The sequence below is a fragment of the Thamnophis sirtalis genome, unplaced genomic scaffold, assembly GCF_051295495.1.
Source record: "Thamnophis sirtalis isolate CommonGarterSnake01/CBP01778 unplaced genomic scaffold, rThaSir2_p1.2 scaffold_6, whole genome shotgun sequence".
Lineage (NCBI taxonomy): Eukaryota > Metazoa > Chordata > Lepidosauria > Squamata > Natricidae > Thamnophis > Thamnophis sirtalis.
In genome coordinates this window covers 69,444,336-69,588,514 of record NW_028261386.1, presented here as the reverse complement: position 1 = coordinate 69,588,514, position 144,179 = coordinate 69,444,336, and the positions used below count along the sequence as shown (strand labels likewise).

Genomic DNA, 144,179 nt, shown 5'->3' with positions numbered 1-144,179 from the left:
AAAAACATTAAACACTGAGCACAATTCAAAGGAGATTTTACCTGCTTCATTAAGAAAACTATTTGCTGCAGATGAGCTTCATTTCCCAATCAGTCTATTATTTAAGGGATGCCTTGCAGCAATCCAATAGCATCTACCACAATTATCCAGTTTAAACTTCCTTTAAGTTAGGTGGGTATTTTAAAAAAAAGATTTTAAAAAAAGTGCATAGATCAACATTTTTCACGTCTTTCATAAAGTATTTTCACGTGTGGGGTCAGAAAAACTAAATATGGGGCTGACTGAATGGTACAAAATGCAAAATTCAGGTTCAGATTGTTTAAAGTGAGGATTTGAAAGTATTACCTAGAGAATTTCAAGATGTACCTCATGGCACCTTATTCTGCATTGCTCCAGGATCAGCTCTGTACCACTCCGATCTCACATTTTTAATCTCTCTTCAGCAGCTGAGCAGATTTACTTCTGCCTCAGCTGTGATGGAAGAGGAATTGGTTGAATTGGAAACAATGGAATTTTTGAAAGAGGAGGCAGGCTGTTTGAAAGTCCTGTCTGAATGGCTCTTAAACTTGAGCTATACTAAGCAGGTCTTGTAAGTGGAATGCTGGTTTAACGGTTTTGCAGTTCACCTTTCAAAGCCAGGAAAGGTGAGTGAAATTGACTAATCTGTGCTATACTGCTTGGATTTTTCCTCCTTTTATTTCTTTTCTTTTGCATGGAATAAAAGTGATATGCTTGTCCTCGGCATTTCTGAATTGGCAAAAGCATAAAAATAGATAATTAATTACACCAAAACCATGTTTGACACATTGAGAAATGGAAATTGTGAAGCACTAACAATATTTTTCAGTTTAGACACTTTCCAGAGATAGAGGAATTTGAATCTGAAATTTGCAGTAATAGGGAATTCTGGGAAGTGAAATTTGCATTAGGATAATATCCAATTTGGGGAAGGCCAATATAACTCTTTGTATGCAGGACAATTTTATATACAATTCAGATGTGATACTCTAGAAATGGTTGATGAGTGAAAAAGTGTATATTTCTTTAGGATAAGGCAAGATTATACTGATAAACCATTTTTGCTAAAGAAGTGGATGAGATGAGAACAAATGGTATTAATAGGGTCAATGTTAATCATTGTCCATATGTGTGTACACACAAACACAATGTTAATCATGGAGCTGCAAAGCATATATGTTTTGTTAATTCCTGCATTAAAATTATTTTTCTCCCTAACAAAGTTATATTTTCAGGTAAACAGAGCTAGTATTGGGGAAAGATATGGCATCTGTGCTTCATTTCTGTAGTTGTGATAATAGCAAAAATGAAATGAGCATAAAATATAAAACTGCCCATCCGTGTTTTTATGTATATAGTTGTGTATATTTGCTCTAATAAATCAGAAATGCAGAAGTCATTATAAAAATAAGAGCCACAGAGGAGAAAAGTTGTCTATGGGCTTCATAAGTGAAGTAAATATATAGCTCTGCCTCAGTGGTGGGATTCAATTTTTTTTACTACTGGTTCTGTGGGTGTGGTTTTGTAGGCGTGGTGTGGCTTTGTGGGTGTGGTTTTGTGGAAGGATACTGCAAAATCCCCATTCCCTCCCCACTTCTGGAGGAAGATTATTCCCTCCCCACCCTACTAATCTGCTTTCCAGCTCCATTCTCCTGTTCAGGGCAACAAAAGATCAGCTGGGAGGCAGCAGGGACAGGACCATGCTATTTGCTTTTTCTCCAAACTACTCAAAATTTCCGCTACCAGAATCTGTCAGAACTGGCTGAATACCACCTCTGCTCTGCCTCCCCTCTCTCACCTCTCACATACTCCAAAAGCCCTCATTCACCAATTGTTTAATTGCTTCATTGGAAAGACTTATCCTTTCCTACATCCAAGTGCTGTAGATTTTGACCACCTCTGAAACAAAATGTTGGCAAAGCGAGAGAGAAATAAAGGTTAGAACCAATAGCAGAACTAAGAGGATTCATGCAGATGAATGGGGAAGGGAGGTTTATGAAGAACGGAAATTTACACTAATCACCCCCCCCTCCGTCCCCACCCCCCCCACTCTAAAGGACATTTAAATCTCTATTGGCAAATAAATTGATGGATCTGAAAAGTATTCTATCATGAAATTGTAAATTGATCCATACTTTTCCTTAGGCTAACATTAGTTTCTGTCACGAAAGGACACTCAGCTGTTCATCCCTGGAAAGATATGAAAGTAAAGCTCATAATCTGTGAGTGAACAAAAGCCAGATTCTTTGGAAGGACAAGGGCCTTTTTCTGATGTCCTGGACCTAGCCAGCAAATCAGAAAATATGTAGACCAGGGTTGTCGAACCTTGACAACCTGAAGATTTGTGGACTTCAAATCCCAGAATTCACTTGCCAGCTATGGTTGGCTGAGGCATTCCGAGAGCTGAAGTCCACAAACCTTAAAGTTGTCAAGATTGGACAACCCCTGATCTAGACTCTTATATTTACTTTCGTAAAAACACTTAAGAGACTTGTAGAACCTTGTTTTTTTTTTGTTTTTGTTTTTTTGCAGTTCTGCCTTAGTAGCTGTAAAAATACATGCCTGAAGCTCTTTGGGGAAAAATTCTACTCAGGGCTCTTTGACATTGGATCAGTTCATCAGATGTTTCAGGCACTAAAAGATATAAATATCAAAACTAGGGTACTGTGGTCTTTCAGCTTTTATAGGCTGAAGAGTTGCAACAGCAAAGACAATGAATATAAACAGAGAAGGAAAGTGTGAGAAAGATGTCCACAAAAGGAGTAAATTTATACTTTACTTTAAATGCCTTCTGTGTAAAAAAAAATTGTGAGGGAAATACAAAATGAACAGCACAGACCAGTGATGTTTAGACCTTCATTCCCATCCATTTTCCTTTGTTTATACAAAAGCAAGCCTATTTTCTACTTCACATCTACATCAGAAGGGCTTTATATTCAAATACTGAGATGCCATCCAACTGAAATTCCTTTCCATTCTTCTCTTTCCTCCTGAGTGATTCAATTTCATTGAACCCCCCCCCCCACTTTTTAATGTGATGAGGGAAAAAGAAACTGTGGAAGTGTGAGAGATCATGTATTATGAGTGGTCTTCTGATTCCTTGGCTGGAGCTGCCTATTTATAGTTGTAAGTTGCTGCCTAATGTAGATTGAAGTGAGGCAAATACTAATGATAGAGTAATAATAATACTCTACTGAAGAGAACTAAACCTATAGTATATAGAAGGAAAAAAAGGTATATTTTAGTTCAAGAAAATACTGGATGCAGCTATGATGGGTTTTTGCTGTTTACAGATGGCCCTGAACACCTATTTTCTGAAATGTGGCAAAGTCAAAGAAAATGAAATTAAATCAATAATAGTCCACTTGATTAATAGTAAACAATATCTTTTTAAAAATGGTATAGCATATCTGCCCCAAACTGCAGCAATTTTGGAACTCAAGAAGGATCTTGGCATAAATGTCACAAGAAAAAAAAACCCCACAATATTCATCCAACTGCATAGAACTGGTGCTGTTTGGTTTGAAAAGAAGATTATTTAAAAGATATCAGCATTTATTACTGAAAACAATAGGTTCATTCCATTAAGCCCCTGAGGAAAATTTGTATTCTTGTTCTTGTAAAAAAACAGCCAAGGCAGGCCTGTCATTTACCAGGCAACCATTTATACGTCATACAGAGACAGACAATATCATTAGAATATGGACGATTAGGTTTCTACCTGGGTTCTTTGGTGTGGCTCATTTGAATAAAGCCTATTATCCTGGATCACAATAGCAAGACAGTGGGTTCTTGACTGAATGGCAAATTCAGAAGTTCTTTTTTTGCAGAACTAAGTGGTTGTGTGTATCAAAGATTTGGAACATGATTGACTATATATGGAGGAGGAAAGGTAGTCAGAAAAAGTATAAACACAATTGTGGGAGGGAGGAGCAAGGGGGAGGAGAAAGAGATGATACTCCTTTATTAAATGTGTGGGCAGGTAACTTGCTGAATTCTGACTGAAATTAGAGAAAATAAGAAACAACATTCAAAAAGGGCAGCATGAGTTGGGCATGGATATTCAGACCAGACTTCTGCTCTTTAGCAAATCCATTGTAACTTGGTGGCTAATAAATTCAAATAAACAAGTCATTGAGAAAAATAACATTTAATTTCACTTGTGCATGTTTATTGAGGAAAGGTACATGATACATGAAATAGAATAGAATTATGAAATGTTTGTATGCATATGAAGGCTGACAGCTGAATCCAAAAACAGCAGTAGTTGATGAAATAAAACATACAGGAAAATAATTGGTATGCTTTGTGAATTGTTGAATATTGAGTAAGGAATATACCAAAGTTCTGTACTGTCCCCTTGCCAGATTAATGTAATTATGGCTAAATGTATACAAATATTTGTTATGATCATAGAGGTGTCTTGGTGGTATATTTTCGTAAGTAGATACTGCTATGCTGTTGGTTGAGAACCTACTTAAGGTATTTGCAGTGAATGTTAGAATTTATGATGCTATGTGGAAAATGGATCTGAAACTTTATGTAATCAAGGTAGTTATTTCTGATAAACAAAACTGAATTAATGATTTGAAGTTATCACAAAACTGGGGCAAACACTGATGTACGCACTTTGGTAGAATGTTTAGTAAAATTGGGAACGGAGGGAAAAATCTTCAGACTCACAAATCTTAGAAGGTAATATGTAGTAAGAGGTTTGTGCAAGGAATGAAAGTTTGTTAAAATAAATGGGAAAAAGTATGTTTTAGCCCATTTTACCATTTAAGTATGTCAGGAAAAATATAAAACTAAGTTGAACATAATTTATGTGAACCGAATAAAAAAAAGTGAGTGCCAGTATTAAAGAAATATATGAAGTGATTTGATCCCTGAGAATGAAGATGAATTGCAAAACAAATCCATTAACACAGCATTTATGAGTCAAGAAAAAGACCAAGAAAGTAATTATACAATTAAATTTACAAGATCTTCAGAAGGAGGGTTTTTTATTTTTTTAATGCATAAGTGAAGTATACCAAACAAAAAAACAATGCATAAGTGATTGCACAGAAAAAATATAGCTGTTGAAGTAAATCTGAAAGAGAGACATGGGAAATGCAAAGAACAAAATAAAAATAAAATGCAATTATAGGGAAGCAGAAATGGTTTTCTGCGCTTTACATAACATTGCTTGACCCCAAAGAGACTGGCATGATATGTAGTATCCAAAACTCCAATATAGTTTCCTAGAAGGATAATGTTTTTATGTTGGAAAAGTGCATATGCTTGCTGTGTGTTTCTCAAGGAAAATTGACAGGCAGAAGGGAGGAAAAAAAGAGTTTGTATTAACCGATTTGAGTTTGCAGGCATATTCTGGGAAAGGCAAAGGCTGGGAAGCATTTAAAAGAGGAACCCAAGCTCACTTTTACTTGAAATCTGCTTGGAATGCAGATTAGCCCAAAACCTATTTTCAGCATCTCTATTGAAATAAGATCTTGGGATTAAGTTTTAATTGATTAGTTTTACAGCACTGAAAATCTGTTCATTTGAACTGTATCTGTGATGGAGCCCTTTCCATTTGTGAGTCTTAGCCAATTGCCCCACAAATAGGCAATTTACAACCACAAAGCCACATATGGCATGCAAAGCACTCTTTTCTTTTGCAATTTTTAAAACTTACTCTGATGACATTGCCCATTTATGGCATTTGTAGTGCTGAAATGATGCGACACACGATTTCTTCCATCTGAGGTGAGAATACTGGAGCATATAAATGTTAAGGAGACATTTTTACTGTTATTGTTTTAACTGTATTATAGTATTAGAACTGTAAGCCACTTGTAAGTCATTTGGTTGAGGTATGGAGCTATAGAAATTGAATAAATAAGTAAAAATATAAAGAAATAAATTATCAAAACCTACCTTCTGCAAAACAAAAGAAATGTGGAAAACTTTAGTATCACTCCCAAAGGTCTTTTTCAAGAGGCAACTGGATTTTCTTTGAAGACGTTTTGCTTCTCATCCAAGAAGCTGAAGAGAGCTGAAGAAGCTTCTTGGATAAGAAGTAAAACATCTTAAAAAAAAACCAGAAAGTCCAGTTGCCTCTTGAAAAAGCACCTTTAGGACAATCTGTTCTGACCCAGGCTTCCTTAAAAAGCAGTAAGCAGAGTCTTGGTCCCAGCAATACCCCTTTTATTTACAGGACTGTGAATTTCTTTCATTCAAAGTCAGAAAGACTTAGCAAACAGTCTTTTAGAGGAATATTTACCAACATGAACCTTATCTCATTTGGAGAGCTGCCAGATAACTAGTTTCCAAACACAGGGCAAGACAAAACTTGGCACAAAGTCGCAAACAGAACTTTCCATTCTTGAAACAACCGAATGAACAAATTGTTTCCTGCAAAAGCTCACTCCCCATTCACTCCTCTTTTGTTTCCTATGGGAGGGGCCAATCACCTCCAAGGTGTGGCTGTACTCCTAAGTCAACCCTGCCTTCTTAGTTGTTTTTGTCTTCTGGCAGCTCCGTGCATGCACACATTGGGAACAGGCTCCAGCTGTTCCTCTGCCTCACTGTTGTCTAGCTCCCCTCTGCCTCTGAAGCAGAGCCCTCATCTGAGCTTTCTTCAGCCTCCAGGACTGGCCCTTGTTCCTCCCCAACTTTCTCACTGTCCAACTCTGCTGCCAGCTCAGCTGGCTGCCGGCGGGCCACAACACTACGTTGACCTGGATGACTGAGAATCTCCATAGACACTTAGTATCACTCACTTTATGTTACCGGTACTTTCCTACTCACAGCTCCCAAACACAGCCTAATTCTTACATAAATAGAACAAGATGATGGGAAAATTCCTTTTCTGCCAAGATCCAGAAATAGGTCAGGGTACTGTTTAAGGACTAACCTCTGAAAGTCCTCACAGTTCAGGTGAAATGAGAACAGATTTGTTGAAGGCAAGTCTGTGTATTTTCAATATCTGCCCAGGAATGAAGGGTATGGACTGATGAAATTAGTGCACGATAGTCCTTGACTTATGACCACAAATGGAATCAGAATTTTCATTCCATTTTAGGCGAGGCAGTTCTTAAGGGAGTTGTCCCAGATTTTACTTCCTTTTCTTGCCACGGTTGTCATGCATATCATTGTGGTTATTAAGTGGATCACCCAGACTTTAAGCAAATCTGGCTTCTCCCATTGACTTTGTTTGTCAGAAGGTAACTAGGTAATTAATGGCAATCACATTAATCTGGGATTTTGTAAGGAAGCATCATAAATACATGCCAGTCACCAAGTGACTGAATGTGGATCATATGATTGTGGGAATGCTGTAACAGTTGCAACTGCAAGGATTGGTTGTATGTCCCTTTTTTCTGTTCTGTTGTAACTTTGAACAGTCACTAAATGAATGAATGTAAGTCAATGACTACCTGTATCTTGATTACTTATGTTCCACAATAGCTATACAAGCAATGCCATGGAAAAATGATTAAATCACAGAAGTAATTGTTCTGTTAATTTTGAAAGTTTTCTCTCTGAATTTTATGTTTTGCTCATGTGTGTTTCTGCATTTCAGTTTAGATTAGCATTTCAGTGACTCTGCGTGTTTCTTATCAGTTTTTTTCACACAGGATGCAACAGTGTTTTCATGTTTTCTATCCCAGAGAAACTGATAATGAGGATTTCTGCACTTGCTTCACCCATCCATCACTCTGGCAATACAAAGTCCATCTTTGTCAGCATTGGACTAACCTCAGAAGACTTGAATGATTCTATGAATTCCTAACAAGGAATTCCTAAATGTAACATGCTTGGGTTAAGCCATTAATCATTTCTGTTGAGGAAGGAAAAGGTGGAAGAAATACTTGTTTGGGTATGATCCGATACCTTGATTAGGGCTTATAATAACCTGTCTAGCTGTAGTGTCCCAGACTTCTGAAGATTATCAGCACTGTTCAGTGCTGTTGAAAGGGGTATCTGCTTCCTTGAGGCAAAGGTCTCTGAATGGATTCTCTTAAAATTGCTCTTTGTAAACACTCCAATACCTGAAAAACTAGCTTTTTAAAAAACAAAAGCAAAAAACAGAAACCCAAAGAAGAGAGCCTTGAATAAAGCAAAGATGATGCCACATTCAGATTGTACTTAGAAACTTAAAAAGAAGACAGAAGCTTGGAGATAACAGCAGCTACCTTAGGGTTATATAATGAAATTTTACGCCTCACCCTGCTGAAGCGAGGGTCAAGAGATCAGATGAGAAGTCACACGGAAAACAGTAGAAGATGGGAACAAGCAGAGGGGAATTAAATTGCTATTGATTGGAGATGTCCTTTTGGTTAGTTCAGAGTTTAATATTCTGTGTTGATCTTTTTGCGTTGCAAACCGATTTGATAATACATTTAGAATGCCAGGGTAATGACTAAATTGAGATACCCAGAATTGAACCTAGGAGTCCACATACAAGTCTTAACTATGTATAGTAGAAGAGTTACTTTTCATAAGCCAGACACTATGGTTGTGTTAATGTAGCCCAATATGCACACTACACACACTATTTGTTCATGCTGAGCTGATGTTTCAGTAGGGTTCCTAGATTTTTCTCAAAAGCATTCAGAGATGGGTTGCTCCCAGTTTGGATCAGGCAAACCGATAGGAGGAGGCTTCACCCACCTGCCACCACATGCTTCTGCACATGCGCAGAAGTGTTGCATGTGCACACGCGCATGAGCAAACCGGTAGGAAAAAAATTAGAAACCCACCACTGAACGCATTCTTTATCAACCCAAGTTTTCTCCAATCTGTATCTATGCAGTTGATTTTTATGATGCAGGATCATAACTTGTTGAACACTGTCCTATTTGATTTGTCCTAGACAATTGAGATTATTCCAAATTGTGATTGTGTTCTCTGTGCTATTAACCAACTTCCCAAGTGTCAGCACTATTAGATAGATCAGACCATGAAACTCCCTGCAAAAACTAAAACACGAGGTTGGCGATAACAACAACATGCAAATCTGATTGTGCTGTACCTCCTCCTTTTTATGATCCAAGTGAATTAAAGTGATATCTCCTTACGTCTCTTCTGAATGTTATCTGGATACAATGAGGTTAAGACATTTGCAAAGTTGGGGAATAATACATGCTGATGACAGAACTCTGAAGAATGCTACCAAATATTTCCAGGTTCATGCAAAAACTATTTCAAAGAATCCTTTCTATGTGATTACTGAATCTGGGAGGGGAGGGAATTCACTAGAGTGTACTACGCTATACTACTCCATATTCATTTCTCTTGTCCACTCTGTTATAAGACTCTGTTAAATATTTTGCTAAGTTACATCTGCAGCACAATATTTGCTTGTTCCATCAATGAAGTCATTCTCTCATGAGATATGGTTAGTTTGAAATGACACAATCTTGAGTAACCTGTCATAGTTCTTATAAGGACAGCATTTTTTTCCTCACATATGTATTGTTTGACAGTCTCTTTTAATGCTTTGTCAAAATTCTTTATCTTCAAAAACATTGACGAGTTGTTCTAGTACCCTTTCTAACTTGACTGTTGTTTCTTGGATCCTCTTTCTTCCCCTTCTTGAATAGGTATGGAGCTATTTGCTCATTTTGATCTTTTAATCCACAATCAATTTTCCAAATATTTTTCATCTATTACAATCCAGCTGTTCTGAAGATAATAAAAGTTGCACAGTCCTAGAAAAATTTATCAAAGTAAAGGTTTTGTATTGTTTATCTTCATGGATCAGCAAGGTGATGATAGTTTTTGGCACAGAACTGACTGCTACTCAACTGCAGCCTCTATTAAAAAGAATGTGGAGGCAAATACCACAACCAAGTAGTATGAACAAAAAAAATGGTAGTAGTATTAAAAATATACTGTAATTCCAAGGAATTATGAATCACATTTCATGTCAAAAAATTGAATCATAAAAATGACTTAGAAAGGAAAACACAGGGAAGAAAATTCCTGGCTAATATTATATCAGTGTACTATGAAGCACGAATACACACAGTTTATGAAGATTTATGATGCAATAAAGGAAAAAGCTTTAAGAAACACACAGCTGAATGATATAGAAAGTGTAGGTAAATATAACTAAATAGAGAAATATCGGAGCTAGTAAGATTATAATATGACAAATTTGGAATCTGGAAGACATGATAAAATGAGCAGCCAAACATGTCATAGTTTGTGATTCACAAACAGGAAGCAACAGCAATATCAAAAGTAGATAGTTGTGTAATAGATGCTCTTAAACTGAAATAATGACAACACTGTGTTCAAACTAATAATATAACAGATAATGTGGAGAAGATAATTTGAACATGTATAAATAATTATTATTAACATTACAAACTGTTGATGATCCAAAGCAAATTGAATTAAGGCACTAGGACAAATGCCACAAGTTGTCTCTTGCTCTACTGATGCAAAAGTTGGTCTTTGAGCAAGCAAGGTAGGAAGAGTGTCATCACTTTTGAGCTTTTGAAGAAGAGGACAACCAGCAGCAATTTGAATACATTGGTAATTAGAAGTCTATGGAGAGAATTCAACTCTGGAGTCAGAGTTGAAGAAGTTTCTTGGATGAGAAGTGAAACGCCTTCAAAGAAAAAACAGGAAAATCCAGTTGCGTCCTGAAAAAGCACTTTTGTGATATCCCACATCTGGATGCCTGAGAATCTCCATAGACTTTTAGCTATTCACTTTGGGATCAACATCCTTCGAATGGTGTGGGAGTATGAACAGATTTCTGGGGAGGGTAGGGGAATGCAGACTATAGGAACCATTAACACTTCAGTTTGACATGCAGGTAACACAGACTCATCCCCAACCGCCTGTGCTTGTGTTAAACAGGGAAGGGAAACAGGGCAAAAAACATCCTGCAGAAAGCACTGTCTACAATTGTCCTTTCAGCAATTCCAAACAAACTCCACACCCATTTGCACTACTCAGATGACCCTCATGACACAGATAAATCTCCATGTGGCTCAATGACTCTCTAAAAGAATGCAAATGACCAGCAAGGAGTATAAATGGAGTATAAATCCTTCCATTCCCTACCATCCAGTCTGAGCTGAAGATGCTTCTTGAATGAGAAGCGAACTGTCTTCAAAAAAAAAAAAAGTCAGTAGGCCCCTGAAAAAGCATCTTTGGGACAATTGATAATTAGAGTGTCACAGGATGAGCTGAAGGATGTTAGAGACAGAGCAACATGGAGAAGATTTATCTATGTAACCACTAAGAGTTGAGTATGATTTTATGGCATTAATCAGGACATTTTCTAGCTTAGATTTTGTATTTAATTTTACTATTGGTTGTATCATCAGAAGAATGGGCATATAGCTGTTCCTGGAAGATAGAAATAGACAATAGACAGAAACTTTCAAACTGAGTTTAGGACCTGCACCTCTGTTGTACTTCCAAAGTACATTTTTATACCGCTTTGAGTCAGTGGTCGGATATGACCGGTACGGCCCGGTATGGGTGTACCGGAGCCTTCTGGGAGCATCAGGTACCATTCCAGTATGGTGCTTCGGAGGGCCCACCCGCCTGCCCGTCCTCCTTACCTGTATTTGAGCCAATCGGGGATTTCACGCACATGCATGAAGTGTATGGCCCCTGTGCAATGCTCCCCCGAGCAGCTGGAGCGTCGTGGGTGGTAAGTACACATGCGTGTGTGCACATGGTGGACACCTGGCCTCATTTCACCATACCAGTTGCAACAGGATCCAGAACCCACCACTGCTTTGAGTGCTCCTGTCCATTTGGATTTGAATGCATGAATTTGTGGCAGACAACCTCAGCAACTCACTGGCTATTTTGTAGAAGGACCATCCTTTTAAATGAGCTGGTGTGTCTAATAGTTTCCAGCCCCCTTTCTCAGTGGTGGAGTAAGAACAGAGTGGTTAGGATCTTTGCTTAGCAAAACAAATGTTGCCTGTTCAAAACCTGCACGTCTTTTTTAAAATCACTTTTGAACAGGTGGTTTTCCTCTGGGCTTTATTTTTAAACTCATGATTTTACTGTTTGTCCTTAAAACTGTGTTTTAAAATATAGGAAATCTTCCAAAATGATTTCATTTAAGGGCCTACTGTGGCTTCAACCCAGCCCTCAGTTTAAATGTGACATTTTATTATAGGCTACTTTCTTGATTGTTTGAATGATTGCAGGTTAGGATGAAATTTTTAAAGAAAAGATTAAATTCCCCTACCTGTGAAGAATAAAAATGTGATATGCATATGGGGATAATGCAAATCCTTTCAGAGACGTGTTTAGCAACTTGCAGAACAACCCAGAAAATATTTCATCTCAAATTAATAAATCAGTCACATGTTTTCCCAAATTCACCGGTTTACTTCCTATGATCATATTTTCCCCAGGGAAGAGGCTATGCATACAATGTCTCACTGGGAGAAAGTTACAAAACCATTGCCCTGGAAGCAGAAATGGCTGTATGATTGTCCTAAGTAAAGCAAGGGTTTAAAGGACATATATCAAAAGATTTGCACAGCCTTAACAGAGGTGGAAGGGTCAGCTTGGTATAGTGATTAAAGACACTGGGCTAGAAATTGGAAAATTGTGAGTTCTAATTTCTATTAGACATGAAGCTAGGTGGAGAAGTTTGGACCAGTCACTTTTCTCTCACATTTAGAAAGACAGCAGTGGCAAACCACTTCCAAAATCCTTGCCAAGAAAATGCAATGATTTGTCCAGGCAGTCTCCAGGAGTCAAAAGGGGTATCTCTATGGAACTTGCCAAAATAATGTCATATCAGACCTATTATTGTATTCATGCAGAAAGTATATGTGAAGATAAATTGAGAAGTTACTTCGTATTTTTATCTGTTTCATATGTAATGATTCTGTCCATTCCATAATAGGTTTTATTTGATGACATATGCAATATGCACAGCGGTTATTTTAGCAGCTGTTAAACAGTTCTCAAAAATGCTGATTGCTCAATTGTTTATTTTTTCTCCTCTTATATGTAACTGCATGCTCCACTTCCAGGAGCTCTTCTTTTTCAGTCTACTGTCATTTTAAAAAATTAATTGAATATGAAGCCATTTTTTAAAATAATAATGTATTGCTGCCTGACTTGTCAAATTGGTTACAATTAACTTTTTAAAAAGCCTTTTAAATGGAGATCTTCTTTATTCTATATTTTTCTTAAGATGATATTACAGGGCACTTTCTTTTAGATCAATAAGAGTCAATCATAATAGAAAGCCAGGTCAGGATAGCAATTTTTTCAGCATCTGATCACTTACGACCAATTATATATTGTTGATGCATCTGAGGACAAATGATTGATTTCAGCAAGACAATTCAGAGATCAATCCTTTCTTTAAATGTACAGCAATATGTCCTTCCACCTATTGGTTTCATAGCCTCTCCTATCTCCTAAAATTCTAATGCTTTGGGCTCTTATTTGCTGTTGGTTGCCAGGCAGGAGAGCATCTGTTCAAAACCTTCATCTGAACAGTCGGTGACTTCACAGCATATGTTCTCTGCTTAGTTGGGGCTGTTTGGAGGGCATACCAAGAAGTCCTACCCATGATTACTGCTATTCTGGTAGAAAACATATTGGCAAGCTGAACAACTGTCAAAGTGTTTTGTGATTCTCTATCTCATTTCCTTGAAGCTGGTGGGTCCAGACATTTGTTGACAAGGGCTTTCAGAATTTAGCCTTTTTCTAGGAGTGGCTATGCCTTCTGCAATTCTCAGATTTATTTTCTATTCCTCTCATTCTACCCTTGTTCTTCCTTACCAAATTATTTTGTTTGAAACATTTCCAGGAAGGTGAGATTCTCCCACCAAGTGGCATGCAATGTAGAAAACTCACCAAGATTAAACACACCAAGATTAATCCAACCTTTTTTTGATGAAGAGGTTTTGTTTCCAGTATGTTGAGAAATTTCCATCAGGAAAATAACACCATGTTATTAAAATATGAAATGTCTTATTCACCCAAATGTTTAGACAGACTGAAGAAATATATCTCTGAAGTGTCTGGTTAGAATGTGTTAAAATCTATAGAGTTAACTAGTGATGAAAACTCAGTTTGCAAGAGAAGCAATAGAAAGTGTTTCTTTTTTAAAAAAAATAGTTAATAAAATACTTTTCCATTTGGTGATGGAATGTAATTATAATGTTTTAAAACAATACAAAATTAAAAGCTAAAGCAAAGATTCTGAAGTTCTGGAGTCATGAATTTATTGTGAAGATATGTGCGTGAAATGGATCCTGTCCCTGACATAAAAAGCTGGGGATAGAAACCCTGAAATGCTTGCATTTTGGATAAATGTAAGAGATTAGTTTGCCTAATTTGAACTGTTTCTACCATGATATACACTCATTTACTTGAAAAAGGTAGTGAAAGATGTCTGAATAATTATATGGGACCATTAAAACAATCTGCAAGATATTGCAAATAAGAAAGGGCAAGGGGGTGCTGTAGCATTCCTGAATTGCCTATATTATTAAGCTAATACACTCACTACATAGTTGAACCGAATTCCTGGCACACATTTTGCAGATGAAAGCAGGGGCAGGCATGAAAGCTGTCTATTTATATATACAAAGAGTTTGCAAATTCCATTCCCTCCATTGTTTTCACACTATTTCATGATTGTTGCCTTAGCCCTTGGGGCGCTTCCAGAATAGCAATCTTTCCATTGCCAAGCTTTTTAAATACAGACTGGAAATGGAGCATATTTCTTCTGACTAAAAGTTGCCAGGATCCTACCCAGAGCAAAGGGTTAGCATAAGGCAGGGATGTCAAACTGGATTTCTTTGAGGGCCACATCAGCATTGTAGTTCCCTTCCGGGGGCTGATGGGAGGGGGGAGAGATTGGATGGATGCCTCCTGGAGCACTTTGCAAGCCAAAACATTTTGGCCAGCAGAGGCACCACAGGATGGTCCTTTGATATTTCCAGACTGGCCCTATGGGCCAGATCTGGCCCACGGGCCTTGAGTTTCACACCCCTGCCACAGGAGTGGTTTGCTTGTGGCCACGCCACCCGTGCATGCTTGATGGGAGCTGTGCAAAAAAATTGCTCTGTGCATGCGCAGAACCAAAAAACAAGATGGTGGTGACTAAGGCGCTGCTAGGAGAACCGGTTTGGGGGCATGGCAGGCCTGGGCCACTGCCAGTTCCAGCGATCCAGGCTGCCAAACCACTACCAGTTCTGCCAAACCAGACCGAACCAGTAGGAACCCACCTCTGCATTGCTCAAGTAGGCACAGATTGTACTGTCCTCGACTTAGAAACTAATCATTTAGTGATTGTTCAAAGTTACGATGACACTGAAAAAAGTGACTTATGACTGTTTTTCACACTTACAACCATTGCAGTAACCCCCGTGGTCAATTGATTAAAATTCAAATGCTTGGCTATTATCATGTGTTTATGAAAGTTGCAGTATCCCAAGATGCAATCACCTTTTGCGACCTTCTGACAGGCAAAGTTAATGTTCAAGCCAGATTGACTTAACAACTATGTTATGAATTTAACAACTTAACAACTGTGGCAAGAAAGGTCAAAAGATGAGGCAAAATTCACTTAAAACTGTCTTGCTTAACAATAAAAAAGTTGGGCTCAATTGTGTTCATAAGTCAAGGACTACCTATATACCCACTGTCTCCTATGTTATTCTCACCTTCCTGATGCTGATCTGATGATGCAGCCCATTATGACAGTTTTGGATGGGGGGAAATGCTTTGGAAGCTGATTCCATGCATTTTGTTCAACCAAATGATCATTTCCATGTAGCCAAGATCATAGAAAAATAATTGTGTTTCTATGAAGTAGAAGTTAGTTGTTGATTGTATTAGTTTGCAGAAAGGGCTATGAGGTCACAGAGAAAAATGTATCTATATGCATATACACGGACCCCAATTTCCACCGGTATTCACATTAACATACAACCCAAAGCATATCTAATAAAGATTAACACATATACATTATATTACTTAATCCAATGTGTATGATTTTTAAATAATATAGGCAATCTGTTTGAAGTAGGCCGTGAGGGAGATGAAAGATAGTTCCTGATCAATGTTTTAGAAGAAAGCATGTCAAAGCTATGTAAAGCTAGAGAAAACTGAGGTTGTTCCTTTGGACAAAAGTAATAAGTCCTCATTTTAAGAAAGATTGTATGCTTTTACATATGCATCTTAAGTATTAATCTTTTAAAAATGTGATTAGATTCAAGCAACTTCATAAAATCAGGTTCATTTTGGAAATCAGTTGTCAAGAGAAGAAACCATTCTGTCATAAATTTCAGGGGTCTAGAAATCTATTTCTAGTGATGTCTAAGAATCACAGGGTGGAAACAGTGGTTAGGAATAGGGTTACCTGATATCTGAAGAGACAAAGGAAAACATGGACAACTGGGAAAGAGGACAAATTGTGTGTGAGGGGACACATACCAACTGTTTAACTTTCTTGACTTCTACAACAAAAAGTATTGCGAAAATGTACTTGTACATCTACATAAAATAACTTTTCTCAGCATCAGAAAGATCATTTTTCTAATCACAGGTTTTTTTCACAAAATATCTTTATATTTAAAAACTTGCTAGCAATAATATAAAATGGATGATAACAGGCTTCTCAAACTACCATCAAAATAGGACATGTGATCTACAGTCTAGAGTTACTATAGATTTGAAGGGGCTGGATTGAAGCCAATTGCTCAAATCAGGAAATACATTGAATAATGTAAAACTAGGCTGTTGGCAGATGAGAGGGGGAAAAGTAGTAGAGGATTTACAAGGTCACAGTACACCAAAGTTTGATTGACTACTGTTGTAAAAACAATTTAAAAAGACACTCAAAAAGCCAGAAAATATTTGATTTTAAGGCTATGTCTGTTGGACAGAAGATATGAGGATAAAAAATATATTTCCTGTTGCTGGACATTTAGCAACCCTAGTTTGGAAGCCAAACAAGTTGTCAGGAGACAAGAGGGCCTTCTCTTCCCACCACACTAGATTCCTGAAGAACAAGTCCAAGACATGAGGGAAAGATGTTGCTATTTTTTTCCAGAATCTCTTCCCTTTTTAAAATACATTTTTATTTTATTTCCAAAGTTAAAATACAAACTTTTAACAAAAAACAACAAGCAAAACAAATATTAAACAAGAGCAAAAAAAAAATGTGGCATCTCCTCCTGTGCAAACTATTCTAATGGAAGAGCAGCTTTCACCCGCTTCAAACAGTAATAGCTTCCATGAAAATAATGACACTGTGCAGTTTGACCCCCTTTTCACATTAGCTTCCTCAGTTAAAGAGTGCTATAAAACAGATGCGATTTGGTGCCAGGTTGATGGGTTAAGTTCAAAGGGATTCACAAAGAGAGGAGGGTGACTAAGGAAGGCGTCTTCAGAAGGAGAAGGAACTGCTAGTTTGTTGCTATTGAACTTTGAATGGATGCCATATGTGTGGATTGCACCAAAGGAAAGATGTGCAGCAGAAGGTAGCGCGCTGAAAAAATGACTGACAAAACTCTTTACTTCTTAACTCAAACAAAAAAAAAGCCTAATGAGATTCTATAGCATACTAAGGCAGGTTTGTAATGTTTGTAAAAGAGCCCCACTTAACTTACAGAGCGCTGGGTTCAAAAGGCAGGCTATAAATCATAAACCTAGAGCAAAAGCACAGCAGCTTTTTGGATGATATATTTAAGCTACTACTTAGAAGATTTAAAAATATTAGATGAACTGAAGACCCTCATCTCAAGATACTGTAAGTCCTTTTTCCTGAAGTTCTGTTTACCTTCTTGTTATTCTCTCCGTCAAAGGTAGCATCTGGTAGGGGTCCTGAGGAAAGTTTAAATAGGTATAATAAATGCTTTCCACTGACCATGGAAATTCTATTTTAAGCCACCTGTTCAAATGTTCAAACGTTTAAAGATGTTGATCAAGTTCTACCTCAGATCTTTTCCAAACATGCTTCTTCCATTAATCCCCTTTAAAAGACACACACACACACACACACACACACACACAAACACTGCACACTCTCTTCAAGGAAAATATAGTCTGTCTGTCTGTCTGTCTGTCTGTCTGTCTGTCTGTCTATCTATCTATCTATCTATCTATCTATCTATCATCTATCTTCTGCACAATCTCTTCAATGAAAATATATATTCAAGGAAAATATATACTTAAAATTTTGTAATATTTTACAAGTGTATTTTATCAAGCTGTTGTCTTTATCAAAAGGAAATTAATATTTTAAAAAGAATTGTGATACTTGGAAAGCAACAGCATGGGGGAAACAATTGCTTTTCAAATACCAAGTTTCTTTCTAAACAGATTACTTCTGTTAAGAGGAGGAAGGCATCTAGAAAGATATGAAAATATTTGTTTGCTTTACTGCTATGATAGCAAGTTACAAATACATATCCCAGGACAATGTTGCAGATTCAATCTGAGTAGGTCACATTCTGGTGAGAAAGAAGTTCCCTGAGGATGGGCTCCAGCATGAATTTGAATGCTCCAAGTGACTGAGCTGGATTGGAATAGTCAACCAGGCATATTAAGGAAAATGAGAATCTAGGATTTTGAAAATGTCAGTTGATAAATTCTAAGTGACTGGAAAATTGGAAACAGTTGAACTGTTCTTATTTACCCCTTGCCACGTTTTTACGTAACTCCGAAGACAGACAATGAGACCTCAGATGTTTCATTATGGTCAATATTAATTGAAGGGTGTTTGTCTGGAAAATTTCTCTTTAGGTACAATATAATCTAACACATGAACGGGAGGATGTATTAGGTAGATATTTTGCAAATGTCTGTTAAATATGAAAGTATATGATTTTTGTCATGCCATACCATTTTATTTCCAATTATGAGTTTAAATCCAAGAAAATTTTATGGACCTCTAAAGCCTTAAATATCGTAGGACTTTGTCAACTAAGCAGCAGCTTCTCCATGGGCTTGTATGGTTAGTCTTAACAATGCCATGTTACACAATTGCTGTAGAGGCTACTTTGGTCTCTTTCTGAGTTATATAATACAAGATGTTGGTCACTCCCTTTAAAATTTTATACAGCTTAGATCCTGGATATCTAAGAGGCCACTTTTCATATATATTTTTTGCCTGACCCATATAGCCAGTAATGAACCCAGTGGCAAATGTTTTCTACAGGGGCCTGGCATTCCATTAAGTGGGAATGACCCACTTGTACATTTATTTATTTTTGTTGATCACACAGTCAGCCAACTGCTGAGACTTATTTTGGCATTTTTGTCCACCTATTGAGTCCTTCCCAAAGACCTATAATAATCAGATTATTAATCTGCTGTTAATAATATTAAAAGTATTGTCGCAGGATGCAAACTGTTTCAAGTAAACTGTCTTTTGCATGGTAATTTTGTCAGTGCCAATGGTAGCCAAATAGTGCTCCAGATGCTTTCGGATAGCACCCAAGCTATCCATGCTATCTTTGCTCTCTTTTGCTAGTTGTTCTGTTTGTAGGTCTTTGTACTTTGTGATTTTTCACCAGTGCTTTCTCTTCTCTTCTGCTGTCTCCAGATACTGCCATGTCTACTATGCAGACTTTTTTTTCTCTTTCTTATGAACAATGGTTAAGTCTGGGTGTTGCATAACAAGTGTGTGTTTGCATTATAATGTCTTAGAGCACTTTAGCTTCTTCTATTTTCTATTGTTCTTCCCATTTTGTGGACCCAATTGCTTGCAGACAAATGGTATTTCTTGCAGATCTTCTAATGCACCATTTTTGCTACTTTGAAATGCCACTGTTTGTAATCAGTCTGTGTGATTTTCTTGCAGCAGCTACTTTAGTGTTTTCTATTCTATTTTTTCTATTTCTATTCTTCATATGCTATTGTTGTTTTTTGTAGGCCAGTTTTGTCTCTCCTGTACACAGTTTATAGTATATTAGCTTCAATATATCTTCTTCACTGTCATTCATATATTCTTCCAATGTCCTTTTTTTTCTTCTTCAGTTCTCTGGTGTATTTGCAACATTCCATGCCGACTTATCTTTCTGGCAAGAAGCAGAGTCTGCCAACAATGCTACATAGATGATGTTATTATTATTTTAAATATAGTCTAATTGTTCTTGATTTCCACCAGACTTAAGTAGTGTTAGCCTGTCAAGACCACACATTGTGTGTCACTTGGGCGGTCATATATTTTGGTTTTTTTTTTTTTTAAATGAAATAAATCTATAGGATATGTGTTTCTAAAATATTCTTGCTACTCAGTGTCATCATCTCATTCATGGGAAATGTTCTTCCAAGGTATTCCTGTAAGATTCTATTGATGTTTAGATAAAGCTGCAGAGTAAAAAATATCACCCGGCTTTTAATTATTCATTGATTTTAATACTAACCCTCACCCTATCCTTAATACTTAATACTTGCACTGATTTATTTATTTTTAGCATTTTTTGCTAAAATATTGCATTTTTTAGATGCTCATGAAAGAATGAAATATAAATCAATCAAGCAAATAAATATTTTGTAAGTTAACATTTTTATGTTTATGTGACATCAACTTTCCCAAATTAAGAAGCAATATTCTATGATTTATTATTGCAATATATATACCCCTTCACAGTGCTTTACAACCCTCTCTTAAGCTGTTTACAGAGTCAGTGTACTGCCCCCAACAATTTGGGTCCTTATTTTACTGACTTTGAGTCAACCTTTAGCCGGTGAGGATCGAACGCCTGGCAGTGTGTTTATATTTCAAAAGTCTCACCTAATTAAACCTATCAAATTCTCCATATTGTGTACAAGACTATTAAAATCTCACATCCAGTAACTTCAATGATTTATAATAATTTTTGCGCTTTGAGGCCAAATTCCAATAAAACCATCAGTTTTGCAGTTGCCTAAGACACAGTTTTATAGTTTGCAGGTAATTTACTTTCTAGGACGAGTTAGAGAATAGAACCATTTAAATCCAGTGTCAGAGTTCTACAGAAACAGTGAGCTAAAATGTCTTCTGAATTATTTGAAACTGTTGGGTGCCTCACTGAGCCTTCAGTTTATTTCCATTGGCTTTCCTGAATACATTATAGGAGCTGTCAACTATTTTATTATGGCTAAACATACATCAAGTGTGGTATGGGTTCCAATTGTTATTTTTTTCAGTGCTACATGCCCTCTGTCAAAACAAGTGATGCTATTATCGGGCTGTGCTTTCGCTGAAGTATTTTTCCTGTGTATTGATGTCTCTATACATCCCATCTAAGAACTTATTTCAGACATGGTCAGTTAAACACCGAAGTGCTTCATTAATACTGTAATCTGAGCAATCTTACAGCATGAATACACAATTATTATTGCAGATGTTTCTTTTCATATTTGGGTCCGCTGTGAAAATCTCCTCACTTTCAAATGGAGGGAGATCAAGTTGCCTCTAAACTGGCAAGAGTTTAATGCACAGCTTATCCAATTAAAAAAAGAATGCCTTCAGCAACCAAAGCAAACCATATCACATGACTTGAGATTATCTTTCAAAATAAAATTGAAGAAGAATTGTACTTATGCTTTTGTGTGAGAGAGTTTGGTGAAAGAGAGGGTACACACCAAGTAGAACAGGTAAGCAACATCATGAGGATAAACTAATCCAACTTAGTTTCAGAAGTACAGCTGAACATACATAAATTATTTCAAGTTTCTTTGGCTTTAGACTAACTGAAGCCTTTATTTAAATTTAGTGTTGGGTTTATCTTCCTCTTGTTACATGTAGTTGTCTCACTCTTTCTCATACATTAATGGAACCTGGGCTAAAAACTAGATATTGATAAAGCAATGCCTATAAGGACTATGCAAAGCTTTGAATAACTGCTTTCCTTCAACAACATTTCAAACGAAGCATCTCTTCAAAACTAATTTGTGGAAATCTTCTTTACAAAGGTACCATCTTTCCCTGAAAATAAGATAGTCTTATTTTCTTTTGACCTCTGAAATAAGCATTTGGACTTATTTTCGGGGAGGTCTTGTTATTTTTGAGGTGCAGGAGGCGGCAATGGTGGTCACCTCATGGTGGCTGCTGTGTTGCAATATTTTCAAGGAGGGCTTATTTTCAGGGGAGGGCTTATTTTAGTGCATGCGCTCAAAAGCCCAATTGGGCTTATTATCCGGAGACGTCTTATTTTCAAGGAAACAGGGTATCTCTTTGATACCCTCAGGAAGCCTCTTTCAGAAAAGAAACAATGGCAAGGACAGACTGGTGGCATATGATAAAATAATACTTTTTAATCAAGATGCACCTATCCTTAAGTGCAAGGAAGAGTTGGAGTCAGAAGGATGTGTCTGTCACTGGTTTATGTACTTAATAAATGTTTAACATTAAAAAAGCTATGAGTTTGACTTTGTAAAAATGAATTTGAAATTGTACTGTGAATTTGGAGAATGAATATGTGAAACATGGATGGTTGAATGGGCAAAGAATTTTGGGTATAATAGAATGCTTGAACAATAGAAAAACACAGGTTTTAAAATTTACATTAAATTATAATTTTTAAACACACATTTTATAAAATAATGTTGTGTTGATCTTGAGGTGACACTACAGTGGCAGAATTAAGGGAAAAGTGACTATGTGTCCCTCAGTCAGTTGCGTTTATTTATAGGTCGCCCTTTTCCCTGAGGGGACTCAGGGCGGCTAACAACTTATGGGAGGGGAAGACATACAATGACATAAAAACACAGTATATAGTTAAAATCAAACAACATTCATTCAACATTCGGGCGGGGGCAAATTATGGTCTTTACCCCCAGGCCTGGCGGGATAGCCAGATCTTGAGGGCTGTGCGGAAGGTCTGAAGGGTGGTGAGGGTACGAATCTCCACGGGGAGATCGTTCCAGAGGGTCGGAGCTGCTACAGAAAAGGCTCTCCTCCGCGTAGTTGCCAGCCGGCACTGGCTGGCAGATGGCACTCGGAGGAGGCCCAATCTGTGGGATCTTATGGGTCGAGAGGAGGTGATTGGCAGGAGGTGGTCTCCCAAGTACGCAGATCCACTACCATGAAGGGCTTTATAGGTAGTAAGAAGCACCTTGAAGCGCACAAGGAGATCAACAGGTAGCCAGTGCAGCTCGCGGAGGATAGGTGTTATGTGGGTGAACCGAGGTGCACCCACAATCACTCGCGCGGCCGCATTCTGGACTAGCTGAAGCCGCCGGATGCTCTTCAAGGGCAGCCCCATGTAGAGCACATTGCAGTATTCCAGCCTAGAGGTCACGAGGGCGCGAGTGACTGTTGTGAGAGCCTCCCGATTCAGGTAGGGTCGCAACTGGCGCACCAGGCGAACCTGGGCAAATGCCCCCCTGGTCACAGCCGACAGGTGGTGATCAAAGGTCAGCTGTGGATCCAGGAGGACTCCCAAGTTGCGGACCCTGTCTGAGGGGTGTAAATTTTGGCCCCCCAGCCTGAGCGTTGGAACACTAACCAAATTTTTGGGAGGGAAACACAACAGCCACTCGGTCTTTTCTGGGTTGAGTACAAGCTTGTTAGCCCTCATCCAGTCCCTGACGGCTTCAAGGCCCCGGCTCATCACGTCCACCGCTTCATTGAGTTGGCACGGGGCGGACAGATACAGCTGCGTATCGTCTGCATATTGATGGTATCTTATCCCGTGCCTCCGAATGATCTCGCCCAGCGGTTTCATGTAGATGTTAAATAGTATGGGGGACAGGACCGACCCCTGCAGCACCCCATATGTTAGGGGCCTCGTGGTCGATCTCTGACCCCCGACCAACACCGACTGCGACCTGTCCGAGAGGTAGGAGGAGAACCACTGCAAAACAATGCCTCCCACCCCACCTCCCGCAGTCGTCGCAGAAGGATACCATGGTCGATGGTATCGAAAGCCGCCGAGAGGTCGAGGAGAACCAAGATGGAGGCGTGGCCTCCATCCCTGGCTCTCCAGAGATCATCGGTCAATGCGACCAAAGCGGTTTCTGTGCTGTAACCAGGTCTGAAGCCGGACTGGAAGGGGTCCAGGTAATCGGCTTCCTCCAAGGACCGCTGGAGCTGGTAGGCCACCACCTTCTCAACAACCTTCCTAATAAAGGGGAGGTTGGAGACTGGATGGTAGTTGTTAAGTACCGCTGGATCCAAAGATGGTTTCTTCAGGAGGGGTCTCACCACCGCCGTTTTAAGTGCGGCGGGGAAGTGCCCCTCCCGAAGCGAGGCGGTAATAACCGCTTGGATCCAGCCCCGTGTCACATCCCTGCTGTTAGCAACCAGCCAGGAGGGACACGGGTCCAGTACACAGGTGGAGGCGCTCACAGCCCTCATGGCCTTGTCCACGTCCCCGGGGGTAACATCCTGAAACTCAACCCAGCGATGGTCAACCAAATCGTCCTCTCGTGCCTCGGCTGGCTCTGCAAAGGTGGAGTCCAAATCCGACCGAAACCGAGCAACTTTGTCCGCCAAGAACTGGGCATAATCTTCAGCCCTACCCTGCAAGGGGTCCCCCGTATCCCTCTTATTTAAGAGGGAGCGGGTTATCCTAAACAGGGCGGCTGGACGAGACTCGGCGGACGCAACCAAGGTGGCAATATAAGATCTCTTTGCTGCCCTAAGTGCCCTGATGTAATCCTTGGTGCAGGTTGTTAAAAGTGCTCGGTTCGGTTCGGATTTATCGGACCTCCACAGGTGCTCTAGGCGTCTCCTCCGGTCCCTCATATTCCTTTTCTTCTAATTGTATGATCTTTTTGTATATTTACAAAATGTCTGAACCAATACATTTGAAGCAGGATTTCTAAAAAGCAGCCTGTGTTCAGAATGTTATGCAAAGAAAAAAATATTAACATTAAGAAAAAAAATATTACAATTTTAAACCACAGGGAATATTTTAATGTCACCTTTTTACATTAATATTCTCAATTAATACTTTAATAGAAAATTTGAGTCAATGATTTATAGAGCACTTCTGTACATGTTACTGTAAAATAAATCCCATGATATTCGTTGTTCATGTGTGTGTAGAACTAAAAGCTTTGATATTTGATTTCTCCTTTACTGAAAATGTTAAAAAGTATGGAAAATGAGTTGGAATAATAGCTCTGCAAATGTCACAAATTTTGTATCAGTTTGGTGTCAGACTGTCAAGTTCTTGGAAATTATCAAGTCCAATGTCCAGTCCCCTGCAGAAATCTACTACTATGTATAAAACTATGCAGGTCACAAAAATAGTCTACTATGCTGTTCTTTGTAATGAAATCCAACCACAACGTTAATCAGTGAAAACAGAGGACTATTGCTTGTGGTTGATATTTTAAACATTTATTTTTTTTAAAAAAAGCAAAGTATATTCATTTCAAACAAATCAGTTAAAATGTTAAAGCATACAAACACAAGTTGTGTACTAGCAGCATTCAATTGTTAGACTCTTCTAGAACTCTGCAGTGCCATGTTGGCAAGCTAAACACACATTTTAGCTTGCAACGCCCTCCTCACCATAGTGCAGGTAAAACAAAAGCTTTATAAAATTAAAGAGGTTAAATAAGCTTAAATAAAAGATGTTAAATACAAGTCACATGCTCAAAGCTTCTGTACAAAGATAAACAAATTATACAAATGATTGGCTGGTTCACATCACATAGGATTATTATAATTAGGCTCTCTATAACCATCTTTGCTGAATATGAATTATATAAAGTCACTGACAGTGAATTGATCAAATGAGCCATTATACAAGGCATGTGTATCTTTAGAAAAATCGGAACACAATTTAAATTCAGGCACCATTTTTCCTGCAAATAAATAATTCCTAATATATCTGCATCCAAACTACTCTTAAACTTATCAGTGCTATTTTTATTAATAAACACAGCTTTGTGACTATTTAATTCTACTTCCATTCTTATTGCTATGACAATGTGACTGTGGAAATATCTACTGTACATACAAAAAATAGAGCACCTTTAAACATGAAAGTATACGGCTACTTTCTTTATCTTACAATGCTGAAAACCAAGTTACTGTAAATTGCTTGAACAACTTCACTGGAGCACCTAAAGGAGTGGCCATAAACCCCAAAATCATTCTCTTCCAGGCAAGCTCAAACCAGAAATTTATTCTAAAATGTCTAAAATGACACCAGGAATGTACATTCATTTTCACAAAAGCAAATGTATGTCATTCATTCTCTTCAACTGGATGTAAACGACTTCTAATAGTTTGTAGCTTTGTTGAAATGAAGGGGCCTGGGTGAAGGTTGTAGCAGAGAATGTCTAAAAGATTGAAGGCTGATTAAAATAATATTAGGCAAATTCAAAATTATTAAGTTTTTCAACAGCGCTTTTTCAAAATTCAGATATTAGCATTTTTTGTCTACTGTACTGAAAAACCACTCTGTAAATTTTCTTAGCTGAGCAGCTGCTGTTTGTGATTCTTCTTGAAGTCTTAGATTATCTTGCCTCAAATGCTGGACTTCAGCTTGGAGAACAGCCTTGTCTTGCTTTTCCTAGAGGAGTGAAATCATATTTATAATCATTCTTCTTGTAGCACAGATAACAAACATGCACATATATATTTCCCTGGTCACAATGATAGCAATGGAATTCTGATTCTCAATTTATCTCAATTTTTTCGATTTTAAAGAAGGTAGCCTTGCAGCCTAAACAAGCTAAATGGGACTTGATAACCAAGTTTCTATATCATTGATAGGATCATGCTATCGATCAAAAGACATCATTTCACAAAAAGACATAAGACTTAAATATGCCTGCAAACAAAACACAAAACAAGATGACCGGTTGAATGGTTTTTATTTACTATTTATTAGTATTTATTTACTATTTACTATTTATTCTAGAAAAAACAATTTCAACCAGACTGCCTTCCATTGAGGATCTGTATACTGCAAGAGTGAGAAGGAGGGCCAAGAAAATTATCTACAGATTCCTCATATACTGGACATAAACTGTTTTAACTTCTCCCCTCAGGGAGCCTCTGTAGGGCATTGCATGCCAAAACAACTAGACACAGAGTTTTTTTTTCCTGCCATGCCATCACTCTGCTAAACACTTAATTCCCACAGCACTATCTTATGCCTAAGGTGTCCCTTTCTTTTTAAAAAAAGCTGATTTGAAATATGGGGAACAGCACATATCAGACAAATGAATGAAGCAGCTTCCAAATACTATTTGAATAATCAGATTCATTATTTGAACAAAAAGCACAGGAAATGTTATAGCATCCAGTAAGAATTAAAAGAATATATATATTATATAAAAAGAATTTGTCTGGTATTGCATTGTTTTGTGTTGCATTGCATTTTTACAGAAATAAATGTGATGTGTTCGTAAATGCTTAAGAATAGGCTGTATTGAACCACAGTATAGACAAATGTTTGCATTGCTTATTTCATATTCTGAGATATAAATTCAAGTAGCACATGCCATGGAAAGATCAGTGTCTGCCTTTAAGGAAGGCAACTGTATTTAAATAACCAGGAAGTAGCCCTGGGAGGAAGGGGGGGGGTATTTTAATTGGGTGGCCCCATTGCTTCCATGGAGTGAAAGCCATTTCCATACCATCATTAAAACTTAACTAGTAGGCTATCATAAAAATAATTTGAATAGGAAACATCCTGCTTTATCTAATGTATCTTAGAAGTGTTCAAATACACAAAAAGAATGTGTCAATTTAATTATTCAATACTTTCAATTTAGATTGTTTTTGATGACCCAGATGGTTGGGGGCAATATGCTGACTCTGGAAATTGCTTGGAGTGTGCTGTGAAGCACTATGAAGCTGTATAAGTGCTGTTGCTATTGTAATCTAAATGGTGGTATGTTGACTGCATATTACAGAATAACAACAGTATAAAAAAATACTGTACCCGCCTCAGTGAGGTATGAAAGTATAGATGTACTGTTTTGCCAATTACATATGATGGTGAGTGAGATTATGTACAAATTTTGCAGTCTAGTGCTATCTGACTTTTGAACTTTTGGTATCCTATGTAAGATTAATTAATTAACACAAATATCTTTTCAAACACTGCAAGAAACATTGCATAACATCAGCTAAAGACCTTTACCGTATTATGTAACTAGAAAGCTTGATGTCTCAAATTAAAATTTTCATAAATATACAGCTCACATGGCATCTGACTGCAATAGATCTGATTAATTAAACTCATATCTTGTACAGTTTATAAAGAGTGGTTGGGAGTGATTTTGAGAGGTGGTTGGTGAACTGCTAGTTAAAATTGACCTTTAGAACAGGGGTGTCTCAAACTCATGGCCCCCAAGCCAGATGCGTCATGCGCTGGTCATGCCCATTGCTGGTTTAGCAAAGGGGAAAAAAGTTATGATACATCAAGTGATGACGTGATGTCACAAGTTTGTCTCCTGTGCTTTAGAGCAATGTCCTCCTGTGTCTTTTTTTTAAAGGAGAAATGCAGAAAATTGGGGGGAGATTAACTGGCATATCTACCACTTATCCTTCACACCAGTTTTCCTCTGACAAACTCGGTATAGGAATAAAGTGTCCTTTTACTCTGAAAAAGATGTATCCGCTCCTCTTTCCCTGTGTTCCAAGTTGCAGTTTTTCCAGATGCTTAGCATTTCATCTATTTTGAACTTAAGACCATCTTCTAATGAGAAAGGTTAAAATTTGCTATCAAATCTAGTTACACAAGTAGAATTTCATGAAATTGTTTTCTGAACCCGTTAAACTTAATAAAAGAAATAATACCAAACCATCTCAGTCATGTTCTGAGAGCAGTGTGCTGAATTAAAGAGTGAAGTTCTAATATTAGGTTTTTATATTCTAGACAGCAAGGTAATTTCATGCCTACAATCTACCATGTCAAGATACTGCAGTTGCTATGACTGGCTCAGACTATTCTCCTGTAGTGCAGCCTCAAAATATATATTTGCCTTTCAGAAAAATTACTTTTGCAAGAAAAGATTGCAATAAATACATTTGAACACTTAGGAAACAATTAAATTAGAAAGCAGAAGGCATGTGCAGATTTCCCATAATTTTAAAGGCAAATGTGGTTTGCTCAATGGCCTGATGTGGTCTGAGGTCATAGCAAACACAGTTTTTCTTTTAATTCATTTCACCACTAATTACCCTACTTGTAGTGTGCTGACTCCATGCTGCTTTTAATGGCAGAGCAGCCAGTACCATGTGAGTGTAGCTTTCATATAGTATGTAAGCTAGTGTGCAGGTCCTAGAAAGAAATCCTACAGTATCTTTATTCAAACTATGTAACATTAATGAACACATTTTATTCTTTTTACCTTTCGAAGATCAGTTTGCAATTGCCGAAGGATCACTTCTAGCTGGTTTACTTTTCCAGTCAAAGTAGTAGGACTATCCTCCCTAAAAAATCAAAATGTACTTTGGTGTTAGTTGAAAAAATCATACAGATGGCCTAGTAAAACATTTCCATACAAAACAACTGAACAATGGACTGTATGTTATGATTTTCAAAACCATATAAAAGCACTCAGATTTTAATTCAAAAACATGTAAAGTAAAAGACTCAATCTCAAATGAAAAGTTGCTGAGATACATTCTTCGGGTTTAAATGCAATGAAAAGCGTATACTAAAACTCCATTCTCCTGGGGTTCTGGGAAATCCCTTAAAACCTGGCTCAAGTCTTAGGCCAGGGCTTATTGTGTTTGTAAGGGCACTGTTATTGTTAGGCCTGTTTTGGTCCAGTTGCCTGTGCTGTTTTATATTTTTACCTGTTTTTATTTCTGGATTTTGTAAGCCACCCAGAGTGGGCAGCCATTAAAAAAGCAATTAAATAATTTTAAAAACATCACCATGATTTGCCAAAGCTTTGTTTGGTCATGAATTAAAGGCTTTCTGTACTAGAAATCCAAAACAATTAGTCTTAATGACATAGTGAAGTATGGATTAATAGACCCAGCTAGATAGTAACGCTTAGTAAACCTTGGCTGATCTTGTGGCTTAAACCTAATTAATAATCGGATGGGAGACCACAAGAAATACCAGGGATATAGGGTAGATTAGGAAGTAAAACAAAAACCACGTCAAAGGCAAACCACCTCTATATTGCTAAGAAAACTCTACAGTTGTGTCCAAAGAAGAAAGTGTGTTAGGACAAATGCAAGAAAGAGCAAATGTATTCAGAAGTTATATGAATAACAATGTAGATAAATTTATTATGGAGGACAAAATCCCACAATGGAGGTACAACTATAAAGTGGAGAGACAACCAATATGATTTTTCCTGCTCCTAATATATTTCTGCATTTTCCAAAAGGAAGGGTGATTCCCCCCTCCACATCCAGGGTACCATATTTTTCAGACTATAAGATGCACTGGTATATAAGATGCACCAAGATTTTGAAGAGGTAAGTAAGAAAAAAAGGTTTTTGTCTTCCCCAGTCCCCAGGAGCACTCTACAGCCTTAACCAGGCCGGGGGAAAGCAAAAACATCCCCATTTTTCACCAAAACAGGGTCATTTTTCCCTTCCACCAGCCCTGCTGAAGCCTGCAGAGTGCTTCTGGGGGTGGGGGAAGGCAAAAACACGCTAGTTTTTCACCCATTTTTCACAAAAATGGGACACGGGGGCGAAGATTTGGGAGGCCAAAAATGGCTGTATTTGGTGTATAAGACGCATCAACATTTCCATACTCTTTTGTGCGGGGGTGGGTGGGAAGGTGCATCTTATACTCCAAAAATATGGTAATTTGCCTTTGAAATTGTTGGCCTCCTTTGGTAATGGGTGGCATACAAATTATTGCGAAGTAAATAAGGAAAGATGTAAATAAGTAGTAAATCATAGCAATGGAACTTGTAAGGAGAGAGGATGGTTTCAAGAAGATGCCAAGTATTGTACACATACTGCTGACCAAAGATTAATGTAAGCAAGACCAGCATTGCTGGATTCCCTCCTTGAGAAGATAGTTACACAAACAGAGAGACAGATGTAGCTGCCCAACGCAATTTTGTGGATCACAATGCAAAACAAAGAGAAGAAATAATAAAGCAACAAAACTCCTTAAAATGTAATCCAATAAAAAACATGCACAACAGGCTCTACTAAGATTGCTTACTGCTGTGCCTAATTGAAATTATGTGAACAAATGCAAGAGAATAAGTGATGGAGTGGAGAAAAAGCAAGGGAATAGGAAGGAAGCTGTCAAATTTGGAAAAGCAAGTACTGTTAGAACAAGGACAGGTGAGTGGAAATATATGGGAAGTGACCAAGACATTGTTATACTGTGTGCATGACTCACACTGACTATGGCAGTGAAGGAGAAGAATTGGAAAAGCCAAAAAGATATTGTGATGTCCCTTCAAATGGTTTCCTGTGTGGTAACAAGTCTAACCAAAGAAGTTTTGATGATACACATATGGCTCCTAGCCTTTTAGAGAGAGAATAGTGCCTGAACTCCTTATAGCTCATACAGACTTCCAACAAGCAATTGAATATATCTAAACTGCAGATGCTACCTGCAGCATATACTTCATTTTGCTTTCTTAAAGCCAGAGAAATGCAGATCATGACTCCCACTTCTGTTCTCAACCTTTCTCCCTAAATGGATTATTAGCATTAAAATAAAAATAACCAAGGTGAAACAAGAGCTATTCATGAGACCACCCACTATCAAAAGATCTGAGCAGGGGGGGGAAAAACAGCCCTGTTATTAAAACAACAGATCCACCGCAAATTAAATCATTATTAAACTACTATTTAAAACCTTACGAATTCAGACTTGCATTGCATAACTAAGCACTGTCAACAGCCATTTGAGAAAGGCATGTTCCGAAGTCTTCTTAAAGGCCAATATGGAAGGAATTCCTTGTATTCTGCCGGAAAGGGAATTCCACTCAGTGCCTCACTGACAGTCTGTTGCAAATGGCGTCCAGATGAACTGGCTGCTATTGGATTTGGACATTCCCCAAAAATCTACATCATAGAATCATGCAGGAAGAAGCCTTCTTTGTATTTACATACCCATGAGCATCAATGAAGTCTTTTCCATTTGTTGGACTTGAGCCCAAGGCTTGGTTATTCTCCAAAGCCTGCATGTGCTGCATGTCATTCAGGGTACAAAAAGATGCCACTCTTTGATCTAGAAAGGCAAATACATAAGCAAATAACTAAAAAAAAAGGTAGCCTAGAAATACTTTCAGAATACAAAACTGATCAAAAGCTGTTGTTATCTGAATCCAGATATAGCAAAAAAATAAATAAATGCTTGCAACCATTTCTTAAATCAGCATTCCCCATCACTTGTATTTCCAGACATATACCAAAGCATGCTCATTAATTACAGCTTGAGAGTTGCTGTAACTGACACTTATTTTCACTATTTATTATTCATCGCATTTCCCCAAAACTCATAGAAATTCTAAAACCAAAATACTTTAAGGCAAAGCAGATATTTCATAAGAAAAAAAGCTTTGTATTTCATTTAAAAATATGAAATCCGATCTACTATTTTACTTGAATAAAGGAACTAATTACCTACATACCTGAACTCCAATGAGCTAAAATTTTCATTATGATCTTATCGCAGGCAGATCAATTTTAGTCATAAAAAGAAAGCTGCTTACACCAATGATTTTTAAATTACTTCCTTTCCAAGGACAATATACATGCTTTATTCTATGGGAAATAAGCTTCCCCACTGAAAGGCATGCAGTGTGGCAGCCAAAATTATACCCAGTACTAAAAGAAAGAAAAAAAGTATGGCACGCACACATTTGTTATAGAACAAGAACAGAACTTTGAGCTTTTTCCATGCAACGTTTGTATTTGGTAGAAGCAAAGATCATTTGTTTGTAGACTGAATTCATTCTGTCTCTAGGCCTTGGCCCTGACCACAGCATGCCTTCCTCTCTTCTTGCAAAGACGCAAACCTTGTATATAATCATGCAACCGTGCAAACATATATAAAAGCATATACTTTTTTAAAAAAAATAACATAATATCCAACAGTCTACCCAGATCATCACCTAGAAACGAAGTGTGATGACAGACTGGCCCAAGTTCTTCGTCAGAGTCATAATCTGAAATAAGATTTAGAATTTTCCTATGAACAAACAGAGTCCACTGAACTAGCTTTGGAATATGGCACTTGCTATCCTTATGAGAAACAACTCAATCTTGTGGAATCATCTTTTTCATTTTAAATGATAATGAAAGATGAACCTCTCTGTGCATATGCACACACAGATATCCAGTATACATACTGAATCTATTTATAACCATAACATGTACCACTCAGGAATTTGCAAATTTCAGGCGAGGCTTGTTAGAGGCTGCATTATCTTACCATGAAAAGCCAGCAAGAACATTGCATAAACATTCTTCTATTCATACAACTGTGAATGTAATCCATCATGTTCAGTCAAGACAATTCATTGAAACTACTTCAGGCATCTGGAAGAGTACAGATGCTGTCCTGAATGGAGTTGGCAACATTTCAAGACACAACGTAAGATTTTGAGATGGGTTCAGGCAGGGGCAAGATTAAAAACAACCTCTTTATAGTATGACTATGCTTTATTTTTATTTTTTTTAGGGAAGAGGGTGTTTTAAGCTTTTTTTTTCTTTTTTTTTCTTTTGGTCACCTTACAAAGTTTAATGAATGATGCATTAGAAGAAAAAGTAGGAGAGCTGTTTTATTTTGTAGTAGCAAAATGTCAGGAGCCTTGGCATTTTCTAGTTAAAGAGACCCAGGTCGCACCCTTCACAACTAACACGTTTCAGATTGCTGATGTCTGTTTGAGATTGCTTATTCCTTTCAATGTAATGTGTTAAGTCTTTCTAATTAAGGTCTTTGCAATCAAAAGGTAAAACATTTTAAAAGATTCAAAGGGACCATATTAAGATATGTATGTATGTATGTATGTATGTATGTATGTATGTATGTATAAAACCAAGTGTCAGGAAACTACAGATAGTCCTCACTTAATAATTGGGACCAGCAACTTTGTCACTAACTGATGTGGTTAAGTGAAAGATCACCTCACTATTGCCAGAAAATGTCAATTTCATAAGCAAGTCATCTGCAGTTGTTAAGTGAGTCAATCATGTGATCGGGACTTGATCCTTACATTGCATTATTTATATCAGAAGCTGGATGTGAAGCTCACAAATGGTGACCACACAACCACAGAATTCTGGTGAACATTATAAATGAGCACGAGTTGCAAAGCACCCAAACTGCAATCATATTGACATTCTGCAACGATTTCTCTCTCTAGCTATTATTTTTAAGTTTGTTGTAAACCACCCAGTCTCATTTGATTGTAAGATAGGCGGCCATGTAAAGATGAAGAGCAAATTATCAATGTTCGCTTTTCATGAAGGATATTTTCTAGTCTTGTAGTTGTATATTTTGTCTTAAGTCCGCTGCAGGGCCATTGCACCTAACAGCAATCTGATAGACCAGGGGTGTCCAAGTCAAGGCCTGTGGGCCTTCCCGAGTGCCGTTTTCTCTGGCAGAAGATTGCAGGAGGCCATCGCAGCTGAAAATGGAACTCGGGAGCCCATTTTGCTGGCAGAGTACTTGGGCCCCCAACACAAGTGACGTCGAGCTGGCTACGCCCACCCCGGCCCCTGAGGTCAAACACAACCCTGATGTGGCCCTCAATGAAATCAAGTTTGACACACTGTGATAGACCATGAAACCTATACAATCCACTTATCAACTGGGAATTACAGATTTAGAAACAGAAAACTGATGGGTTAGGAGAGCATGCACGGAATTGCCAAATTATCAAATGTTTTTGAGTGCCACTGCCTCTGGTAATAACAGGGGCGTTGCATCTTAATTTGTGATAATTTAGTAGCAGTTACTTTGATCGCACATTACCTTCAAATGCTTGTGCAGCATCAACTAAATGACACCAGTCTAATCCTGTTGCTGTATCTGGAAGGGGCATTAAGCCAGGATCATTGAATCTTGATTTGTCAGATAAAGATCCATCTGAGAACCACAGTTCATCTACATTAAAAGGAAAAGTGGGCTTTAAGATAATACGTTAGAAAAGAAAACAAAAACATTGAAATATATGAACATCGGGCAATTGCTACAAAAGGGGCCCATTAAGTGGTTGGATGGCTATTTTGTAGAATTCAAACAGCTGTTTGTTTTTCTGGAAGAATAGGATGAAGAAGCAATGTAAGTATAGTTTTCAAGATATATGAATAATCTCACTTTATTCTTAATTGGCCAGACTTAGTACAGAAAAAAGGCTTTATTAGAATCGGAATGTATACCAGAGTTCACTTGTAATTGGATGTATTCTCCTGTAGTTCATTGCAAGTTTACGCAATTATATTTAGTACATAGATGTTTTTGACCTGGTTGACCTGGCAATTGTTATCTGCACCTGAATTTGTCAGAGATATTCAATGTTCCTGGAAAAAGTAAATATGACAGTTCATATAATGAATGCCACATATTTATCACCCAATCCACTACTGTTTGCCTAATCTTTTCATTTCATTCTCCTGTACATTTTCAATTGACTGAAGAAAGCCATCTAATTTTCATATCCTAAATAATAATCTTTCAAATAATACCTACAGACCACAAGTGTTTCTTCAGATTTGTTCAAATTTTGAACAATTCATTTTATTCCTAGCTCCTGTTAACAAACAGTGAATGCAATTTAGATTGAGAAGTGGTAAAAATGCTTCTCATACCAGCAGAACACACTCATGGAGTTTGTACTACTAGTAGATGAAACCTGTTCCTAAAACTATGAACGTGTACAAACAATTTATGTCATTTACAATAATCTAAAGCTTGGGTGCACATACTATTTTGAATTGAGGGCCAATGCATAAAAAAAGAACTTAATTGAAAAAGTTTAATTGATTGACCCAATTTGGTGTAGTGGTTAAGGCACCAGGCAAAAAAATGGGAGACAATGAATTTTAGTTCCTCCCTTAGGCATGAAGCCAACTGGACAACTTGAGCCACCCCTGAGAAGGAGGCAATGACAAATTACTTTCAAAAATGTTGCCCAAAAAGGTGGAAAGATTGTACCGGAGTCAATGACTCAAAAACACACACATATACAAAAAGTTTAAGTTAAAATTAATTAAAATGCAGTTTGTGTGATTGAAGAAGCAATTTATAGTATTTTATATACAAAGAAGCATAGTTAAAAATCATAAATTAGCAACTATCTAGACTAGGGGACTCTAGAGACTGTACCCAAGGTTTGTGAATCTCTACAGTAGTCTAAAGAATATTATAAAGTAGTTCAGTAGAGGAGTTTCATATCCTTTGTAGCTACAGTTCACAGATTTTAACATTTATTTTCCATCTTTATTATTTTTAGGAATAACTCAAGATGGCGAACATACCTAATAATCCTTCCTTTTCCCCCCATAACAACAATGTTGTGAAGTGAATTGGGCTGAGAGAAGTGATTAGCCCAAGGTCACCCAGCTCTCTCTCATGTGTAAAGCAGGACTAGAACTTACAATCTCCAGGTTTCTAGTCTGATGTCTTCAACTGAAACTCTGGACAGCTACTTCAAGTTAATGCAAAAGAATTAAGGGGGAAGAAAATATGAAGATGACAGGCATGACCCTGTAATCGAAAGGGCAAAAGCTTGATTGCGCAATTCATGCCTGCCATCTTGACTCTTCACCACCCCACCTCCAGACAATCCTGGCTAGATGAATCAACTGCTCCCATCAATGTAAAGCATTTTTTTAATGTTTCATTCAGAAGATATATTGCTAACTGCAAATCGAATATAAAATCAGCAGACGCATCACACATATGAACACATAGAACTTACGTCGCAGATTTCCACTACCATTGTTTAAACATGTTCTAGAAGGTAAGGTGCTGTGGTAAGGTGGCGTAGTGCTAAACAAAATATCGTTTGGCAACGCTTGGTCTAGCATTGAACTCCGTGAACTGGCGTAGGAAGATCCTCTTCGATTGCTACATATGCTCTCATCAGAAAGTGTACGGTACAGTATCCTCCTTGGAGATAGGTTGCCATAGAATGAAAACTAAACATTTTAGGAGAATAAATTAGTAGACAGACTTGAACAATTATCATGAAGATGATGAGATTTTTAGTTTACACAAAAATAAATCTTATTCTAGAGATAGCCTGCTCAATACTGCTTCACTAGCATCAGAAACTAGAACAAAGGTCTTGTAATTTTCTCCTCATATACAAGTTTGTTCCATCATGAATTACTGGAAAGTAGAAAATTAGCTCCAAAAGGTTGAATACAACATACAGCCACTGCTAAATAAAGTGAGGCAGTGGTTAGAGTGCAGTACTGCAGGCTATTTCTGCTGACTGCTGGCTACCAAAAGTTTGGCAGTTCGAATCGCACCAGATTCAAAGTTGACTCAACCTTCCATACTTCCGAGGTGAATAAAATGAGGACCCAGAGTGTTGGGGGCAATAGGCTGACTCTGTAAACCGCTTAGAGAGTGCTGAAAAGCACTGTAAAGCAGTATATAAGTCTAATTGCTATTGCTATTATGTTTTCATGAAATGAATAAAACTAAGTTTTAATACTGAATCAATATAATTAATTCTACAATGAAATACAGTCTAACCCTAAAATAATACAGAATAAAGCAAATATATCTCTACTTTCTGAATAGACACAGACACACACAGACACGTATACATTCCTTCTGGAAAATAGAAGAATATTTACCATTATTCTATGTATTTATGTAATACTTCTCTTTATAAAACAATCATTAAGCTAAGTTGCAAAAACATTTCAGAGTGAAACTCTGTAAAGTTAATGAACTGAACAATAAATGAATAGGAGATGGAGCTCCTGTCTGAGGAAAGTCAATATGAGAAAGTCAATATTTTAAAGAGTCTATAAAATATATGACCCTAACATGTTGCAAAGTGGAAGCTATTATCTAGGGTAGATGCCACTGCTGAGAAGGTCTATCTCCACATCACATCAAGTGTCAATCTATAAGCCTTAGCACAGAGAAGCAGGACTTTCCCTGGGGATTTCAGATGTTTGGGAAGCTAACATAATTAGATTTATTCTTTAAGGTTAGTCTTCCCTCTATCCTGGTAAGTGAAAGACACTATATTGTTGAATATAAATTCCTTTTTGCCACCTATTGGTATACACTGTTTCACATTCACAACATAAAATCTGAATGCTAAGAGGGACCAGTTCTCGAGCATGGGTAAACTAAAGTGCACATGTCTCTAAGAAGTTTATTCCCATTTCACAAATCTAAATAAACTCTGGGAGGGGAAAATGTTCTTAGTAATCTAGAATGCATGACTTTTTGGAATGCAAGCTATGATTATTATTTTTTTACTATAATGTAAAGCAAAGCTGATTTTAAGTACAGCTTTGCAAATGTGATACAAATGTTGCATTTTTCTAATTTACCATACAAATATGTGCTTTTAAATAAACAAGCAATAATACATATAATGCATTTCTTATTTAGCTAATTATGCATAGCTTTGAAGATAATGTAACTGGGGACAAGTTTTAAAAGCACATATGAACAAACTTTCTGGAGAATGCAGAGCTTGAATGCTTTGAGAAGGGATTCATAGACTAGGTTTTGCAAAATATTTCTTCTAAATGCATTGTACAATCCTACTTCTCACAATTATTCTCTCTTCCCTTCTCATTGCTAACATTTTAAAACCCTTAGCAATATCAGTGGATTTGGGGCATAATAGCCTCTAAGAAGTAAAGGTAAAGGTTCCCCTCGCACATATGTGCTGGTTGTTCCTGACTCTAGGGGACAGTGCTCATCTCCGTTTCTAAGCCAAAGAGCCAGCACTGTCCGAAGACATTCTCCGTGGTCATGTGGCTGGCATGACTAAATCGCGAAGGCACACAGAATGCTGTTACCTTCCCACCAAAGTTGGTTCCTATTTTTCTACTTGTATTTTTACATGCTTTTGAACTGCTAGGTTGGCAGAAGCTGGGACAAGTAATGGGAGCTCACTCCGTTACGCGGCACTAGGGATTCGAACTGCTGACCTTTCTGATCGACAAGCTCTGCATATTAGCCACTGAGCCACCATGTCCCTTAGCTCTAAGAAGCAAATATATATATAGATATATATATTTTAAAATAGCTAACCTTTCTTCTTCCATCCTCCGCAGAGATGTTATTCTGCATCATCAACTTCAGAAATTCTTCTTTTGAGAGAGCTTGCTGGCCTTCAGAAACTATACTCCTGACAGAAGCTTGAAGCTGACTTGAAGAAAGGCCATCAACATAATTATACATCCCAGAGAGACAAGTATCTTTAGTTAACTAATAATGTAATAAATATCTTCATAATTATTCTTCATGTCACACATACATACATACAAACACATACATAATGTGTGTGTGCTTAATTCTAGTCTAGTGCTAGTACATTCAAAAAAATTAGTATGTAAAACATTTAAACTAAGCACAGAAAACTAAAATGAATAATGGACAATCATGATCAAAATATTAAAGAACAAGTTATCTGAAGAAACATTTCCAGCCTCAGTGAAGAAATAATCCCTTGAAATACTGAAGCATAAATCTGTATCATGTAAATAGATATCTGCTGACAAATGATACTTATTCCTTCTCGCACTTGGTGCCAAAGTGTTCCCCAACACCCAAAAGGACATTTGGGGGGCAAATTAGTATTAAAGAACAGACATAATCCTTCCCCCTTTTTGTGTTAATGGAAGCCGTTGCCAATGAATTTAGCTCTAGGGTTCCATCTGACATTTCAGAGAACACCTAAAAGATAAAACATGCTTTATTCTTTTCAATCTCAAATACACTTTAATTAAAATCCAAGATCAAAATAAAGAACAAAGCTCACTTATCCCCCAAGAATGTTATTTATGTTATTAGTTAAGTTCCAGGGATAATGTGTGAAATTATAATTGGTTCAATTACAAAGACATGGTTTTATTAATACCAGAAATCTGACAAAACTGTTTGGTGTAACAATTACACAAAGTATCTGATTTTCATAAAGACCCGGTTAAATCACATATTAAAATAATGCAGACTGAAAATTCCCAAATATTTCAATCATGATTATAGGATCCATTGCTATTCTAACAAATTCTAACGAAATCAGTGACTACATACTTATCAGAGGTAAACAGTCTACAATTATAAACATATATCTAAACATGATATTTAGGCCAAAGATGCTTTTTCACACGACAACTGGTTTTTCTTTGAAGACGTTTCTTGGATGAGAAGCAAAAAGTCTTCAAAGAAAAACCAGAAAGTCCAGTTGCCTCTTGAAAAAAACACCTTTGGGACAACCATGACCTGCATGACTGAGAATCTCCATAGACATGACGTTTAACCATATCCCTCTGATGTAGGGTTGGCCCCCAACCTGTTGCTTTTCCAAAAGACCTTTAAAATGTTTGGGGTTTTTTTAGTGGGTGGGATTGGGGAGCTTGAATGGAGATAAAATTGATCAAGTGGCTGATTTGATTGTGTTATTATTGCCGTGGGGGTGGGGGTGAAATAGGGATTTTCAAATTGGTTTTTATTATACAGCAGATTTTAAAAAATTTCTAAACTGCCTGGAGGTCATCTATGTATGAGCTGGATGACTACATAAATTTGTTAAATAAATTTTAAAAAAATCCTAATTGTACACAACTAATGTAAAATAAAAACAAGCTAGAAGTTATTGTGTTTTTATTGCCCTCTCCTTTGTTTGCTCTGTGCAGTAACCATGATTATAATGAGCTTTTCCAAGAAGAGTGCTGCATGCTAAAAATGAGGTATGCAAATATCAATAGAAGCAATTAGGTTTCTTGTATCATGGACTGTTAGAACAAGAAAGTTTGCATCTTGCATTGGGGATTGGGGGTTAAGAATGAAGGAAAATAAAAGGACCTCAGACAAAGAGTTTTGCACTGTAGAAAGTGGGAGTGTTTGTGAAATAGGTCTCCGAAATCCCTGGAAGACAAATCTGAAAAAGCAAAACTCATAAAACCTCTGCCTTTGTCTTTGCGATCTTGTTCAGAGTAGAGGAAATAAACAAAATGAGTCTAAACTCTAACGACAAATATTTGTTTAATAAGGCACAGTGGAGTCCTGGGGCTTCAAGACTGCAGCTAAAGGATATAATTTGTTCAAAAGGAACAAAAGAGAAGGTGGAAGAGCTGCACCTGGAATAAGAGCATCCATTCCTACTCAGAAATCCAAATGAATCAGCGGGCAATTTTGCGATGAGCATTTGGCTTAAAAGAAGTAGAAGATCAAATAAAAAGTCTTATTGATGAAGGTATCTAATCCTGTCCCCACAGCCAAGATGAGATATGTCCCAAAAGCAAGATCTTGTAGAAAGACATGAATCTTTCAAAAAGATATGAAGATATGAAGTGACTGGAGACTTTAACACATACTTATCTTCTGATTTGAATTCCTTAACATTCAACATTTATGCTTTTTCCTGATACAGCCAATTTATTGATATTTTTAAAAAGGGCAGAAGGCCATCAACATAAACATCACTTTTTATTTTCTTTGATCATACATTCATTCATTCTTGACAAGTTTGAGTAAACTAATACTAATAGTAGCATACTACTCACTACATTTTTATTAGCATTTGTATATCATCATTTCCTTATTTTGCAGTAAGCCAAAGTACAGCACACAAAGTATTAATCTACTTAATCTAATTGTTTCCTATGTATCCCTAACTTGCCATTTTTATCCCATCTTTCCCAGCAAACACAATTTCCATTAACTTCAATAGATTCATTTTCAGTTACACGTTCCTTCTTTCACACAGTTAATCTAACATTCCCTGCAAATAATTCAGGTTCTCAGCCAGGAACACCATATCCTCTGCCTACTAAAAATAAAGATACATTCATATTCCCAACAATTACACCTCTAACATCACCACAAGCATTTTTTATATGTTTATCCATATGGAAATTTTTAAAAACCAAGGAGATAACAAACATTTGTGACTATACTCCTACTAATATGAAGCATCTGCTAAGGATTCTATTTTTTTTAATTATATATCACTCATCCCATTCAGCAAGTAATATTAAACTCTGTATTTGTATACAATGTTCTATAATGTAGGACTATTTACTTAATCATACACATATATCAATAAATGTATGTCTCACATTAATATATTTCTCAATACCTGCCAAAACTACAGCCTATACATCCTCTGCCTGTAAAGGTATATATTTCCTAAATATTAGTCACTGTTCTCTCTTGAATTCTGCCAAAAAGAATGTGAAACAAATTACTCAGAAAGTCCATTAGTAAAGTTTGTATTTTGAAACTATAAGGACAACGCTATTTGTGATTACATCCCAGAAGTGTAATCAAAGCCATTTTAATTCAAGTATGATCACATCATTTTATGCAAGTTAGGACTCTAACATTATCTTACAAGCCAACAATACTTTAACCTTCACTTAGTAAAGAGGACAAGAAACAAAAGACAGAGCTAATCAGCACCTATTTTGGTATAGAGCAACAATACTGTTTTCTATGAGGAGGACAAGGAGGCAGGATTGAAGCTTGAAGATAATAAAAACACTTTCAAAAATACTTCAAATTTGAAGAATTTCAAAGGTCTGCATTTCATTTGAAAGAAGCATCAAGTGGGCTGCCACGAGGATCAGTTCTGGATCCTCTTCTTCAATGGTTTTGTCTTACTGATTTGAACTTGGAAGGGTAGTTAACTGAAAACAATAGGAGTCAGCAGTGTGATGTAAAAAAAAAAAAACAATTCAAGATTGCTTCAGCAGGAGTAATATTACCAGATAATGAATGCCCATCACAAACACTGGTTCTGAGTAGCACACTTTAAGAAGAATCCAGCGAAATTACAATAGATTCAGAAAAGATCAAGCAAGAAGATCAGAGGAACAGTAGCTAAGGCTTATAACCAGAGCTTGAAGAAGCTGGGCACAGCTAGCTTTGAGAAAATATAGTTGAGAGAGACATTTTCAAAAGATTTCACACAGAAGGGAAAGACACGATTAATGGAGTTGTTAATGTGTCGAAGTTCTAATAAAGCAGATACAAGTTGAATGCTAATTCTATGAAATATGAGTACTGTCAGATGAATTGTTCTCAGCACTGCATCTATTTTGTCAACATATTGTTCCACAGGTTTTCTTCAGTGTGTGTATGTGCATGTGTATGTTTGCAAGTATAAATGTAATGAACAGGAAGAATATGGAGTAATCTATATCTATCTATCTATTTATCTCTATGTGTATATATAGAAATGGCTATGTGTGTGTGTATGTACGTATGTATGTTCCAGCATAACTCTGGAACACCTCGAGCAATTTTAATCAGTGGTGGGATTCAAAATTTTTTACTACCAGTTCTGTGAGTGTGCCTTGGTGGGCATGGCAGGTGAAGGATACTGTAAAAATCTCCATTTCCTCCCGATCAGCTGGGACTTGTGAAGCAGAGAAAAGATGGGGGTGGGGCCAGTCAGAAGTAGTATTTACCTCTTCTCTGAACGACTAAAAATTTCCGCTACCAGTTCTCCAGAACTGGTCAGAACCTGCTGAATACCACCTCTGATTTCAACCAAACTTGGTACACACATGACTTACTCTCTGGAAAAAGACACTGTGCGGGGTAAGACATCCCTAACACCTCTCGGGTTGTGTGTTCTGTTAAGATACAACCTGTTGTGCCTTAAAATGGTTTGTACTGTACTGCTGTAAAATGGCTTCTAGTCTACAGTGCAGTGGAGTTGCCATGGTAACGGCTTCACAATACTCCACAAGGGGAATCCCTCTGGTAAAAGGGGTAAATCCAACATTAGAAATTACATTTGATCCAAATATTTTTGCCCTATAAATAAATACCCAGGCAACGCCGGGTTATCAGCTAGTAGATTATAAATCTAGGATTCCCGTAAATTCCTGTAGAAGCCAGACAATAGAAACCTTGTCTGAAAGTACCTAAAAGAAGAAGCCAAAGGCTCTACTTATACAGAACCCTTATCTACTTTTAATTCTTAGGGAATCAACATTATGCTATTTGCCTTTTCTTTTTTCTTTTTCCCTTCCATGACCTCCTCCCTTCTCAAATTTCAATTTCTCTCCCCCACATATAAATAAAAAGATTCTTACTCTTGGCATTCAGAAATTTCAGATTCCTCGGGTGTGGGGCTATCTTCTGACTTTTTCCAGCCAATAACGTATTTGCTTATTGCTCCTTGTCGAGGGTAACATTTTGCCATGGATCCAGAGATTGATTGAGCACAATTTTGTGACACTATATATACTTTGGAGGTATCTAATGATCCAGTGCTTTTAGGACCATGTGTTGAAGGACTTCCAGAATGATGCGACCCGCTAGAAAAGGGGGGAAATACGCACAATGAAATATTTAATGTAGTATTACTGGAGGAAATCTGAAACAGGAAAAATATTGGCTGTTATTTATCTTAAAAGGACACACACACACAAAATACACACCCTCCATAAAATCTTTAAAAATCAACAATATGTCATGTAATTTATTTCTGTAATGCAGAGTTCATATTCCAACCAAAGCTGAATTCTTGTTACTTTGATTTCAGTATGCAGTAGTATACTTCTAATCTTATTTTAGTTATGTAAAATAAAACATATCTATCTCAAAAATTAAAATATTAAAAAATACTAAAAATTGAAACAGAAAAAAAAACCTTCAAAGTTGGTACTGACATTACATAAATAAAATATTACAAGACTGATTATGTATTTTTTCTAGTACTAAAAAAACTTCACTGTTTGTATCATGTAAGTGTTCCTGGAAAGATATTAAAGATAGAGAATACTATGTCTGAGAATGTCTTATCTCTAGTTACTACAGGTAGTTAACTTACAACTATTCATTTAGTGACTGAAGTTATAATTGCATTCAAAAATCCCAAAAAACATGAACCTATTTTTTGGTTCATGAATTATACAAATTGTGTAAATGTGATTGGGGATAAAGTAAATCACATCACATTTATGATCAATGACTTAAGGTTATAAAATTATGCAGAAGTACTTTAATAATATCTTTAAATCCAAATTAAAAGTTTTCACATTAATGCCATGAAAAAGTAATTATTGATACAAAATAGCAATCCTTCCATGGAATATTCAAAGACTTTTGCAGGTAAAAAGATGCAGTGTAATCATAAATTGATTTCATAATAGGCTGCAGGAGACAGAATGATATCCAATTTAATCCTTGCCATAAGGCATAACTCTTCATTAATCAGTGTCTAGAATGTGTTTTATGCAAAACTTGTCTCCTATGACTAGACAGGAAGATTCCCATGGCAGAGGGAGAATCCCACCAATGCAATGAAGATACTGGGAGGAAAAAAGCTGAACCCAATTTATTATTTCTGTACAAAATGTGTTATCTAAATTACATTGCTCAATAAAGACAGGTTTGATATATTGTAAGGCACCCTAACAGTAACTCAAGCCAAATCTTACCCAACGACTGGGTATATGAACATATTTAGCTTTATTAAATGTAAATATGTAAAATTTTGGACTAGATACCAAATGAATTCAGACACTCATGATTTACAAGAACAAATTTCTTCTTAATTTCTGAAATGTAACACTGACAAAATAAGGTTAAAACACTCCCACTAAAGTGTACAATAAGTAAAAGCAAATTTACACATTTCTCAGGATTTTAGTTTAGTTACCTGAAAAACACTGGGCTGAGAAACTCACCTAGAATGTGAAGATAATTCACTGAGGTCCCCCATGCTGCCATCACCTATATGACTGCTAGAAATGGCTGAAGCATAACTGTGGACAGCATACACTTTCATGTCATCATCTGCTCCTGGCGTTTCGGATGATTCAGCCCATTGATCTGTCCGTCCATGAAGCCCTGACCGACTTCCAGAAATGTGCAATGGAGCCAACATTGGAGCTGGCATACAAGGAGCAGTATCAATTCCACTGTCAGTAGAAGCTCCCTTAATATACGTTAATCCAAGCAAGTCAGAGTCCATTAGATCTTCAGAGCCAAAGTGCTTATCATCACTGTTGCTTGATGTGTTGCTGGATAGAGTATTACTGCTGGAATGGCTGGAACAGTTTTTGTCTCCAATCTTAAAGAAAAAAATAGTTTTATTTCCATTATCTGCAGTTTAATCAATGAAATGAGAAACACATTACTAGTTAGAAATGTCAAATAAATTTGAAGCAACCCTATATAGCACATTTGCCTTATTAGTATTTCAATTAACACATGTTCAAAAACGATCTACAAGATCCTATAAAATAGTATACATGTGTATACAATAGCTATGTAATAGTATACATGTGATTTATATCTTATGAAAATGAAAAAATAAAACCTTTAAATGCTAAAAAAAGAAAAATAATTAAAAAAAGATGCTATAAAACTGTACATTGTCATGGACTCTTGGTCCTCTTGGAGCAATGATGATGTTACCTAGTTTGAGTAATGAAGCATCTGCCAACAAAGAGCCAAAACAAAGAGCACGAAAGAACCCTTATTTCAACCCAGAGCTGTAAATATTCTCCGTTATTGTACAAAGTGAATTATGTTCAGAATTTGAAATGATAAGCTCAGAATTCAAGGAGGGGAATCTTCCAATTGCTTTTATTGTTATGGGAAAGCTAGGCTCTTCCAGATGACACAGAGTTAGTAGTTTTACCCTAACTTGGAGCCAGCTGGCATGGTCAAGAGTCAGGAATGCCAGGAGCAGTTCAATGACATCTGGCGGGCTACAAGTTCCTCATTCTGAGGCTATTAACTAAACATTAACTGTAACTATAGTAACTGTTTTTCTGTCCATGGCCTAAATCCAACATTAAGCAGGTAACCTCTGCCAACACAAAGTCCTTCTTCCCTTCTGCCATGTCTGCAAGATTATTAAATTTAACCGGAAATATTTTTCATTGTTATTTGCTCATTGCCATTACTACCAAACTTTTACAGGAATATACTATACATACGAACAAGTTCTTTTAAGTGCACCAATCTATGCTTAATGTTGCCTAAGTAATAAAATCATATATATATAGTCATAATAAACATTTATTTTGTTTATTCCAAGATATGGCAATATAAGAATGCCCATTAAAAATAACAAGGTACACATTTGTGAATATGCGGTTTAAAGTTCTGCTCAGAATGGAGAGGGATGCTTAATTTACTTAGTGTTTAAACTATTCGGTGGCCTAGAAACAAGGATGTGTTCCTTATCATGTGCTTGTATGAGGTCACTGCCAGAAAGAATACTTACAGCTATTTCTGTATCAAAGAGGCTTACTATTTTTTATTAGAAGAGACTTCCATTTATTTCATATTCAAATCTGATAGATTCTACCGTGTGACCTTCTCTATACTCAAATTAATTTCTCAAAGTTATAGTTATTTCATTAAAATTATGCCAAAACAAGTTGTAGAATACAGAAATATATAAATTAACATAACATCTCACTGAACTCCCCCCCCCCATTTTGCTCTTTATATTTCCTATTTCATGATTTTGCATTGGAAGATTATGATGAAACATCAATCTTCTATCAAAGTAGTAACCTCAAAATCTGCAAGCATTTTCATATTTCTTCAGATTTTTGCAACATAGGCTTTGTTTAGATACATGTGAAAAAGATTTCTATTTGAGAATTTCCAAGTAAAAAAAACTTACATGAGAAAATTTATTTGGTGAATCCTTCCCATTGTTTTCTTTCTGTAGGGCCCGGTCTTTATAGGAACTCAAAACCTTGGTTGATGGTGCATGCCACTTTGTTTCTGCCATAATTAATTGTTTGTTTTAATATCAAATAACACAAACATAATGTACAAAAAAACTATTATCTTAACATTAAATAGTTTGGTTTAAAACAAGGATGCTCCTTGGAATTTTTGGAATCATATCTTGCCCTTCTCAAACTGACAGATACATGATTTATTAGCTGTAACAGTTCTGAATAAGAAGAAACAGTTATCATATACACATTTGCAACATCATCCCAATAAATTATGAAATGGAGCAAAAACCCCAAATCAATATTGACACCTTTATGCTGCTCTTCAGCATCAAGAGAGCGTGGAGGTGATCAGGAAAAAGCAAGCAGAAAATGAAAGTCTATTGTCCTAAACAAGGCTATCAGTTACAGATCCAAAACTCTGCATGACCACTTGCTAGCAAGAAAGAGTTTAAAAGGTTTTAGTATCTTCTTGCCATCACTAGAATTCTGAATTTTGTCATCCAGAATTTTGCAGCACAGATAATGTAACCCTAAATTTAATCCCAGAACATTGCATGTTGTATAGGAGAAAAAAGATATCCTCAAAGAAAATGTATTGGTATTGGTATTGGTATTTTATTATTTGTATGCCGCCTTTCTCCAGGAGGACTCAGGGCGGCGAACAATTCAAAGGGGAAAAAAGGGGGAACATAAAAGACAAAATACAAATAATAAAAGTAGGCAACAGTCGCACAACCATACGAGAGGGGAGGGATCTCATCACCCCCAGGCCTGCCGACAAAGCCAGGTTTTGACGGCTTTTCGGAAGGCCTGGAGAGAGGTGAGGGTCCGAATCCCTGCGGGGAGTTCATTCCAGAGGGCCGGAGCTGCCACAGAGAAGGCCCTCCCCCGGGTAATAGCCAGGTGGCATTGGCTGGTAGATGGCACCCGGAGGAGGCCAACCCTGTGAGATCTAATGGGTCTGTGGAGGTAATTGGCAGCAGGCGGTCTCTCAAGTATTGAGATATATATATATAGTTGATTCCATTCTTTGTGCTAGATAATATAATTAAACAATAGGTATCCACAAGACAAAAAAGGAAAGTTTATTAAAATCTTAACAACTTAATGAGAAAGATTATATGAACATGTAAACTGGAAATAACATGTTCAAAAACATTACATAGAAATTATGGCTCACCCCACATTTTATAAATTTAGTTGTGCAAAGTCGTGCTATCACTTCAAGTCTTCCAAGTTTCACCCAATTTCGGGACTGATTTCTGATGAATGTAAACTTATTCAATTTACCCAGGGTTCCAACTAATATATAAGGGGGCATCTGCATTTTCATCTTTTATTCCCCAAAAGTTCAGTAAGTATACTTTCAAGGGAATATATTGAAAAGAATAAAGCATGTTTTAGCTTTTAGGTGTTCTCTGAAATGTCAGATGGAATCCAATTCAATTGGCAATGGCTTTCATTAACACAAAAAGAGGGAAGGATTATCTCTGTGTTCTTTAATACTAATTTGCCCCCACCCCAAATATATAAGGGGGCATCTGTATTTTCATCTTTTATTCCCTAAAACCTCAGTAAGTAACTTTCAAGATTTATATAAAAATACTAATGGGGGAGTTACAAAAGTTTGGAATTTTGTCACCATCAGAATATTGATAATGACACACAGGTTTTTCTTTGTTTGTTTCATTATACTGATATCCTGCCTTTTCTTCATAAGCTCACAGAAATGAACAAGTTATTTAACTGTAAAAAGAATTTTGACTACCATTGGGATGCCTGGACCCTTCCAAAGATTCTTCATGTTCTCTGCCTTCTTCACTCTCCAGGAGACCTTGATGGTCATGAAGTAAAGGGGACTGGCATCTTTAAATAGAAAGAGAAAGCGGTGGATTTTCTCATTCACTATGAAAACTACTTAGTTCATATGAACCACTTATTGCTCCCATGGCATAGCATTTAAAATATTATTTTTATAAGATGACTGAACCAAAAAAAGCAAATTTATTGGTGATTAATACAGTTTTTGCTGAATTTGAAGGATTGTTCATTTAATAATGATATGGATAGAACTGAATATTTTCGAATCTCTGAGGGGACCTTGGTGCTCTCTGAGCTTGGTTGTTTTCTTGCAGATGTTTCAATACTCAAACTAGGCAGCTACAGATGTTCCAGTCCCTGACAGCCACTTAAATCTCAATCCACAATAATTCTGAAGCTGTAGATAAATTCTGAACTGTTTGAAGACTCCAAACTGTGACTGAGTTAAGAACTGGATCAGTCAAGCCAAGGAGGCATATCCAAACAATTCAACTCAGTCTCAGGGTTAATAGGCAGAAATTATAACCCATGCATGGAGTTTCCAAGCAGTGCACAGGAGAACATTTCATTACCCAAACTAGGTATCACCATCAATGCTAGTGATGCACTAGCACTGATAACGTTACTTAGTTTGAGTAATGAAACATCTGCAACAAAACAACCAAGCTCAGAAAGCACCAAGGAGTCTTCATTTCAACCCCAAGCTATAAATATTCTGCTTTAGCAATAGCAACAGCACTTAAGACTTATATACCGCTTGACAGTGCTTTACAGCCCCCTCTTTTTACAGTCAGCATATTGCCCCCAACAATCTGGGTCTTCATTTTACCGACCTCAGAAGGATGGAAGGCTGAGTCAACCTTGATGGTCAGGATCAAACTCCTGGCAGTGTGAGCAGAGTTAGCCTGAAATACTGCATTCTAACCACTGTGCCACCACGGCTCTTCTTTTCCAATCTCTATTAGCTGATATCTGCATTTCATTTATGCTGGATTAGTACGGTTCTCCTCCTTTTAGCTAAGTAGCAATGCTTCATAACAGCTTGTATTCAAAGGCAAAAAGGTACTTTGCAGCACACAGGGGCACAAATAAAGTAAAAGGTAACTGCTTTTAAGGCAGAGACACGTGGGAATTAATTCTGAATTTTCAGAGATTGAGAAAAGTGAAAATTGAAGCTGCTAATTTATTTCTGCAAGAATGTTATCTCCTTCAACAAAAACTTTCCTAGAGGCTCTCACAATGGTTGAATCACTGGAAAACTGATGGAACTAGCAGAGATGTCTACACACACACGCACACACACACGCACGCACACACACACGCATGCACGCACACGCACACGCACACAAATATATACATATACATATAATAAAAATCTTTGAGTTTTGCTGATTAGATAAGCTTGTTGTTACGGAAATGGCTAGTGAATTTTAAGAATGTAAAAGAAAAACGTTGAGGCAGTAAGGTTATTATTTTATCCTACTGTGCTAAAAAGCATCAGAACTCAATACTTTTCTTTAAATTTCCTCTTTACACGTCTTTCTTTCCCTTTTCCCTTTCCCCTTTACCCCCTATTTTCATTTTCATTTGTATTTCATCTTTTGATAACCTTTATAAAATTATTTCAATTTCATGAAGGCTTATAGCCGTAAAGGCTACAGGCTATAATAAAGGCTACAAGCAGTTTGAATGTTTTACATATATATTGTTCATTATGTATTTTTCACAATCAAGATATAAAAAATAACAAGTACCCATCATATCCTACTTGATGCCTCCACTGACTACTCCCGCTTGGTCCTGGATCACTGGAGGATGATTGGTTGCTTGGAGAACTTCTGAAATAATGAGCAATTTAAGATGTGGCGAGATATCTGGTAGGCATCCTATTAGTTTAACAAAATTCCTCATGAACAAATTTTATATTTAAGCATATGAAGCATTCATATACAATAGTTTTAACACTTAAACTATGTAATGGGTGAGACTTTGGTACTCATCATTAATTGGTTCCAGGATGCGTGCTGAATACCGAAAATGGTGAATACCAAACAATTTTCTCCCATAAGGAATAATATATTAATCACGAGACAACTGGCAATGACAAGTCTGAGTCGCGTACCAAGCAAACAACAAGTTCTGGGACAAAAATGTTGAGCCAAAATGCATCAAGTAACAAATTCAATGAACTTCAAAGCAGGTGAGTATCTAAATACCAGTATATAAACAACTATAATAATCAGGCACTCAACCTGATTTATGTCCCAGTGACTCATTTATAACATTCATTCATTTATGACTTCCAGTGACTGATTTATGTTCCAAAAGACTCATGGTTCCAGTGAAAAGTACTGAAACGTTAAAAGAATACACATTCTCCATGCCCTCTTCACATCAGTGTTTGTTAATAATCAAACTACTTCACAATTAATGACATCTTATATAATGAATTATAAGGATAATAAAATTTATTAGTAATTTATTAAAGTAATACATTTACTTCAATGTTGTGCTCTTCCAAAAATATATTCCTTCATTAAACAACGCATTGGACTATTTTCAGACTGCATTACAGTAACTCTTAATGAATACTGAGCAAGGAAAATCATATTCAGTCTCCCATGTACAGTGGAGGCATTATATTAAATACTAATATGCTTTCCATTGAGAAAATGTATAGCAGACCACTCTGTAAAAAATGGCAACCACAGTTGCCAGCAAACATCAGGAAATCTATACTCTAGACATTCTTACTAAATCCTGAAACCCAAAATTGCCTAAATTAGAATCAAATTTATTTACTGTGAAATAGTTATTCATTTTTATTTCTCAAGAAGACCTATTCTATTGTATTGGTTAGTCAGGTCAAAAGAAACTTGTTAGTTTTTATATTCCAGGCACAGATATGCATTAAAATTGCATCTTCCTTTTAGTATCAATATTACCAGCATTGACTATTGTTTGCTTCCAGGGGAAAAAAAAATACAGCGGACAGAGCCCAGGCTCACTTGATACAGCATTTAGAAAAAATAATCTGGAAGAGCATGTATTACCTTGCGCCATCTGGAAGCTTTCTGTCAAAAGAGGTGCTGCGAGGAATAGCAGTTTGTGCCTGATGAAGAAGCTGCTGGCAATGCAGTCTGTCAGTTGTTCCTAAGATTGGAGAGGCACGAGAGAGAGGCTGCCCAGCAGAGGTTGGCACCCTATGCCAAGTAGTATTCCTCCTGAAAGGAGTTTTATACTCACATGGGGTGCCTTCGCTGTCAAGTTTGTACTCCACCATGGGAATTCGACAGAGTTCTGAGCATCCCCTACGGCAGAGGTGAACATCGCAATGAATCACAAAGGTATTTTCTACCATAACAATGATGTCCCCTTTCAACTATGTAAGTTTAATTTATTACCACTGGCATATTCATACAAGTAGATCGCAAAGTGAAGAGCAGTGAATTCATAATTCCATGAAATATAAGGTGCATGCTTGGTAGATAATTAACTGTCTGCTAAATAAAAAGTGTAGTCAAGTTTTACAAACTGTGGAATTGCAAAACTTGGAAGGTTGACAGATGACATAAACCGTGGAACTTATAATAGTATTTTAACATGTTGAAAACTAAGTTGAAGCAAATATGCGTAGTCATGTACTATTATAATTAGTCAAATATTAAGATTGGATTTGGCATTTTTATGCACAATCGAGCTCTTTTCAAAAATCTGGGACAGGCAGAAGTTATTTGATAGGTATTGTCTCAATGTCTCAGCATGTATGCTGTTCCAAGTAAAGCTGCTTTTTGAAATTGACCAATTGGGATTTTGTCATTGCCAATAGTGTTCATGTAATCCTCCAGTAGTTTTCAGATTACCTCCAAGTGCCTATTGCTATTTGCTTTATTTTGCCCTAACCATTCTACTTCTATTTGTAGATTTTTGCATTTTGTGATTTTCTCCAGTTCTTTTTCTTCCATTCTACTGTCTCCCAGTATTGCAATATCTACTATCCAGACTTTCTTGTTTTTCTAATCTAATGTTAAGTCTAAGGTGCTTTGTGATAGATTGTCTGTTTGAATTCTAAGGTCCAAGTGCACTTTAGCTTCTTTTTTTATTACTTTGCCTGTTTTGTCATTCCACCTTCTTGAAGGCAAATGGTATTTCTTGTAGATCTTCCAATGCACCATTGTTGCTACTTTGTCATGATGTCCTTTGAAGTCAGTCTGTGAAATCTTCTTGCACCAGCTAATTAGGTGATCCACTGTTTCGTCAGCTTCTTTACAGAGGTAGCATTTACTATCTGTTGCTGTTTTCTCAATTTTGGCTTTATATGTACTGGTTCGTAAGGCTTGGTCGTGTATGTAGCCAGAATTAGCCCATGTGTCTTCTTCTTCAGTTTTTCTGCTCTTAACATTGCCAAATGTTGTCATTGTCTGCTTTGCTTGTTTTTTATGTACCAGTCATGTAATACTTTGCCTTTTCATGTCTTTTTCTATTCTTATTTTCTTGTAGGCAAGTTTAGTCTCTTCAGTGTTCAGTAAGTCTTCATGTATACTAGCTTCAGTGACTTTGTTTCTTCTTCACTATCCTTCAGATATTCTTCCAATGCCCCTTTTCTTCTTCAATTGTCTGCATATTTGCAACATTCCATGCCTATTTTCCTTGGTTTAGTAGTTTATCAGCATCCCTGCATGGATGAAGATCATGATTCATTGTGAAAATAATGAATAAGTAAATAACCTTTCTATCCAGATCTTTTAGTTCTACTTCAGTCCACTATTTCAGCTGTGTATCTAATGACTGTAATTGCCCAGGTATTAATTGTCGGGATGGTATTTCCTCCACTGAGTTTGAACTTTAAGATCACTTGTAACTTCTTCTTGACTTCAGAGTGTTTGAGGTTGTCAGCTTGAAGGTTACATATGTATTTATAGTGATCATCTTCATCTAGAGTCCCGATGTTCTTTATGTATGAAATCTTGAGACCTTCAGTTTTCAGTATTTTTCCCTTGATGATGGTGAGGGTACCATATATGTCTAGTCCAAACTCTATTGCAATATCTTTGCAGTATGTATAATCAGTATTGAGCAACAATTCTACTTCTGATGATGTTTTTCAATACTGCTTCAGTTCTCCACATAAAAGGAGATGGGATAGTTTGGCATATATTTTTGATGTTTGACAGATATGGTCTGACTATTAATAGAGGAAACAATACAACGACAAACAGTGATAGTGAGAGTGAATCTCTTTGCAAGATACAAGGACTCTAGATATTAACATCTTCCCGTCTATCACCATTCACCAGCAACTGTATCTTTCACTGTGCCATTATTTTTTGCACAAAACTTCTGATGTTTCTACTATTCTTGTTTAATTCTAGGCTTTTGATTATCCAAGTATGTGGCATGGAGACAAATACCTTCTTGTAATCAATCCAACTTATGTTCAAGTTAGTCTTCGTTCTCTTGCAGTTTTCCAATATCATCTTGACAATTAGGAGTTGATCTTTTGCTCTTCTACTATTTGGGCAAAAATGGACCATGGCGGGTTCTTCCTCCTCCTCCTATTATTATTATTATAGACTTTATTCATTAAACATGAAACTCAGCTAACTGAACATTCAAAAATGCATCACAAATACCATTGATTGGTGCTAATGATTGATACGGTTTGCTGCCAGTATCCTAGGTATCAACCAAGTACCTTCTTAAAATATAAGATCTTCCGAGTAGCACAGTTTTTTGCAGTTCTGCTGGTGTTATTGCAGGAAGCTGCAATTTGTTGATGTATCTTGTAAAATTCTTGGACATGATGCCAAGTGCCACAATGACAATGGGTATCACTATTACATGCTTCATCCATAGTCGTGTAGTTTTGATGGCCAGGTCGCAATATTTCATTATTTTTTCTAGTTCTTTTTCTTCGACTCTAGCATCTCCTAGAACAGCGATATCAATAAACTGTACACTTCGGCCCTCTACAACCGTGATATCTGGCATGTTGTTGTTGTTGTTGTTGTTGTTGTTATTATTATTATTATTATTATTATCCCAAATCAATCCACTGATGGATGAAGGTCTCTTCATTGAAGATTATAAGCTATATATATCATATTGGTCTATATTATGATTGGTAGACAGATTTTTTTTTTTTTGAGACACACACTAATTCTTATCTTCTCCATGCTCACATTGAGGTGACCTTATTCCCAGGTAATTCTATGCATAATTAGAACCTCTTTACAGATAATTAAACTATAAACTCACTATGTAATTAAAATAGGAGCAGTTCCTCTCTCCTCTTTTAATCCACATTCTATTTTTGTTGAATGTTTGATAAGTTACTTTATGCAATCCTCTATGTCCCTAATCAGATCTAAGTACAACTTAGTCTAGTTAGGCTTATTCCCAGACAAGAGAGCATAAGACTACAGGCTTCTTAACCAGAAATAAAGAGCACAAGCAAAATCAAATAGCATTTGTAATCTCCCTCCTTTACCTCCTCCTCACCTCTAACTATTGGCTTCTGATATTTAAACAAAACAACACCAAGAAAAATATATTTATCATTTATACTGAACAGTGCATGTATCAGAACTCTTCAGATCTTGAATTCAAAGAAATAAAATCCTTAACTGTAAGGGGAAACTAATTGGCTAAAGTCATTATGCACTGCTCTCAGATTTCAAACAGATCATTCTCCCAGCAACAGAAAAAAGATAAGATGGGCATCCAATGAACATACCCAGAAGAAAAGGAAAAAAAGAACAGAATCTGATGGGAATATTATGAAGCTCTTTACTGATTACAAGGTAAATTAATTTTGACTGTTCAGGGGCTGAATATTCCCGTGGCACCTCTCTTGAAAGGCCATGACAGTCCCCTGAAAAATCTGACAAAAAAAACCCTGCAACTTATTTACTAGCATCCAATTCTAGAATTGAAATAGGTTAACACTGGGATTTGCGTCATGATGTCATTTACAAATATTATTGTCAATTTATAGAATACCACTTCCAGCCCAGAAGGTCCTGGATGCCAGATCATCGAGAGCCTTGGTCTGAATCAATCTGCAACCCATCCTTTTTTTTGACAGAGATGAATGGGCAGATCTGGCATGTATTACTATAGTTTGGTGGTGGAAAAGAATTGTTTTGCCAGAAATCTTCTTGACTAAGTGTTGCAGAAGCTGTAATTCTAAGATTGCAGAAGACAAGCAGTGAAGTTCTTCAAAGAGACCTATTCTGCAGGTGATCAAGTTTCCAGAATGATGGCAGTATCATTTATCTAGTTTCAACAATGGCTCTTGACAGGATCACAATCTCTTTGAAGGAATATATCCATAATATGGGGAAATGATTTATAGTTTCTGCCTGGCTAGTAGATAGAGGCTCTAGCCATGAAAACCTTTGCTATCTTCAGTTATTACATCAGATACAAGTGTAATTGGAGCAGGATGCCCTGGTGACATTTATTCTTGCACAAATACTTATCTTTGGGGCTGTCTCTGATGATTATTCAAAAACTGCAATTGATTCAAAATTTAGGAGTAGGCAAGAAGCATTTTAGCTAAGTAACATCTGTTTTGCAGGTGCTGCAATGGTTCTCAACAGACTTCCGAGTACAGCTAAAATTGCTGGTGAAGATCTATAAATCTCTTTATGGCTCAGGTCCTTGTTATCTTTGGGACTATCTTTTCTGAGTGTAATTTGCTTATCTTGTACATTCAATTTGAAATGTATGCTTCTGATTTTTACTACTTAGAATGTCAGGGGACTTGACAATTGAAAAAGGGCTTTCTTAGTGGTAGCCCCAGTTCTATAGAGCAAAATTAGGATGGTCCTTCCTTGCTAAAAAAATTTTGGCGGTGGGGGGGGGAAGTGTTGACAACATAAGGTGCTAAAACTGCAGTTGCCAGGTATTTTATCTGACTCCTGTATTTTCAAATATTATGGTTTTAATTTGGTTTTATGTGCTTTTTATTTGTGTCTGTGTGTGTCTGTGTTATTTTCACAATTGAACAAATGAGAATGACAAAAATGTTCACAATTGGAATGCTTTTCCTGTGCAAGAAATGTTTGTGGCTTTATACTTCAGAAAAGAGAGCAAGGGAAACAAGGTAGGGGTCAATTCAATTACAGTGAGTATGGAGAGGCAGGATTTGAATCCACATACATAGGATTAAAATTGGGGTCATTCAATGACAGGAGATTCCAAGCAGACAAAAGCAAGTAACAGTACATGACTATTCTCTGAAATCTTTTTCCACAAGTTATGGTAATAACTATTAACTAAATGGCAAAGGACAAATATTTAGTTAGGGTCTATATGGCTACATCCAATCTTTAGATTCTTATCCAGAGTCACTCCATTATCATGCGCTGAAGAACGCAGGATGAAGACTGCCACTGCAACTCCCTCAGGTAGCAGGGGTAGGTTGTCAGATGATAATGGAACTCTAGTCTGAGAAACACCAATAAAGCTTGTGAGATTCCCAAAGACATCTTATGTGTACAACAGTGGTAGGTTTCAGGGGGTACACCCCGGTACGGGCATACTGGTGCCTGCCGGGAGCACTGGGTACCGTTCCGGTACAGTGCTCCGGAGGGGCCATCCTCCCGCCCTCCTTGGCGCTTCCTCACACGGAGCATGTGGTGCCTGCGTGACACTCCGACGAGCAGCTGGAGCGTCACGGAGGTAAGGATGCATGCACGTGTGTGTATAGGGGGGGCACTGGGCCTCGTTGCACCGTACCGGTTGCACCGGTATCCGGAACCCACCACTGATGTACAACTAAGAGAAAATATGTGTTGAATAACACGGGCTTTTGTATGGTTCAGGTGGATGAGTCTTATATTTTTAAATAATTTTACATACTGAGTCAAATTCTTTTGGAAACCATTCATGGACTTTTCACTAAAAATGGGGAAAGTGCACTTGTAATTTTTGGGGTTGACAATTAGAAAGGATAGATTATGGGAAAAAGGGAGTTCTGATGTAACCTTGGAGACAAAAGATAAAATTTGAATGCATTTATAACTGCTATAAAGCAGATTGTAAGCCATTACTTTTTCTATTTCTATTTTTCATTTCTTTATTCTTTTTATTTATAGTTCATTTAGTGACTGTTCAAAGTTACAATGGCACTGAAAAAAGTGACTTATAACCACTTTTCATAGTTACAACCTTTGTAGCATCCCCAGGATCATATTACCAGAATTCAGATGCTTGGGAATGGTTCATACTTATGACCACTGCTGTGTCCCAAAGTCATATGATCATCTTCTGCAACCCTTTTGACAAGCCAAGTCAATATGGAAGCCAAATTCACTTAACAACCAAGTTACTAACTGTTATCAACTGCAGTGATTAATTTAACAACTGTGGCAAGAAAGGTCGTAAAATGGGGCAAAACACACTTAACAAGTATCTCAGTTAATAACAGAAATTTTGGGCTCAATTGTGGTCATAGGTCACAAGGTTGGATACCTGTATCCAATATAATCAACTCATCAAGGAAAGCCTGCATATAAAGGGCAAATTCATACAGAAGCCCAAGGATGCACCCGCTAATGTCTTACCTTCTAGGTGAACCATCCTCATGAGGCTGAATAATCACCACCTTGACCGTCACAGAGGTGCGCAATAGATCAATCATTTGTTCATGAGTGAGGGTTGCTACAGCTACTTTGCAGATCTCTACGAGGCGACTGCCTTGACGTAGGCCTGCTTTCCACGCAAAACCAAACGGTTCCACATCTGCCACGATCCCTTCAAAGTTGACATGGAATCCAAGCTGTCCCAAGCCGTTTCTTCTCAAGGTCATTTCTGCTGTTTCACATCCTCTGCTTACTATCTAAAGAATCGTCAGATTTGATAAGAACAAGAACGTTTTTTCATATTGTTTAGTATATAACAATCAGCATTTTTCATGATAATTTTTTTTTTCAAAACAGCTATAAATATCTCAGATTTATTGTAGAGCTACTATTCCTAAAAGTGTAATTCTAGCACAGTTATTCAGGAAACAGGAAGTTTGGTGTTTAAAAGACCTAATGTTTAGGAAATGTACTATGTATTTCAACATGGGATCTTCAATCCCAGGTACATTTACTCAAAAACAGACAGCCTTGAGCTAATGATACTTATTCCAAGTAATATGTAAAGTGAGCAAAGGTTGTCACAAAAATCCTTGCAGATGCAGTTTTTTTAACAGTATTTTTAATTCATTGTACTCTGGTGAATTTCAGTTTTTTAATAAATTTGAAGAAAATCAAAATTGGTGAAAAAAAGTTTATTTAGGTCTCCATAATTTCTCTTCCAAGAGTCAGCTGTTTTTAAAAGTAGAATAATATTTTAAAAGCAACAAATACTTAATCTATTTATAAGCAAAAGTAAACAATCGTTTTGATATTCATTTTAATTTTTATTAGGTTTATAAACTATTAGGCGGTACATTGTGAACAATCAATATGAAGGTCTCTAATAGTATTATACATGATACTTATTATTTTATACAGCTCATATATTCCTCTATAATCCATTATTTTCATCCAATTATGGAATTCAGGATTTAAACCCAAAAGTAAAAATAGATTTGGTTTCTCTGATCTCCAACATTTCCTAAAATTTACTAATCTTTATTCAAATATTGTTATGATTAGGATTTTGCGTAGTTTGGTTTTAGAGTAAGGTTGGTATGTCAATCATCTATTTTTCAAACTTCCTCAAACTAATAATTGGAGGACTTTATAAATTTCTAAACTAAACAGATAACAAGCAAAAAGGGAGGATTAAGAAAAAGAAAAGCCAGAAATCAGGGAACCCAGAGCCAGAGGAAGAAATCTCCTTGATGATGAATTATATCTGACAATTCCTTTAGGTTACACATATTTGAAACATGGAAGAATTGGAGCAGTAGCATTCTAAGTCATTAGTCACGTTTCTTGAAACTTCTACATACATTACCTACTTATCTTTCATTCCATCTTAGATTTTTGTCATAAAGCATTAAAATGATTTCTATAATTAGAATGATCAACCATTAGCAAATTACATATTCATTTTAAGAAAGCCATCCCATTTTCCTTTAAATGGTTTTTAAAACACATAATTTTCTGAAGTTTAAAGGAAATATTTTAAAAAAACCCTTCCCTTCACCTATATAAATTCCAGTTTCTCCAACACCTTCCAACACTTTATTTCCAATCACTGGAGAGAAATAACCCCATATATCATGACAGTGAAATGTGGCAATGTTTCTCAACGTCAGCAATAGAAAGTATGGAGCTGGACGGTTTCCAAATTTTATATATATGGGTGGACTCCAACTCTCAATTTTTATTTGTTTATCGAATTTAGAAAACTGCCCATCTACTTAGATTCTGAGAGGCGAAATCCACACATCTCAAAGTTGTCAAGGATGAAAAGCTCTGTATTATGGAATTAAAGTTTTCAAAAAAAAAATATGACAGATAGGATATATGAACCTTGCTCCCTAGATGCTCACATTGGAAAAAAGGACATGAAGTGTTTCTGGAATTCCATTATCCTCTGCTATTATTTTGCCTTTCCCCATAGTTCCATCAAGATAATTGAATTGCAGTAATCATTGCCTTGTTTAGCGTTGTTAAAGCAATATTTGGATTACAATATTTGATGTAAGCATACAGTAGGATTGTTGCAATGCATCAAACCTAATCACCAAAATGTTTGGAACTCCTTTATATATACAAAGTGTATATAACTTTCATCAGCCAATGAAAAGTTTTCTCAGAAGAAGTTGTCTGCATAGATAATGTGCTTTTAAGGAGCGAATGAAATAATTTGGTTAGGAACTGACTGAAAACCTAGAACTGGGCAAGAAGGAAAATAAAAGAAGAAATAATAAGAACTGAGCTAGAAAGAAGGAATCTTTCTGACACAATTTAGGTCAGGCCAGTGGTGAAATTCCATTTTTTTTTACTACCGGTTCTGTGAGCATGGCTTGGTAGGCGTGGCAGGGGAAGGATACTGCAAAATCTCCATTCCCACCTCACTCCTGGAGGAAGGATATTGAAAAATCTCCATTCCCACCACACTCTGGGGCCAGCCAGAGGTGGTATTTTCAGGTTTTCCAAACTATTCAAAATTTCCACTACCGGTTCTCCAGAACCTATCAAAACTTGCTGAATTTCCCCCTTGGGTCAGAGGGAAGCATGTTTTGCAGAGAAGGAAAATGCCAATTGGAAGGAAACATCTGTAGCATCCTGTGTAATCCTTGAAAGGAAGAAATTCATCCAAAATTCAACTTTGATTTGAGTTGTTTGATGATTAGGAAACACAAAGAAAATGAACTAAAAGAATTTGGCTTGAAAAAGAATTTATAGAAAATGCCATTGAGGGAAAATTTGCCTTTACCAGATGCATTCTCTTTCTATTTCGGTAACTAAGTAATCATTTGCAAACCTTGTTGAACTTGTTTTGCTACTTTTATGTTATTGTTTTTTTAAACTGTAAAGTTATCCTTCTGAAATCTATAAATTCTGTCTCTGTTTATTGTATTTGTAATTCCGCACCCAGCCAAACACTATCCAGTCTGAAAGGAGTAACCTGAGGGAAAGGATGGTGTCAGGGAGTACTGGAATTTTGAAGAAGAGTGTTGTTGTTTTTTTAAAAAAAAATATGAGACTAAAATACTAAAAATACTAAAATACAATTATCTAATTGTACAAAGTGAGGTCTTTAACAAAGTAATAGGAAATTTTCCTGTCTTATGCTTTCTTTCAATAAGTATTGTTATAAAGGGTAGCTTTGTTACTGAAATAAACTTACATTTATTGAATTCACACAGTAAGGAACTTTAGTCCCTCGGGAGTAGGCGACATACAAATTGAATAAACTACAAACTACTACAACTTTAAACCCAAAACAAACAAATTGGGTTTATACAACATGCTAAAACATGAAACAAGAATATAAACAAAGATTAAATTAACAAAGCTTGTCATGTAAATAGAGCTGCCCAATCCAACCTGGTTAAACATGTTGCATAAACACAGTTTAGGAAGGGCAGCAGTTGTAAGTCCTAGCATGTTTCCCTCCAAATAGCTCATATTTTCAAAACAATCCTTAATTGAGGAACCACTGTGTTTGTGATGTTATACTTCGGAATAGATGTGGGGAAAGGATTATTAAAAAGTGGTAGGGTTATAGAAGGCTCTGGAAGTATCTGGATCTGAGGCAATTTAGATTGCCTCAGAAATTGTTTCCTCATGTATGATCTGGGATGGGATTTAGATGGCAGGAATATGGCCGTTCTTGTTTTCCTAGATGTTTGATACCATCAACCATAGAACATCTATGAGGGCTGAGAGTTGGAAGCACAGTGTTATGTTGCTCCTAGTCTTATCTGAGTGGATTAGGGTTACGATTCTACTGACAAGTAGGACTTTTGCACAATTTTATCTGGTATATCACTTGGATCTTTGCTTGGAACACAATGCACTGAAAGCAACCTTTGTTATTTCTAGATTAGTTTATTATCACTGGTTTTACATGGGACTGCCCTAGCACAACAGAATTTAATGTTGCAAGAACAATTTGAAACATACTGAATGTCTAGAATAACCCAATGAATAACCCATACTGAATAACCCAATGTTCTTGGGTTATTAAGTCAATTGAGGCACTTGTTTCTTGGGCTATTAGATACTGATACTGTTGTTTTAACTGAAATGTCATAGTGATCAGGGGTTCTGGAGGAACAATCTGGGGTTCTTAAGCCAGTAATCCACTTCTTTTGAAATTTCTAAAAATGACATTACGTTGTTTACTTGAATTTCCAAGAAACAGTGGAAAGTTGCTTTAAAATAGGGCAGTCCTCAATTAATGATGGCAATTGTGATTGGAATTTCCAACACTAAATGACATCATTGTAACACACAATGACATGTGACGAGTCCTAGACGAGTTCAAATCACCAGGACCAGATGGATTATACCCCAGGTTTTAAAGGAACTGGTAGATGAGATTTCAGAACCACTGAACTATATCTTTCACAGCCACTATATTGCCACTATATAGTTCAGAGATCACTTGCTGAGCAAGTGATTGCTCAGCACCTGGATTGCTATCATGTGACTGCAAGAACACTGTGACAGCCAGAACTTTGAGAATTGGTCATAAGTACCTCTTGTCAATTCAAATGGCCTCTGAACAAATGGTCATCAAGCAAGGCCATTAAGTTATTTTTAAAGAATAAGAACTTTTGTTGCGTTAGTAGTAAACACTTTCCAGAATGTCTGATAAGAGTTAGATGCAATTGCATTGTGACTAAGTATGCAATTAAGGAACTAGAATCTTAATTCATATATTCTATACTTGTCCTATCATTACCACATTTGTGACTAAAATCACTGGATTGTTAAAATGCCTTCTGAATAATTATTGCTGATTAAGAATGCAAATAATTCATCTGATTAAAAATTGTAATGCAACATTGGAAGGGCAATCTGTATCAAAGTTGCAGCAGTGCATTGCTGATATGTGGCATCTGTTAGCAGCAAGCTGATCACATTTATTTGAAATTATTTCATACATTTCTACAGATTTACTAAAGATAAAGATGCAAACATTATTATGTTAATTCTATGTACATATTTCCCAGACTAGGGATTGGTGCTTGTTCTCGTTCTCGTTCTCATTCTCTCTCTCTCTCTCCCTCTCCCTCTCTTGTTCATATATGTACAAATACAACAAACACAATAGGCACTCTGTTCCAATGAGCACACTGAAGGGTGAATAAACATGCACTCATTCTTCTTTATAGCTTCTCTGCTGACAGACAGAGCTTCAGCAGTGTTCTTTTACTGAAGCACATACACAGTACATACACTTAACTTTATTCATCTTTAAGCTTCTTAAAACTATCAATAACTTTTGAAGAATAAAAGCATTGAAACACATACTTACTTCTAGCCTCTGAACTATTTCTCGGATGTCCTCAGCACAGTTATCAAATGCGGACAGAAGAATGCATTCTCCTCTTTCGTAAAATATTTTTATGCTCATTAACCCAGATGTCCAGCCAATAACATCTCTGCAGGAGCAGTTGAACACAACGTTTTTTGACTCCTTTTCAATCAACACGATAAACTCATTGGAGATGCCAAGCAGGCATTCAATATCAAGTGACTGACCAAAGTCTCGTGCTATCACATTCCATATTACTGCTCCAACACTGAATAAATGAGCATCCTTTCTTGCTTTGACTCTTTCTCTCTTTTTTGCACCTAATGAAATGAGGCTAAACTTGACCGAAGTTTCTATTGTAGCAGTAGTAACAAAATTTTCTGCTAGATCTTTCAAGTACTCTTGACGTGTTCTGGTTGCCATGGCTCGAAATTTTTCCGATTTGTGGGCTGCGTTTTCTGCATTAATAACTTTGGCCAAAAGGAAGTCCCGGAAAACTGCTGACTTAGGGAAAGTTACTCCTTTAGGGATAGGTGGTCCAAAAGGCGGAACATCTTTTGATCTTGAAACTCCAACGCTAAAAAAACAAATAAAGAGAGAATGAAGAAGTATTACTGTTCAAATCATGATTCTGTACAAATGAAAAATTATTTTTCCCCTAAGCTGTGATGGTGCAGTGGTTAGAATGCAGTATTGCAGGTTAACTCTGCCTATGGCCAGGAGTTTGATCCTGACCATCTCAAGATTGACTCAGCCTTCCATTCTTCTGAGATTGGCAAAATGAGGACCCAGATTGTTGGGGGCAATATGCGACCCTGTAAACTGCTTAGAGAGGGCTATGAAGCAGTGTATAATCTAAGTGCTATTGCTGGGATAGAATACAATCATATTTCTGCCTGTATATAAGATTTGGTTTTGGTTTTCTTTCCTCTGCAGCCTTCAGATATAAGAACTACTCTATGAAGTAGAGTAGGGGAATCTAATATTGAAAGTATGGGGAGGCTGCAGGAGAAGAGAATCACTTCCTTTGCTTCTGTGAATAGAAACTGATTCTCTAAGGAAAGTTCATTACTGACTCAACTAATTATTGTGACTAAATACTAAGTTTTGCTAATAATCAGGTTTTGTAGATGACAGAGGAAATTCAGGAACACCTATACAATGCTTAATGGACTTCAAGAAGCAAAAACTATTGGTCCACATATTTGTACTCACCTATAACACACTTTTTCAGTGCATGGATTGTGGACTTTGACAATGACAAAGACATGCTGAAAATGAGAACGGATATTTTTTGGAGTAAAAGGAAGTGCTCCAGGCTCTTGAAAGACAATAGTAACAATGTCATTTCCTATATGCCTTTTCCTTAGAAGCTAGATGGGAAGGGGGGGAAAGAAAGAAAATAATTAATTATGAAAATTCAACTCTTGTACCTACTAGAGAAAAAAGTGTCAATTTAAATAAATTGGAAGTCATATGAGAAAATGAAATCACACAAATCATGATAAATGTATTATTTCACCTGGATGAATCAATGATACACTAATCACTGCCATGTATATTTAATAATCTATCTCATATGTATTTGAGATATAATAGCTTTTGAAGAAAGAGAATTATTTATATTCAAGTTTGCAACATGAAATATAAAGCCACATTTATTGACCCCTTGTTATTTTGTTTTTCTTCATTCCTAGTCAGCTAACTTTCTTTTGTTAGTCAGCTAACTAAGGTATGTAGGAAGCACACCAGAATAGTAGTGGGGGATTTAACTACCCTGACACCAACTGGGAAACAAACCATGCACCAAGTGGAAGATCCAACAGGTTCCTAACAAACTTAGCAGACAACTTTGTTTTCCAAAAAGTAGAGAAGGGAACAAGGGGATCAGCCATATGGGACTTAATTCTCACTAACAGAGAGGAAATGATAGAAGGTGTTGAAGCCACAGGAACCCTGGGGGCAAGTGACCATGCAATATTGGAATTCAACATTATGCAAACACAAGTAGTAGAACAAAGTGAAACTAGAGTCTTGGACTTTAAGAGAGCCAATTTTAATAAACTTAGAGAGAGCTTGGGAAAAATTCCATGGATGAAAATCCTCAAGGGGAAAACAACTCAAGAAGCTTGGAAAATTTTGAAAAATGAGATTACAAAAGCCCAGTCTAGCACAATACTAATGAAGAAGAAAAATAACAGCTCCCAAAAGAAACCAGCATGGCTGCATAAAGAACTCTCTGACAAATTGAAAAACAAAAAAGATAAGTATAAAAAGTGAAAAGTGGGGGACATAACTAAGGCAGAATATCAGCAAATAGCCCGAGCATGTAAAGATAAAGTGAGGAAAGCTAAGGCTCACAATGCAGAAAGGCTTGCCACAAAAGTAAAAAATAACAAAAAAAAACTTCTTCCAACATGTTAAAAACAGGAAAAAGGTTAAGGAAACAATTGGTTCATTGCTGGGAGAAAGTGGCAAGAAGGTGACAAGCAACAGGAGAAAGCAGAACTATTTAACTCATGTTTTGCATCTGTCTTTACACAAAGGGATAAAACAGTCCAACCTATCAAAAACAGCACCACAAAAATCAGATTAGGAACACAAATTGAAATAGGGAAGAAAATGGTAAGTGAGCACCTGTCTACCCTAGATGAGTTCAAATCACCAGGACCAGATGGATTACACCCAATGGTTCTGAAGGAACTGGCAGACGAGATCTCAGAACCACTGAACTATATCTTTCAGAGATCCTGGAGCACCAGGGAGCTACCAGAGAACTGGAAAAGAGCTGATGTGGTTCCCATCTTCAAAAAAGGGGAAAAAACAGATCCAGGAAACTACAGACCTATCAGCCTGACCTCAATACCAGGAAAGATTTTGGAAAAGATAATCAAGCAACGAATTAGGGAACACTTAGAAGTAAACAAAATAATATCCAAAAGCCAACATGGGTTTGTCAAAAACAGATCATGTCAGACTAATCTTATTGCATTCTTTGATAATGTGACAAAATTAGTGGAACAGAAGATATAGTTTACTTGGACTTCAGTGAGGCATTTGATAAAGTAGACCATAAGCTACTATTAGATAAAGTAGAAGAATGTAGGTTAGACAGCATCACCACCAGATAAATTTGTAACTGGCTGACCAACCACACTCAACGTGTAGTCCTCAATGGAACTACAACTCCATGGAGGGAAGTATGTAGTGGAGTACCCCAAGGCTCTGTTTTGAGCCGAGTACTCTTCAACATCTTCATCAATGATTTGGATGAGGGAATAAATGGGGAACTCATCAAATTTGCAGATGACACCAAGCTGGCAGGAATAGCCAACACTCCAGAAGATAGGCTAAAGATACAGAAGGATCTTGATAAACTTGAACATTGGGCACTATCTAATAAAATGAAATTCAATGGTGAAAAGAGTAAGGTTCTACAATTAGGCAACAAAAACGAAATGCACAGGTACAGTATAGGTGGTATCTTGCTCAACAGTAGTAACTGTGAAAGGGATCTTGGAGTCCTAGTGGACAACCATTTAAATATGAGCCAGCAGTGTGCAGCAGCTGGACTAGAAGACCTCCAAGGTCCCTTCCAACCATTTTGCAATTATTTAGTAGGGGGAAAAAACCCTATTAGAAATATCAACTACTAGGAATTCTGTAGACAGGAACCTATTTTCTTCTTTAAATGCATTTTCACATGAGTGCTCCACAACATCAAATCAAAAGCTGTTTGTTTTTTTTTTGCATTATTTTAAAAGCACAGATTTTAGAGAAAGAAACTACTGTAGAAAATTAGGTAATCCAGTACCTGAAACTATTTAGAATTATTGCAAGATTTTACCTGCATTTACTTGGCATAATAACCAAGTAAGGTCACTGAACTGTATAGATTCAACTTAGCCTACATTTAACCTGTTTCAGTTAAATGGCAACTTAATTATGCTTTTGAAATGAGAGGGTAGTGAGAAAATATTCATCTGACACAAACTGTTAAGGATGGCTACAGAATATAATCTAGCTTTATTAAGATTAATGGAAGTTTTGACATGACATAATAAATAATCATTGTTAAACTTCAGTTTAATGGACCATTTGGAGAAAAAGGGTGTCTATTTAATTCTGAATGACCATTAAATTCAGAACTAGGTCATTAGAATCCATTTGTGTCATTTGTGTAATTGTAGTATTGCCATATTTTCTATCCTTATGCAAACAATGCTAAGTGATTAAATATTAAACCTTTCTGTAAATATGCAAATCATCCAACTTGATACAAATGATTTGAGTTATTGCAATTGTCCAGACCGTTTCAGAAACAATGCACAAAAGTTTATGAGAAGTTCAAACCAAAACCTCATCTATTGCAACCAAAGACTTCTGAATGAAAAGCAATAGAAAAACAGTCTTACTGTAGCTATAATTACAATACAATACAATAGCAGAGTTGGAAGGGACCTTGGAGGTCTTCTAGTCCAACCCCCTGCCTAGGCAAGAAACCCTATACCGTTTCAGACAAATGGCTATCCAGCATCTTCTTAAAGACTTCCAGTGGTGGGGCATTCACAACTTCTGGAGGCAAGCTGTTCCACTGATGAATAGTTCTGTCAGGAAATTTCTCCTCAGTTCTAAGTTGCTTCTCTCCTTGATCAGTTTCCACCCATTGCTTCTTGTTCTACCTTCAGGTGCTTTGGAGAATAGCTTGACTCCCTCTTCTTTGTGGCAACCCTTGAGATATTGGAACACTGCTATCATGTCTCCCCTAGTCCTTCTTTTCACTAAACTAGAACTACCCAGTTCCTGCAACCGTTCTTCATATGTTTTAGTCTCCAGTCCCCTAATCATCTTTGTTGCTCTTCTCTGCAATCTTTCCAGAGTCTCCACATCTTTTCTACATTGTGGCGACCAAAACTGAATGCAGTATTCCAAGTGTGGCCTTACCAAGGCATTATAAAGTGATATTAACACTCAAGTGATCTTGATTCTATCCCTCTGTTTATGTAGCCTAGAACTGTGTTGACTTTTTTGGCAGCTGCTAAAAAATTAATTCATTTTATTATTGCGTGCACGCGCATACACACACACACTTTAATAGTGTGTAAATTGTTAAATCTAAGAATATAGTGAATTATCTTTAGGGAAGTGAACTATATTAGTACCAGATTATCTTGCCAAAATGAAAAACAATTGATGTTGCTAATAGCCAAGGAATAAAACCTATGAATTTCCTATTGGTATATGAAAAATTATACTGATAAATCACTGTCAGAAAAGAATAGAAAAACTCATGCAACTTTCACATGCATTATTTTTACTCTGGAGGAAAAAAAAGTGTTTTCCCTAGTTTAAACATATTTTTATAAAAAGTTTTCGTGCCAAATATCCTCATCCTAATTCCTGAGAGAAAAGAAATTCTTCCAACTCTCAACCCACTTCAAGGAAAATATAAATAAACCAAAAAAGATATTCTGATTGAAAAGTTAGTAACATCAAGGAAGACATAAAAAGCAATAGGAATATGAAATATATTAAAAAATGAAACTAATGACAACCAGAATAGCAACTAGCCTTAAAATCGATAATGAAGATATTGAAATGGTGGACAGATTATGTCTTTTAGGAATGAATGTCAACAATAAAGGAACCAGCAATCAAAAAAACACACCATAGACAAGTACTTGATATAGGAGCAATGAAAAATATGCAGCTGTTGGATGTGTGTAAACCAGAAAGATCAGGATTGTGCAGATAATGATTTTCCCTGTGCTATTCTTTGAAGCAGGATAGAAAGAATATTGACATCTTTGAACCTTAGCATTAGAGAAGATTACTGAGAATACCAAGGATACTATACAAAGCAAACAGATCCTATCACTAATCAACCCAGAATTCTCCCTTGAGAATGACCAGGCTCAAATTATCATACTTTGGGCACACTAGGCAAAGAACTAAGCTCCCAGGAGAAGTCTATAATTCTGGAAATAGAGAAAGGAAAGATAACAACTAGAAGCAAACTGGATGAATTCAATTATAGCAGCAATGTGTGCAATGCTAGAAGACGTGAAAGATCATGTCAGAGGGACAGATTGTCCTGTAAAAAAAATCTACGTGTTTGTTAAAACTGGACACCAACTTGATGGCACATAATCAATCAATCCGTCAGAATGTATCCATTGCAGACAGCATCCATTTATGTTGATATAGTTCATGGATGTCAACTGTGGTGTTTAGAGACAGTTCTTGCACAGCCCTACACTTCCATTTCACTGGCATGATAAACATTTGGTTCGAATAGCTTCAAATACTGAGCTAGTCACCCTCTGTCAGCCCAACACACCTCACAGGGTTGTTGTTGTGGGGAAAAGAGAAGGAGGGAGGTGTGTTAGATATGTTTGCCATCTTGAGTTATTTCATAAAAATAATAAAGGTGGGGTACAAATAAACAAATGATTAAAATAAAATGGGAATGAAATTCTCAAATTCTTAAAAACGAATAAGACCCGAGATACTCTGTGTGTGTGCATTTAAATCAATACAACTATCATTATCACCAAGATAAACAAATCAGGAAAACAGACCAGTGAGTCTAAATGTAGAAGTAAATATAAGAAAAAAGAAAGAAACATACACACAACAAACAAACACACGCACACTTCATTTCCTTTTTTTTAATTTGAGTTTTTTTTCTTTCCACACATTGGTTATTTTTTAGATATTTATCTGCCCTTCCAACTTAATCAATGCAATCACAAAAAAATAACTCAATGTACAATATAGCATATGGATCACATGGCATTCCTTCCAAAGAAGACAGCCAACATTAACCAGAGGTTCTATCCCTCTTTTCCTTCAATTTCAACATGCACATTACTATAAAAATTTTCAAATAAGGGATGAAGATTATACTTTCACTTGCATGATCTACCTAAATTTAGTATTAATATAAAAATTCAGCCTGTCATGACGGTACATCCTGTTAAGAGAAAGTTAAAAAGAAGAACCCAATGCATTTCTAATGGGTCTAAAGTAATCTACTATAGCACTTTGCCTTTCTTCTCTGGCTCAGTATCCCTCTCACCATGCTTCAATCCAATTGCAATATTTATTCATTTCTTTCTATTTATTAAACACCCCAAGAAGCACTGATCCTTAATCCACATGCACATACAAACATATCCAAATAAGCTATTTATATTTTATAAACATGGCTAGCTTATTCCAGATCCAGCAACAAAGTTATTTAACTGATTGGCTATTTTCTGGACTAACAAATCACTCCAATTCGGTGCTGATTTTGTTAAATGGCATTAAAGTAAAATACCCCACTATATATAGTAAAGGCTAAATCATCTTTCTTCATTCAGTTTAAAGACTGAATGAATAGTCATCGCAATGCAACCTTAGAATAGTTGTAAAATTTTACAAAAAGTTAAATTAGAACAAGATACAAAAATATCACACATTTAATCAGACCTGGTCAAAGTAGATATATCCCCAAAACTCTATTAATCAGTATTAAAAGATACTGAAGCATCAAATTGATTTAATCCATTCTTAAACAAAGAAAAAAGTATGGATAACAATTCTGATTAATCACATGGGATGCCAAGTGATGGGATGAAATAATTGGAGCCCTGAATACTATACAGACCAGGCAGGTTATTCTTTGAGAATATCAGCTATTGCACCTCAGTGGAAAAGAATAATTATTGTACCATGTCTAGAATCCACCTATGAAGATGTTCTACATTATTTATTTGACAACTAGATAACAACAAGGTGTGTAAATATTCATTAATTATATTTTTACATATTAAGGCTGTCTAGGGCTAGCTATCTGAGTGTGCTTATCAGAACTTATGGAGACATATCTCTAGTATTCAAATGCAATTAAAGGCACTTATATCTTCAGATATCACTACTACTCAAATTTACAAGTCCAGTAACAATGCTCACATTATTTTAATTCTAGAGAGGTTATGAAATATGCTGTGATACTACTGTTAAATTTAACAAGATAGTATAAATTATAAACACTGATTAATGTTTACTAACATTGTAAAAGGGATTGATTGCTTCTGGAAGTAAGTGTTGCAATATGATGGAGATAAACTAAAACAAGATTTAATTTCTCTGGGGAGGAATCAAGGAACATTTGGAAATAAAATAAAGGGAAGGAAGAAAAACCAGGAGGGGAAAAAAAAAGAACAATGCTATGAGTAGCTAAGGAAATGCCACAACTTCAGTGACAGATAAAATATAAATCTGGAAGACGTAAATCTAGGAAGGCTAAAGGTTATTGCCCGTGGTTTCAAATTCAACAAAGCGATAATAAACAACGTTCAACATACAGCTTCTTTTTTAAAAAAAATTTTTATTTGTTTTTTAAACAAGGACAAACAAACATAAAAATAAAAAACCCATCTTCCATTACAAATTGTAGAAAGTGTATCAGTTAGTTACAGTATTTCCATGCATCTCTTCCATAGTCACCACCTGCTTTTCATATCAAATCACATATTTTAAATTCACCTATATTCAAGTATATCACAATTATTATATCTCAACCTTGATTTGACTATAATTGTTTTTACGTCCTTTTATATATAATATTCAAAATCTAGAATAGGATTATATGATAACATTCCATTAAATCATCCTAAAATCATCCAATCACAATACATCTTTATAACATATTCTAAATAAAGCTTTTAAACCTCCTCTCATAATCTCCATATATTGCTTATATAAAATTTCATATTATCAAACTAATATATCTATATGTATTGCTATCATTATTAATCATTATTTAACTATAGCTATTGTCGCTTCATTTTATACATACTACCAGTAAACTAAATTTAGTTTAATTTTATTATACATTTTCATTGCATCAACCTGTATCCCTCCAGCAATAGAACGGTCTTATATCTCTTGTCATTTGTAGCATTAATGTTCTTGTTACTTTCTTAATAAATCTTGTATAAACCTCCCTTGGCAATATGCTGTTCCTTTCGTATCTCACAAAAGCTTGAAACCCAATATCTGCTCTTTCCATCAGCTTATCATTGGTTATCACTAGTGCTTCTATCAAGATTTCTCTCCTTATCTCCGTCAAATTTTCTCTCTTTTCTTCTTCTATGCTTTGAAGTCTGGGGTAGAGTTACAATCCATCCATCTCCCCTTTCCATATTCTGCTCTTGCCATTACCAACCACACTCACTTTGTAGTCAATATCCACAATTTTATTTATTATTAATTTTATTATTTATTGTGGATAAAATCTCTTTGTTATTAATTTTATTATTTATTGTGGATAAAATCTCTTTGCTCATTTTTTTCTTCCATCTTTTGAACTCTGTCCTCCACTTTCTTCATTTGGTAAACATCCTCGGTTTCTCCATCAGATTTTTCTGTTTTGTATTCCATATTCTCCAATTTCTTTTCAAATCTCTCTGTCACAACTAATAGACTTTGAATTTCAAACATAATCATTTGCAATGTTACAGTTTCTTTTTCCTGCTGGGTCATTCTTTCAATTTTGCAGATACTGCCACTATAAGGTTCAAGGCTATTTTAATAAACTTCAAAAAGGTTCATTTATTATCTTTCAAGTCAAAATGTTGTCTTCTCTCCAATAGCCAGTGATAGAACTTCCAAAAGGCATCTGTGTAAACAACTTGTGCACTTCCTACTATCACTGTCAGTAAACAAGCTGAAAGAACCTTGAATTTCAAATGATCAAAGAGAAAGAAAAAAATGTATCCAGCCTCCAGCCTCTAAGTGGCAGTGTAACTGCTTTTCCTCCTGTTGTTACAACCCTCTTTATAATCTTTCTTATTTTCTTCTTTATATTCCAAGCTTAAAAAAGAAAAAAAAAAAACCTTAAATGGAGATCAAAAACAATCCAATCAATCAAATCAAGCATTATAAAAAAGGAGAATTTTAATCGATAGGTATAAGCAAAAGTGAAAAAAGAAGAAAAAATTAATCCATTCAGTTTAAAAAATAGGGAGCCCCTGCAAAAGTTCCATCCATGAAAAAAAAATTAGAAACTGGATAACACTCTAAGTTCAATGCAGATCAATCTCGCTGCCTATAGTCTTTTGTCTTCAATCTTAACTTAACTTAATTTTTTTTCTTGGGTAGTCTCTTCCTCTAATAATAAAATTTCCTCACCAATTCGACACACTTTCTCTTTCCGTTTTCTTCCCATTCCGGAACTGCCCCAACTTCAGCAGCTTCATTAGCTGTGTTTCTGTTGCTGGAAAAAAAAGGTTATTCCTGGATCTTTCAGGGACTTTGCGGTGTCCCTGAGACCAGGAGGAGGTGCCCTTCTCAATCACTCAGTCTCTGCGGTCCAAATGGACCATCCAGCAGCAGGAATTCGAGTGCGATCTCGGAGCACCAAGATCGCACATTGTGCCGTCGTGACATCAGCTCTCTTCCAACATAAAATAGAGCTTTTTTTCCCCAAAAAAATAAATAAATAAAGTAGAGCTTTTTGTTGCTGCTGCCTACAATTGGCAACAAACATATTTAAAATAAAAATTTGGCAACAGCTAACTAACCATTTCCATGAGACGTGTCCTTGTGCCATTGCCCGTCTTTTATGGCCCATTCATAGCTTAGGCAGTCAGAGCACAGCTTTAAATATTTGACTCTGGAAGTAATATTTTCCTTCTCATTCTATCTCTAGACACCAAATGCAGAAAATATAGTGATATGGTGATGTGGAGACTTGAAATGATATGTTCTGAATCAGCAACCTTGAGTCTCTTGTTGGTTGTGCCCCTTTCCATCCAGTCCCTGACCACTAATCACTACCCTCACCATCTTTCAGTCAGAATCTGTTTCCTTTTGGCCACTGGTTCCTCTCCTCATATCTTAAATAATTTACAACTTCACAGCCAGAGATGCAGAGCTAATGCCCTTTCATAACACACGTTCTTCACTTCTCCTATCCAAATCCTGATGACCACGAGATGACAGCCAAGAAATACATACATACAATTATTTTAAAAATTCAATCACTTAATGAAAAGAAAAAAAACAATTTGCATATAATGTTGGGCAGAATCAGAATTCAGCCAATGTATTTATTTTATTTATTTATTTATTAAATTTATCTGCTGCCCATATCACCAAGACATAACTGAATCTCAGCCTTTAAGATGTTGCAAGCAGCACAGATCCATTTCAGGTGCATAGCAGGGGTGGGTTTCAACCGGTTCGCGGCGGTCCCTGCGATCCGGTTGGTCGCCGAACCCGGAAGTAAGTAACTTCCGGGAACAGCGAAGCCCCCCCCCCCCCCGTGCCCGCACCCACTCCTTACCCGGTTTTGCCGAATTCTGCGCTTCCACGCATGCGCAGGACGCATACAGCGCCTGCGCGATCCTCCAGGAGCAGCTGGAGCATCGCACAGACGCTAGTACGCATGCGCGCGGCGCGCAGTGCGCGCATGCACAAGGACGCCGCCGGCCTCATTGCAACCGAACCGGTTGGAACGGGGCGAGAAACCCACCCCTGGTGCACAGTAATAACAAGCTGCCAGCTCTGAAATGGAAGTGAATACAATAAAGCAAATCTATTCTATGTGATATCCTTTCAACTATTTAAAGAACGTTTACATATCTCCCTCAGTCAGCTTTTTTCCCAAAGATAAACATAGCCAACTTCAAACTTTCTTCATAGGCCTATTTTTCTAGTCCCCTAATTGTTGTTTTTATTGCCATTCTCTGAAACTGTTCTAAATTTCTTTGGACCCTTCTTAAGATGTAGTGCCCAGTACTGGACATAATACTCATGGGACAAAGCCATGATTTGGACATTATTCTTCTGTTGATGTAAGTCTAAAATTGTATTTGCCATGTTTGTTCACTTATTCAATTTACGGTCTTAGATCAAATATACTTTGCCTTTTTTGCAGTCATATTATACTCCTGGCTCATATTCATCTACTATTTCAAGATCTATGCATTTTAATTATTGTTTCCTAAGGAAAAACTCTGCACTTATATTTGTTGAATTTCATTATGCTACTTCAAAATAATTTAAAATTATCTTAAAATTTAAAATTTCACATTCCTTTTCTAAGTCGTTAGCTCTCTGTCCTATTTTTGTTATATGAAAACCTGATACGCATTATTTCCACCTGTTCATTCATGAAATATTAAAGAGTAGAGGATTCAGGACTAGTGCTTGCAACATCTCACTTGATATCTCTCTTCAATTAGGTGAGGAATTATTGATGAGTAGTAACTAATACTATTATTACAGTTAACATTTACTATAGCATATAACAATGATGGCATACCCAAACTGGAATGTGCACGCATGCCAGAGCGCCAGAAACCCAAACACCAGCTGACCGGTGTGTCTATGTGCGCTGGCCACCTGGTCTTCGAGTTTCCAGCATGCGCATGCGTGCACACCATCTGGTCTTCACGCTCGCCAAAGCACCAGAAACCTGAAGACCAGGTGGCTGGTGCAGCGCATGCGCATCAGCTGGTCTTCGGGTTTTTGGTGTTCTGGCGTGTGCGAAGACCAGCTGGCCACCATGTGTGCCCACAGAGAGGGCTCTGCGTGCCACCTGTGCCACGCATGCCATATGTTTGCCATCAAGGGCATATAAGTTAAATTAATATGTGTGTGCCCTTTTCAGAAAAAAAATGGCATTCTTTTTCTACTTAATGACACCCAGAATCTTAGACAGAATATTTATTGGAGTGAATGAAAGGTTGGAATAACCTTTCAATACCATTGAATACCATCATTCTAGCAGAGACCTTATAGTCCTTAGCCTTAGCAAAAGGATGGCCTTAACATTGATCTGTAACACTACAAATGGAGCATACCTTTTGATTGAGCAAAGCTGTAGATTTCCCTGATTTTGACTTTTTAGTTTTGGAATGGAAACAATTAAATAGAAAGCTCACACATCCACTTTCAGACTGTCCCTTCTACAGTACATTCTGTGCATGTTTTGGACCCTTCTCAGTCCAATGATTTACAAGCTAATTGGGCAGTTTTATTGGTTTCCCCCCAAAATATTTCTAATCCAATAGAATGCTGGAAAGAAATTATGTAAAGGGACTCAGGACTCTGTCGATTAAAAGTCCCAATACCACTTTGCAGAATCACTTTGCAGAGTGAGATGGGTGGCGTGTAAACTTAATAAATAAAAATAAACTAGGAAATAAATAAAATGAAATAAAGACTGAGCAAAATGGGACCAAATTTACTAGTGTGTGGAGTCTGCCTCCCTCCCTCCTGATCATTCCAGTTTTATGGTTCTGTGCTATCTACACATGCACCTAGACACTCAGAGGTAAAGCAGAATCACATACAAGTACAGTTACCTTGTTACTCAGAATACAATAGATAGTTAGAACCTATTACCCTGCTGCTAAAGGAATGAAAAAAATCAAGAAGCCATATCTTGTATGTTTTCCCAACAAGTTCAGAAGTTTGGGAATTTAGTTGTGACTTTTCCTAATCTTTCCTATTCCTTTTTTCCAAAAAAAAATCTTTCTCTCTCTCCCTCTCCTTTTCTCTCTCTCTGTCTCTCTCTTTTTCCCTCTCTCTGTACTGTTTCAAAAAGAAATTTTTCATTACAGGTTTTCTTACATGCCAAACTAACATGGTTACAAAGCTTTTGTTCTTAAAATAACTACACACTTGCTGAATACTACTGTTCTCAAATAACTAGAAATATTCTCCAGGCATAATTGCATAGTCTAATAAATCTATCATAGCTAAGATTGCTTTTAACATTTCCTCCAATCTTCTCATCAACAGACAACCTGGAATATATGTATAAAATTAATTATTCTTTCTATAGGTCTGTAGAATTATGAAAATTTCTTCTCAGAACTGCACATATCATAAGATATAAAATGTTGCATTTTAAGCAGTATTCTCATTTATGAATAGCTCTTATTTACTAGTATTAAACCCCTAATTCTTAATAACATTATTATTTTTGAAAGTTGTTTTTAAACCTCCAATCACTCTTTGCATATAAAATATTCCAGATAACCCCAAAGCACTTGAAGAGCTTTGAATTCAACACACTATAGTTAGACCGACTAGTACAGACAAACACAATATTACAAATTTATTAATCTGAATCCTTTACAGCAGTGATTCCCACCTAAGCATCTTTAAAATTCTGATGCCACCCCTCCTATGACATATAATTCTTACTTTACGCAAAAGTGAACTCTACTCACACAGAGGAAGCCTAAAAGGCCATTAACTTCATAAAAATCAAATTGCCCCCCTGTGAGGCATGAACCCCACGTTGGGAACCATTGGTTTAGAGTTAATGGCAAAATAAAATATATATATATTAACTTCAATAAAACAGGATTGCAACACCTCGCAAATTCTATAAAACTCCTAATATTTGATGAAGTTGATTACAGGTAGTCCTCGATTTACAACCACAACTGAGCCCAAAATTTAGGTTGCTAATTGAGACAGTTAAGTGAGTTTTGCCACATTTTACAACCTTTCTTGCCATAGTTGTTAAGTGAATCCTTGCAATTGTTAAATCAGTGCTGTTGTAACTTTGAATGGTCACTAAATTAACTGTTGTAAGTAAGGACTACCTGTACTATGTCATTTTAGCCACTTTTAATGTTTTAAGATATTAAAAAAATATTTACAAAGAAACCATTTTCAAACATTACATTTTCTGCATAATATGCTCCAATTGTATAAGGTACAAATAGCGTAGTATGCAAAATATAACAAAATATATTTAAAAAATGAACCAAATGCATGGTACAATACTTTAAAATAGACGGTGAGATTTGTTTTAGAAAAACAAATATTTTCTATAACTCTTCATATCATTGAATACTGAGAATACGGTACAATTGAAAAATCTCTCCTTTTAAGTATTATTTTGTTTTTGCCTGATTTTTTTTTAATGTAAATAGATCTCACAATTGATCTCAGAATATTTAAATTACAGAGTTAAAATGAATCACAATTTTTGTAATTTGTTCATAGCACACAATTGAACAGGGGGAAAAATTACAATCTGATTTTTTTTTTTGTTGCTGCTGCTACTTAGCCAAATATTTGTACAAGATTCCAAAGCAAACATACCTGTTGCCTATTACTGGGCATATATGGAAGCATAGTTGAAACATGAAACATTATTTCATAATCTTTATAGGTTGTATAAAGAGAATGAGTTCCGGTTGAATCAGCTGAAAAGAAATTCCAAAAATGAGTACATAAATATAGACATTAAAGTACAGATAGGTGCATTTTCTTCAAGTGAGTGTTATTTCCCATGCTAAACTTTTTTCAACCCACATAACCTAACGGGTATATGGTCATTACTAGCTGGTCACTGCTGGTAGGTAAAAGTAAGAAAGGTAAAGGTTCTCCTGTCCAGCCATGTGCGACTCTAGGTTATGGTGCTCATCTCCTTTTCTTGGCCAAGGGAGCTAGTGTTGTCTGTAGACATTTCCATGATCATGTGGCCAGCATGACTATATGCCAACATTCATGGAACACTGTTACCTTCCCACTGAAGTGGCACCTATTTGTCCACTTGCATTGACAACCTTTAGAACTGCTAGGTGGGCAGGAAATAAGGCAAAGAACAGGTGCTCGCCCCATTGTGCAGTGCTCGGGTCTTGAACCCAGGCTTCAGCTTTCCAACTGACAAGTTCAGTCTTTAACCTCTGAGCCATCACGCCCTCTCTGTATAAATAACCTGCTGTTAAATACAAATTTTTTGAAACAACGTCCAGAGACACCAACCCTTCACAAAATCTATCAAATATATATTAGAAATAATATTCCCACTTTTTTTTTTGCTTTATGTCTTAAGGTTGCACATCATAAAACAATTGGCACTTATAATGACAAACCACAATGGGAGCTGGGAGCATTTAAGTCCAAAGTGATGGTTGTAGGGAATTATGAACAGCCTCTTCTGCAGAAGAGAGAGGGGGAAAAACCCAGGAATTTTCAGGCACTACTTTAACAAAAAAAAAAAAAAAAAAAAATTCAATCTTTCATTACCATTTTTAACATTTTGTCATTGCCACTTACTTTTATTATCTAATTGTGCTCGGTATTTACTAAATCCTTTGAGTCGTACTCTTTGACCTAGAAGGTCAAGGAATTCTTCAAAAGCAGGACCTGCTGTCTCATTGTTATACATCTCTTCCTCAGTGCTCTGGCCTGCTTTGCAATATAAAATTCCAATCTTGTGCTGAAAACTTAGCTGAAATTAGGAAAAAATAGTTAGCAGTAAGTATTTTTCCATCTTCCATCCAATCCACTTTTCCATCATATTAAAAGGTATATGGTGTGTGTGTAAAACATTTTAAAAAAATGAAATGGCAAATTAGATGTTTTAAGTACTAAACTATGAAGCGCTGGATAATCGCAGCATCTTCTATTTTTGGATGACTAAAGCAAGCCCAATGTTGCAAATTAACTTTGAAAGACTTTTCCATTTACAAGTTGTCCATCAGAACTTTTATTTTTCTCTCCTTACAGCAATATCATATTACTCAGAATTTTCATTATGAACATGCATAGAAAAGATTAGTTATTTGAGCTTTCCAGCTTTGATTGAAACCAAATGAAATATATTTCTCTCTAGTCCCAGCATAATGATCTATGGATTATTTTATAAACAAAGATCCTCATTTTCTAAGAAAAGTATGTGAGGAAGTTTTTACCATGAAATATGTCTATGCCTAGAGAAAAAAATTGCAACGTTACACAACTAATTTGTACATCAAGTAAAGGCAAGCTCAAGATGGCTGGGCCAATACTCTTAATTGGTGTGGAAATGAAATGTGGTAATGGAATAGATCTGCCAAGCAAATAACTTACTTTTACCAGAATGCAACCTATTAATCTGATGTAAGGTAGAGCAAACATAAGCAATTATCACAGCAACTACAATCATCCGGTTAAATGAACATGCAATGTGTTTATTGTAAGTAGCTATTTGTAAATCAAGTAATATACAAATAAAATACACTTTATATAAACGATGGTATTACTAAAAACTTCAAAAATTTAATGACTCCAAAAAATTATGACAATTAAGAATATTGTTTTTCATTTATTCACTACTTAAATTCCTGCTATTTGATACATTCCTTGTTGTAATAATTATTTTCTTTTGGGGGGACGAGACACACGACTTTGCTCTCACTTGAGAGAAAAATAATTTTCTGTATTGTCAAATTATTGTGCTTAATTGATAGTCATCAGATCTTACCAAGCATGTATAAACTACTATTAATAGAAAAAATAGTAATTGTTTTCCTGACATCACAATAAATTCACCCTACTTCCTCCTAATTCTTATTAATTTGTCAACATTGCATGATTGCAATGTTCATATATCAGTTCTTTTATGACCACAATTGAACTGCATTCAATTTTAACTAAACTTAAATGAAACTAAATCAAATGTAATTTTATTCTGGCCTTAAAAGCACAAAAAAAATTAGTCAGCCTGGAAAAAGATATGTCCTTCTTTATACGAGCATCTTTACAAAACTGATATGATTTAGATGGCTAAATAAATGTTCTATCAATGGACATAGGTAATTAAAACAGTGGTTTCATTTTTCCATATATATGTATAGGTATATATATACATATACACACACTTATACATATAAATATATTTACATGATATACACACATATAAACAATTTACTTTAAATAAATATGCCTTTTAATGTTGCAAAAATTCAGATCTTCTGCATTAGACCAGACAATCTCACCTTTATTCACTCTGAATTTAAAGTATATATTCATTTCATTGCTCATGCAGTGTTAACTTGTTAGATAGTCCCAATTAAGAATTTCAGTTGTTTGAGCCATCAAATTTCCCACATCAGTAGGAAGATTATTATTGTGAATAAAATGTGCTAATTATAATTAGAAAAGGAAAATTGGAAAAGGTGAAAGACTAGCAAGACAATAATTTTCTCTATGTAATTTGATGCTCTTAGCACAATGCTTTTTTAATGTGCTTGATTGACTATTAATGCAAAAATCCTCTTTCTACTATGTTATTTATCTAACAGAAGTCACTGCAGTGAAAATCTCCTCAAACAGATAAGATCAGAATCTCAAATCTCTATTTATGAAAAGGAAATAACACATTGGTATACTAATGTTTTTAAAAAATCAATATCTACCCCTTGCTCATCCAGTTTAAGCAGCTGTTCAGACACTTTGGGTGAGTTGGAAGCTTGTCTCAGGCACTGAATATTCAGTTCTGGAATTACATATCCCAATACTTCCTTAAGAGGTAAGCCTCGTGCTGTGCCGTGTCTAGCAGTAGACGGAATGGCATCTTCTAAAATGGCTCCTCGCAGTGTTGTAAGCTGTAGCAACAGAAAATAAATTGCAATATGTTTAATATGAATACTGTCTTCACAACTAACACTGTAGACACACTCTGATGCTTAATTCATGATGTGAAACCAGTTCAAATCAGTGGCATTTGCAGGGGACCAAAACCACCAATGGTGACAATCCCAGTCCTCTGTGCATGTGTACAAAGTCAATCTACATTCAAAGTTTTTCATCACAAAGTTACAATTGCCTATTTTGACCTCCACCCATCCACTCTTAAGAACAGCAATAGCACTTAGGACCTATATATTGCTTCACAGTACTTTACAGTTGTCTCTTAGCAATTTACAGAGTCAGCATATTGCCCCAAACAATCTGGGTCCTGAGTAGGATGGAAGCCAGTCAAGATAGAACTTCTGGCTTTGTGCAAAATTACTGTGCCACCATGGCTTCTTAGTGGAAAGCCATTGAGTGTGTGTGTGTGTGTGTGTGTGTGTTTGTGTGTGTGTGTGTGTGTTCCATTGCTCAATATTCTGAGGAAGTGAGTATATTTTCAGCAGCATAACTATCATACTTAAATTATTATAATGCTATCATGTTTTAATCAGTCCCCTGACTAGAGCAGGGAAACTGTGTCTCTCTAGGTCTTGCAAACTTTCAACGGTCTTCAGATTCAGGCACTGTGAGTATTAATCATGGAATTGCAGTTCAAATCTGGAGTACCAGAAACTTTCCACTCCCATTTTAAATAAATTGCATAAATTTTATCAGCAAACTGCTTGAAAGTTCATCTCTCTGATATGGCCTGAAGTTGAAATTTATATAACTTCTGAAGTGACACAGGACAAAAGAGAATCTATCAATAAAGAGATTCTAGAATTTTTGTTTACATTGCACTACAATTGCTTATAGTTATGGTGTTTTGAATTAACAGCCAAGGGATCATTCAAAGAATTAAATTCTTGATCTCCAACCTCCTAGTTGATGAGGATTAACACTTTGAATCCAAGTCTTCCCTGCAATATTTCTGCCTCAATATCCGTTGTCTTTCATGCTATGTACTTGGAATCAATAGTGGTATTGCCAATGTATTATGAGACAAGCAGATAGGATCTATTGGATCAATTAATTGTCTTGCTCTCCCAAACATGTTTTTTATATAAAATATAGAAAATGGGTTAATGATTAGACAGATTCAAAGGTATATATTTTTGAAATACTTCTGATATTGAAGCATAGCAGTATTTTGCTGAAAGATCTAAATTTTGAGTTGTTGCAAGATATAGTGAAGAGAACAAGCAGGATCTTCTATGAAGAGCTCTCTGGAATAAGGAGGTAGATAAAATTTTATTTACTTTAAATCCATTTTATAAACCACTTTATCATTAAGAAAACTGTTGGTGAGGTACTATCATTTAAGAAGTCCAAGAGGGATCTTGATGGTAAGAACATAAGAAGTGTTGTTAATTCACAATATTTTGTGATAGAGAATAGTCAAGTAGATTCATTCAATAAGTTCAGACATATACAAGAAGACAGTAAACCTTCCTAGAAGCTAGTAGTTAAGCTGTGCTATTTTCATTCAGGTAGTTTTAAACAGGTATGAGCATTGGTATCCTCATGGATTTTCCCAGGTCGTCTAAACCAATGTTTTATGTTCAAGACAAGGAACTGTATAGTTTAACTATTATTTGTATAATGACCAAAATTAAATCCTTTTATGAGGTCTGAATCTCTCTGCATTTAGCTTCAATACATGATTCTTGAATTCTAACATTGGAAGAAAAGAGCAAATTTATGTTCAAATTTCCATACCAAGTAGAGCTTTGGGAGAATTATGCCTCACTTCTAAGAATGGTCTGTTAGGAGAGTAGTTATGATAAAGATGGATAAGTGGGGCTGGCACAAGAAAGCTCCATTCTGATAACTAAAACAGGAGCAATTGGAAAGAATAGAATAAACAACCACACTCAGCTTAGAAGTTGGCCAGTTCACCAATACTGCTACTAAGTTTTCGAAATGAAATATAATTCCCTGCAAGGTCTAAGGTTGCCAACCTTGATTTTATAAATATTTTAAAGTCAGTTAGTCTCAAACACCTGCATTTCATTACACTTTTCTGATGTTTTCCTAGAAATATACCTCTGTGTGATAGCCAGCATAATTCTCAGCATCTTACATTATATTTTACAAAGGCTCTTAAGGAGGCTTATAATAAATCTGAAATTTTCTAGGTCTGTGAATAAAACTTTTTTTTTTTACAAAAATTAATTTGCTGGTTATGAACAGCCACATTTCAAAAGTAAATCTTATTTTTTTGAAATGCATACAGTTTAAGAAAAATGGTACTTTAAATTTCCTTCCTTTTAATTTTAATAAAATGCCTACTTCTATTTTTAAACTTCACAAATAAATTGATATTCAATAACATTGTATTTAAAAATAGAAATTGGCATCCTTCATTTACTTCCCTCTCTTAATTTTTTCCAAGTCATTTCTTCTTCCAAATGCTCTTTCCAAGTCTGTTTATAGTTCTATAATCCTCTTTACAGTTATACTTAGCTTCTGCATATTTCTGATTCTATTTTCTCCATCTGTTTGTCTTTGGGAAATGTTAACTATTCCCTACAGTTCTTTCCCTTAATTGCTAAAACTGAGAAAGAAATGAATTTCTGAATTAAGAACTGCTAGGTTCTAATAAGTAAGAATCATTACACTCCAACTATGAATTTATTCCCAAAATATTTAAACATACTATTGTGAGAAAAGTCCAAATAAATGCTATTAATATCAGTAAATATACATGCAGACATATAAGATTGCATTATAAAGTGTAACTATCATTTCACTAAAGTATGGAAATCCGATATGATACAAACATTTCTGACACACAACACTATATAAACTATTCAATTTTATTTGAATTGAGAAGATAAAAGATAATGATAAAAGCTGAATACAGAAGATTGGTATTAAAAGGAGCAAATGCATGACAAGGATTAGAATGAACAAGGCCACTGTTGTCTTGCTTACTAAACTGTGCAATGAAAATGGATGTGATGCTACATAAAATGGATGAAAGCATGAAATATATTGTTAAGGGCACCCTCACATGGAAATACATATATGTACATATGTCTCTTCATTCTAAAATATTCAAATAATGTGTATCAGATAAGTTTGTTTGAAAGTTAATTAATTAAAGTTCATTTGCCCAAATTGCTTTCACTGAGTTGTTCATGAGAACTGACAGCAGTTCTCCATATCTTGCCTTCTATAGGTATCTCCAAAGTGTGGGCAGATAAGAGTCCATTATCTACATTTATGATCAGAAGCCTGAGAAGAAAAGATTACTCATAATACTAAGGGACTGGCTAAATTGTTGGAAAGAAAAGACCTGCGTCATACTTAATTGTGTGTGTGTGTATGTACATATGTAATAAATATATATTACCCATCTGCTGAAAATACAAAAATACAAAACAATATATAGCAAACATAAATGGTAACTTTACACTAAAATACCAAGCAAGAATCCTCAGAACTTTTGACAGTTAAATATTATTTAATAAATAACTGGCATCTTTTTCAAATGAGGGTTTCACTCTAATTAATCTAGGAAATAAGCATGATAGAACATTATGTGTATACATAGATAAGTATTTTCAACCATCCTTGGGAACTAATGTGCAGAAAGACAAAATAAAGACAACTTAATTCATCCAGTTATATACATGTGGAACCATACAGTCCACATGAAGGAATATAAAGTAAATACGTAATAAAAAGTTCTATAAATATCTGTTTCTCTTTTACATCTCAATTCAGAAGCAGTGTGGAAAGCCTACCTCACTTGTTCTGAACACTATACGATGGTTGAATTGTAAACCTTCTTTTTCTTTTCCTTCTTCAAACTTCTCCCTTCGAATGCTGACTGCTACAGGTCCTAAATGTTCATCTGTTCCAAAGTAGTTTTGATGCTCTGTAATGTATAAATAGGGTAAAATAATAATGAAACATTAGTCAGATTTCTCTTTACATCACATATGAAAATCACTGGTTGATATTAGATTATACTTCCTTATGCGTTTCTATTACTTATACCGATTTTATTTTTATAACAACTTTTAAACATTCAAGTGAGAATATCTACACAATACTATTTTCAGCTAAATACTGATTAAACAAAGATCGCAGTATTTCCTGATATTCTTAATTTAGATAGCCCAATAATCTAAATTATTCTAAAATCAGTTAAACTTGTATTCTATTTTTAAAAAGAAAAAAATGCTCCTCAATTCACAATAGGCAAAATTCAATACATGTAAACATATTGTAAATGTCATTAATTTCAGCAGCATAAGAATTAATTATCCACAAGAAGCCAATACTATTAGAATGTGCTTTGGGGATTGTATCTACAATATATAAAATGGATTTTTACCTGTATTCTTCATTAATACACTTAATGCAAGTGTATTAATTTATCAAGTATGCTTCATGATTAACAATTTGCTTATCAACATCATTCAAAGCAAGGTAATTATTGACAGTAGGATACACAGCATCACTTAGTAGTCTCCCAATGTAAACTCCTAACGTGATTTAATCAATGACTAGATGGCTGAGCATGATAGGAGCTGTAGCTTAAAAACCCCAAAAGTCACCATGTTGGGGAACAATTAGAACCATGGCACTATATGTTTAGGATCACTAGTTTGTTAGTTTTGTAACTAAATCTGTAGTTTCTCACTTCTAAATTTGGGCATGTAGTAGTTTGGCTTCCCAGGAGGGAGGGAAGCGGCTCAATTTGGATAGTTTGTGTGAGAGAAAAAGGATGAAGACAATCCCCCCCCCCTTATGATTTTTCAGAATATATGATTGATGTAGACAGTATAATGTTTCATTTTAGCAAGATTCTGTCTAAAGGTATGGAACAATAAAGTAATTTACTTGGGAGAATCAACATTTTGGCTTATTTTTATGGTTTTTGGGACCCCGATGTCAAACTGCTGATCTTTCAAAGGAACACTTGAAGATATGTTTTTCTCCTCACAGACCAGTGTGGATAGGGCATTAGAAAAGCCAGGATTATATGTACCAATCTTATTCTGCTAGAAAAAATGTTTAAGGGGAATTCAATTATTTTTATTGATTTTTCTTTTGTTTGTTTTTGTCCTTTTATTCATCACATTAAATTACATTAGGTGATTTATATTAATTAAGACAGGCAGCCATACAAATCTGTTTAATGACTAACATAAATAAATACAGCATCTCTTTTGTAAGCTTGGTAAACTTAATTGTTATGGAATTTATTCTAGGAATAATTCTTCTCATTATATAAGGCTAATGAAAATTATGCCAATTTATAAAAATCCATTTAATATTATGATTCAACAGGGCTTTGACTTCCAAATTCCAAGACTATATAAAACGGGAACCCACTGATTCAAAGTTTGATATGAGTGCACTAAAATATAATTGTTCTCTCCAGGACCTCTCCCTCAGTTACTCGTTCAACCCATTAACATAGATATGTAGGAAAGAAACAGAATCAATTTCTCTCAACTATCATTCTCTCAAATCTAAGCATGTTCTCATCCTTTAAAAAAATCCTCATTGATTTCATAATGTTTCTAGTCATACATTCAACATAGGACACAAGGTAAAATATTTTAAGAAATTAAACTTTAAAAATAGGGTGCATGTTTTATATATCTCTGAATATCTAATATAAATTGAAAAGAGATACTAAACGTATGGCCCCCAAACAAGTACAATGTCAAGAAAAAGAAGAAATTTCACTGTTCCAAAAGCTTGCAATGATCTCAGAATTATAATAAAACAGGACACATATTATTATGGAAGGAGTGACAGGTTAATCGTCACTTAGGTGAGATGAGGAGTTAATAAATTAGATGGATGGATGGATGGATGGATGGATGGATGGGTAGATGTAAAAATTAAGATTGAAAGCTAAAGCTCAGAAAGTTCTTAATATAAACAAAATGGACCAATTTACCATATTTTTGGAGTATAAGACGCACCGTTTTGCTCAAAAAAGAGGCTGAAAATCTGGGTGCATCTCATACATCGAATACAGCATTTTTTGCCTCCCAAAGCCCCGTCCCCTTCACCAAAATTGCTGTGCATACCCTTATTGAAGCTTTCAGAGAGTTCTAAGGGTCTGGGAAGGGCAGAAATTAGCAAAACATTGGTCTTTTTTGCCCCCCCCCTGCCCCCATCAGCACTATATAAGCCTCCATAAGGCTATGCATGCAATATTTTTGACAAAAAACGAGCCTGTTTTTGCAAAAAATGGGCCATTTTTTGCTACTTGCAGGAGCACTCTGCAAGCCCCCATAAAGGCTATTCATGCCTTTTATTTGAAGAAAAAAAAAACGGGCCCATTTTGGTGAAAAACGGGCCATTTTGGAGAGTTTTGCAGAGTGCAAAAAGGTTTTTTTTCCCTTTTTAACTCTTTTAGCTCTTTAACTGATTGATGAGAATTACATTGATCAAGTGCTGTGCCAGCAGAAACAAAGTCTTAGGTGCTCCAGAGATTTCCTTCTCCAGCACATGGATAAATACATTTGGAAACATCTACCTACTTACCTACTCTCTCTCTCTCTCTCTCTCTCTCTCCCTACCAATCTACTGTATTTCTCTATCTCTTTCTATTTCTCTCTCTCTATTCCTTTCCCTACCTACCTACCTACTGTATTTCTCTCTCCCCCCTCTATCTACCTATGTACTGACCTACTGTCTCTCTCCGTACTTATCTACTATATTTCACTCTTTCTCCCCCCCCCCCCCGCTCTCTCTATCCCTCTACCTACCAACCTACCTACTCTCTCTCTCCCTACCTACCTATGTACGGCATTTCTCTATCTCTTTCTATTTCTCTCTCTATTCTTCTACCTATCTACCTACCTACACTTTCTCTCCCCCTACCTACTGTATTTCTCTCTCTCTATTTCTCTCTCTCTCTTTCCCTTTATCTACCTACCTACCTAACTACTCACTCCCTCTCCCTCCCTACCTACTGTATTTCTGTCCCTCTCTATCCCTCTATCTACCTACCTACTTTTTTTAAAAAAATGTCTCTTCAAAATCTTGGTGCGTCTTTTATTCCGGTGCATCTTATACTCTGAAAAAATACAGTAAATATGTTCAAATAAAAAAGAAAAAGATTAATATAATAGGTGCTCAGCAAAATTATAAAATACTACCAGGTGACAAGGAAAAAGCAAAATTACTTGGCTTCATCTTCTCCAACAAGAGCCTTGTGTTCTGCTAGTAACTGTGAACAGCAGGTTGAAGGGGTACCATTGCAATTTGAAAATGATCAAAACATAGTAAATTGGCTTTTGCAAAGTGGCACTACTTCATTTCACAGAGTTACAGCAAGCCTAATCATAGAAGCAATTCAATTCAAGGCAGCAAAATGGAAAGCATTCTACTTCACTGCCACTAATAAAAGCATCAAGACAGGCTACTTTATTTCAACCAGGCATTTTGCTTCATGGAGAACAGCTGAAATACCAGATGCATGAAAGAGGTCAAAGGACAACCTCTATCTTTAATCAAGGGAAAAAGACGAATCAGACTAAAATCTAGTACTCAAAATCTGGAAAATTCTAGGAAAAATTGTTTAATTATTTGGAAACAATGCAGTAACTGCTGAAAATCACCACAAATGGATCAAGAACAAATCTTCATTACCCTTATCTAATTTTTTAAACTGGTAAACTTTGTTAGTGGACTGTGGAAATACAGAGACACAATATATGTATTGTCTATTTGCATGTTGCAGACTAAGACTGTAGCCATTAGATTAGCAAATTAATTAAAAGAGCCCTGCCATTATATGGGTTTCAGAACTACGTTCCAGCAATGCTCATCAACAGAACTAACTAATTTGGCAACAGTATATATGAAGAGATTCTGGAATTTTTAATTGATCAGAAATTAAATATTATACACCAGCATAAAGTTGCCAGAAAAAGACCCAATAATTTGGGTATATTTTTTTTCCTAAATTGTTTAAACTACTTCAATTATTTTGCAAAGGGTTCTGACACCACAATTAAGAAGGAACTAAGCATGTTTAGCCCTAAAAAGACTAACTGAGGAGATCACAGAATTTTTTAAATTCCTGAATTTGACAAAGAAAGTCAAGATACATCAATGTTCTTTGCTTACAGTCTAAACAACATTATTGATGTCATATTGCTTACAGTCTAAACAACATTATTGATGTCATATTTGGTTTTAAAGCTAATTCTAATTATGGTTTTCTGTAAACTCATAAAGGACAAAACTAGACAGAGATCTACAATTCCAACAAAGGAATAGGCATTTTCAGTAACTTATTTAAAAAGCAACATAAAATCCAAGCCTTAACACCTTGAAAGTGAAAGATGCTAAAGACAATCACTCACCTTTTCCATAGAAGAACTTCCTGTAATAATAGGCACCAAGATCAATGTGTTCTATGACATAACGCTTTACTTTCTCTCTGTGGATTGGTTGATTTTCCCTTGGTACTTCTAAGACAGAAACACCTGCATTGGTGCAATGTGAACTTAGGGAAGATTCAAAAGAACAATTATCTCCCGAAGAAAAAGATGCCGAATTTGCTCTAGAGAGTGCGATCCTCCTATCTCCTTCCCCACCAGTTTCATTCCTGAAATAAGGACAATTCAGTACTAAGTCATTACTCTTCCCATCGCCTTCATCAGCATCCAAATTTTCCTTTGAATTTAGATCCTCTTTACTTCCCAAAGGAGATTCACAGTTCCCAATCTGGCTTGCTGCCATTGAAGTTTGTGATGCAGCCGACGCCCCGGTGGTTATATTCTTTCTTTTGCCCACATTAATTTTAGTAGCCATTGCTTCATTTATGTTAAAGAGAATACTCTGAACATCGTAGTGGGCAAAACACTTCTGACAATTCCAAGGATGGACATTCTTTTCAAGTCTACTCTCCTCTAATTCAGCCACGAATTTTAGTGCTTCATGTTCGCTTTTAGCAGTTCTGAGTTTTTTAAAAAGAGATGTTTCTACTGACTCTGATTTTAATCTCCATTTGAAAGATTTTTCCTGATCTCTACCAATAAGCAAGGTGCTATCCATATAGTCCAGTCCAGAAATTCTGACAAACTCTCCTCTTGAAATCTGGGTTGCCGCATGGAGACTTGGAGAAATTGTGGCGTCACAGTGGAAAAATTCAGGAAGTCCAAATGGTGCATGTATTTTATGCTCAACATTCTCTACTGTATAGCCACGAAGCATTGCAAAAAAGTTCTCTCCACACAAGCCTTGTCTGTCAATTGATGACGTACTTCCATATTCCCGATGAAGAGCTGCTCCTGTATTTGGGTTCACAGCATTCTGGTCCAGAACATCCTCAGTGTCAATGTCACTGATTGTAACATCACTATTACTTCTTTGTCTTATAGGATGAAGTCCCCTATGTGGAGAATGGATAAAAATGTCTCCTAGTCCATACTTGGCTCCTGCAAATTCCAAATCAAGCTGTTCCTTTTGCTGTCCTTCATTCTGATCCCCATTTACTAATCCACCACTCTCACTTTGAGGCCTGTCTTCCCAGGTAGCATTGGGTAGTTCCTTGACACACTCTTTCTTAGGTGGCCATTCAGATACTCTGGCTCGGACTCCCATTTTAGGCACAGCAGGAGTACCATTGGCTGAGTTACTATTTTCACTTTTGTTGCTGGTATTTAGAGATATAGGAGGACCCATATTACCATTCAAAGCCTTAAATTTCCTGGCAAAGTAATCATCCGATTGCATTATTCTTACAGATTCCCTGTATTTTGAGGAACCTCTGCTAGGCCTGTACTTTTCTTCTTGTGAAGATTTGTTATCACTCATATCCAAAGAAAATGGAATGTTATGTTTTATCTTCAAGACCAGTGGTGTTGTTGTAACATTTCCATTATAAATAAAATAAGAATATATCTAAAATTTGATCCTGTCACTGTTTCAGGTGATAGTCTTGTATAATTCATTTCTCATTCTTCATATATTTTGATCAAGAATTAATCTGGAGTTGATTCACTCCATGTACCTGTCCACATTAAAAAAGAAAGAAAATAAATTAAGATATATTTTGAAATGAATGTGAAAACATATTTAAAATATACCATCTAAAATGTAAATAAATAAATAAATGTAAGTAACTGTAAATAATTAAATTAAATCCAGTATGTTCTATTATTGCTGTAAATAGGCAGTTTCATAAAACTAGTGAGGCAATTTTGAATATCCAACTATCTCCTGATCTCTGTAGAGGCTCCTCTCCTATGATACAACTATTGTAAAGTTGTAAACGCATGGCTTCTCTACAGAGATTGATTCTAGAGCCTTCAATATTAGATTTAATATTTAATAACTTTAAAATGAATATTTAATATTTACAGTTTGTTATATTCACATTGTTTATAATATACTATATAATTATTGTACTTTATCTTGATTGCAAATTACCTAGTTAAAGTTAGAACAATGAAAGTAAAATAATTCTGCCACTGAATCCCCAGAGAATGAATGTTGGCAATCTGTTCCTACCAATCTTCACTGCAATGTTAAATTATTGGCTAGCACTAGCTTTTCTGATCACAAGAACCTCCACCTTTTAAAACATCCATTACAGAAACTTGAATACAGCTTATTGTCATGCTTACATTTCTAAAAATATCTCAGACCAGGCAATATTACATTTCCAACTTGAATCAAATTATGTATTAATAATGGTAGCAGATTTATTTGCATTTTTTTAAAAAAAATGTATGTTATATAACTTAAGGAGAAAGTAGAAAGTAGAAATGTGCAAACCAGTCAAATCTGATTATAATCTTTAATACCGGTGGGATATCTAATTTAATTTGAATGTCTGAACTGAAGAATCACTTCTGAATCAATTTTGATTAAAATATTTTCTGCACATTTAAATCACCAGAGGGATCTGATCTAAGAATTGGAATAACTTGTTAATTTTATGCAAAAAGTGATTCCACTGATAGATCTGATTAAATTACCAAGAAACAGACTGTCAAAACTGAAGATCCTAATACATATAAAGGTTCTGACATTTGCAAACATAAATAATTAAGAAATGGTCCATATTTTCTTTTAAAGATTATAAAATCCATGGGTCAAAATAATGCTCTACTAATATTTAGTAAAGCAGAGAAGATTTTTACTGATACTCACGCCCACAATAGAAAATGTTAACAGCATATTAAATATACAAAACTGATCTGGAACTCTGACACCTCTTTAAACATGAATGAGCAGTATCAGACATATGACTTTATTTTGCAGAAATGATGCAATCCAATGAGTGTTCAGTCATCAGAGTCTGACAAATTATGATTTAATCAGATCATAAACAAGACAATCATTTGAACTCTCCTTCAGTTCTGACCTAGGCTTCCCCAAAAAGTATGAATCAGATTCCTAGTCCTGAGAAAGCTCCTTTTATTAAACGAATGTGAATTCCTCTCATTCACATTCAGCAAAGGCCTGGTAAACAGTCTTTCAAATGTGAAGTTATGACCAAAGACCTTATCTAGCTTGGAAAGCTGCCATGTAAATATTTTCCAAATGCACTCCTGTGCAAGGAAAGACTTGGCACAGAGTCTCTGAGATTCACGGACAGATCTTCACACTCCTGAAATTAACTAACAAAAGAACGAATTGTTTTCTGCAAAAGCCCACTCCGCTTTTACTTCTCGTTTATTTCTTATGGGACTGGCCATTCACTATCCACCCTGCAGTTTTACTCCCAAGTTGACCATAATTTCTTAGCTGTTCTTTTCTTCTGAAAGTTCTGTTCATGCACACGCTGGGAGCAGGCTCCAGCTGTTCCTCTGCCTCACTGCTGTCTCGCTCCGAAGGCAGCTGAGAACTACGAGATGGTCTTGGCCCCAACTCTGCCTCCGACGCAGATCCCTCATCTGAGCCTTTCCCAGTCTCCAGGACAGGCCATGTTCCTCCCCAACCTCCTCACTGTCCAACTCTGATGCCAGCTCTGCTGGCCGCTGGCAGGCCACAACACCTTCCTCCCATAGCACATGCTGTTTTAATAGTCCATGGACTCCGAGAAAGTAGATAGAGAGCTGTCCTGACTGTTTTCTGCAACTTATGGACTTGATCCATCATCTTCTCTGCTCATTAAGATATCTGATAGAAACATGGCGGATTGGACCTGGGAGCTGGCAATCACCTTTCTTTAGGAGGTAGTGATCAGCAGTAACAGGAGTCTTTGGAAGAGACTATGGGTGCTCTTTCTTCAAGAGGCTGTCTTTGATCCATCTGTTTTTGCCAGCTATTACCCTATCTATAGCCTTACCTTCTTGAAATTTACTAAGACTCTGATTAGTATTCAGCTACCATACATCGACTTAACTCAGACTGGATTCAAACTTGGAAATGACTCTGATCACTCTTATGGAAGATCTGTGTTGAGACCTGGATGGCGATAGTGATCCCTCCTGGTTCTCTTAGATCTCACAACAATTTTCAATATATTTGACCATTCTGATCTCTATTTAGACCAGAGAATGGAAACACTGCTCAGTGGATGGTTCTGCTCCTCCTCCAGTGAGCAATTTCAGGCATGGTAAGGAGACAGATCAGCTAAGCAGTTTCTCTTTTGTGGACGGCTCATGCTTTGGACCTTCCTCCCTGCTTTTTGTCAACTGGAAGGAAAGGTCTTCCCTTAGTTTGGGGCATGGCACTATTAATACACTGGTGACACCAACTGTACATGGTTACTATGAGCTACACTGGAAAAAAAGTGAAAATCTTGGCTCAGTGTCTGGAAGTTGTCAGGTCTGGATAGGATAAAATAAGCTGAAATTGAACAGAAGAAAGACAGTGCCACTATTTGTTCATTAGGATTATCTGGCATTTCCAGTGCTGTCTCTTGATGGGATGGTATTGACTCTGAGATGCCAGATCTGTGGCATCCTGGAGTCATGGCTACTCCTAGATAGTGGGAAGAGATACTGAGAGGCAATATATTCAGCATACTTCCCCCATTAATATAACTCTTCACGATTCTGTAAATTACATTATTTCTTTTCAAACAGCTTCCACATTTACTTTAAATCCATTTTCCAGTTATTCTGTTAGAAGAATATATCCTTTATCTGCCTCATCTGTAACTTGTGCCTACTTAACTATATACTTTTTCCCTTTCTTTCCTTTTCTTTCCTCCAAAATCCTCTTAACACTAGTATAAAATAGTCTGTCCTACATTAATCACTCTTGTATCCCTCAACCATGTTCTCAATCTTTCATGCATAAATCAATCATGCATCTAGATTTATATTCATTATTTCGCTATATGCATCTACATAATAGACTTATTCAAAACCTACAGAAATTTTCTGTCTAGACCTTTCATATGGCCCAATCATTTCTTTGTTTTTTCATTGCATTCATTTATGCCCTTACTGAATATTTTTCTCCTTCATATTTATTCACAAGGTTCCCAAAACACATATCTGTTTTTTCCATTATCACCACTCACTAGAGCATAACATGCAACCATTACTAACTGGGCATAGCAATAAAGCTCTCTTTAGGAATACAAACATATTCTCATGAGTTAAAAGAGTCAAGTTTCAAAATATATATAGCTTTTATTGCAGATGCAAACATTTCTGTTAGAATGAAAATCAGCTACTAACATTCATAATGGCTATGAATCCAACCATATTTATGTGTCAGTTCTTTTACTTTTATGACTTTTTGCCACCCGTTTCTTAACTTTGAATGTTGAAGAATATCTGCACAGTATTTGCATAATGGCTTTGTTTGGCCTTAGATTCTATACCTTTGTTTTTGCCAGCTTCAGCCTGATGTTAATAAACTTATACTTTAATCTATACCTAGAACAGCCATTATTAGGCTTCCCTCTGTATGTAATCAGTATGTATGGAAGTATGTAATCCTCATAGGCCTTGATAAACTGTTTTAATGAAATAATTAGAAAAGTTGTTCAAGAAGAAATCTGACATATGCAGAGTATAAGAGACAAGCTTTATATAGGATAATCAAAATTTAATTTCTACATCTCCTCTGTGTTACATCTGAAAGCTTCCTACTACATGTCTATGCATGTCTATGTAATGGACCAGACTGGTTTCTGTACCTCTGTTTCTAGTGTTGCGAATCTAGTCCTTGCAGCAACCTGGGTTAGACCAATTCATATTTTCTAACATAAGCCAACTCTTTCATTCATAATGAAGCCTTCATCTCTCTGCATACCAGCTCCGTTTCATAAGATCTGACCACTTTTATTCAGATCTATTACAACTTTTCCTTTTCTCTTAGTTTCACGGACACAACTTATTTTTTCTTCTATTTCATTTGCTAATTCATACCCTTTATCATATTCTCCTCTTGGGTTACAAGTTACAATATTTAATATACAGTAATTACTACCAGATAAGACCCTCTAAATTGTCTCAAGTCATATTGGGTAGTAGTAGTCAATCAAGACTTTCATATAATACTCATATAATAAGGTAGAGCAAATTCTCATTCTTATTTGTACCTATAGCACCTGCACAACCAAAGCAAACATTTTCTCCAAATAATAGTCCTACTATTATAACCCAAGATAAAATCTATAATCTAGACTTTATCTTGTGTTACTTCTGAAGATGGCTGTCCCTTCTTTTTAAGTCTTAAAAGGGTGTCATTTTCTGTAAGCAAGTATTTCATTCAACCAATGTTCAACTTTAAATCTTCACTTTTAAATATGCTTTTCATATTCAGAGATCTCTGGTTGTAGCTAGGATATAGTAGGTTTTTGGAAAAGAAAAAAAAACAGAAGCTGCTGTTACTTTAATCTGAAAACCTTTTCTGTAATTATTTGGAATTTTGACTACTACTTTTGAAGTGCTGTAGCACTCAGCTAAATAAAATGGAGCTTTTCTGCAAGAACAATGAGCCTTATTGTACCACTGGTTGCTCAAATTAATATTTAATGAGAAGATATTGTCTTTTTATAGAAGAGGGATTGGTTAGAATGACTCCTCAGGAACCTAAATAATTCCCATCTCTAATATGTTTACAATTAAAGCTATCAGGACAGAGCTGGTGCCCAATAACATTGCAGTATTGTGTTTCAAAGAAAGCCCAGATGGCTCAAGAAAGTACAAATAAAGTGAAGAGTGGAGAGGGCAACTGAGGATATATCTAAAAGATGCCAAGTCAAATCTAAAAGTAAATCTTTGTGACTTTTTTTTTTGAAACTAAAAAATAATGGACGCAAAGACATCCATTATAAAACAGAACACAATTAGTTGGTTGAAAAAACACTTTAATAAAAAAGAAATAGAAAGCTGATTTTGAAAGAGGTATAATGATACCAATGATATCCTTAGCCTAGTAGAGAAAAAAATGAAGATAAAGTTTGGGCAGCATGACTCTATACCTGTTATGGCAAACCTGTGGCACTCAAAGCCCTCTCTGCGGGCACGCGAGCCAACACCCCAGCTCCCCTCTACCACGCATGCATGTGTGCCTCCCACCGGCCAGCTGATTTTTGGGTCTCTGCCATGCATGCATGGGGAGCAGGGGGTCATGTGCATGCATGGGGGGAGTGCAGGGGGAGATGCGCCCTTCCACCACATCCCATTTTTTGTCCCAGGAGGCTGCGAGGCCTGATAGGCCCAAAATGGGGTGGGGGGTCGCATGTGCATGCATGGGAGCAGGGGAGCATGGAGGGGTGTCACACACGCATTGCCTTATGGGTGTGGGCACGCAATGACAAAAAGATTAGCCATCACTGCTCTGCTCTATACTATACACATGAACGCTGTACCAAACTATACATCAGAAAGTGGAAGGAGTAAATACAGAGGAAGAAATGTTCCAGATTAAAAGGAACTTTTAGCCATCTCCATATTTCAATCATCATACTGCCAATGCCCCAGCAAATAAATAAATAAATAGTGTGCATAAAATCAATGAATGCATTTTTTAAAAAAATATTTGAACATTTTCTATTTTTTGGAGAACTACTTGCTAAACATTGGCCAACATTTGCTTGTGAGGTCAAGTTTCTAAAATTTACAAGCTTCCACTTCAAACTAATATAATTATTTTTCAGCCAGTTTCTCTAAACTAGGCTAAAACTGATTTAGTCAATAACATATTATTTTGAGATGATCTTTGTAAAGGAAACTTTTCTTCCGTTCATACAGCAAGCATCCTGCAAATACAATTTCATATTCTCTTAACTACAGGGTTTTGGGGGGGGGGGGTTTGTTTTGTTTTTTTGTTTTTTTGTTTCCAAGCTGGAAATTCAACTGCCAACACTCTGTGTAGCAATGAAAACAGAAAAGTTCTTTGTTTTCTATCGTGCTAGGAGAGACAGGGAAAGAATGAGATAGACAAATAAATACCGTATTTTTCGGAGTCTAAGACGCACTGGAGTATAAAAGGCACCAAGGTTTTGAAGAGGCAAATTTTAAAAAAAGGTTTTGCACACTGCAAACCTCGTAAAAATGGGCACGTTGTTTTTCTTCAAAAAAAGGGCATGAATAGCCCTTAGGAGGCTTGTAGAGTGTTTCTGGGGGGTGGGAGCAAAAACAAGCAAAAATAGGCCTTTTTTTTTCAAAAAAGAGCATTAGGAAGCTTATGAGTACTCCTGGGGGCTGTGGGGGGCAAAATTGAGAAAAAACAGCCCATTTTTTGCTCATTTCTGCCCTCCCCACCCCCAGGAGCTCTCTGAAAGCTATGTACGCCATTTTGGTGAAAGGGCGGCAAAAAAAAAATGCTGTATTCAATGTATAAGCACCCAGATTTTCAGTCTCTTTTTTGAGGAAAAATGGTGCATCTTATACGATAGGTATTTTCAGTAGTTGATATCTTGATTAGTAAGAATTCTGCTAATTGACAAAAAATGCTATATGGCTTGTTTCTTTCTAAAGAACAAACTAGGTTATGATGAAGGCAAATATATGTGTCCCAGAATAATGTTGCAGGCTCAAATTTGAGTCGGTCACAGGGACAAGAGATTTAGTCTTCAAAACTTTCGGACTCTACTGGAGCACATCCTTGGGGAATGTCCCTTTCTCTCATTCACACATTCTAGAGAGAAGTTCCCTGAAGATGGGCTCCAGCACAAGTATGAAAGTTTAGAAGCCTAAACCTCCTGGTGACCATCTCAAATTGGATCCTAGTTTATGATGCTGTTTTGAGAAACAAGCCAGTGTTCAATATGTGTACATTACAGTTAAAACCTATTTATAGAGCTAATCAGGATTCTTTCTCAGAGGTCTCATTTTCCATGCTTATAAGTAAAGGTAAAGGTTCCCGTGGCACTTATGTGTCAGTCGTTCCCGACTCTAGGGGGTGATGCTCATCTCCATTTCAAAGCCAAAGAGCCAGCGCTGTCCAAAGACGTCTCCGTGGTCATGTGGCTGGCATGACTCAATGCCGAAGGTGCACAGTGGGAAGGCACACTGTTACCTTCCCACCAAAGATGGTCCCTATTTTTCTACCTGCATTTTTATGTGCGTTCAAACTGCTAGGTTGGCAGAAGCTGGGACGAGTAATGGGAGCTCACTCCGTTACACGGCACTAGTGATTCGAACCACCGAACTGCCAACCTTCTGATCAACAAGTTCAGCATCTTAACCACTGAGCCACTGCATCCATGCTTATATTTCCATGCAATATACAAATGAAAAGAGTTAAGCTTAAAGGAAGCAAGACAAGACAGAATATCCAAGTCAATTTATATTTAAAGCTCACCCTCTCTCATATCAACAGGGGGAAAATACATTTGACTTTCCCAATAGAACTTAGTTTTTAAAAAATCTTTCTACAACCTCTCAAAGCTGTTCCCATGAGAAGGAATGGGGAAAAAAAGCTTACTAAAGTCACATTTACACAGCTACTCTGCCACATATTTGTCTCTTTTTCAAAACGGTCAGCAAGTTCAGAGTACATTTCTGATAAAACAGGATTGGCTTGGCATGATGTGGCAATGGGAAAGTTTATTGATTGATAAAATCTGTTTGTTAAACAAATATATATAGCCACCCATCTATCAGAAATAACTCTCAGCGCACGAAATGTGATTAGCTGTAATTAGCAATTGTGACAGCTCTTTGATGAAAAAGACAAATTCCAACAAATCTCAGTAACAAGTATGTGTAACCAATTTATTCCCAAGAAAAAATGGACATGCAAGGAAGAAGGTAAATACAATTGCAAGATTCCTAGATGGTCAAAGTGAGGGTAATCAATTGGATTATAGACATGAATTGGATAGTTTATAGGCTGATGGACTAGACCCGTGATGGCAAACCTATGGCATGTGTGGCCAAAGTAGCATGCAAAGCCATGTTGCCCAGCATGTGCAGCCTTGCTTTTTTGTCTTCTGGGTTTCTGGCACGCATGTGCACACGACAATCAGCTGTCTTTTGTGCATGCGGCAGCGCCGAAAACCAGTCTGTGCATGCACACCAACTAGCTGATTGTTAGGTACACATGCTTGCTAGAACCCGGAAGTTCTGCTTTTTCAGATCACAATCCCTTCATGCACATGGCAGTGCTGAAAACCGGCCTGTGCATGTGCACCAACCAGCTGATTGTCAGGTGCGCATGCATGCTGGAACCTAGAAATTTGGCTTTTCCGGAGCATAACCCCAACGAGCACATGCAACACTTCCACACGACCTTTTCAGCACTCGCTACCGAAAAAGTTCGTCATCACTGGACTAGGCAAATTGCTAAACAAGATCATCAAAATTAGCCAGTGCTCTGAGCCCAACTGAACCTGAAAGACATATTTCAGAGCTCATTGGAAAGCGTTAAATAAAGTATTGTTTCCTGATATCTGAAGTCTGAACCTCATTTAGTGGCTGGAGGGCTTCCACTCAAAGGTTGGTAGGTAACATTATCTAGATTCTTGGGATTAGAAATGTGTTGGGCATTTACTGGCAAAGTGTCTCTTGATTCCATAGGTGGCAGCATTTTAGAGCTGATTTGGGATAACAAAGTTTAAGCACAGTTGGCTAGGGTGAGGTGACATAAATTGTCACAATAAAAGCATAACGTATCTTCATTGTTTTTCTAACTGACAAGGAAGTCCTGGCATAAAATTAGTTACTAAATGAAATCTGGCTTATTTCTCAGTAAATATATATAGAATTGCAGTTCTAGAAGGCCACCTTTCCCACGTATTAACTGAGCCATTTATACTGCTCTAAAAAGAGTGACTGCACTCTTGAGAATTAGTTCTATTCTTAAAGGTGCTATAAGCGAGTTTTAGGCCAAAGCTGTCAGAACAATTTACAATTTAAACAATATATATATAAAATTCAGACACAGTACCACCGAATAAAACCAAGGAAAACCGACTGTAGTGCAAAAGACACAAGTGCAGTTTGAAACTTAACATTTGAAAAAACCTTGGTTGAAGTCTTGTAAAATACTTTACATGGTACCAAAGAGAACTGACAAATTTATTTTTCTCTACAGAGGTAATTCAACAACCAGGTGCTACCATGGAAAGGCTGTTTTGCTAGTAGCTACTTACCTAATCACAGCAGAGGCACCTGGAGATAAAACAGATAACGCTGAGGTAAATATGGAGAAGATGCTTAGCTAGATAGCTTGACTCATTTAGCATTTAAAAAAAAAAATTCAACCACCAAATTAGGGAAGTAATATAAACCACTCTTACGCAGCAAGGTCAAACATGTTCAAGGTCTTTATGGCTAGATAATATTGGTGAGAGCTAGGAGCAATCCTCAAGCTACTGTATTCCGCCTAGAAACATTTTGACCACAGCTAAGAGAAGAGGTTAACTGCCAGTGGTGGGATTCAATTTTTTTTGCTACTGGCTCTGTGGGCGTGGCATGACTTGGTGGGCGTTGCAAGAGAAGGTTACTGCAAAATCCCCATTCCCTCCCAATCAGCTGGGACTCGAGAGGCAGAGAATAGATGTGGATGGGGCCAGTCAAAGGTGGCATTTACCGGTTCTCCGAACTACTCAAAATTTCCGCTACCTGTTCTTCAGAACTGGTCAGAACTTGCTGAATACCATGTTTTCCCCAAAATAAGACAGGGTCTTATTTTCTTTTGACCCCCCAAAATAAACACTTGGCCTTATTTTGGGGGAGGTCTTATTATTTTTGAGGTGCAGGAGGCAGTATGTGTGATAACCTCATGGCTATTGCTGTGTTGCAATATTTTCAGGGAGAGCTTATTTTCAGGGGAGGTTTTTTTTGTAGTGCATGCGCTCCAAAGCCTGATTAGGCTTATTATCTGAGGAGGTCTTATTTTCAGGGAAACAAGGTACTTACCCAAAGCGGTTCAAGTCAATCTATTATTTCAAATAGTATGACCTCTGAGCTTTGGCAAAGCAAATCAAGTCAAGAGGTGTTATCAGATGTCTTTCAGCCGAAGCATATCATACCCATAGTGGCCTCCAAAGAATTTGTATAGTCAAATCAAGCTAGTTATTACATAAAAATGTGTTGCTGGATTGGGTGCTGCCTGCCTACTTTGCCTAATTGAAGGAATAGCTTATCAAATATACATTAGGCCATTTTGAATAAAAATCTTCTGCCTTGAAAGAAGATCATGGAGGATCTATTACCTTGGACCTTTTAGACTTCCCTGGTAAGCTTTAAAAAAAACTTACTTATACCTTAGCAAACTGTAACAGCCTAAATGGAAAAATATCTGTTCTAAATTATCACTAGATCTATTTATATGCTGTCCATTTCACTGTCAGTGACTCTGGCCTGTCAAACTGGTAGCCCATGGGCCAGATGTGTCACACACAAGACACATCCACCCCAGCTCTACAAAGGCAAAAAATGGTGGGGAAGGGAATCAGGCAGGCTGCCTTTACCATTGGGGCAAGGTGGGCGGTGTTGGGCCGTGAGGCGCACTTCCTATCTTTCCAGGTCCATTGTGTCCCTTGCCCTTTCGGCCATTGAAGCCCCTTGTAAAAAAAGCTCGTGAGTTGAACTCCTGAGGTTTTTTTTACAAGGGGATTCAGTGGGTGAAAGGGCGAGGAACGCAATGGACCTGGAAAGGTAAGAGGTGCACCTCGCTTCCCCCCCCCCCCCACCTGCCATCCCTCGCTACAGGGACGGCGGGGAAGGGAATCAGGCAGCCTGCTTTTACCATTGGGGCAAGGTGGGTGGTTTTGGGCCGCGAGGCGCACCTCCAGGTCCATTTCCAGGTCCATTTTGTTCCTTGCCCTTTCGCCCATTGAAGCCCCTTGTAAAAAAAACCTCGTGAGTTGAACTCATGAGGTTTTTTTTACAAGGGGATTCAGTGGGTGAAAGAGCGAGGAACGCAATGGACCTGGAAAGGTAAGAGCCGCGCCTCGCTTCCCCCCCCATCTGCCACCCCTCGCTACAGGGACGGCGGGGAAGGGAACCAGGCAGGCTACCTTTACCATTGGGGCGAAGTGCGTGGTGTTGGGCCGCAAGGTGCGCCTCTTACCTTCCCAGGTCCGTTGTGTTCCTCGCCATTGTGTTCAGGGAAGGCCCTGGTAAAAAAAAAAACCTTCTCACTTCAAGAAGTTTGACTGAACTCGTGAGAAGGGTTTTTTTTTTTACCAGCAGCTTCCCTGAACACAATGGCGAGGAACGCAATGAAGCTGGAAAGGTAAAAGGCGTGCCTCGCTTCTCACCTGCCCCAGAAAATAATAAGCCCTCCCCTATAATAAGCCCAAGACCATATTTTGTGGGGCAAAAGGAAATAAGACTCTGTCTTATTTTTGGGGAAACACGGTAAGGTTCTATTAAGAATAAAAACAATATAGGCATTAATTGTATACGTACTTTAAAAAAATCTAGTACAGGTGGATAAATCTATTAGATCTTGGTTTTGTTAGTGGAGTACTCGTACATGCAGCTTCTTGGATTGTAAACAAAACGAGGAATTTGCTTGGGTGAATTTTGTGTGGGTGTTAAACACATGTTCTTTCTGTTAAATGGCCCTGAACTGTTTTGGGCTCCAATTCTGGATGGGGTTAGGTTTTCTGTTTTCCTAGTTGTTTGAGGGTATGAAGGGGAAAATAGATCCCTAAAGTGTCATAGAGCTGGGGGTGGGGGATTTAACAGTTGCTTCTCTTACACTTCAGGTTCATATATCAGGCTTTCTTCTTGATTAAGATTCTTAGATCAAGAATAATCAGTCAAGTCACTGGCTTGAAGAGCATGATGAATAGTGGCATCCATGGTGGAGGCAAATGCAAGACCTTCCCCTGTTTTTTATGCATTGATATTTATCTAAATTCAAAATCAGGCAATGTTTGCATTGTAGGACTCTGAAAATGCCATTATAAGGCATCTATTCCTGGTTTACTTATGGTTATTCCAGTAAATAGGAACAAATTAAGAGTACAGTATGTGCAAATCATTCACTAAAGTAAGGGGTCTCCATAAGTTTGGTTAGTTTAATGTGAAAATGTGTTGTACCAATCTTGAAATGTTGCTGCTGACATTGAACGTATTCCAGCTCTATAACATAAGTACTATAGGCATTCATGGGATTTCTCCAGTGGTTACAGCTGTCTTTAAAAATAACATAAACTGTTGGGCGTGTGCATTTTTTGCATTCATTTGATTTGTTGTGAAGGTGGGAACAGCTGAGCAGCTGCAAATTGTATATGTTTATCATAAGCTGTAGCAGTTGGAGAATGTTATTCTACCTCTTTACATCTAACAAAAGCAGTTTGATGGTTGTTAAAACCAAAGTCATTTACAGTTCCAAGTACACATTGTACACATTTTTGTCTGCAATCCATATTTATTTAAGACCTGAAAAGAAAGGCGCATGCATATGTTTGTGTGTGCATATATAACTATGTGTATGTGTGTGTGTATGTATGTATGTATGTAGGCATCTATGTATGTATGTATCTATGTATATATATTCTCAAACATGTTCAGTTTCTTTTTATACATACTTGGTAAATATTGATAATCACCTTCAACCATAAGCATTATTGGAATAGAAATATATTCTAAATGTCAAATGTTTATGCAATAGAATTATGCCTATGCAAAGTGACACAGATTCAGCTTGTGGACTGTGGATATTTTTTACTATTTTTATAATGCTTTACTCCCAGCATAGTCTATTTGTGATGATTACCATATCCACTTGATCACAATGAAAGAAATGTCATAAAATAATTGAAAATATCCTAAAGCAATAAATCATCCAATAATTTACTAAAAAAAAAAACAAGATAAAAATCAAAGGGAAAACAACATATGATCAATATACGTGAGCTTCACTGGTGGCCGGCCTGCTTCTGGCTCCAACACAAGGCATTGATTGTATCAACTTCAAAGCCCTTTATGGAATGGGACTAGGCTACCTTAGGAACTATCTAACTCCAATGGGTTCCAGCAGAAGAAGGGGTATGGTGCAGTCAAGGAATTTCATCTAATGCGGTCCAGGAGAAAAATTTTCTCTGCCATGGCTCCTGCCTTTTGAAGCATCTTGCTGCTGAAGGTAGGATCTACTCCTACTATATTGGCCTTCTGGAAGGGCTGTAAAACTGGCTCTGTCAATTTGTTTGGGTCCCAAGGGTTCTAAATTGGAGGTGGCTGGTAGACTAAGATTGGGCTTATTAGCAGGGCATGTCTTATTTTCGGGGAAACACAGTTCTCTAAGGTTCCTTCTAACTCAGTTATTCGAGTCTATTCTATTCCTATTCTTATTTCTATTCGACATATTTATGAATAACTTGAATGAACAGTTAGAATATATTATTACACTTTACACAATGCAGAAGTGATGAAGGAATGGACAATAATCTTAAAAGACAATATCAAAATAAAGGAAATTTTTGACAAACTGGAACAAAATGCAGAAATCAGCAAAATTAATTTTAACAATACAAACACGAAGAATTTCACTTGGGGCAGAAAAATCAAAAGCATGATTTTAGGATGTGAGTGGTCATACTGGGCAGGAGTATATGAAGAAGGAATCTAGGTATTTTAGTGGATAACAAGCTATCTTGGCCCCATTTAGCCTAGAGGAAGGAAGACTGCAGGGAGACATGAGTGTTCTCTACAATGTCAGAATTCTTCCAAGGCCACAAACAATGATTTTGAATTACAGAGAAGTAGATTTTAGTTGGATGTCAGCAACATTCCCTCTAATTTCTGACTGCACTGTGCGGGGGGGGGGAGGCTTTTGTTCTGTTTTTCCCAAACCACCTATACATTTGTGCACCACAATATGAATATACAAGCAAATTTAAAATACACACAATAATAACATGTTAGCATATTTACATATCTCTTCAAGGAGACAAACCAGAAAGTATAATAATTGTACACACTTAAAAAGTTGTGCCTGCAAGTCATTTGAAATCCTGGCAACCACCCCCACATTTTTCAGAGGTGGTTTGCCACTGTGTTCCTCCTAAGGCTGAGAATGAATAGCTGGACCAACCCCCACCCACCCGTAGAGCTGGCTTTGTGCCTAAATTTGGACTCACAATCTCCAATTCCTAGCCCAGTGCCTTAACTGCTACACCAAAGTGGCTCAATGCATACACGCTAACAAATTATAATTTAACCTCACTAGTCATTGATCACTGATAATCGCAATCCATGTTTTGTAAACATTTATAATTTCCCCCCTCCCTTTGAAATTTGGCATGCAATAAAAAAATTAGAAAGAAAAAGAAAAAAAGCATTAAAAGGTGTTTAGATAAACCTTTCTTTTGTTCGTTTCCCCTATTATTTCCTTCTTCTCTGGATATATTCTGGACTTATTTAAACTTCCACTATTAATTTAAAAACTGACATGTTTGTACTATTAAGAATAACCCCAAACCTTTTTTGCATGTAGAAATTCCACAGATATTAATTAATTAGTATTAATTAAACATTTTCTGGAAGGAGGGAAGGAAGAAATTAAATGGGGTTTGGGGGGGAGAGGGAGAGTAAGGAATTCAACCTTTTTGGGGGGAGGGAAGGGACTACCCCATGCAGTTGGGGCTTTACTGCTCCAAGACTGGGAAAGCCCTGGGCAAAAGGCAACAGCTCGTTTAAATGCAGGAACAAAGCTCACTGACTGGAACTCCTGCCATGAGCTCCAGCTCATTTCACTGCACTGCTACTAAACAACCTTTGCTACTGCAGTTAAGCCAGCAAGCAGCAAGCTTGCCCAGGACTCTTCGCAAATTGTGAGCCTGAAGTTTTACGTGGTTACATTTGTATTTATTAATTAATCTGAATTTTGTACATAGCCTGCCTTTTACTGTCTGTGCAAATTTCATGAGTGGTGTGCATGCACGCACATAAATGCATGCAGTATTTAAGAGGGAACATAGAATGTCAGCAAAACAGTTTCTACTAGTACAAACGATTTAACAGTAGATCATACTGCTTATGAGATAGACCAGTGATGGCGAACCTTTTTTGGCTCCCCTGCCAAAAGCAGGGGGAGCGCAGGGGGTCATGCGCGGATGTGCCACACCCATAATGCTATGCGTATGAACCACACACACACACACACTGACTTCCAGTTTGTCATAGGGCCAATTTTGCCCTCTGGAGCCTTCAGGGAAGCCTCCTGAAGGCCCCAAAGGGCGAAAAACAGCCTCAAAAGAAGGCTGAAGTCTGCTGTCCAGCGCACGCATGAGCGTTGTCCAGCTGACAGGACAATGCCTCGTGTGCCCTGACAAATGGCTCTGTGTGCTGTGCCACCTGTCACACCCGTGTGTTAGGTTCGCCATTACGGAGATAGACTCTACTTCTCTGGGCGTGTTTAAACAGGAATCACGGGACCATCTGTCAGGGATCCCATAATAATGCATTTCTGCACTGGGCAGGAGGCTGGACTCTGTGATCTATGATTCTACAAAGCATTCTCCACATCTAAAATTTCTATTATCAGAAAATTTTGTAATTTTCCTTCTTTAATTTAGATAATTTAAATAATTTTCTTTCCTTAATTTAGGTAATTTAAATAATTTTCTTTCCTTAATTTAGGTAATTTAAATAATTTTCTTTCCTTAATTTTCTAAATTAGGTGATTTAGTAGATTTAAGATAATAAAAAGTGCATTTCAGCTCTGTTGAATTAGTTTAAACTATTGTATTAAGGGCTACCAACCATAACCGGCTAAAAAGATTCAGAAAAAATAATTAAAAATGTAATTCCAAAGGTTTATTTTGAGTACTCAAGCTTAATTGAGTATAAAATCTATCTACCCAGTGTATTTATTGTTCAGTACCTAGGAATTTTTTAAAAAAATCCTTTATTTATTTTCAAATATACAATCTGCCCATTTCTACAAATATTCTAAATGTTCTATTTCAAATTATCTCAGAATATTACCAATCATATTTCTATAGTTTGAATTCACATATATAATCTTTTTTTCCCTACACTCTATTCTTTCTTTCATTTATGTAAGACATTGTGTATTATACTAAGCAATTAAAAGTTCAGTTCCTGGCCAATTTAATTAGTTTTTATGTATTTGTCCAAATATTTAAGAATGATTATATGCTCATATCTAATAGTATATTGGCAACTATTTAAGACAACTAGTTAAAGCCTACATAGTTCTTTTAAATAGCATTCCTTAAATACAGAAAACAAGCTGAGCAATATTATCTCTAACCCCATGGTGAAAAAATTGCTACCAAAATGATAGAGTACTATTGATAGAGATATCAACCACTTCTCTTTATCACATACTTTTGCCACTTTTCTTTAGTTTACATGCCTGTTTCAAACAGTTCAGTTTTATTACATTATTTTCAAATATTAGAACTGAGGTTTAAATAAAAGCTTTTCTTTTTAATATAGTCAAATCTAGTTTTTTTAAAATAGTTTTCTTAATTTTAATTTCGTTTTAGAATGAAAAAAATAGTTTTGTCACTAATACAAGTATAGCATGTTTAAGAATCCTAAATTTTCAGCATTTAACTGCAAAAACAAACAAATATATCATCAAGCAAACCATTTTGGAGTTCTCACCCAGGGCACAAATAACCAGGCTCAAATTATCCTATTTCAGATCTGTTAAGATCTAGCTTTCTGAGAAGATTTTAATGCTGAGTAGGGTAGAATGAAAGAGAAAGAGGATAATCAATCAGCAAAATGTAATCTCAGTTAATAATAATAATGATGATGAATGTACTATTATAAAGCCTGAAGGACCACGTTAGGGACAGAGAAAAAAAACTATATATGTGGTTGCAAAAACAACACTGACTTCATCAGACATAATCAATCACTATACAAATTTCCCATAGTTGTCATCAAATGTGTTCTGCAATATCTAGAAAGAAAAACCCTGCCATAGACATACCTTCCACAACCTACTCTTGAAATATAGCATAAACAATTATTTAAATTATGTTTTCCTCATTTAATCTAAAGACAGTGCAACACAAATTATCCCAAATTATCTAGGACAGCTATCTGTAAAACCAAATATTAACTTACAAACTTTACTATAATAAAGCAGCCAAAATAAACACACACTGATATACTATCAAATGAATAAGAAAACTAGAATTATATGTACACATACTGATTTTTTTTATAGTACTGGAATAACCCATTGTGGCTAACACACCATATTGTATAAAAGGTTCCATTTGAAAAGTGTTCAGACACTGAATTTGATACAAAACCCAATTAGGATGCTAATTAGTATAAAAAACAGGGCTCATATAATGCTGGTAGCAAAATATCCAAATACAATTTAAGTTGTTGATATTGATCAGCATACATTGTGATTCAAGGTCCACCTTTCCTATTATGAACCTGTCCCACCATTAATCTTGCAATTACCTACTGAAAAATGCCTCCAGTTTAAGCTTTATCTTGTGCTGCTCTTTGTTCTGGAATGAACTCCCCGATAACTGCATGAAGTTCTCCACTGAAACAGCCTACTATCTAAAGTACTACCTCTCCCACTATAACATTTTGTAAACAATTTTATTTGTAAGGTATGTGTGGGCAGGTATCTTCAAGTCAGTTTCTGACTCCTGGTAACTGCCTGGACTAGATAGCTCCCCTCAGTTTTCTTGGCCTGATGCCTTCACCATCAAACTTGGGTCCCAATTTTAAATTTTAATGGGAAGAGAGGGAGAAAGAAAACACATTAGCTGCTTTGATTATTTGCCACAGTAGAAAAGTGTGTTATATGTGTCAAATTTTTAAAAAATGGAATTTTCAAGGAAGCACACTGATTTCGCTAATGAAAAATGTTAAGCTATCTAACTTAAGCTAGAAGTGTTACAGTGATTAAAAATCAGCTTCCAGGTAAAAAGCTAAACTCAAATATAATTCAGAGTTTTTATAGATTTCTAATTTTCATTTCATATATCAACTTCTGAATTCTATGGAAGAGATTTTCAAAACTTTCCATCTGCTACCTCTTTCTTTAGTCATGACCTTTCTAATTACAGTAGGACCAGTATTAGTATCTCAGTAAGTTCACTCTGAGAAACTTTACAAGAAATTAATCTTCCTTCCATTGATAAAGTTGTACAAAACAATAGGGATTATCCACACTGTTATATGAAGATTTGATTTGGATTACTATTCCAGGTCCAAAGCTGGGAAGAAAGCCAAGATAAATATAAAAGCCGGCTGGGTGACTTGACTAATGACTCTCTCTCTCTCAATCTAATTCACCTCACAGGGTTGTTGTTGTTGTGGGGAAAATAGGAGGAAAGAATCATTGAGCTGGAAGGGACCTTGGAGGCAGGGGTGGATTCTGGCAGGCACTACCGCCGGTTCACTCATGTGCGTGCCCCACGCTTGATGCATGCTGCGTGCAATAAAAATTGTTCTGTGTATGCGCAGACAAGAAGATGGAGAACCGGTTTGGGGGAGTGGCAGGCCTGGGTCGCTGCCAGTTCCACAGGCCACCAAACCACTATCGGCTTGGCCGAACCATTCCAAACCTGTAGGAACCCACCACTGCTTGGAGGTCCAACCTCCTGCCCAAGGACAAATGTTTGTCCAATCTTTTCTTGAAAATCTCCAGCAATGGAGCACCTACAACTCCAGGGGGCAAACTTTTTCACTGACTAATTGTTCTCACTGTCAGGAAATTTCTCTAGTTCCAGGTTGGATCTCCCTCTGATAAAACTTCCAGAATATTAGGTGTGTTTTGTCACCTTGAATTAGTTAGCAAAATAAGAAAGGTAATATAAAAAGGTATTTCTACAGCTTTGGATTGCCCACCAAAGTGGCACAATACCCATCTTATACTTCATCCAGAAAAAACAGGCAATGCTATGTGCTGGATTCCAGCATAAGAAGGATTATGACACTTTTAAGCAGCCATGTCCAACTGGTACACTCCATTCTCTTGCTTAAAACCAGGAACTGGAATATTGATATTTGGTATTTATTCGATTTGTAAGCCGCCCTATTCCCCGAGGGGACTCATAGTTTGAGATTTTGGAGTATGGGAATTATAATATTTTTGCTTTGTCTGAAATACCACCAAAGGGATCTCATCTTCATCTTCTATGTAGTTTTCATGCCATATACACTGAAGTGTCAAAGGAATATTAAAAACAATGGTGCTATGAAGCAGCTGGTGTCCTAAGTATGTTTGTTTGTATTTCCAGAGCAACAATTTGTTTTCAAAACTGTCTAACTTTGTTGTTATAAAAACTAACTAGAGAGTCTTATAATAATTGCATTACAAACAAACAAGAAAACCTGTTCCATATTGCTCAAAGTTTATCAAATATGTTAGTTTCATTATTCGATTAAAGTTGTATTACTAAAATGCCAGACTTAATGAAAAGGCAATGTACGTAGAAATGTAATACTGTACATGATTTATTTTTCATTCAATTAAAAGGTAGGATACTCTGTAAAGTAGCAAAATATTTCCTATGTAAAAATTAAAATCAGAGGCCATATTTAAAAGCCTTGAATGTTTAGAAATACATCTTGTGAAACTAAAGTTCAGTAAGAAACATCTAAGTAGTATTAATTAAAAGAACACATATTAATTAAAGTAGTATTAATTAAGAGGCTGCATGTAATCTATGAATTCGCAACTTTACTGAATTTGAAAATCAGTATGTATATAACTTATATTTAGACATTTAAGAACCACAAATGACATATCTTCTTTAAAAACCACATTATTAGCTTTAGTAATCACTTATCAGAAATTCAAATCATTTATTGAAATATGCATAGGTGGGACCCAAAGAACCTGTGGTGAATTTCTTTAGTCATATTTTCTTCCAGCAATGTATATACTGTATAAGATGCAACCTCAAGAATTCAAGAATACTGTCTGCCATATGGATAAACTCAGGGGTAAAATTCAATTTTTTCTCCCTACTAGTTCTGTTGCCGTGGCTTGGTGGGCGTGGCATGGGAAGAATATTGCAAAATCTCCATTCCAACCCCACTCTGGGGCCAGTCAGAGGTGGTATTTGCCGGTTCTCTGAACTATTCAAAATTCCGCTACCGGTTCTCCGGAACCTGTTAAAACCTTCTGGATTTTACCTCTGGATAAACTGCATCTTAACTCCACCTTCGAACTAGAAACATATATTGCATCACTACCTTCTAAACTGTGATCAAACAATTATACAGAGAAAGTAGAAGCGAATAAAATAGTTTCATTTTGAAATACCAACATTTCTATAATCCAAAGTGGGTAACTAATTAAATATGAAAGGGAAAGCGTAAGAAGACTAATGCCCATTTACAACTGGTATATTTTATAAAGCAAAAACATTGTTCCAAACTTTGTTAAACCAGAAAGAATAAAACAAGACCTTACTTTAAAAGAAATAACTTAAGGCACAATCTATGCAAATAAATATTTCCCTAAGTCTGGATGCAAGGGAAATATTTGAAAGACATTCGACCCAATTCTGTACATATTTACTCACACATCCTTCTGAGTGATAAACAACAACCTTACAATTAGAAAGACTGCTGATATCAATATCTCTCAACAATAGCTGAGAGAAATGTCTCTTGTTAATCAAAGGAGTAGATCATCTTGGCTTATCTTATTCCTATCCTTCCTTTTCAAAGTTGTATAAATCAAGTACTGGGTTATTTTGATGTTTATCTGAGCTTGTTTTAATACTGTAATGCCACACAATCAATGATTTTATCAAACTATATAAGCTGGAAACAACTCAGCTTTTCTAGGTACAATAATAATTTAGAAAACACAAATAGTACACAAAGTTCTTGTAGCATCTTTGAGATCTATTCAGTTTACAAGCCTACCTAAATCCCATACAGGACTTCTATATTTTAATTCTAATCATTCAAGTAGAATCTTGAAATCATTTATGTTCAGAGAGAAAAAGTTTCTCTTTAGCAAAGCTTAAGCAAAGGTGAAATATAATCACAAACTTAATACTTCCAGAGCAAGTGCTCATATAAAAGGAGGTTTTTATCCCGATTTCATATAATTACTAACAACGACACAATACTTTCTTCAAACTCTATTTTCCCTCATACCACAAAATCCTTAAAGACCTGCTCTATGTTCTTTTTTAATACTAATAAGCAATCATTTCACCTTTGTTAAACAAAAATTCAGCAGCTTCTAGTAAAGCTAAATAAGAATCCTAATTTCTTTGTGCTGAGAAAATTATGTTAATTGAAAAATAATGTGAAAAACCCTGAATGCAAATGTGGATTTTTCTTCCCAACTATTTGTTTACCACAAAGTTAGAGAAATTTCAAACAAAAGTGCAAATGCAATAAACAAAGTCTTAACATAAACGATCAAATAAGGAAGAATTTAAATTTGGTTTAAATCATTTACTACAAAGTGATACCATATTCTAATAATGGAGCATAAGAAATCAGATGGTTCAAGAGTGCTGTACTTTCTAAATGATGCAAGAAAGCCATCTAGTGTTAACATTTAAAATGAAAAGTGACCTCCCCCCCCCCCCCAAAAAAAGACCGGATAAAGTATGCACTTAAAAGAGTCTTTGCCACAACATAGATGTTTCAAGCAATATTTTGGAAACAAGCACCTGTATGCAGAAACAACTCTTCAAATATGTTTCAATAAAACAACACTTTCCTTCATATATTGAACATAGACATAGTAATGGTCAAAGCAGTGTTGTGAGCTTTGTGAACTAAATTCCAATAGCAGTGTGGAGCCCTTCTAAATGAAAGTTGAACAAAAATTCATAAAATGGGGGTATCCTTTTTGCATTACAACAGGGCACCATCTACTTTAAAGAAATCCAGAAAATTAAACAAAGGGGATATGTGCGCACAGATATTCAGAGGGTGGGCAGGATCCAAGAACTGGCAGCAACAGGAGGGGAAAAATATTTCTTTTGTGATTTTTCATACATAAAACATTACAGCCACTGAAATTGCAGCAGATGGCAGTTCCCCCCCCCCCCCATCTAGGAAGAAGCAAGATTCTATCCACCATAAGCTATTTCTCCTCGGAGAGAAACGTATTTGAGATACAAATATATACATCCCCACAGGACAGCGTTCTTTTAAAAGTCAATGGATAGGGCCGATAGCACTGCCAGTGCAAGCAAAATGTGAATGAAATTAAGAATGTGCATATAATGTATCTGTGGCGATGGTCAAAATATATCAGCTATGACATTGCAGGGCGAGAGGGGGCAAGGCGGTTCTGGCAGGCGGCTTGTCCGATCCTTTACATCCTCCCCACCACCACCTTGCTCTTTTTTTTCCACGGGAGGGGCCCAATACCCCCGGCAGGCAGGCAGGCGAAACAACAACTCCTGGCGTCCTCACTTCTCCCCGCTCCAGAGTCACACCTCCCTCTCTTCCGACCGCCTATCCCGTCTCCCTCGGGGGCTCCAGTGGGGAGAAATTCACGGTCGAGCTCCCGATACCCAAAGGGGACACGGCAGGTCTCGGGGTCAATCTTGCCAAGCTAATAAAATTTCTCACGCTTCTCTTCGTGGGATTTCCTCCCCCTCCTCCCCTCCCCAAACGCTTAAAAGAGGGGCCCTTTCTTTTCTCCCACAACCCCCCTTCCCCAAACACCAGCTTTCATGCGACCCCCGGGGTGCCGTTACCCGCCTCCCCAAACTACAAAAGACTCCCCCCCCCCGTCCTCCCCAAAGTCTTCTCGCTTCTTCATCACTCCAAAAAGGCATCCTGGGCGTCTGATAGGGAAGGGAAGCCGCTTTTCCGAAGGGAAGCAACATCCCGGCTCTCCCCCCACACCCCTACTCTCCTTGCAGCCCCTCGGGGAAACAAACGCAGGGGGGGGGGGGGCGGAGACGGAGACCCTGACTCCCTTACCTTCCTTTTCATTATCAGGTCGCCCGAGCGGGCTGCTTCCCGGCCAGGAGTTCCACTGAGCCTCGTAGCCCGAGATCTCCGCTCCTCTTAAGAGTCACACGCACATTTGAACGAGTGCCGGGCAGCGCGCTTCAGGAGGGCGCGGGGGGGGGGGATTCTCCCGTAGGGAGGAAGGGAGGGATGGAGGGGGCGGGCGACCAGCGGCTAGTTTCCCGCCGTGCGCCACCTGACTGTATCCCCAGCGAAGAGTTGCACAGCCAGCCCAGGCGAGCTGCGGCTCGGTCCGCCTCAGCCGCCGGATGGGAGGGGGGGAAAGGAGAGGCAAACTCGCTCCTCTTCCCAGCCACGCCTTCCCAGCGTTTCATTGGCTCCCGTCGTTCGAGGCATCCCCTCGGCGCACGCGATTGGACCGTGCCCTTTCGCGGAGAAACGCCCCGTTTCCCGTAGGCCCCGCCCAGCCTCTTGCCGCTCCTTTTCCTTCCTTTCTCTCCTTCTCTTTTTTTTCTTTTCTTCTCTTTTTACAATGGTTTTTTTCCCCGGCCGTGGGAAGCCGCCGCCGCCGCCTTCTGTTTTTGTCTTTCTTTCCCAGGCAGCAAGGGCGGGGTTCGTCTCCTGACAGTTCTGCTTTTTTTGAGGGGGGGGGGGATATCCTCACTGGGGAAAGTTTATCTGCGGAAAGCCCTGAGTGGAGCAAGTGGTTCGCGATGCGCGTCAGAGCTCGTCGGAACGATTCCCAGTGCCTTTTGCGAAGAGGCTTGGCATTGGCCGGATCGCAAACTCTTGGTCCTTTTTACTATGATGGAGGAAGCTGAGGTGCTAAACTGAAGAACGGAAGGAGGTTGCAAGGTTAGGTCCTTCTGAAAAGTAAGGCTGACTCGATTGCTGAGAAGGCTTCGTGGAGCCCTCCAGCCACAATATGCACATATTTTTGTCGAGAGGCTGAGCGTTTCCAAAATAAGCTACTGATCACAGCTGTTCAATTTCAAGATAGGGAGGACAACGCTACCGCCCACAATAAGATGCTATGGTAGATCAGACTTTGCAGACAGGGCCCTCCGTGTTATTGAACTACAACTCTCCTCCATCCTTCCTCAGCCAACATAAACCGGTTGAAAATATAATTCCATACTTCTGTAGGTTGTTGGTTTGGATGATTGTAATATACTATAATTTAGAGATCTCTGCTGGAACAGATATCCCACTATAAAACTGGGCATCCAACCAACAAAAAACGATTTAAAGTAAGAGAAACATTTGGGATTATCACTATGAGCAAATAGTAACAACAATATTTCACCTATCTGACTTCCTTATGTATCACATTCCCAACAAACCTATTATGTTTAGTAAAGTTATTCACAGCATCAGCATATTTTCTTTTACAGCCCACATTACTCACAAAGAAGAAAATGTACACACTATATACCAGACAATGTATGTCATGCCTGGCAATCTAAATGGGTTTAAAAATATGTTAAAGGTCTTCCCACTGTTCTGTAATCAAACCCACTTCTCTAATGGTTAGATTTTTTTAAATGTACATTTATTTGAATTTCAAGCCTTTGAACTTATCAAATAGTTGATCACTGTTCAAAATGGAGGGTGGGATGTAAAAAATATTAGAAGGATATGAATGCATTTGATAAAGTGACATTTATTTAAAGCATTAGTTCTTCAAATGAAGGAAAAGCACATCCTGTAATAAAGGAAATTTGAACTTATTGAATCTGACAATATAGTGCTGGCAAGAAAACTGTGCAGAAATTAGTGGATTAACTATGCATTGGTTTATACAAAGCTAGTTTCCAAGTCTGAAAGATAAAGATCTTCATGTGATAAGTTTGAGTGAATCATAAAATCCATCTCTCTGTCAAGTGACTTTTCAACTTGGTATCATTCATCCCCCAAATACTTTCTTACCATCTTTGAAGACCTGGAATTGCCTATTTATCTAAATACAGGGAAATTGCATAGAAAAAAAGACAGTTTCTCTCAAGACTTTTGTATAGTAAACTATATAATGGTATTTATTGCATGTTTTTGCACATGATTTGCCTGTCACAATTTCAGTTCTTTACCAGACTGGCATTGGGATTAGTCATTGCTGAATGACTTTCACTGTATTTTGAAACAAGTAGTAAAATGACATGCACAAGAATCCAACTGTCATCTAAATCTCATTGTTATGACTAATCTTGAAATAGAGCAGACACTACAGTGACACTGACACATGCTCAGGATTGTTCTGAAATATGCAACCAACCAAGTTTTCATTTTCACCTTGAGTTTTCCCACGCAACCAGACTTCTTCCTGACCTGCTTTACTATACTATAAAATTTTCCCCAGATGCCTTGCTTTAAATTTTACACAATATCAATCCAACTATGGGGGAAAACAATTCTGTGAAGGATTTCCTATTGTTTTTAAAGAATAAATGAAAGTCATATTGAATGCTCCACTGTGAGTAGCCAAGTTCACATCAGTATCATCTAAAATGTACTCTCCCATGTAAATTCTGAATGTAGTTACATATTCATCCATGAAAACGTATCTCTCTTCGGAGAGGAGAATTTTGCCAAACAGAACAATTCATGCATTCCATAAACACACATAATGCATAGTTCCAGCAATATGTTCAGCGAGCTGGTATTTCATCAAAAATGATCAACTTATGTAGTATGCTGAGGCATTGCAGAGATCATCTTTTATTGAAGTTGAATGAATATTACTAGTTGAATAGCAGTAAATCATTGTCATCATCATTAGATATACAATTTGAAAAGTGGCCTGGACTCAAGCAGAACTAAAAGCCTTTGATAGGAAGACAGAAAAGCTATGACAAAGAATCCTGCCCTTCCTCCATGCAGCAATGTTGACACACTCTACTTATTAAAGAAAATAGATGGGTGTGGAATTTTGCAAGAACGTAGACAGTTGAAGAAGAGAAAAGAACATTGGAAGAATATGTGATGGGCCCTGAAGAAGATGCCATAAAAGCTTCCCAGCAAGAACTGGTGAGACACAGAGTAGATAAAATAATAGAAAACAAAGAAAGTAAAATGCTCTGGAACTTTAGAATTCAAGAACTTGCTACATGATATCCCACACTTAACAACTGTTAAGACTTAACACCACAGACTTGACAATTGTTAGAAGAAAGATGAAAAAAATCTGGATAATGGATGTTATACCTAGGGACAGCAGAATAGAAAAGAAAGAACTGGGGGGGGGGATCACAAAATATAAAGAAAAAAATCACAAAATAGAAGTAGGACAAATACGGCAAAAAAAAGCAAAGATAGTGCCAATAGTAATAAACCTTGGGTGCAGCCCCAAAACATCTGGAGCAATACGTGAACATCACCACATTAACAACATCACCATCAGTCAATTTCCAAAGGCAGCTTTACTTGGAACAGCTTACACCCTGCAATGATACTTCTAATGCAATGAAACCATAATATCTTCCTATGCCAGTTTCTTGGGAAGGACTTGATAGGTACATGAAAATGCCAAGTCCAGTCTGAAAATCTATATAACCAGTTATAACAATATCTATTTTGTATGTAGGTGATTAGGTAAAAGTCTTCCATGTATATACATATTGACTTTATTTTTATGCCATCAAGTTGTTTTTGACTCCTACTGACCTCATAGATAGATTTTTTTTTAAACAATCTATGTGTACTAATTAATGTGTATTAACATCTACTTTATCTCTCTTTACTCTCTTAAAAATACCATATAAAGTTACAACAGCTATCTTGCCTTCACACTCAGAATTTTTATCCCACAAGTGCTAATTAAATATTCTGGCTATGTTTAGATCCTTTTTTTTCTTTATAATCTGCCACTCTTTTCCCTAGGAATAATTAACAGATGTATGGTTGCAATTCAATACGTACAAAATATCTTCAGCACTATTCCTAGTTTACACTGCAATACAACAAAATCCATTTCATACTTGTATAGTAGCAAATTTACTCTAGAGTAATAAAGCCTAATCTCTATCGAGTTTTGCAAAGTATAATAGTTTCATTGTACCATGTCTTGAAGAAAAAAAAATGTACAACACTTTACCACTAGGTGTCCTCTATTATTTTTTTCTGCAGTGTTCTACAAAATTAATTTTGCATATTAAAAATATGCAGTCCTTACAAAAATAGGAACATCTGCCTATCACATTTCAATTATAACTGAAGCAGTCCATGAAATATTAGCTGCTGTTACAATGTGAATTCATATGAATGTGGTGCCTTCACTGAACTGCTAAATGTACTCTTATTTGTTTATTTATTAAACACATTTATATGGCTATCCAAATCATGCACAGTGACTCTGGGTAGCTTACTCCATTAATTTTAATACTTTATGGCTACTGCAAATATTACTGTACTTGGCCTCAGACTAATCTGTTCATTTTTTCTCATGGTTTTTAGGCCCTTTTTATGCACACATGTGATACTTCATATACTTTGAGTTTAAAAACTTCTTTGTAAGATGAATGGCAATCTCAGAGAGCTGTATTCAGATATTTCTTTGTATAGTTTTTGTACCCCTTACTGTCAGGCTAATACATAAATCAGTTCAGCGGTCTCTAGAAATCTGACAGAATAGACATTTATTTTATTGCACAACTCAAAATGAATGTTATAAAGTCAGATAGTTTTCTCTGGCCACATAATTACTTCAAACTGTCAAAATGCTTTCAGATGAAGCATTCCACTAGTTTTTTTCCCCCATCTTGACTCCATCTCTCCATTTCCTATTTTTCCATACCTATTTTTTTCCCCTTCTGAAACAAGAAACCAGGCTTTGACTTGGATTTTTAACAAATTGTTGATTTTAAACATGCTTACTCTGAGGGAAGAAAAAAAGTTCAGTGAAGGTGATGGAAAAGGTACCTGACTATCCAAAGAGTCGAAATCAGTTTTAGGACTGTGATGTATTAACTAATTTAATCAAACATTCACTGTGCCAGGATAACATTCACAAGTTGTACATTTGTTACGGCTTGAAAGTTCCAAATACTTATCATTATCAAGGGAGCAACAATACAGTAAGAGAACAAGCAGGATTTTAAAAGGCCTGTGGCCAGTGATCTTTCAATGTCATTCTCCTTGCTTTCTCCACTTGAAATCAAAGACTTTCAACTACCAGATCTGTACTTGCTAAATAAAGAAGTCAATTTTATTGGCAGGGTAGGGTTCAGTTGCAAATGTCATTTTAAAACACATATTGACTCGTTCTTAATAACCATCATTATGCTTACTTCTGAAAACATCCACTGACCGGTACCTCTTTCAGATTTGCTTCTCCTGTTCCTGCCTTGGGTCCTGGGGCAACGTCTTCACATTTTTATTATTCTTTCTGAAATAAAGTTATCAAAAAAAATACTATGAATGATTATTTAGTGTTATCTGTTGGGGAGTGGTTAGAGATACTTTTATACCAATCAAGCAAAAATAAATGTGCAATGGCAAAGAAAATCCAAAAAATAAACAAATGTCAAATCAGGAAGTGTGTGATATACATACATTTAGAAGCCACTTTACTCATTGTTTGCATATCATTTAATACCATGGGCCACAGTTCCTTGTTAGACTTGTAGCAAGGTTTAGGGTTTGGTAGAGCTACAAGGGTTCTATGCTAAGAAGATAGTTTGTATTTGTTTTCATAGGGAAACAGAACTCAAGCCCATAGTTGGTCCAACATGGGGGGAGAGGAGGGTACAAGGCTTGGTCTTCTGTCTCGTGCTTTTAAACATCTATATAAAGCCATTGCGAGATACGTAGCTCCTATCATTTGGGGGAATTATTATAATACAAAGAGTATAAATAACTTTACATTATTACCTTGGATAAGTGGAAGATATTATCAAAGTCTTGAGTGGCTGCCTGGAGGCTGTGAGGGTCTGGATGGGACAAACTAAACTCATTAAACCCTAGCAAGACAGAAGAACTGCTGTCAATAAAACTTTAGCATCCTGAAACATTACTGTCAATACTGTGTATGAGATTGCATTCTCCATGAAGAGGTAGCTGTATGAGTTTGAAATTTTCCTAGACTCTTGGCTCCCATTAACTCTTTGCTACGCTTTGGCTGGTGTTCAAGTTACTGCATTAACCAGGTATCCTGACTACTGCAACATGTTCTATGTTGGGACTGCCTTTGAACAAGGCTTTGAAGCTACAAGTGGAACAAAATGCATTGGCCAGACTTCTAGTGGGTCACGCCTGATATTGCAAGATAAAATCTATAAAACCAACCTGCATTAGTTGCTAGTAAGCTTCCGGGCTCAATATAGCACACAGTCATCATGTTACATTAGGGACTGCCTTTTCCAAACTAATTATGACCACTATGTAACTATCAAGAGATAGTTTAGTCAGCTTCATTATTGTGACCAGTGAAAGGACTATAGGCCTTTTCTGTAATTGCCCCAATTACTCCCAAAGATAAGATGGTCATCCTTTGCTCTTAGCATTCTAGAAAGTCCCTTTTTAAATAGGCATTTGATCTGAGCTGATGGTGACTGGGCCACCATTTCCAGCTATGTGTGCTTGGTCTGAATATTCTAAATTCTGCTAAAGATTCCTTTTTATATATTTTACTGTTAAGTAAATTGGAGTGGAATAGAAATTGTAGAAATAAATCCACATATAAATAAATGCTGTCCAGTATTTTTGTTTCTTAACTAATTGTGCCAAGAACCACACTTACCTAGTCTGGAATATGAGAAGCCATAAATGCACATCTTCCTTCCCAATCAGATCTGCTGAGGTTTCAAATTGCATCCTGGAAAGAAGGAAAGAAGGAAGGATGAAAAAAGGATGAAAAGAAGGAAGGATAAAGAAGACTTGATCTCATTCCTCCCAATGCACTAATCAATTCCTCCTCTTCTGTGACTTACCAGCAATCAACACACAATCTTCAAAGGTTACACTGCAAATAATGCATTCCTCCTCCAAATACATAGTTCAGCTGATATGTTGGATAAACCCAATTTTCTTGTCAAGTGTGATGAGCCCTGGTAAGCAGCAGCATTGACCTGGCCTTGGTTGATTTCAAAAATATTTAAGAAGTCATGTTAGCTTTGAAGGGAGACTACCAGCAAATCCCAGGTGGAAAACTGACTGTGAAGTTAAAAAAACTCTACCAGAAGAATGAAATAGAAAAGAACTTCTGTGTTGTGGTGGTGGTGGTGGGGGGGAACCAATATAAAGTTACAAGGTCAGGTCAAGAAACAGAGAGTGCAAGGATTGCAAAAAAAAATGTATTGATGTAGGGAATATTAACAAAGTCTTAAAGATCTGTCCAAAACCTTCACTTTCACCTTTTAAGGACAAATTGATCAAGGTAGAACTGTTCTGAGTTTCTTGGGCTACTTTCCTAGGAGTGAGAAAGTATTTTGCCTGTCCCGTTTCCTTCTCAAGGCTAGAGCTAGATTCTTCTACAAGGACTCAGGTTCAACTCAAAACTATTTATTTTAACTAATGAAGGTACATAGTAGACAAGGCCTCCAAGTAAGCAAGCACCTTATATCTTAAACTGCTACAGGGCTAGCCCTACTGTAAGCAAGGCAAGGCAACTGAGCCATTGAAAATGGTCAACGTATGTCATTATAGTCAGTAAAACAAGAAGCAACCAGTCTGGTTCATGGAGCAATTCCCATCAATTGAACAAGTTGAGCTTTGAGTCATATTATCAAGAATTCTTAAATTTATGTCACATTTTGACATAATGGCTAGTTTCACATAGTCTACTAATGTGGTTAGTTGAGTTTTGGCTTATGAAGCGGGATGGACAATGATATCCTTCCATCACTGTAGTGATTTTTGTATGGTTTTGCAGGACTGAAGAAGAAAAATACATAAAAATTTAATAAATGAAATGAATAAGTAAAAATATGCTGTAAATCCAGCCATATGGTTTATTTAATAACCTATGGTTAAATAAGTCATTTAGAACTATCATTCTCCTGTTTTAACCCTTAGTGTGGTAGAAAATACACAACCATTTCATATTCTTTCTTCAGCTAACACCCATTGACCAGTGATAGGTGCTTCATCACTGGAGGTTTTCAAGAAGAGATGGTACAACCATTTTACTGGAATGGTATTGGATCTCCTCCTGGAATAGAAGATTGGACTAGAAGACCTCCAACGTCACCTCAACTCTATTATTCTATGATTCTATCAGCAGTAGCCATTTATGTAGTCCTATATATATATATACACACACATACATACATACATACATACATACATACATACATACATACATACATACATACACAAAATAATTAGATTTATAGAACAATCTCATTTGTGTGAATTAAAGCTCATTAATTGAAAACACAGTTAGCCAAATCCAAGTTGGCAAAACAGAATTGCTGTATTTACATGACATGCTTTTCCCAGCACACATTATGAGTTAAACAAAGTGATATGCCAACAAAATAGAGGAATTTCCTACAAAAGCCACACCCCAAAATACAAGACATTTATTTTAGCCTGATCTTGCATACTGTATGAAGACTTTAAATTCAAATGGATGTTTATGGGATTACATTTGCAACTGTACGGTATTAATGAAAGTTTTTTTTAACAAAGTAAATATTAAAGTGCCTTCTAGATAATTTCAATGATATTCAATAATAAGATGAAGCATGTTGGAGAGATGCCTCAAATTCTCTTGCACTTTGAACAAGATTCATAATATGTTAATAAGTACTTGGTTGGCTGCATTTCAGAGAGGGTGAAAACAATACTTCTAACTCATTGATCACTTTGCTGGAAAGGAAGTTTAATACTAAGAAGGTTTAATTTTGTCCTTACTTTCTTTGGCCTATATCTGTGTTACATCTATGAACCTGGATATGCCCTTCTAAAAAACAGAGTGCAACCGAACAAACTTGCAAATAACTTGTAGTATTCCAGGAAGAACTCTAATATTTGTATATAAAATAAGTAACCCACCAACCTTGAATGGTAGTTATGTATGGGCTCAGGTATGTTTGCTTTGGCTCTCTGCCTGGAAATAGAGGGAAAAATAGAGGAGGAAAAAATATACAAACTTCAAAGGTCATATTGGTGAACCTTAAAAAAAAAAACCATGCAACCAGCATAGGTGGAATTTCTGAGTATCGTTTTCTACACTCCGAAATATTGCACAGTGAAAGAATTGCAGAAGTGAGAAAGAAAGTTGCATTTATGTGAACAGGGAAGTAACTTGAAAACATTACGTGATTTCTCCTTATGATTGGATGACAACCGAGAAACAAATAGTGTCAAATAAACCAGAGGAAGATTTGAATACTTGAATGGTTTTTTTTGTTTGTACTTTATACTATATATGGACAATACAAATTTCTATCATTGACAATCACCCTTTTCAACCTGTACTCAGCAGTAGCAAGAAATGTATAATCATTAGGACAATAAAAATAATCTCAAAACCTCTCAGAGATATAGCAAGACTGTCATTGCTTGCATAAAATCAGCTAATGAAGTCATGACACTACTCTCCTTTAGGCCCAAAACGTACAAATAAATAGCTCTGAGGATGACAAAATCTCTCTTGTCCTTCATTAGTCCAGTGGGAAACTGCCAATTATTCTCCTGCCATCCCCAATCTAGAATACAGTTTCCCTTATTTTCTCTCTTTTTTCTTTCTATACTATGAGCTCAACAAACACAAAACGGGGAAAGGAAGAAAGGACTCACAGGGTGCTTGGAGAAAGCCCACAACTCCACTGAGAGATGAGAATCAAAAAATCAAAAGTCCCGTGGCCTCTTCAAATATAGGAAATATATTATTGCATAAAAATGGAGTCATCTTCATAGAAAGTGTGCAAAGCCAATATTCATTCCTTAGAATGTCCCACCCTTGTGACCACAGGAGGAGATGAGACTAAAGTGGTTGTGAGGGCATCTGACCAGGGAAAGCTGAATAAATATTATTTCATTCAACCAATCCAGTAAGATGCTCTACTCTGGCACTGCCAGGATTTGACATGAAAATTCAAACAATTGCTTGTTTTTGCTCACTGAACACTCAGTAAAATAAAAAGTGCTATGACAATTCCAACATCCCATCTCACTTTTTGTTTTCAGCAAATGTCAGAACTCCTCTCCAGCACTCTGCTTTTTTTCCCCACAAGAACACAATCTATATAAGCAAGCTACTCAAGAGGAGAAATTGTGCCAAGTATGTACATGTGTGTGTTTTGCTTCCCAGATCAAAACATTTACCTTCAGGCACAGGTCTGCAAACTCTAGAGAAGAAGGCTGTGCTATTGATCTTGGTTTCTCTTTTGTGTTGCTCAATATATTTGAAACTAGCCCTGAATGCAATGGAGAAATAAATTCATCGCACTGGAATTTATTTTAGAAAACTAGAAACCTGCAGTGAACTTACTGCATGGACCAACCCTTAACAAAATCACATATAGATGTTTGTGCTGAAAATTAATGCTGTGGTGTAGCTCATCTTTCTTCAACTTAGTGTCCATGAATTTCTTTGGGATTACCGTATATCTCCACAATTCCTACCAGTATGAACCTTTGCTTTTTCAACTCACCTGGAGATAAAGACCTGACCTCAAACATTCAGTCTCCAGACTAAACTATTGTAATGAACAATTTAGGGAGCAGCTCTTGAAAGTAGTCCAGAAATTACAGTTTACTTATAAAAATGTAGTTTTTACTATTTAGAGTATTTATTAGAGTATTTATTAATACTTATAGGCCGCCCTTTTCCCTGAGGGGACTCAGGGTGGCTTACATAAAATGAGGGGAAGGGATATACAAACAATAACACATACAATACATAAAGTAAAATAATAAGCAACATTCATTCATCATTCGGGTGGGGGCAGTTATCTTTGTCCCCAGGCCTGACGGGCTAGCCAGGTCTTGAGGGCTGTGCGGAAGGCTGGACGGTGGTGAGGGTACGAATCTCCACGGGAAGATTGTTCCAAAGGGTCGGAGCTACTACTGAGAAGACTCTCCTCCTTGTAGTTGCCAGTCGACACTGACTGGCAGATGGAACTCGGAGGAGGCCTAATCTATGTGATCTAATTGGTCGCAGGGAGGTAATTGGCAGGAGGGGGTCTCTCAAGTACGCAGACCCACTACCATGAAGGGCTTTATGAGTGACAAGTAGCACCTTGAAGCGCACCCGGAGATCAACAGGTAGCCAGCGCAGCTCGCGGAGGATAGGTGTTATGTGGGTGAACCGAGGTGCACCCACAATCACTCGCGCGGCCGCGTTCTGGACTAGCTGAAGTCGCCGGATGCTCTTCAAGGGCAGCCCCATGTAGAGCACATTGCAGTATTCCAGCCTAGAGGTCACAAGGGCCCAAGTGACTGTTGTGAGAGCCTCCCGGTTCAGGTAGGGTCGCAACTGGCGCACCAGGCGAACCTGGGCAAATGCCCCCCTGGTCACAGCCGTCAGATGATGGTCGAAAGTCAGCTGTGGGTCCAGGAGGACTCCCAAGTTGCGAACCCTCTCTGAGGGGTATAGAATTTGACCCCCCCAGCCTGAGCGATGGAACACTGATCGAATTATTGGGAGGAAAACACAACAGCCACTCGGTCTTCTCCGGGTTGAGTACAAGCTTGTTAGCCCTCATCCAGTCCATAACGGCCTCAAGACCCCGGTTCATCACGTCCACCGCTTCATTGAGTTGGCACGGGGCAGACAGATACAACTGGGTATCGTCCGCATATTGATGGTATCTTATCCCGTGCCTTCGAATGATCTCACCCAGCGGTTTCATGTAGATGTTGAATAGTAGGGGGGATAAGACCGAACCCTGCGGCACCCCATATGTTAGGGGCCTAGGGGTCGATCTCTGCCCCCCCACTAACACCGACTGCGACCTGTCCAAGAGGTAGGAGGAGAACCACCGTAACACAGTGCCTCCCACTCCCACCTCCCGCAGTCGTCACAGAAGGATACCATGGTCGATGGTATCGAAAGCCGCCGAGAGGTCGAGGAGAACCAGGATGGAGGGATGGCCTCCATCTCTGGCTCTCCAAAGATCATCGGTCAATGCGACCAAAGCGGTTTCTGTGCTGTAACCGGGTCTGAAGCCTGACTGGAAGGGGTCGAGATAGCTTGCTTATAAAATATTTTCTGTATTTTATCTATTTGAATATATTTTATTATAAAAATAGTACTTTTGTAACCCTCCCACAGCCATTCAGGAAGTGGGTGGCACATAAATTAGTTTAAAAAAGAAATCTAGCTATTGAGAATGTTTTTATTTAGCTTCCTGCACCCTTCATGGTTTTAGGCTAGATATTCTCAATAGCTGTTTTCCAGTTTTGGTACGCCAAATGATCACATTTTCAAGCACTCCCCGAGAATCCTACCACTTACCAGTCCTGCATTAGAAAAGATAATTTCTTTCTGACAAGCAAATAAAAAATAAAAATTGTGAAATGTGGCAAACTCTTCAATTAATTTTCTCCACACAATTCAAATCACTGAAAGCTTTTTCTCAAACCTGTGCCAAAACCAGCCATAGATACCAAACCCCCAACCTTTCCCCTCTTGTTTTGCTTGTAGGCATAGAGTTATCTTGCCTTCCTTCCTCTCCCTCATCCATCAACTTCATTTGTGGATGTCATTTCATCACCAGCTCACCACCTACCCCTTTCTCTGTTTTGCCTTTTTTGCACGTCATGCTGACCAACATTCCTGACTCATCCATCACATGAGACAGCTAATGGGAGAGAGAGGGCTATTGCTTTTTCAGCTCATATTGTTTACCTACTGTTCTAACAAGTACAATGACACTGAATTGATATAATTTTTCACCTTCAGGCAAAGAAGTGTGGTGATGAGTAAAGTGAATTAGTTCAATGCTCAGTTTCAGAAATCAGCAGGCCCCAAAACACATTGAAAATAGCCTCTATTTTGTAATAGCACAGAAATACTTTGAACTTATCTCTGAAGTCACCGATCCTGTTTCTTCTTTAGAGAAGACTCGCCCAACAGTTTTGGGAGTGGACAGGTCCACTCATGTGTTATTGTTAATATTCTTTGCTTCAGGCTGAAATTGGAGTGAAACTTCTCTTTTAGATCTTTTAAAAGCCAATGTTTTTTTTTTTTTTTTTTTAGTGACTTGAGTAAGTTGACAATCATTGCTGTTTCTTTCATTATGTATCAGTGCCAATTCTTCTCAGAGACAAATCTGGATCCCTTCTATGTTGTGCCAACTACAGCACTAATTGCTTTAATCATGGCTTTATTCTCATTTTCCTCTCACTTATTTCTGCAGTTTCATCAACTTATAAAACAGGTATCACACACAAGCTTTCAAGCCAGTCTATGTGACCTGCAGTCATGACAGAACTAGGAAAGCCAAAAGCAGTAATTGTTCCCTAAATGGATGCAAAAGTGTGCGCATACTGTCAAAACATGCCCTTATTCTGAGCTGGGAATGAACAAAGACTCTCTATTTCCCAGATGACCAGGTAATAGTATCATAGAGTTGGAAGAAGCTATTTAGATCACTGGTTCCAACATTCTTCTAAGTGCAGCAGTCTGAAAGAAACCATATCTGATAGGTAGTTTTCTAGTCTTCTCTTGGACATATCCAGGGAAGAAAATCTCGCATCTCTCTGAATAATTGGTTCTATTTTCCATCAGTTCTTGTTGTTAGGATGCTTCTTCTAGTAGTCAATCAGAATCTGCCCTCCTAAAACTTCTATCCAGTATCCCAAGTCCTACATTCTGGTTTGTCACAGAACAAGTCTTGTTCTGTAAAAAACCTCTACCATTAACTGAAAAGTTCTATCACATTCCGCCACAGTTTTCTTAAATTCAACATTCCTAATCTCTCCCATGTCTCTTTTTAATAATTGGTTTCTAGTTCCCTGATTATCCTTATTTCCATTCTCTAAACTCATTTAAGTGGATCCTTCTTAAAGGTTGATGCCCAAAATCATAAATTCTAAATACTAACAAAATTGCAGACATAAACAGAGACAAGGCCTATATGGTCTGGTGATGCAATGCTTGGGACACAGGGGCAAGATCCATAGCCATGGCAATGGTTGGATAAGTGGCAACTTAACCCACAGAAGGAATGGGGGCATGGTACTGTAAATGTCTCAGAAGGGACTCTCCCTATTTTCTTGGGCTGTAAAGGTGATGGGGGAGAAATATACTTTCAAGCTTGCAAGACTGATTTCAGCCTTGCAAGATAGTAGAGCCAAGAAATATACCCAAAAGTACTAGGTCTAAATTTATTGTAAGATTACAATACAAATCTTGCAAGTGTGAAAATACTTTTCTCCCGCATCACCTTTACAACCCGAGAAACTAGGGAGGTCTCTTTGAGATGTTTGCCATGCCCCAATCCTTCTGTGGGCTCAGCTGTGGCTTATCCAACCATTACCCTGGCTGCAGCTCTTCTTCCTGTCTCCAAAGGTCATTCTCACATGACACTCCCTTCTCCAAACACTTCTGCCTAGGACTGAAACTGGCACCTTACAGGGAAATTTATTTCCAGTTTGATAAGGAATTGTTGATGAGCAATTTTTCAGTTCAAGTTTTGAGCTAGCTACTTATTCTAGATCAATCATTCCCAACATTTTTTTGGCCATGCCCCACCTAAGCATCTTTAAAATCCTGATGCCCCTCCCCCCCGTGACATATAATAATTACTTTACTCGAAAAATAAACTCTACTCACAGGGAGGAAGCCTGAAAGGCCATTAACTTGGTTTGAACAAGGTTCAAAGTGACCCCATTAAAAATCTAATTGCCCCCTGTGGGGTGTGGGGCAGTGGTGGGTTCCGGATCTCGTTGCAATTGGTACGCTGCGACAGGGCCGGGTGTCCACTACAGGCACGTGAGCTGCACATGCATGCACACCCACTGCCCTGCGATGCTCCAGCTGCTTAGTTGAGCATCGCGCAGAAGCCGTACGCTGCGCACTCTTGTGCAAGTGACCCAGTTAGCTCAAATAGAGGTAAGGAACTAGGGCGGAAAGATGGGCCCCTCAAAGCACCATTCCATTACAGTGGCTGTTGCTCCCAGCAGCCACCGGTATGCTCGTACGGGCATACTGACTGGAACCCACCGCTGACGTGGGCCCCACATTGGGAACCACTGTTCTAGATGAAATTTTGGCCAGATGAAGGAAGTATAAAGATTGCATCTCTTGCTCCCTGGGTGGGCAAAGTTTTGTTCTTCTGGGTGGCCAGATTGTCAGCAATGAAACTCTCAAACTCAGTCAGAACTCCTGAAGTATCCAAATGAGACAAAGATAACGCGATATGCAGCGCTTGACCAAACCTAACAGAATCTATGTCTGAGCAAAAGGTAACCTGCGTGAACATATTCAGTGCATGACTAATGATCAGCTTGATGGGAAAAAAGCCATACTAGAATGATTTGAAAACATGACTAATGAAAGAAGTCATGCCAGAATGAACAGGGAGACATTCGATTCCAGGCCAACCTAATTGTAGCAAAGCTGGACACAGAACAGATTGGAAGACATGAGATATGAGACATAGTAAACAGCCAACCTGCCTATTCTGATGAATGAAGATATGTGGCTCTGAAAGTAATGTTTCTGACAGCAGAAGACAAGAATGTGTTTTTTCTCAGAAGATGTCAAAACTATAATAATATCCAGATATGACCATATTGAAAATAGCTGGTTAGACTCAAACATAGAGCCCTGCATAGTGTATAAAAAGAGGGGCAAGGAGCTAATTAATGCAGCTCTTTATTTCTTTTCATTCAGCTTTCTCACCAACAATGTACCCTATTATTTTCTCAACAATTTTCCTGTTGGTGGAGAGGATTGCAGCTGGTCATCTTCTCTTTTTATCGTTGCACCAATGGGCAATTCCTTCTCAGAATCTGCTATTTTAAACATGTCTGTGTAGGAACAATTAAGCAGGAAAATTAGGATAATAAATTGGATTTATATGTGTCTAACCTAGAAGTAAATAATTGTCAAATAAAACGCAAGTATACTTGACTGTGGTGTGAGGTATATATTTCATTACTCAATTAGACAACATCATCAATACTGATGGTATTACCTAATGGGGCAATGAAAGGCCTGCAAGCAAACAGCCAAGCTCAGAAGGCACCAGAAATTCCTCAGTTCAACCCTTAGCTACATATTTCTTCTATTGGTTTTTTCCTAATGATCCTGTAATCCCTTGCATCAGGATGTAGTCAGGGTGTAGTCAGGGTGACTGAACAGAGCTTGAGCATTTACTGGCCAGATGCCTTCCTGATGCCTACACAGAGTTCACAGCAGAAATTACTAATTGTGCCCAGAGAGAGAAATATCTGCCACTACCTAGGATTGAACTCACAGCCTCCTGATTGTGCGGTGAGAACTCTACTTCTAGGCCACAGTACCACTCTGTATAATTTATTTTACTGGTACTACAGTATAAATGCACCCAAAACAGGTCTTGTGGCCCATTTGTCCATTGGCAAGTTATATTTCCTCAAGCACGATGTGTGTAAGAACACTATGTGGGGAAAAAAAATATGAATGTGTCATGCCCCCCATCGGAGCCTGAATCTGAGGAGGAAGAGGATGAGCCAGAGCTGGAGCTGATGGAGATTGAAGGGTGGCTTCGTTGGCTTTGGAGGAATGTAGGAAGGAGAAGGCCAAGGCATCTCAGGGCCCCTCAGGATTGGGACAGCTTGTTAATAGGTAGGAACAGAGGCAGGATGACCAAGAGAGGGCAAGTTGTGGACATGAGGAACAATGAAGCTCAGGCAATTAGCAAGGACCGCCGCCTCTTGATGCCTGAGCCAAGAGAGTGGAGAGAAGATGGGAACAGCACAGGCCAACCCGATGACTCTAGAAGAGAGCGCCTGCCCCTCTTTCCAAGGCACACCTGGGGACTGAGATTTAAGGAGATGCTGTAGAGAGGGGCATTTGTCAGGAACAAACACTGAATTGGTAGGGTTTGGTGTGGCAGTACAGACATTTGGTGTTTGCAGGTCTGCTTGCTTCTTCCTGATTTCGTGGACTCAGTGCCTTGTTCCCTATTTTGTGGACTCATTGTTTGTTTCCTGGTTCATGGACTCATTTCCCTGTTCCTTTGTTTTGCTGGACTGGGTGCAGCCAGAGGCTGCCTTGTGTGTGCCTGCATGCACTTTGCTCTGGGACTTGCCAAGAATGTGGGAGTGTTTGGGGGAAAATTTGAAGCATTAAAAGGGAGTTTGAATTCTCAGGCAGCTGTGTGACCTTTGTGCCTTGTCCTGGGTCATCACAGAATGTATAAAGATTGGTGACAATGTAACTTTGTTTAATTTAATATTTTTAGTAGGACTTATTCTCTCCTATGCTAATTTACACTAACCTCATCTTTGGCCTCCCTAGAATGGGAGGATGATAGAACACATTATTAGTAGATAAAATATACTTCCCTGCCTACCTTAGAAAAATCGAAGGGTTGAGCAAATATGAACATCTCTATGTTTGTTCATGCTGGAATTGAGTACTGTAGTGAGGGCAGTTACTTAGTGCTTTAACAAATCTTACTTATGCACCCCATTGACTTCTATTCTGGAGACAAAGTTCCTACATTCATTTAAAATTAGCCAGCCATATCCCACCTCAAATTAAGGGAAAAATTACAAATATTTACAATGGAAGAATGGATAGTGAAGCTGGTAGACTTAGCAGGGATGATGAAACTGTCAGCTTTGATTAAATTTGCTTTCTAGTTGGCATAACTTTTGATTTTCTTGTGAGAGACTGAAATAAATATTGATTTTGGGTTTCATTATTAGAATTATATGGATTACAGAAATAATGTAGACAAATCTTAATTTTAGAGTTAGAGTTTGAAGTATTTTTATTCATATCTGTACCAAAGAAATGCTGATATCATTATTTTTTATTTTTTATTAACATTTTCTTTTTGCATCTCTATCTTCTCTTTTTCTTGATCTTTTTTTCTTTTTCATGTCTTTTATCTTTTAATCTTATGTTTTTGAAAATCAATAGAGATATTTTTTTAAATGCAGGGAAGAATCAGAAAATGCTGCTCCTGATGATAATGCATCCCCGTTCTTTCCACTTGGCTTCATTTCCCATCCTCCTGTAGCCCTGGTTTCTCCAAAAAAAGTTAAAAGCAGCTTTTTGCCAAAATATTTGTATGCCTACTTGAAGGAATACTTTCCAGTCATTTGCACTCTCACCTAGAAAGAGTTATTTATTGGTTTTTATCCAAACAAGATGGTTATAGGTCTTCTTTGCTGCCACCTTGAAAACTCTAACCACAAGCATCTCAAATAATCCATACTATTTGATTCATTGTGCTTCAGAAATCTAGACACAATTAGCAAAGTTAATAATGCAAACACAGTAACAGAAAAAAAGAAAAGGACATTTCAGAATTACAGAATTAGAAGGGAATTTCCATGATGATACATTTATTTCTCTCTTTTTTAAAAAAGTCTCCAATCTTACTTGATGTCCCAGTTTAGGTCATGAGCTGACCTCCAATTTGTTAATCATTGACTCAGGTCTGTGCAAATTGGTTGGAAAGAGACTTTATTCTCTCTACACTTGCTACAACGCCATTCCATCCACAAGTACTGCTGTCTCAAACCTTTTTTCAGGGATCTTTTGGACATGTCCAGAAGACATTGCCACTAAAACAGAATTATGGCTTCAAATGTCAGAGCCAATTCACACAGCTCAGTTTGCACTGAGGTTTAATCAACAAATTACAGTTAAGCAAACTATGGTTATCAAACTATGGGAATTGAAACATTAGTTTAGTTTTGATAGTTTATTAACATTTATAGGCCGCCCTTTTCCCTGAGGGGACTCAGGGCGGCTCACATAAAATCAGGGAAGGGGGATACAAACAATGACATAGACACACATAAGTAAAAATAATGAGCAACATTCATTCATCATTCGGGAGGGGCTCTTCTCCTCACTCTTTCTAGAGTCTCAACATCTTTTTTATACTGTGGTGATCAAAACTGGATGCAGTACTCTAGGTGTGGTCTTACTAAGGCTTTATCTTTGTCCCCAGGCCTGACGGGCTAGCCAGGTCTTAAGGGCTATGCGGAAGGCCTGGACGGTGGTGAGAGTACGAATCTCCACGGGGAGCTCGTTCCAAAGGGTCGGAGCTACTACTGAGAAGGCCCTCCTCCTTGTAGTTGCCAGCCGGCATTGGCTGGCAGATGGAATTCGGAGGAGGCCCAATCTATGAGATCTAATTGGTCGCAGGGAGGTAATTGGCAGAAGGCGGTCTCTCAAGTACGCAGATCCACTACCATGAAGGGCTTTATGGGTGACTAGTAGCACCTTGAAGCGCACCCGGAGATCGACAGGTAGCCAGCGCAGCTCGCGGAGGATAGGTGTTATGTGGGTGAACCGAGGTGCACCCACGATCACTCGCGCGGCCACGTTCTGGACTAGCTGAAGTCGCCGGATGCTCTTCAAGGGCAGCCCCATGTAGAGCACATTGCAGTATTCAAGCCTAGAGGTCACAAGGGCCCGAGTGACTGTTGTGAGAGCCTCCCGATTCAGGTAGGGTCGCAACTGGCGCACCAGGCGAACCTGGGCGAATGCCCCCCCTGGTCACAGCCGTCAGATGGTGGTCAAAGGATAGCTGTGGATCCAGGAGGACTCCCAAGTTGCGAACCCTCTCTGAGGGGTGTAAAATTTGACCCCCCAGCCTGAGTGATGGAATATTGGTCGAATCTTTGGGAGGGAAACACAACAGCCACTCGGTCTTTTCTGGGTTGAGTACAAGCTTGAGTACATTACCTTCCTTTCTGCTACTGAAGCCAAATTAAACTCTAGCACTTGTTTCCAACAGAAGGAATTTTTGAAATAAATTCAAAAATAATAGGGAAAAGCCTGAAGTAAGTGAACAAAACTTTTAAAACTGGAATGGCACCCCTAGATAGCTATCACTTTTCAAACTACTGGTTATAGAATTTTGCCTTAGGCCATCACACAAAAGATACTGTAACCAATAGTCTGTACACAGAAGCTGCTGAAATATTCTAGAAAGGTTCAAATGAGTTTGAATAAGAATTAATTATGTTTAGTAAAACCTAGTTATGAAAAACAGGAACCACTCATAAATAAGATGGATGCATTTGAACTGCAGGGTCATCAGTTTGTTGTCCACTGAAAACGACAACATCACCACTTCTTCGCTTCTTGTTTCTTGCAAAGTTTGAATAGAGACGAGAAACACTTTTTTTTTAAAAAAAAGAAGCTGTTATTTATCATTCCCATATTAGAATCTATATTTACAAAAAGAAAGTAGTGAATAGCAAAGAAAGCTAGGTAAATGCCTCCGCAAAAGAAGGAAATAGTATATCGTTTGCTTTGTAATAGTATGATTAGCTAATTGCAAAGGATTTAAATCGCAAGTTTACTTTGAATTAACTCTCATTCTGCTTTAAGTACTATGTAGCCAAATCTTTCACATAAAGCGGGAGATAAAAAAAAGAAAGATAGTCAGCTTGTTAAGATCAGGATAAAAAGAACAACAATTGAATGAAATTTGCATCCCCGAAAACCTAAATGATATTTGTGAGTAATCAGTGTATTAATTCAGGGATTTTTCTATAGGGCTAATCACTATCATTATGCTTCTGAACACTTCACATTGAAGCGATGAGGTTTTTGTTCTTTTTTCTTGCTGCACAGTTATACAAAATAACAGTGGTTCCTAATTTCATAGATGGGTTTTGGAATATAATGAAAATTAGGAAATTGTGCAAAAGTTGTTAAAAATGTCTGACCTGCTGCTTACAAGAACAGCTTTTATATTCTGGCCTAGAGCAGAATGAATATAAATATTCATAAGATGTGTGAAGCATTTTTTTTATTTATTGAATCAAATTTGTACTGTATAGCTGCCCATCTCACATAGTGGCTCTGTGATATGGGGATCTGGGTATGAGTAGGTGTGTGGGTGTGCATGTTCTGACAACTATTTGCATTGTTGCTATACAGTCATTTAATTGCTTCTGACTATTGGCAGGATTTTTTTTATCAGGTCTCTCTGACAGAAACTTCTGTCTCCTGCTTTTATTGTTTTTACAAATAACACAAGGCAGCAAACATATCCAACAAACATTCCTCCTCCTATTTTCCCCACAACAACAATCCTATGAGGTGGGTTGAGCTGACACAGTGACTGGCCAAGACTACCCAGCTAAGCAGGATTAGAACTCACTGTTTTCCATTTTCTAGCTTGGTGCCTTAACCACTAAACCAAGCTGGATCTTTTGTTTTATTACCTTTATTTACCTTGTTTTATTACCTTTATTTCCCCAATCATTTATTTCCCCAATGGTCTTCTACAAAACTTTTTGCTTTCACATTATATGTCCAAACTACTTAAAATAGTTTCATTATTATGTGTTCAGTGAGCAGTCTGATTTTACTCTAATGCCATAGTGTATGAATTTGTTCTGTCTGTGGTGCACAGTACTCTCAGTAATGGTCTGCACTACCACAATTCAAAAGTGTTATGTTTTTTCACTCACGCTTTCTGATGATTCTGCTTTCACAGTCATGTGTTATAATTCAGAAGATCATAGTCTTGGAAATGCGTAGTGCCATGACATGGCAACTGAAGCTCAGTAACTGGGTGACAAGGTGAAGCAAGTTCCTTCAAATGGAGAGGAGATGTACTACTCACAACTTTCACAGGCACGTTGTCATTTAAAAGACTAGTTTGGCTACGATTTTAAATACATTGTAGGTGAGAACTAAAAGTAGAGTAAGCCAGCTCTCAAAAGACTGTTGACAACATAGAATAGTAGAGATCTGGAGCAAGTTTCAAACTGTAATGGAATCTTTGTGTAGAAGTGCCATGATCTGGCAGTGGAGTTCTCCAGATACATCTGCAGAGCAGGTAAAATGGAATAGGATTATGACTGGAATTGGAATTACACATGTGAAGAGCCCATTTGCATTATGTGTTAAGCTTCTCCAGGAAACAACCATGAATCTGCTCACTTTTTACAGCACTGCAAAATCTGCGGCAAAGAATGTCCGTCTATTGATTTTAAAGGAAAGGCTATGACTGCACTCACAATCAGTCCACAGACTCCACATTTGTAAAGTACAGAGTTCATAGCAGAGGTGGTATTCAGCAGGTTCTGACCAGTTCTGGAGAACTGGTAGTGGAAATTTTGAGTAGTTCGGAGAACCAGTAAATACTACCTCTGACTGGCCCTACCCACATCTATTCTCTGCCTACCGAAGCCCAGCTGATCAGGAAGAAATGGGGATTTTGCATTAACCTTCCCCTGGAGTGGGAAGGGAATGGAGATTTTACAGTGTCCTTCCCCTGCCACACCCACCAAGCCACGCCCACAGAGCCAGTAGTAAAAAAATGTGAATCCCACCACTAGTTCATAGCAGACCCTGAGAGCACAGAAGAAGAAATAGAACTGCTACGAAGGAGACACCTTCAGCCCAGGAAAGGAGGGGATCATGGGAAAGAAACACAGAATATCTCCACATCAATTATGCTAAATCTAAGTTGAGATGGAGAATGGTTTTGATAGGCTTTCAATATGCAAGATCCTTTCAAATATCCAAGAGATTGGGATCCAAAGTACAATAGCCATGTAATCTATGCAATACAATACAATAGCAGAGTTGGAAGGGACCTTGGAGGTCTTCTTGTCCAACCCTCTGCCTAGGCAGGAAACCCTATACCATTTCTGGCAGATGGCTATCCAACAACTTCTTAAAGACTTCCGGTGTTGGGGCTTTCACAACTTCTAGTTCTTGTTTCTTAAGTTATACTGCTGACAAAACTGCAAACTGAAGCCCACTCATCTGGAGAGTGCCAAGGTCGAAGAAACTTGGCATAGAGCATGTAATACTCAAAGTTCCAGCACACTCCAGATTGGACCGTTGAGTGAATATGTTTAATTGGTTTATTATTTTATTCTTTTTTCGGAGTATTGGTAATCAGACACCTGGAAATATTTGGAAGTAAAGACAGGGTTGGAAGTCTAAAAAACAATGTAATATAATGCCATGCAATCCAATGCAAACTAAGTTTGCACAAGTTTAGGCCTAACAAGGGAATTGGGGAAACAAAACAGGTGGCCCTTAGTTTTTCTTATTTTCTTTAAACAACTTTTGTGACCTCCAAAGAGGGCAGGCTGGAGCCCTGAAGAGGAAGCAATCAGGCTCACTAACTATAACTCAGCGGTAATTCCCAGACACTTAACTCAGTATACTTAGGCTGAGCCTCTTAGGTCTGAATTCAGCTGTAGGCACTAAGACACACCACACAAAGAATCTAGATAAGAATCTTCACTGCATATTGGGGAAAAGCCACTTAAGAGTGTTGAGTGCCCTCTAAAGGCACAGTCCCTTTGAATACTCATTGTAGTTTACTTCTAGATTTCTTTTCTCTACCTTTCTCACTTTTTAACAAACATTTTTGCTTTGTACTTTTTGGAATTAAAACTGAGCAACTGTTGATATTTATTTTATGGCCATCCATCTCAGTGAGCAGAATTTAAGATAAAGTTAAAACAATCACAACAATTAAGGTACATGATTGTGGATATATTGCGGATCTTTTTATCCTGAGAAACTCTGGTTCCAATTCTCACATCAGCTCCTAATTTGGAATTGGAGGACACACAGTAACATTTTCTTGAGGATTCCCCCAACGTCTTCTATTCAATTTAAGTTGAATTATCTTGTTAGCTTGTCAATTAAATACAAGTAATCATCCACTTGCGATTACAATTATTTTTGCAAAAAGTTTTTTTTCCCTTTTAATTTCATTCATAGATATACATTCTTATAATTGCTACTTAACATTTATCTATTCATCATTAATCTCTATACACTTATGATTACAATTGAGTCCAACATTTATGTGGCTAAGCGAGACGTTTGTCAAGTGAGTTTGCCCCATTTTACGACCTTTTTTGTCACATTTATTAAGTGAATCACTGCAATTGTTAAATTAGTAACACCATTGTTAAACGAATCTGGCTTCCCCATTGGTTTTGCTTGTCAAAAGGTTGCAAAAGGCCATCACATGACCCCAGGACACTGCAACCACCATAAATATGAATCAGTTGCCAAATGTCTGAATTTTGATCACATGACCAGGGATATTTGGCAATAGTTGCAAGTGTGAAAAATAGTCTTAAGTCATTTTTTTCAGTGCCATTGTAACTTTGAATGGTCACTAAATGAAAGATTGTAAGTCGAGGATTATCTGTACTGTCCCCATTTATTCGTATCCATTTCATGCATTCATAATCATGTTTATACTTATATCTGTTATCTTATACATGCTTGACAAATAATAAAATAAAATAAAGAAGTACAGAATTGCATCGTTGGAAGGTGTTGAATACTAGCGCGGGAATAAGGTCTCCCCTTCTGATTGGTTCTCGGGCAGAGTCGGTTCAATCCTCTCCCCGATTGGTCGAGCTACTCGACGCCCCATTGGCTCATTGTTCAAACCCGGGGGTATAAATGTTTGGCGCGAACCACGCCACGTTGAATCGTAGTTACTCTGTTTTGAATAAAGGTTGCTGCTTTTGCTACACCTCTTGTCGCGTCCTCTTCCTTCGCTCCAAGATGCAAAACTGGCGACGAGGATGGGATTCGATTCCCGCGACCACGGAGAAGAACAAGCCAGCTTGCCACCGCGTCTGAATCAGCACGAACACGCTCCTCAGGCTGAGAACCCCGGCAGCGAACGCAAAATTTTCTCTGCCTTCTTCCTCCCCCTCTCTGGCTTCGCACCACAATGGCATCAGCGCTTCCTCCTTTCGCGCCTTTTGGATCTGCCGGAGAATCATGGGACGGCTTCATGGAGCGTTTCGAGTGTTACTTAATCGCATCAAAGAACCGGGCACAGACCGACGAAGAGAAATGCAGTTTCTTCTTGTCCTGCTGTGAGCCTTCCATGTTCGCCTCTGCAAGAGCTCTGGCCGCCCCGAGGCCAGCCTACAAACTTGGGTGGGACGAGCTGATGTCCAGGCTGAGGGACCATTACGCTCCCTCACCTTCTCTGATCGCACGCCGTTTCACTTTCCGCCGCCGAGTGCAGAAGCCCAATGAATCCATCAGCCAGTTCCTAGAGGCTTTGCGCACAGTGGCCGCCCAGTGCGATTTTGCAGACCTGGAGGAGAACCTCGTGGAGCAGTTTGTATGCGGGGTCCGCGACGTGCAATTGCGCAGCCGTATGCTCCGGAACCACAAAATTACCTTGGTGCAAGCCGTGGAGACAGCGCGAGCAGCAGAGCTCTCCGAACAATCCACGGCCGACATCGAACGCCTCCAGCTGAAACCCCCCGCGCAAACCGCTGCGGGGCCTTCCACTCAGACGAACCTTGTTGACGACCTCTCTCCTACGGAAGATGAGGAGGAGGAAACCGTCGGACAAATGAGGACGCAGCCGAAGCGGAGGCCACATCAGCAACCGCCGACGCCCGCTCAACCAGTCTCAAACGCACCTTGCCGCGGATGCGGCGGCCGCCACAGCCGCACATCCTGCCCGTTCCGTTCCGCCGTCTGCCGCCGTTGCCGAGGAGAAGGACATCTCGCTAGGGTCTGCCGGGCTCTCGTGCCAGCTCCATCGTTCATGCAGCCCAGCGACCAGCGCCAGGCACTGCAACGCCGCCAACAACCGCGTCCTGCGAGGCGAGCTGAGGACTGCCATTCAACCTACCAGCTCTCCAGCGCCGACTGCGTGGTCTACCAGGCTTCCCACGTCCCCGCCGGCGATCGCAAAATTAGCACCGCCGTCCGCCTCGAAGGTCAGCTTTGCCGAATGGAGGTGGACTCTGGGTCTTCCCGTTCCCTTCTATCTTGGGCCCTGTTTTCCCGCCTTTGCCCCAGGGTTCCCGAGAGTAAATTGCGCCCCGTTGGGGTCTCCCTCCTAGATTACCAGGGAAATGGGATTCCTACGGCAGGAATATTCCACATCCGGGTGGAATACGGAGATTTTAAGGGGAAACTTCCAGTTTTAATTGTCAGGAATGACCTGCCCGCTCTCCTTGGGTTGGATTGGTTTCCCGCCTTGGGCCTCACCATAGAAGGGGTGCACAGGGTAGTTCCCCGCACCGTAGATAGCGTTTTAGACGAGTTCGCAGATGTGTTCGATGGGAAATTGGGCTGTTATAAGGGCACCCCCATTTCCCTTTGCCTCGATCCTCAGGTCGCGCCCATTAGGCTGAAGGCACGCAGGGTCCCCTTCGCATTGAGAGCAAAGGTAGACGCCGAACTTGATAAGCTTATAGAGCAAGGGGTAATTGAGCCCGTAGATCATGCCCGTTGGGAAACCCCCATAGTCCTCCCGGTCAAACCCGACGGATCGGTGAGAATATGTGCCGACTACAAGTCGACCATCAATTTGGCCCTGCAGGCAAATCCATATCCCGTTCCCGTAGTGCAACACCTACTCCACTCCTTAGGGCAAGGCCGTATTTTCGCCAAGCTAGATATGGCACAGGCCTACCAGCAGCTTCCCGTAGACGATGACGCGGCTACAGCCCAGACCATCGTCACCCACCGCGGGGCTTTCCGTTGCCGCCGTCTCCAATTCGGCGTTTCGGTTGCCCCGGGGATTTTTCAGAGCCTCATGGAGCGGTTGCTCCACGGGCTCCCTGGCGTCGTTCCTTACTTTGACGACGTCCTGGTCGCAGCCCCGAACCACTCGGAACTCCTGAAAATATTGCGGGAGGTTCTCACACGTTTTAGGGAGGCAGGACTGAAACTAAAGCGCAGCAAATGCGAAATCGCTGTTCCCCAAGTAGAATTTTTGGGATTTCTTATCGATGCACAAGGCATCCACCCCACTCCCTCCAAAGTTGCCGCCATCAAAAACGCACCTGCACCCACCTCTAGGGCGGAATTGCAGGCGTTCCTGGGGCTGTTAAACTTCTATGCCCCTTTTATTCCCCACAAGGCGTCGCTAGCTGAGCCGCTACACCGACTGCTTGACCGGTCAGCGGCCTGGAAATGGGGTAGCCGTGAAGCGCACGCGTTCGCGGCTATAAAAGATATTTTAACCTCGTCGGCAGTCCTAATTCAATATAGCGATAGGATGCCCCTAGTCTTGACCTGCGACGCCTCTCCCTATGGCATAGGGGCGGTCCTGAGCCATGCCCTCCCGAATGGCTCAGAGGCCCCCATAGCTTTCTACTCCCGGACACTTTCTTCAACGGAGCGGAACTACAGCCAAATTGATAAAGAAGCCCTGGCTGCAGTGTCCGGCATTAAGCGATTCCATGACTACCTTTATGGTAGGAATTTCACCCTTGTCACGGATCACAAGCCGCTCCTGGGGCTACTAGCAGGCGACAAGCCAACCCCCCCCCATTTTGTCTCCCCGTATGACACGTTGGACTGAGTTTCTAACGGCGTACTCGTATACGCTGTTATACCGTCCGGGTAAGCAGCTAGGGCACGCAGACGCCCTGAGCCGTTGCCCCTTGCCACAGACGGACACAGCCCACGTGCCTTCTCTCTCTATTTTGTCCATTGCTGAATCTGACCTCCCCGTCTCTGCCGCGGATGTTGCAGCTTGTACAAAGGCTGACCCCGTCTTATCCCAAGTAGCTTCATGGGTTTTGAGGGGTTGGCCCGCGGAAAAGGTAGCGGAGGGATTCCGACCATTTAAAGCACGACAAGCCGAACTTGCCCTTCACGGGGGTTGTCTTGTCTGGGGGGATAGGGTAGTGATCCCCACAGCCCTGCGGGCACGAATTCTGCCCGCACTTCATAAAAACCACCCAGGCATAGCGCGAATGAAAGCCCTAGCTCGCAGCTATGTGTGGTGGCCCTTGCTAGATTCGGAAATTGCAGATTACGTAGGTCGATGCAGGATATGCCAAAATTCTAGGCCGAATCCCCCCACAGCCACCCCTCGTGAGTGGGAAATTCCTAGAGGCCCATGGTCCCG

General features: G+C 37.6%; 1 protein-coding gene across 7 annotated transcripts; it reads right to left on the bottom strand.

Moving 5' to 3' along the window:
* Positions 1 to 25,284: 25,284 nt before the first annotated feature.
* Positions 25,285 to 116,496, bottom strand: SIPA1L2 (signal induced proliferation associated 1 like 2). 7 transcript variants are annotated; one of them, XM_087718089.1, is made up of 22 exons: positions 116,224 to 116,491; positions 91,330 to 92,981; positions 86,731 to 86,864; positions 82,723 to 82,911; positions 80,600 to 80,774; positions 79,640 to 79,743; positions 65,732 to 65,889; positions 64,517 to 65,093; positions 59,146 to 59,420; positions 52,627 to 52,884; positions 51,328 to 51,411; positions 49,521 to 49,618; positions 47,689 to 47,792; positions 45,731 to 46,116; positions 44,132 to 44,356; positions 39,114 to 39,231; positions 36,799 to 37,018; positions 34,851 to 34,982; positions 32,986 to 33,039; positions 31,973 to 32,099; positions 29,284 to 29,365; positions 25,285 to 26,489 (listed from the first exon to the last, which is right to left on the bottom strand). In XM_087718089.1, the coding sequence occupies exons 2-22, from the start codon at positions 92,783 to 92,785 to the stop codon at positions 26,343 to 26,345; spliced, it is 5,103 nt and encodes a 1,700-aa protein (XP_087574215.1). In that variant the 5' UTR covers positions 92,786 to 92,981; positions 116,224 to 116,491; the 3' UTR covers positions 25,285 to 26,342. The 7 variants fall into 7 exon arrangements, 6 of the variants coding, with proteins under 6 accessions (XP_087574215.1, XP_087574216.1, XP_087574217.1 ...); XM_087718090.1 differs by having other exon boundaries at positions 31,982 to 32,099; positions 116,224 to 116,489; XM_087718091.1 differs by lacking the exon at positions 32,986 to 33,039 and having other exon boundaries at positions 116,224 to 116,489.
* Between the last annotated feature and the right edge of the window lie 27,683 nt (positions 116,497 to 144,179).

Excerpts from the sequence above, each read along its gene's own strand:
- SIPA1L2 (XM_087718089.1), bottom strand. The coding sequence starts at position 92,785 with ATGAGTGATAACAAATCTTCACAAGAAGAAAAGTACAGGCCTAGCAGA. Across the intron at positions 82,912-86,730 it reads TAGTGTTCAGAACAAGTGAG|CTTACAACACTGCGAGGAGC; the intron begins GTAGGCTTTCCA and ends CTGTTGCTACAG. Across the intron at positions 33,040-34,850 it reads TGCTGCACAAGCATTTGAAG|ATTATGACTCTGACGAAGAA; the intron begins GTAATGTGCGAT and ends ATCTTATTTCAG.